Source organism: Engystomops pustulosus, chromosome 1, assembly GCF_040894005.1.
Source record: "Engystomops pustulosus chromosome 1, aEngPut4.maternal, whole genome shotgun sequence".
Classification (NCBI taxonomy): domain Eukaryota; kingdom Metazoa; phylum Chordata; class Amphibia; order Anura; family Leptodactylidae; genus Engystomops; species Engystomops pustulosus.
The window spans coordinates 265,027,454-265,171,632 of NC_092411.1; the positions used below are offsets into that span (position 1 = coordinate 265,027,454).

General features: G+C 44.3%; 2 protein-coding genes across 4 annotated transcripts; one reads left to right on the forward strand and one right to left on the reverse strand.

The window, feature by feature from the left end:
- The first annotated feature begins 34,152 nt into the window (after positions 1-34,152).
- Positions 34,153-67,404, forward strand: BOD1L1 (biorientation of chromosomes in cell division 1 like 1). 2 transcript variants are annotated; one of them, XM_072126070.1, is made up of 22 exons: positions 34,153-34,450; positions 36,148-36,272; positions 38,296-38,486; positions 39,972-40,580; positions 41,682-41,831; positions 44,612-44,781; positions 45,016-45,130; positions 46,500-46,632; positions 46,713-46,791; positions 50,741-56,956; positions 56,987-59,069; positions 59,595-59,641; positions 60,770-60,854; positions 60,965-61,056; positions 61,133-61,220; positions 61,310-61,362; positions 62,649-62,688; positions 63,040-63,083; positions 63,170-63,248; positions 63,343-63,481; positions 63,586-63,711; positions 64,983-67,404. In XM_072126070.1, exons 1-22 carry the CDS (start codon positions 34,334-34,336, stop codon positions 65,101-65,103), a joined length of 10,902 nt encoding a protein of 3,633 aa, XP_071982171.1. In that variant the 5' UTR covers positions 34,153-34,333; the 3' UTR covers positions 65,104-67,404. The 2 variants fall into 2 exon arrangements, with proteins under 2 accessions (XP_071982171.1, XP_071982170.1); XM_072126069.1 differs by having other exon boundaries at positions 50,741-59,069.
- Positions 67,405-70,941: 3,537 nt separating this feature from the next.
- LOC140112844 (uncharacterized) lies at positions 70,942-106,582 on the reverse strand. 2 transcript variants are annotated; one of them, XM_072132611.1, is made up of 10 exons: positions 106,455-106,582; positions 100,014-100,060; positions 99,480-99,554; positions 87,376-87,408; positions 80,387-80,482; positions 78,832-78,927; positions 78,595-78,621; positions 77,151-77,426; positions 75,340-75,366; positions 70,942-71,429 (listed from the first exon to the last, which is right to left on the reverse strand). In XM_072132611.1, exons 2-9 carry the CDS (start codon positions 100,036-100,038, stop codon positions 75,350-75,352), a joined length of 645 nt encoding a protein of 214 aa, XP_071988712.1. In that variant the 5' UTR covers positions 100,039-100,060; positions 106,455-106,582; the 3' UTR covers positions 70,942-71,429; positions 75,340-75,349. The 2 variants fall into 2 exon arrangements, with proteins under 2 accessions (XP_071988712.1, XP_071988713.1); XM_072132612.1 differs by lacking the exon at positions 99,480-99,554.
- Between the last annotated feature and the right edge of the window lie 37,597 nt (positions 106,583-144,179).

A 144,179-nucleotide genomic window follows, 5' to 3' on the forward strand; every position in this document is an offset into this window, starting at 1 on the left:
GGAATTGAAGATGGAGAGATTCTAAGAGCCGCGGCTGTCATGTGCGTGTCATACTAAAACACAGCATTGTTTGATGCATGTAACAACGTTCTACAACACCCTACAGTCTCTCTGTAGCCAGGTACTACCTGTTTTTTTAACATGATTCGCCATGATTTGGTTCAGGTTGAATCAAATCTTGCCGGAAAATTCTGCGAACTCGGCAAATTGAATTTTTGAAAAATTCGCCCATCTCTAGTCACGATGCTTGGTATGGGGACTGGAGGGCTGACCTAAAGCCTGGCAGGTCTCCAGCAGGTGGTGTGTGCAAGAAATATGGAGGGAGAGTTTCTCCCTGGGTCAACCCCTGAGGTGTCTGTAGGATGAATCCCTGGGTGATGAATGGGGCAGCCCATAGTGGTAAGCAGCCTTATGCAGGGATTAGACAGAGTTCTTTATTCAGTCCAGTTGGGGATCTTAGTTATGGGGCTTAATTCTCCTTACTTGGCCTTAGGTATCAGGCAGCGGCCTGAGGTACCTTTTCTGTTTCCTGGTAGTGGGTCTGGAGAGCAGCTCTGAATGGAGCTGCACACTGGACCTGCTTCTTTAAAACCAGGACTGATAGACACAGGTTGGAATTATATTTGTGAAATGCTGGCCTCCTTCCTTCTAAAATCAACTTTTAAAATTATGCTTATGAGCCTGAAAGGCTACTGGCCAGTTTTCAGGGCCCCTCCGTGCTTCACAAGCTGCTCCTTGTACAAGCCTATGAATTTGCAGCACAGATAGGCTCATTAGCATACTTGTAAAAGTTTATTTTTGAAGGAAAGAGGCCACAATTAACAGTGCCTGGGTCTATGAGTAAGTGTCCCTGGTTTCTCTTGCTTGATTTTAATGGTAAATTTCCTTTAAACAGCTGATAGGAATTCCAAATGGCGTGGTGTCCACTGATATGATGACTCAAACTAACTATTGTTTTTTGATATTTTAGAATACTTCTGTCCATTGTACTTTAAAAAAAAAATCTCAAAAAAGGAATAGGTATTTTTTGATTTAATAGTAATATATTATCAGGGGAGTCCTCCAAGGGTTCGTTGAGTTGGAATTCAACATGCCTGATCCTGTGTTCTAATGGGAGAATTACAGTATATACTCGTGTATAAACAGAGTTTTTCAGCACAAAAATGTGCTGAAAAACCTCAGCTTATACACGAGTCAATAAAAAAAATAAAATTATATACTCACCCTCTGGCGGCCCCGATGTCCTCGCAACTCCTCTTCAATCTTCCGTCTTCTTTGAAAGCCTGCAGGGCATGGCCATGTTATCTCCTGTCCAGCAGTCGCATACTATGACGTCAGCAGCGGCCACGTCATAGTATGCGCCTGGCGGCCGGAATAAGGCGTGGCCGCGCCCTGCAGGCTTTTAAAGAAGACGGAAGATTGAAGAGGAGCCACAAAGAAGAAATCAGCAGAGGCCGCGAACATCGGGGGGCAGTGCCGAACATTGGGGCCACCAGAGGGTAGGAATATAAGTTTATTTTTTTATTATAAGGGTGGGCTGACTGTATACTATTGGGGGATGGCTGGGCTGACTGTATACTACAGAGGGCAGGCTGGGCTGACTGTATACTACAGGGGGCAGGCTGGGCTGGCTGTATACTACAGGGGGCAGGCTTGCCTGACTGTATACTACAGGGGGCAGGCTGGGCTGACTGTATACTACAGGGGGCAGGCTGGGCTGACTGTATACTACAGGGGGCAGGCTGGGCTGACTGTATACTACATGGGGCAGGCTGGGCTGGCTGTATACTACAGGGGGCAGGCTGGGCTGACTGTATACTACAGGGGGCAGGCTGGGCTGGCTGTATACTACAGGGGGCCGGCTGGGCTGACTGTATACTACAGGGGGCAGGCTGGGGTGGCTGTATACTACTGGGGCAGACTGAGCTGGCTGTATATTACTGGGGGCAGGCTGAGCTGGCTGTATACTACTGGGGGCAGACTGGGCTGGCTGTATATTACATAGGGCAGGCTTGCTATATACTACTGGGGGCTGGCTGGCTATATACTGAGAGGCTGTGACCAATACATTTCCCACCCTCGGCTTATACTCGAGTCAATAGGTTTTCCCTGTTTTGGTGGTAAAATTAGGGGTCTTGGCTTATACTCGGGTAGGCTTATACTCGAGTATATATGGAGTATATACAAGTTTTAGGTGGCTGCTTATTCCCTTATTTCTTAGAACAGGTGTACACTAGTGATGAGCAGCTCCGCTTCTTTCTTCCTCGCAACTCCTCTTCAATCTTCCGTCTTTGAAACCCTGCAGGGCACGGCCATGTTATCTCCCGTCCGGCAGGCGCATACTATGACGTCAGCAGTGGCCACGTCATAGTATGCGCCTGCCGGCCGGAAGAAGGCGTGGCCGTGCCCTGCAGGCTTTTAAAGAAGATGGAATATTGAAGAGGAGCCGCTAGGAAGAAAGCAGCGGAGCCCGCAGAAATGGGGGGGGGGGGGGGGTGCAGAGGGTAGGTATATAAGTTTATTTTTTTATTATAAGGGTGGGCTGGCTGTATACTATTGGGGGCAGGCTGGGCTGGCTGTATACTATTGGGGGCATGCTGGGCTGGCTGTATACTAGTGGGGTCAGGCTGGGCTGGCTGTATACTAGTGGGGGCAGGCTGAGCTGGCTGTATACTACTGGGGGAAGGCTGGCTGTATACTACATGGTTCAGGCTTGCTGTATACTACTGGGGGCTGTCTGGCTATATACTAGTCAATAGGTTTTCCCAGTTTTTGGTGGTAAAATTAGGGGTCTTGGCTTATACTCGGGTCGGCTTATACGGCGTATATACAAGTTTTAAGTGGCTGCTTATACCCTTATTCCCTTATTTCTTAGAACAGGTGTATACTAGTAATGAGCAGACCCGAACCTCAAACTTGGAGTACTCACCAAACTCATTAGAACTCATTCATTAGAATTATGGGACCGGGTCCATGTATAACTCCATACCGTCTGCCCCACGCAGGTAACTCCCGCCATTTTGGGAAAGATCCTCGCTCTTCGATGATGTCAACATCCCAAAAGAGGCGGCACACAAGTTGTCACTGGTGGAGTTCCAGTTTTGGTACCTGGAACCTAACAAGATTTAAAAATTCGGGTTCATACAGCACTAGTGCACACTCATTTGTCTGTGACTTTATCTATCACCATATCACAGTGAACCTGCTATTTCTAGAGGAGATTTACTAAAGGTGAGAAACAGGTTTAATCTATGAAAAAAACATGAGGGGTAATTATTTTTGGGCTTTAGAAAATCTCCAAAAATGTATGTAAACCAAAATTACACAAAGAATTAGCCTGAAGGTAAAGTATTAATCATCGTCTATGACCCAATGCATCCTGTGCACCGTGCACAGCTAATGAGATCAGCTCCATAGAGGAGCGCTCAGCTCTGACCGCTCTCCTCTGAGTCATAAACTGCAGCAAAACAAACAAGAAATGGAAACGAGGAAACATTTTGCCCCTAATCAGATCATCGGAGATATGAGTAGTCGGAAATCTTGCCTTCATTCTTTCACAAAGGTCATCTTTTTAGCTAAGTGGGCACAAAACCAAAATGATAAAAGCGAAGTTTCCTCTGCAGCCTGGGTGAACTTGGCACATTGCAGTGAAATTAATCGCCATGCATATAGCACTGTGCAGGCCGCCTCAAGCACAATAACATTTTAATTGCGAATTTAATCGAACATTATGCAGATTTTAGATGTTCAGTCATTAAAGTGAAACAGTGCCATCTGCTGAAAGGTGGACAACCTGCAGAACAGAGACTAATAGAACAGAACAGAGACTAATAGACTAATTCTGAGATAAAACTGTTCCAGTTGGCCATAGCAACCAATCAGAACTCAGCTTTCATTTTATAAGCAGCTGTGGGAAAATGAAAGCTGAGCTCTGATTGGTTGCTATGGCCAACTGGAACAGTTTTATCTCAGAACCTTTTGATAAATATTCCCCTAAATGTGTCTTACCGGTACCGGCATTACTCACAATATTCTACCTGTCAATGCACTTTAAGAGAACCCATCAAATCCGCTGTCACTTTTACACTAAATTTATGGCCTAGTAGTAATTGAAGTGTCCTGCATCACAAATATACATTTCCTGGTGTGAGAAAGTGAGAGGTATTGTTTGGGAGAACCCGCTATCCGTCCTACAGGCAGATAAAAGGTACATAGTAAAAGCCCTGGATTTGTCTGCAGTAACTCAAGGGTTAATACAGACATGTGGTAAGCAGGAATAGTCTGTTTGGTCTATGTTGGCCTCGCTAGCATAGACATCTTTGTAATGTCCGTACTGGGCCTGCTTATTATGGAGTAGGGGTAGGCTGGTAGTGGGACTCCTACTCCATCCGGGGTTCGGTCCTGGGTTTCTGTATAGCCCACAGGTGCGGGTCACAGGTCTCGTTAGAGCCTGATTTAGTCTGCAGGCCAGAAGCAGTAGGAGAGGCAATACCTAGAGAGCTGAAGGCTGGATCGTGTTCACACAGCAAAGGTAACTGAGTGCCTCCTGATATTCTGCTGGCCAAGAGCGTGTGCCAGGCAGCCTGGTACATGTATAGTTAGGTGTTGTTGTTGTATTAGGTTTAATTTGTATGTGCCTAAGCCAAGGCTGAATTTGTGCTTTGACAAAGAAGTGAGAATAAAACACTTGATTTGGACTTTAACTCTGCGTGTGTCCCTGCTTCCTGCACTGCTACAAGGCATCTACCAGAGCAATTCCCCACACTGGCAAAAACTACAGATTCAATGCAGAGAAATCTTAATTTTTTTTATTTACAGTGGAATTTCAGTGGACAATGTAAATTCTTAATTTGCATAAATGGGCACAAAGGCCAGTTGTACAGAGCCGAATTTGTTCAATATGGCACATAGCACAAGGTTGTCCGGACAAACTTGCTTGAATACAATCATAAAGTCATAAAATGCAGCAAAACAAACAAGAAATGGAAGCGAGGAAACATTCTGCCCCTAATCAGATCATTGGAGATATGAGTAGTCAGAAATCTTGCCTTCATTTTTTAACAAAGGTCATCTTTTAAGCTAAGTGGGCACAAAATCAAAAGACTGGCCGTATCAATAAACCAACCCAAAAAAAACCCCACCCGTCCCCCGTACAAAAACTACATTGAGGCTGTCTGGATGAAAAAGTGGAGGTCGGCCACAGCTTTATTAAATAACAATATTTACAAAACTAAATTACCTAACAACAAACCTAACAGACATTACCTGAGGGCGGGCGGGTGGGAACCTCTTGAGCGCGGAGCATTCCAAAAGAGGCTGGACTAGCTCCGCGCTCGGGGCTAAATAGCCCGGGACTAGCACCATCCAGTGGCCAGGCGAACTTCCTGGCCACTTGATGGCTGCAAAAATTAAGAGGGGGATGGGTAGAAGGGGGGGTTAATAAAAAAACAGGAAAGAAAGGGGGGGGGGCAACACTGCCAGTCCTGCCGCCCCCAGGCTTAAACAGGCTGCGGGCTGGGAATGATAAAAGGCCAGTTGTACAGAACCAAATTTGTTCTACAGGTTGCTTGCTGGATCTACTGGCCCAAATATTGCATGTCAGTTCACCAGATCTACGTTGGGGATGGTAAATATAGCGGGCACATGGCACAAGGTTGTCCAGACAAACTTGCTTGAATATAATCGGAATAACTCTTCGACAACGACTTATTAAGGTCACACTTTTGTATTTTATTTGGGAGGTCCAGTGACTGTTTCACTGAAATGTCCAGTTTTTCTGGTGTTCTTGGGATTATTGTCCTGTTGTATGACCCCGTTTTGGTCATCTTTTAGCTGTTTGATTGCCTCATATTTATATATTCTAGTATACTGTGGTTTAGAGAGGAGATCATGGTACATTCAGTGACATGAGTTGGCCAGGTCCAGAAGCTGCAAAGCAAATCCAAAACATGAGGTGTGGATATGGGATTGGACCCTCACTTTATGAAAAAAATGGACAACCACATAACTTACTGAGTCAAAATGGCCAGAGCTTTATTTAAATTCACCAATAACCCAACCCACAGCTGCCTGATATACAGACAGCAATAAAGGGGGTGGCACATTGCCATTCTAGCAGAACCAGTACACTTTAAGGACACCAATGAACCTTGCATGAGCAAGTTATTTACCATGTCTTACCCATATCAGAGAGCTCCTTGCTCTTTAAGTGCATGCTTACAGGAGTAGTGGTGACTCTGCTTCATCATAGTATTCAGCTCTTTTGGCGTCCTCTTGCCAGCCAGGGCAGTGTGAGCTGGATCGGAAATGTTGTGGAGCTCCCCCTGACATAGACATTTCTATTCCCCATGTCTACAGTTAATGTGTGGTGTCAGTTTATGGCAGCATGGGGGATTGTAAATCGGTTGGGTATAGGCACTTATGCGGTGGCATTCACAGGTGGCTTTTTGTGTCCCAAAAGCATGTATCATTACTAATGTATTTGTTTGGTTTGGAAGCATTTTTGTTCATTGTTGGAAACAGCTACTCACACTTCTAGCCAAGAAGAAAAAAATGCTTTCAAACCAACCAAACACATGGTAACATGCGAAAAACATGCGTTTTAGAAACGTGTTTAAAATCACATTAAAAAAAACACACTCTCAATGTCTGAGGACGCCTATGCCCAAGTCATAAACATAAGATTGTCCATGTCACATTCCTTAACGGGAGTCCTCAGTTATAGGTGGTATGGAGAGGGCCATGTGTAGAGTGTTGTATCGGTGTAAAACCACTTTTCCTTCTAGCCTAAAGATGCAGTCACATGTAGCACTAGTGCATGGGACAAGCCTCAAACTGATCGCACATGCATTTGCAGTGAAACGCATATGAGATCGGTCTGAGGCCTGTCCATGTGTCGAACGCTGCATTCAGCAAAGCAACACTAGCGGTACGTGTGGCTGCACCCTAACACTGGTTAGCTTGTACTTGGCTGGCTACCAGTTCAGCCAATCAGTGTTAGGTACACAGCGGGGTCATGAATAGGCTAGTGTCGAGTTGGGAAGAAATGAGCCATCTTGTTGGAAATGTGATTGGTCACAGCCTTTATTAAAGTCTTCATGTAACAGTCTGTAAACCACAAATTTTTATTAGCAAATACAAATTAACATATTTACATTTTCTTGATTTTCTTGATGAGATAGCTGAGTTCTTGACATCAACCAACAAACTAGGTGGTCGCATTAATAACCAAGAGACCACCAAAGGTAAAATATCATAACACACACAACAGGACACCCCCTTTTTATCCACCGGCCGACAACCTCCTGGCTGCGTGACAATTTTCTCTTGCCAAAAGATGGAGTGCCCTGCCTGCACACCTTTACACAGCCCCCACTAAACTACACCCACCAATTCAAAATCCCCTATCACCTTCCACTGCGTTCTCCATGCACCATAAAATTCCACCCCTATTTTCTAACCCCTCCCAACGAAGCCTGCCATGACCGCAATCCTCCTACCTGCGGCCTGCTCCATGCTCACAGGACCTGGTGCCACTCTGCATTTAGAATGAGCCTGGCAGGCAGGGAAGTCTCAGACGCGAAGTCTGTAGTGTAGTAGTTAATACACACTCATGTCTACAGTTCTTAAATATTTACTATTCTTTTTGTAGGAAGCTATAGTTGGCCAAATCAGGCGATGTATTGAAGCTGACATTATCAGAAACCGCAAGATGTTCAGGAATGAGTCGAAGACTTGTATATATACACACATGACTATGGAATCCCATACCAGAAGTACCACTATAGACAATGCTGCATTGAAACAGAATAATAGACATTAAGCAGAGCTATTCAAATGCTGAGGAGGTTTTTATTAAAGGTCATCTAAGAGCACGTGGTGTTTATGTTCAAAGACATCGATTAAGAGCCATACTGCATGAAATTGATCCAGAAGGGACAGCACGGAGAAGAAACCCAATAATTTCAAGGAGAATTTATGATTCACCATGTCCTAACTATGTTTGGCATATAGATGGTCTTCACAAGCTTGTTAGATGGTAATCCATGGGGCAATTGATGGATTTAGCAGACAAATTGCGTTTCTCTCATGTTCATCAAACAATAAAGCGGACACAGTTTTGTCATTGTTTCAGAATTCTGTGTCAGTCCATGGTTGGCCATTACATGAGAGGACAGATTTAGGAGCTGAAAATCAGAAAGTGTGGGAAGCCATGATTGATCATCATAAAACCGCAGCCAGTGTGATACCAAGAAGTTCAGTACACAATAAGCGGATTGAACGCTTGTGGAGAGACATTAATCGTCTGATCAGTTCTGTTTTCAGATCAATATTTTATAAATTGGAAAATGATCACTTACTGGATCCGTTGAATGAAAATGATCTCTTTTGCTTGCATTGGGTCTTTAAAACACTTATAAATAAATTCCTGTCTGATCATGTGAGAGCCCACAACAATCACAGCATCTCATCGGAAGCCAACTACACTCTCCATCAGTTGCATCAAATGAACATGCATTTAATTGAACTCCATCAACATCCGTCTTCAGAGGAAGAACCGGGCAATGTTACTGACCCATGTCTCCCACATTTTGAAGTGCTGGATATAATACTTTTTCCATCTAACCTTACAGAAAAACTTACTGTTGAAGTTCCTCAAAATTCAGTCACCCTACAAAATTGTGAACAAATGTATGAAAAGGCAATCGATATCGTCAAAGAACTTGTTACTGAAATGCAACTACGAATGTTTAACCGATTACAGTTCTAAACTGTTATTGTAATGTTGTGATAACTCTTTACAATAATCTCTCTCTTTACAAAAGTAAATACTAAAGTTAATAATTACTTGTCCAGATCTTTTTGTCTGGGGTTTTTGGTGTGGTGTTATGTCTACCACATTCTGCCTTTATACAAACAGGCACATTAAACCCATTTGTCATAAATAAAAACTTTTATTAAAATGTTTGTTTTAAAAAAAAAAAAAAAAAAAAAATCAACCAACGAGAGGTGATTGGTGTAGTCTTCCCCTGAACGATGCTAGCGCTGCCCCTCTCCAACAACCTGCTGACTCTATCCCGGGACTTCAGCTGCTCTGCATCTTCCAGACATAGATAGAGATGAATAAAATCATGATGCAGACAGCAGTCAGTACCCTGGATCATCATTGTTCCTCTGCTTCGGCATGTAACGGAGGCCAAAAGCTGCAATGTGATAATGTTGTCTCACCTAGGAGCTATGGAGCTGTTCAAAGCAGCAGCAGAGAAGAGGATTTGACTGCTGGTGGGAAACGGAGGAGATCTGGTGTGTATTATTTTTTATTTACACTTCATTGTGGGGGCACTCACCCGATGTCAAAATCTTATAAGAAAAACAACAAGTCAGCCCAGCAGCAACTTTACATCAAGGAACAAATTTCAAAGAGCGCAGACGCCAGTGAATCTGCAAAAAATGTTACCTTGGTTAAATCTTTACCCAGATCAACAGAAATTACAGAGTAATTTTTGATGGCTTTCCTGGTGGGTTTTTCATTCCAGTGTTTGATGGTGAAGGTTGCTGTTGGGTGGTGTTGCACAAAGAGGTAGTGAGAATGAAAATTCTGAAAGAAATTCAGTTAGGAAGAGCCCTAGGTCCTTTTCAACAATCACCATTTAAAAACTTTAGAATTTCCCCTTTGCGGATTGTACGAAAGAAGGAGGTTGGGGAATTTAGACTCATTCGCCATCTTTCTTTTCCAGAAAAGGGCTCTTTAAATGATCAAGTGGATAAAGGTTTGGCATCTGTTGTTTATGCTTCATTTGAACAGGCGGTTGGTCTTTTGGTGAAGCATGGTCACAGATCTTTATTGGCTAAGGCGGATATAAAATCTGCATTTAGGCTTTTACCTGTTTGCACAAGCGGTTTTATCTCTTTGGGCTTTACTGATGGGTTTCACATTGTCATGTAATTACTTTGAAACGTTTTATTCCTTTTTACGGTGGGTGGTTGAATTTGAAGTTGGTTTAAGAAGCATTTTACATTACTTTGATGATTTTTTTGTTTATTGGTCCGGATTCTTCATTAGTTTGTTCAGTTTTGTTAACAAAATTCTTAGAGTTGATGGAATTGTTTGGTGTGCCTGTAGCTCCAGAAAAGACAGTATTGCCTTGTCATGAATCGGAATTTTTAAGCATCGTGATTGATTCAAAACATATGGAATTTAGATTGCTGGTTGAAAAATTAAATAAGATTTGATTTTATTTTTGGCTAGGACGAAGGTGGCTTTGCAAGAGCTTCGGTCATTATTAGGCCTCTTAAATTTTGCTTGCAGGGTGATCCCCATTGGTAGAGTTTTTAACAAAAGATTGTACTTTGCAACTAGGGGTTTAAAATCCCATAGGTCTCACATTTGCTTAACTGTCTCGGTATGTGGCTTGAGTTTTTGAGCAAGTTTAATGGTAGGAGTTGCTGGCAACACGAGTTTGAAGATTTTTCCTGTCTTAATTTATTCACAGGTACGGCCGGGAGTGTTGCTTATGGAGCTTTCTGGAACGGTAGTTGGTCTGCAGAAGGTTGGCCACAATCATGGATTATTAATAAAGTGACAAAAAATATTGTCTTATTGGAGTTATTTCCAGTTGTTGTGGCTATAGTGATTTGGGGCAGGGGACAGGAGAATACAGGCGGTCCCCTACTTAAGGACACCCGACTTACAGACAACCCATAGTTACAGACAGACCCTTCTGACCTCTGGTGAAGCTTTCTGAATGCTTTACTATAGTCCCAGGCTGCAATAATCAGCTGTAAGGTGTCTGTAATGAAGCTTTATTGATAATCCTTGGTCCCATTACAGTAAAAAATGTTTCAACTCCAAATGTCACTGGGGCCAGAATTTTTTTTGTTTGGATCGACAATTAAAAAAAAAACAGTTTCGACTTACATACAATTTCAAACCTCCGGACCCTATCTTGTACGTAACCCGGGGACTGCCTGTATTGTTACACACTGATAATAAAGGAGTGGTTTTTGCTGTGAATACGTGACATGACAGTTACATTATTAAGGCACTCGGTTTTGTGAGGTCTACAGTTCAATATTTGGTTAAAAGCAAAGTATTTGGAAGGAGAAATAAATTACAGCTTAAATTGCTGCGCTGACACTTTGCTATAAATAAGTGGCTCTTGGTTGATGTTTCGGCACTCGGGCTCTAAAAGGTTCGCCATCACTGGTCTATAGGAACAATTTTGAGGTTTTTGTTTTCCAGGTGTGTTTTGTATTGGTGTTCTTTGCAGCATTTAGGGTAAGTGAATTAGTAGCAAGGAGTGGTTGCTCCATTCTGCGGTTGGAGGATGTTTATTTGGAGGATAACGCAGTTTTTATTTTTCTCAGGAAATGTAAGACAGATCAATTTGGTAGGGGTAGGTGGATCAAATTGTCCAGTTCTGTTGACCAGGTTTTATGTCCGGTTTCTAATGTCAGTGAATGGGTTGTGTTGAGACCAAAAGCTCCTGGCCTCTTTTTGCTGCACGAAGATTGTTCCCCTGTTACAGTGTTTCAGTTCAACTCGCTGCTGAAGAAGTGTTTGAGTAGGTTAGGTTTAAATGAATTCAAAATAACTTCTCACTCTTTAAGAATCGGAGCAGCAACGGAGGCTGCTAGGATTGGTTTAGACAATACGGTTATTCGCCCCATTGGTAGATGGGAATTGAGGCGTTTTAGATGATATGTCTGTCCGGAATTACTAATTAACTGATTTTGTCTTTTAGGTCCCAAAGTTAATATATTTTTTTAATATATTGGGTCATTCTTCTGTTTTTGGGCGCACAGGAGAGCGGCTAACAGGTGCTGTACAGAGAATTTATCTTTCAATGTTCATGTATTTGATGTTTTTTGCTTTGGGCTTAGGGGTCTAAGGTGGAAGAGTGTTGTTTTTGAGGTTATGGCGTTCACCGGATGTTCTTATCTTGCATGTGGGGGGGAACGATATTGGCAAGATCAGAACTTTAGAGTTACTATGGGAAATGAAAAAAGATATGGCGATTATTAAATGCCTGCTTCCTGATGCTGTTTTAATTTTCTCTGAAATTGTGCCACGCTTGTGCTGGAATAGTGCAGAGTATGCGTTCTTTGAAAAGATCAGGAAGCAGGTTAATAGATCTATGTATAAATACTTACCTTGTCTGGGAGGTTTTTCGTACGGGCATGTAGATTCGGAGAGCTTCTCTCCAGGCCTGTACAGGCAGGACTCCATTTGTCTGAAATTGTAATAGATAGATTTAATTTGGGTTTGCAGAATGCGTTACAGCATTGGCTGTGGTGTTTGAGGGGGGCCTCGTCTTAGGGACTAGGCCTTGTGGGAGTTATGACTTTGTTTAGTCTATTAAATACTTTGAGATTTTATATTTAGCTGTATATCAAATATTGTTTTTAATTATTTATGGATTTATTTACTAAAAATTTTAATGGTTACCTTTTAAGAAACATCGCGGCCAAAACATATTCCAAACATTACTTGTATTGTGTCTAATTCTTTTTAGTTGTGAATTATTTGGTTATTCTAGAGTGGGGCTTGTGCCACTCCTTGAATTGGTTCTACAGAATTTTAGCAGAGCACTGCATTTCTGCAGCATTAAGGTTCCTAAGAGCATATTGAGCTCCATAATCCTTAAATGAAAAAAAAAGTTTTGGAAAACCACAGCTCTTCCCTTGTCCTGGCAATTGAGCCAAATAAAGCAATCATGGTAGAACAGTCACCCATCACTACAGCCTTGAGCAGTCTGGAAGCCTCTTCTTGGTGCAAGACATATGAATGCGGCCGAGTACAAAGAGATCCTTGATGAGAACCGCTTCCAGATGCTCTGGACCTCAGACTGGACCGGACCTTCCAACAAGACAATGACCCTAAGCACACAGCTAATATAACAAAGCAGATGCTTCAGAACATCTCTGTGAGCATTCCTGACTGACCCAGCCAGAGTCCAGACCTAAACCCAATAGAGCATCTCTGGAGAGGCTGGAAAATGATCTCCATCAATGTTAACCATTCTACCTGAGGGAACTGGAGAGGATCTGCAAGGAAGAGGCAGAGGATCTCCAAATCCAGGCGTGAAAAACTTGTTGCATCTTCCCAAGAAGACTCCTGGCTGCACCAGCTACATAGCTGCATCTACTCAATACTGAGCAAAGGTGGTGAATACTTATCCCCAGGGGATATTTCAGTTTTTCTTGTGTAATAAATTAGCTATTTCTGTCAAGATAGGGGCAGAATGTACATTACTGGGGGGCAGAGTGCACATTACTGGGGGGGGCAAGGGACACATTAATGAGGAAAAGAACTTTTTAGAACTTACCAATTGGCTGCAATGAAACAAGAAGGAAAACATTGAACGTGGTCTGAATATATTTGTACCCACTGTGTGTAACTTTGGATAAAAAACACTCTTATCAAGTGCTTATTTTCCTTTAATTTGCTTACACGGTGCTAAATATAGCCCCATTCATTAGAGCTATAAGCAAATATTTGCCAAAATCGGCAGTAGTTTTTGAATTAACAAAAAACTGCATTTCGTTGCAGCATGTGTGAGCAATTGGGTACATCCTCTCTTCATCATGAACAAATGAAATTCTTGGACGTGGCATGTACCCAAGAGCTGGTACTTGGCCACTCCCAGTTGCGAAGATAAACACATCCTGGGGCTTAAGCTTTTGTGCAAAGGAAACTTCCTCTTCAGTGAGGTCATATTCAGAGAGAAATGTCCATGAAATTTCTATCTAGGAAACCAAAAAAATCCAAAAAAACATTAGGACGCAGTGATAAAGCTCAAGAAAGGAATCGAACATGTAGTCCTTGCTTGGAGCTTAACACATTACATATTTTTAGCGAATAAATGTGTATTGAAAGCATGTAGTGAATCATATTTAAATGAAGATATATGTAATTGTTTGGCTTTTAGGTTGGGGGCAAGTTTCTGTGTGAGGTATCCTATCTTCTTAGAAAAAAAAATGATGCTAAGGGTACATTCACACAGCGGTATGCCCGCCGTGCGGACATACCGCCGTGTGCTGGAGAGGAGGAGGCGGCCCCTCCTCCCTCCATAGAGAATAGCGGCTCACGGCCGCATACACGCCAAAAGATAGAGCATGCATCTGCACCGCGCCGCTATTGCCGTCTGTGGGGACATACATGTGAATGTGCCCTTACATGAAGAAGACTTTAGGTAAATGTTAGTTCTTAAAGGTGTTGTCCACTTTTAGCAAATATTTTATATGATTTGAGTTAGGAAAAGTTATACAATTTTACAATATACTTTGTGTATCGATTCTTCTTGGTTTTATAGATCTCTGCTTGCTGTTCTGCTATAGAAAGCTTCTTTGTTTACTTTCAGTGGATACAATCAGAAGCTCCTATTGTTTTCTTTTATTACTAAAAGAAAACAAGCAACCTTGACACTTGCTCACTTGTCATTGGCCAGCACTTTTTCCCCGAATAAGACCGCATGGCTGGATATTGCTGTAGCAATGTTAAAACCTTGATTTGAAGACAAGAAAAAGAAGTGTAAAAATTGAATAAAAGTAATATGAATGTCGAGCCATTCACACTGCTGGGTAGGTGCCACATGTGAATTGGAACATAGATTTTTTTTAGTAGCACTAAAATTAGGGGTTTCGGCTTATACTCGGGTCGGCTTATACTTGAGTATATACGGTAGTATCTTTAACTGTATTAAATCATAGTTTAAATTAACAGTTTACATAAATAAAATTGTCATTTGTTCTGAACACTCTGGTTACTTTGTCCCATAAGGGACATCAGGTTTGGTTCTCACTCCTTTTACGTACAACCTAAAGTGAAGAATTGTGAAGAAAAACCTCACCTCGGGCTATTTATAAAAAAATAAACTTATATACTCACCCTCTGGCTCCCTGATGTCAGTGTGGCTCCTCTTCTTTCTTCATTCTTCTGTAACAGCCGGCATAGACGCGGCCATATTATCTGCCGGCCCACGCATATTATGATGCGGCCGCTGGTGACTTCACAAAAAACCTGGTTATCCCAAAAACGTTCCTACCCTTGTTCTAGAAGCCAATGTAATATGTGCAAATTTACGGAAAAAAAAAAACTATAAAATGTTTTTATGTAGATGAAAATAAAACTCATAAGATTAATTCATTTATAAATTGTGAAACTGATCATGCAATTTATCTTATTGAATCCACAGAATGCAACCTCAGATATGTGGGCAGTACAAAACTAAAAATTAACCCCTTAACGCTCTGCGCCGTAGCTCTACGGCGCAGAGGTATAAGGGATGTATGAAGAGGGCTCACGGGCTGAGTCCTCTTCATACAGAGGTGGGGGTTTTTGCATATTGCACAAAACCCCCACCGCTAATAACCGCGGTCGGTGCTTGCACCGATCGCGGCTATTAACCCCTTCAACACCGCCGGCAAAGTCGCCGGCGGCGTTTAAAAGACGGCGGCGCGCGGGCGCCGCCATCTTTTTTCCGATCGCCACGCCCCCGAACGTCATCGGGGGGCGGCGATCGGTTGCCATGGTAGCCTCGTGTCTTCTTTTGACACGAGGCTATCTGGCAGCTGCAGATTCGTTACAATGAGCCAGTGGCTCATTGTAATGAATGTGCTGCAAAAATGCCATATATTGCAATACAGAAGTATTGCAGTATATGGTAGCAGCGATCTGACCATCTAGGGTTAATGTACCCTAGATGGTCTAAAAGATAGTGAAAAAAAAAATAAAAAAAAAAGTTTAAAAAATAAAAAAAATTAATAAAATATTAAAAGTTCAAATCACCCCCCTTTCCCTAGAACGGATATAAAACATAATAAACAGTAAAAATCACAAACATATCAGGTATCACCGCGTCCCAAAATGCCCGATCTATCAAAATATAAAAACGGTTACAGGCGGCGGTGACCTCCGAGGCGGGAAATGGCGCCCAAATGTCCGAAATGCGACTTTTACACCTTTTTACATAACATAAAAAATGAAATAAAAAATGATCAAAATGTCGCACAGACCTCAAAATGGTAGCAATGAAAACGTCGCCTCATTTCGCAAAAAATGACCCCTCACACATCTCTGTGCGCCAAAGTATGAAAAAGTTATTAGCGTCAGAAGATGGCAAAAAATTTTTTTTCTTTTTTGCACACATTCGTTTAATTTTTGAAAATGTATTAAAACACAATAAAACCTATATAAATTTGGTATCACCGCGATGGCACCGAACCAAAGAATAAAGTAGGCGTATTATTTGGAGCGAAGAGTGAAAGTCGTAAAAACTGAGCCCACAAGAACGTGACGCACGTGCGGTTTTTTTTCTATTTTTCCACATTTGGAATTTTTTTTCAGCTTCGCAGTACACGGCATGTTAAAATAAATAACATTACGGGAAAGTAAAATTTGTTACGCACAAAATAAGCCCTCACACAGGTCTGTACATGGAAAAATGGAAAAGTTATGGATTTTTGAAGTTGGAGAGCGAGAAATGAGCCGGAAAACCCTCCGTCCTTAAGGGGTTAAGGATGGTGTAAGTGAACACACATCTGATGTAGCAAAGAAAAAGAGTGGAGTGTCAGGAGCCACTTGCCATTTCATAGAAAAACATAAAAGGTCTGTGGATATTTTCTCCTTTCTTGGTTAAGAACAGGTTAATAGACCAGATAGAGGCGGGGACTGGGTGGAGAAACTCCGCAAACATGAGGCATCTTGGATATTTACTAGAGATGAGCGAGTATACTCGTCCGAGCTTGATGCTCGTTCGAGTATTAAGGTACTCGAGACGGCTCGTTGCTCGGACGAGTATTTCCCCTGCTCGAGATCGAGCATTTAATTAAAAAAACACAGTGAAGAACAATGAAGAATAGAATAAAAACAGTGAACACAGTGAACACAGGATCATTTAAGTGAAAAACACAGTGAAGAACACAGTGAAGAATAGATTACAGATGTTCGGCACATCTGCTTACTTGTCGGAAGATACGCGCGGAACGGTGCGAACAAAATAGTATGTGAAGAACAATATATATGTGTGAAGAACACGGTGAGCAGCACAGAGACATGGGGCAGCGGCAGCACGGAGACATCGAGGGGCACGGGGAGACATCGAGGGGCACGGAGACATCGAGGGGCACGGAGACATCGAGGGGCACGGAGACATCGAGGGGCACGGAGACATCGAGGGACACGGAGACATCGAGGGGCACGGAGACATCGAGGGGCACGGGGAGACATCGAGGGGCACGGAGACATCGAGGGGCACGGAGACATCGAGGGGCACGGAGACATCGAGGGGCACGGAGACATCGAGGGGCACGGAGACATCGAGGGGCACGGAGACATCGAGGGACACGGAGACATCGAGGGGCACGGAGACATCGAGGGGCACGGGGAGACATCGAGGGGCACGGAGACATCGAGGGGCACGGAGACATCGAGGGGCACGGAGACATCGAGGGGCACGGAGACATCGAGGGACACGGAGACATCGAGGGGCACGGAGACATCGAGGGGCACGGGGAGACATCGAGGGGCACGGGGAGACATCGAGGGGCACGGAGACATCGAGGGGCACGGAGACATCGAGGGGCACGGAGACATCGAGGGGCACGGAGACATCGAGGGGCACGGAGACATCGAGGGGCACGGAGACATCGAGGGGCACGGGGAGACATCGAGGGGCACGGGGAGACATCGAGGGGCACGGAGACATCGAGGGGCACGGAGACATCGAGGGGCACGGAGACATCGAGGGGCACGGAGACATCGAGGGGCACGGGGAGACATCGAGGGGCACGGAGACATCGAGGGGCACGGAGACATCGAGGGGCACGGAGACATCGAGGGGCACGGAGACATCGAGGGGCACGGAGACATCGAGGGGCACGGAGACATCGAGGGGCACGGAGACATCGAGGGGCACGGAGACATCGGGGAGACTTCAGTGGAAGAAGAGCAGCGGATCCCGGGACAGCGTATCTCCCGACAAGTAAGCAGATGTGCAGAACATCTGCAATCTATTCTTCACTGTGTTTTTCACTTAAATGATCCTGTGGTCACTGTTTTTATTCTATTCTTCACTGTTCTTCACATCTGTTAACTTGTCGGGAGATAATATACGCGCGGAACAGTGAAGAATAGATTGCAGATGTTTGCATACATCTGCTAACTTATCAGAAGACATTCTTTTTCAATTAATTAACACATTTTATTCCCGAACCATGGTCCCTTTGAAAAATGCTCGAGTCTCCCATTGACTTCAATGGGGCTCGTTATTCGAGACGAGCACTCGAGCATCTGGAAAAGTTCGTCTCGAATAACGAGCACTCGAGCATTTTAGTGCTCGCTCATCTCTAATATTTACCCTTAATACCTGTACCCCAAATGGTATGAATTTTAGAGATGACTTGATTTCTATATATTAGTTATGTTACATTTTTGTTTCCTATACAATACTATATGTTAAAAGTGCAATATAGATGTTTGCATGGATATGAGAGGATATGACGTTGTACTTGCATGTTCTTTGATTGGCTAGTCTGTATTTTAAATATCTCATGTCTAGAACTCTAATGATAGCCATGACTAAGGGGGGACACCCGTGAAACGCATTGGCGATTTTTGTCTAGCCATGATGTTTTAAATGATGTCTCAATAAAGGAATTCATTTTTATGAAGATTTGTGCTGGATCCTCGTATGTTCAAGTGGAATTTACACGACCCGTAGCCAGCGGGACTAATCCCATGCACATTCTAAATGTGTGATTTTCACATTGTCTTCACTTGACAAGAGGTACTACAAGGGAATGGTGGTTGTCGGCTGTGTCATTGTCTATGGATTATAGTAGTTATATTCTTGTACAGTATTATAAAAATGTAACATCTCTCTCCTTTTCCTTCCCTAGGACGTGAATAAGGTGCCTATTGAGATAACTTTGTTAAAGAGTTGGGTGGCACTCAATCACATTATTTCTTTAATCGATTGGTTTTTCAGATTATAATGGAGATGCCAGAGAAGTTTGAGGGCCTGTCTGAATTTTTGAGATAGAAATCCTGATTGAGGACATGTCCCATGTCATTTTCCTACAGCTATTAGAAGCAGTGGAGCAATTTTTTGCCTGTGGAATTGTACACAGGAACACCAAGGAAGAAAATATATTGATAAATAGAGAAAACGGAGATCCAACTGATAGTTTCTTCAGGAGTAGGAGTACAAGGGTGGGCAAGGTACATGTAGTGGATGTCTCGTGGTGTGAGTACAGGGGCTGGGTGGAGGCTCTATGAAAGTCTTACTCTTGAGTAGGTAATTTGGCTACCTGGAGACACGCAGTATCGTAGTTGGAGCACCATCAGTAAAAGCAATGAGAGAATGTACAAGCAAATCCGTCGGGGAAAGCCAGATCCACAGACCCTACGCCTCCGAGTCAAGAGAAGACATCATTTCCCTTCATGAGGGCAGCTACTCCTTACAACATACAACGTAACATCATAAAAACCTGTACAACAAAATCACATCGTTCCTCATGTTCATCCCACAAGGAGCCAAACTATTTCATCACAAATCCTAAAGCCTCTCTGGTTTCAGTGATAAAGCGATTCTCATCCTGTATGTGGTGAGCTGGAGCAAAGGACCATCCTCTGGTTTCAGATAAAGTAAGATCACAGGCGGAGAGGTTAATTCCAATTAGTTGTTGGATTGGGGTAATCTTGTGATGTTTTCAGCCCTCCCGTCCGCATGTTTTTTGCATTCTACTATTTCTACTCCTAGTTCCCTTGTGAATTATAGTACTAATGACTCAAAACGCATAATATCTACAGATCCAACTTTCTCTGAAATTATGGTCGGACCTTTTTATGAAGATTAAATAAAGAATTCACTATTTTATACTTACCCCAGTGGATTTGCTGGTCCATTCTCTTTGAACATTCTCAATGAAAGTTATCTACTAGGGGGTAACATCAGGAGCGGAGGAGGGTATATGGATTTTGGCTGTAACTAAACACTTCTTATCCAGGAACGAGGGTTTACCGTCCCCCAGAATGGATTAAAAAAAAAAAAAAGAAATATGATGGAAAAAAGGTGACTATATGGTCTCTAGGCATTTTCCCCTAAACCCTAGTTTGTGGAGATATGCCCTTTCAGAGTGCTCAAGACATAATTGAAGGGGAACTTTTTTTGAAATCCAGGTTCTTTCCCACGGTAGGTGCCCACAAATCTCACCCTTTTTTGGTGTCTTCTTTGCTGTATGTTGAAGTAAGGGCCTCATGTCTTTTGTTCCCATTACAGACTGCCAGCATCTCATCAGGTGGTGCCTGTCACCAAAGGCTTCAGACGGTCCAACTCTGGAGGAAATACTGGAGCCTCCATGGGTGTTATTCTGGTTAAGAAGAGTTTATAGCGGTCCAGTATTTGTTGTCATTAGGGTAAGGTGGACACTCTTGGCGGTGGCTTCTGGGTCCACACATGCTTATTAGGGCTGGGATTTGATTATTTTTTAGGAAAACAGAAGGCCACTCTTCAGCAGTTTCAGGTCTTACTAGGCCTGCGAAATTTTGCATGCAGGGTTATTCCAATGGGCCGTGCCTTTTCCCGTCACTTATCCTTAGCTACAAAAGGCGCGCTTCACCCATCATATTTTACTTATCCCCTTAAGGAAGACCTGCGAGTTTGGCAGGTCTTTCTTTAGGATTTCAACGGGTCCGATATCCTTCAGGAGGCTGAGACCTGACAGTAGTTGTTTAGGTTTGTTCACATAATCCTCAGCCTGAAGCGGATTTGGTGCAATAACTGGTGCAGGGAAGTCTGACCATTGTTTTGGGTAAGGCAGTGCCTGAATAACAACCTTACCCTCTCTTTCCCTTCCTACTCAGTACTTACGTTGCTCAGGTACTTAGTTATACTCGGCTTACAATCTAACATCTGGCTTAGGGCTAGGCATGTCCCTGAATTATGAACGACTCGGCTAAAGCCCTGTCTCATTCACAATTTCAGAAATTCATGACTTCATGGAGACTTCATGGGTCTCCGTCAGAGAAGGGGATTGGTTGCCCCCAGTCCTTATGGAAGCTGGTTGAGAACAGCTTGTAAATTTACTTAAAGCTTCAGTGTCAGTATCTACATGGCAGAAGTACTCATCTTCCTGGAAGGAGTGGCTAATTTTCTCTGGCGGTTCAATACCCATGGAGAAAGCACACCTATTACAACATTTCCTTGATTGTCTTTTACACATCAGGAATCAGGGTGCTTCCTTTCATAGCCAAGGGCTGTTTAGCCGGATTGCCCCTTATGTTGAAGCTCCATGACTGACCTGACGTCACAGAGACCTTTACTATCAAACAGATTATGAAATGCTGGAAGAGGGAGATGTCCTCTCATGATTCCCACTGACTAGTCTCCATGCCAGTATTTTCACGTATCATCTCCATTTTACACGTAGTTTGCAGTGACGCCTTTGAGGCGTCTTTATTTAAAGTTACATTTTCAATGGCCTTTTTCGGTGCTCTCCACATCGGAGAATTAGTTCCCCTCAGTGTTTCTTAACCAGGTGGTTTATTAAATTCAGATGTCCTCCATAACGACACTGGGGTTAAACTTTGCATTTGGCAGTCAAAACTGATGTTTTTGGAAGAGGAACCTGGTTAACTATACTTCCTATGGTTTAGCACAGTTTTTAAGAAAGCCCTTCTTGTCTAAATTTAGGGCTTAAGAAGGCTAGGGTGCACTGGCGTGGTGTCCGCAGCATGAGGTGGACTCAAGTACTTCCTGAGGTAGTTCAGATCAGCAGGAGCTTTCAAGAGAATCTAGTAATCCTTGCCTATGGAGCAAGTTAAATTGGGTGAGCTAATTTCCCTTATGAAGGAGCACTTTGCCCGTTTCCCGTCCTTTTTTTGGTCTGTAACTACAAAGCAATTGACAGGGCTCGAAAGATCCTGAATATCAGGATCTCAAAACATGTGGCTGATATGGGAGGCGTGGCCTTTCGCCACTTAGAACTGGAAGACATCTGCTGATCGGTGATGGCATTCACTTAAACCCCATCGAGTTAGATATCTTTCTCTCAGGCTTGCAGGAATTAGCTGAAAAGGCAATCACTTTGGACAGTGTGGGGGGGGGGGTCGTGATCTTTGGTGGCTCCTTGGCGGAGGGGATTCATGCCCTAAGGCAGTAATGGCGAACCTTTTAGAGACTGAGTGCCCAAACTACAACCAAGATCCACTTATTTATCGCAAAGTGCCAACACAGAAATTGAATTAGTGATTTATACTCCCTTCTCTGTCACAGCTTTCATTCATATCAGCACCATGAGGACACCAATAAAGCAAAAAATAAAAGAAATTTGGATGATCATTATAGCTTCCGTCTAGGGCAGTGATGGCGAACCTTTTAGCGCCTGAGTGCCCAAATTTCAACCAAAAGCCACTTATTTATTGCAAACTGCCAGCACAGCAATTAAAGCAGTAATTTTTTTTTCCTTGTTCTTTGACAACTTTCAGTCGTTCAGCCTCATAAAGACACCAACACAGTTGAAAGGAGGAGGGCAAATTCCCCTATCATTGTAGGAAGATTCTTTGAGTCCTGTCTGGTGAAGTTCATGCTGGGGTGATGGCCTGGGTGCCCACAGAGAGAGCTCCGAGTGCCACCTCTGGCACCAGTGCCATAGGTTCGCCATCACTGGTCTAGGGACTCAAACAGGAAGAATTGTCAGGGCCGGAGCAAAAGCTACAATGATAATCCAGATATGTCCACACCTTCCCACTCCTCCAGTAGTCCCAGGTAGCACTGTCACTCTAAAAAAGGCTCTGTGCACAGCAAGTCCTGGGCTGTCTGGGACTGCAGCAAGATACCTGGTGATGGCCTGAGTGCCCGCAGAAAGAGCTCTGAGTAACACCTCTGGCACCCGTGCCATAGGTTCGCCAAAACTGTCCTAAGGCGAGGTGAAGGTACCCACATAACAGCTGATGTCCGGCACTTTAAAATTTAAAACGTTTAGTTACAAAAAGGATCAGGATTTTTTTTTTCTACATCTACTTAAAACTTTTGCACTTTACTGTATGACTGCATAGTAAACTGGAGCTTTCTGTCCTGGTCATTGTGAAACTATTGTATCTTTACGAAGATGTAGTGAGCATTACAACCTTTAGTACAAGGGTTGTAACTAGGAGAGACAGGGCCCCATTGCTGACTTCTGAATGGGGCCCCTCTTCCTGCTTAAAGGGGTTTTCTCATGAAAGAAAATTCTCAAATTTCAATACCCTTGTGATATTTACACAAGATAATTTTTATCCCCTTACTTTACAATTTTACTCAGTTTTATTGCCGTTTTAGCTCCTATGACTCCTATAAGTGATTGTCAGTGTGGACGGGGACTCTCTAAGCAGACACATTATGATCCATCTAGTTCTGTGAGACGAAAATGTGGTTAGATTATCAGGGTACAGGTTTATATACACTTTCATTTAGCTTCTGAACATTGTACTAGAATCTGACACATAGAGAGAGATTAGACAGATCAGAGATGATGAGATCCATGAGATGCCTATTACACACAATGACACAGTCAACTCTCCTACATCTCTGCTATTTCACAACATATAGATCTGCTGTACCTTCCTCCCCCTCCTCAGATAAATAACATATCTGTCTGTAGCTTTACACTCCTCACACTGCAGGAACTTAGTGTCTGTATCAGTGTGAGCTCTGTCGTGAAATGGGAGGCAAAAAGAGAGACAGAAATCTCAGCTCCACAGCCGTAACACAGAAATCCAAGAAGTTACAGGTCGTGTCTAGGGGGAACTGAAATTGTAAACACCAGGGCCGATAGAGTCAGGTGGGACTTATATCTGTGAAATGCTGTATTTTTGTTAATAACAATGAATTAGGGAATGTTTTATTTTGTTATCCTGAGTACATAAAAAACTTGTCTTCATGGGAATAGCCCTTTAAAGATATACATATTACACATATGTATACACACACATTTCTTTACCTACATACATATAGAGTTCTTCACTCATACCCACAAATTTATACACGCTTACACACATATAGAGCATATACACATCAAATATATGCACACATACAGCATAAATACACTTCACAGCTATATACACATATACAGCATATATATGTATATATATATATCACATAGGTTATATACACATTATGCTCTACATATAAATAATGTACTATATAAATAATGGTGCTCATCTTACATTCTTTAGTGTCAGGTCAGATGACGGGCCCCTTGACACTGTGGGCCCCAAAGTGGCTGCTATAGCTGCTATCACTGTAGTTACGCCCCTGCTTTAGTAGAAGCAGGGATACAGAACTGTATAATCCCACCTGTCGCTGCAGTAGATCCATTTGGAAAGTGGTCAATTATAAAGTGCAACTGTGTAAAGAAACTTCTTGCCAAATCAATCTGACTCCTTCTTCAGGAATAGATAAGCAGTGCCTACACATTCCCTCTAATCGCTGTATTATCTTCAGGTTCTGACACCAGAACTTGATGTTTCTATGAATAGTATTTCGAGACCTGTCAATAGAAAGTTTCATTACCAAGCAATAACGTTTTCCACACAAACAACCCTGGAAGAGTAATCTACTATCAAATGACTTCTGCAGCGAACCGTGGCGGTATTGTGGTCTTATATATCCAGTAGGTAAGGAAAAACTGCAGTATTACTTACTAGAGATTTTAATCATCAGCTGAGAATGGTCAGCGCTAAACAACCCTTTAATTCCCTCTCTTTCAGCAGTCACTTTAAAGCTCCGGGAAGATTTTGGCTTTGGCGTGACACAAATTGGTCGTGACAAGGATTGCTCTGTTTAATTTCAGTGTGAGAACCAAGACGCAAGAATCTCTCCGTTATTTCAGTTTTGTCCCACAAAATCACTTAAAAACTTATTGAAAAGTATTAAAGGTGTCAGCACCAAGTCCATTACATGCCAGCTGGAATAAAAGCCTCCTTTTCATAGGAAGGAACCTGTTGTCTAGTCACCATCCTCATCTGTGCCAACTATTCAGCTTGTCAAAGGGCTTCCTTTAAGAGTGGCCGCATCTCATTGACTTGTATAAAATTACTTCCCCTTCTGTTGGAAATAAAAAATACTGAATAAATGTTGGTTCTTTTGCTGCTTTTTAATTGCTGGGTTAATAAAACTATATAAGACGCCTACATTTCCATTCAGATGTCGGAATTAACTCGCTGGGGTAAGTCAATGCCTGGGAGAAAGGGTCTGGATGTTTATGTGAAAGCTGAATGAAACTAATTGGAGACCCGGGATGAGGGGTAACATGAGACCCCCTTTATTCAAAGTTATAAAATAGCTGTGCGAGTAAAAGATAGTAAATAGAGTAGAAGGAGCTGGTGGACATGTGAGATGATTGTAATTTTTAAAGCAAATCTACCATCAAAATCAAACCTGATAAACCAGGAACACTTACTCATCGATCCAGGCGCCATGGACTGTGGTAATCTTCTTATATTTGTTATCCATAATAATCTTTATTGATAACATACATATACAAATAAAATTATATATTACAGAGTAATAACAGTCATGTGGAGCAATAGGAGTGAGGGCCCTGATAACAAGAGCTCACAGTCTATGAGGAAGAGCTTACAATCTGGCCTCCTTCCTTCTAAAATCAACTTTTAAAATTATGCTTATGAGTCACAAGGGCTACTGGGGGTGTTACAGCAGCTCTGGCTTCACAGGCTGTTGTTACACTGTGCAGGCGCATGTCTCAGCCCACCCTCTCCTCTGCAATCTCAGCAGCAGTGAGCACACAGTGGGAAGACCCATAGCCATCCTGGTTTGTAAGCATAATTAATCAAATCAAAAGTTTATATTAGAAGGAAGGAGGCCACGGATAACAAATATAGGAAGATTACCATTAAAATGTCCATTAATTTCAATGGATTTTCAATGGTTTCTGTCATTGTTTATTATCTTTTTATCGTTGAAAAAGTCAGAAAGAAATTATAAAACGATATTGCACCTTTTTTGAAATAAGTGTTTTAAGATTATGCTAATGAGCAAGAAGAGCTCTGGGGGTGTTACTAGAGCCTCTTCCTGATGTAGCTTCACATGTTCTTACACTGTCTCCAGCTCCCCCATTAAGGCAGCTAAATACCAGGGTACACACTCTTTCTAGGGATTCCAGAATTACAGCTGACTTACATTTTTTCTTAGTAGAACTCACTAGACTCTCTCCAGTATGCAACAGTTAACTAATTGGGCTAATCGAACCATGCTCGGCAATCTCTGTCAGCTCCATAGAGCTGAACAGGGCAGTCTGACCATGCGCAATCAGCTGCTCCGGTCATCTCTGGGAGCGACAAGGGGTTTTACTGGGGTACATTAGACCCCCATTCTCGTAATCTGTGGTCCTATATGTGGGGGACCCCCACGATCAGCAAGTTAGGCCTTATACTCTGATAGGGCCTAACTTGCATTTGCAACGCTGTTTGTCACCTGGTGAGATGCAGGCTGTGTGATAGGCTGGTCCCCTGGAACATTCCAGAGTCTAAAAATCTATAAAAGAGGCCCTGCCCTGGATTCTTGGTCTTTTAGCTGAGGGATCTCCATTTTGAAATTCCTGTGAAAACACTGTTAATTGTGCTGTTGATGCAGCATAGCTGAGAACGCTTCAGGAAGATTTACCCAGCACTGCAGACCATTGATGCAGTGCAGAAGAACAGTCCCAGCGCCTTTTCTTCTCAGTGTTGCATGCTTTCTGCATGGAAAGTTGCACATTCTGTTGGTAGTGCTGCTGCTCTGCAAGTTCTACAATAAAAGACCTGTAAGTGAGGTTGTAGTGTGGCCTAGGGCCAGAGTGGTGTGGTTTGGTCTAGGTCAGTGATGGCGAACCTATGGCACGGGTGCCAGAGGCGGCACTCGGAGCCCTTTTTGTGGGCACCTGGGCCATCGTCCTAGCACACCAGACAGGACTCTAAGAATCTTCCTGCAGTTCCAAGCTACTTAAAAGATGCTGCTTTGAGTGATATTTTGATACTTGCTTCGCTACTTGGGACTGTAGGAAGAGGGAGAATGTGTAGATCAGGCCGAATTATCTTTGGAGGACCTTCTTCTGGTCCCACAATTCTACGTGTGCAGAGGGACACTGGAAAGAAGCTAAAATGATGAAAATTTTCCATCTTTCTACTGTGTTGATGTCCTCAGGAGGCCAATATGATTGAAAATTGTTGAACAGGGAGCAACAAGTTACTGCTTTAACTTTTGGATGGCACCTCGAGATAAATAAGGGGGGTTTTGGGTTGCAGTTTGGGCACTCGGCCGCTAAAAGGTTCGCCATCACTGGTCTAGGTGAACAGGCCTCATCCACATCTGCCAGGGCCAGCGAAGGGATGCAAGAAGAGGGGGAGGCTGCAATGTAATGGAAAGGGATGTATGTGTAGCGAAAGGATCCCCGGGCAGATGGAGCAGGGGAGGCCCTTGATATTAACAGTAGAGGTAAACAAGTTTCTTCCTGCAGGATTCCACAAAGCAGTGGTTGATTGGATCTGTAGTCTGGGAAAGGATCTCAGACCTGGCTTATGGCTGGATAGCAGCTTAGGCACCCGGAAATATTCGGGTAACATGTCGGGAAAACGCGAATCGGGCCCTTAGTAAATGACCCCCACTGTTCTAGAAGACAAGACTGGACTCCACCCCAAGCTTTGCAATGAACTCCCTTTTTCTGAACTTTTACAGGAGCTCAATGCCAGCTATGCAGAGCTAACTAACCAATGACTGGCCTTGGCTGCAGGGAAGAATAACATAATGTTACATTTAATGGTAAACAATAAAAACATTAACCCTTCTCACACAGGCAGCTCATACTGGCTCTAAATCCACAGAACGTTACTAGGTGGTAGCACAGGATAAGAAATGTATCTATTGGCAATTGCTAAAATTACCTGACTTAGCATACAGAGCTGCGCACAATCTTCTAACTAGACAAAGAGCTAACTGGATTTGACAATGTATAGAGGGGGTCACAATGTATAGAGCAGGGAACCACAATGTATGATGTTGGAGGGCCACATTCTATAGAGAAGGAGGCCACAATGAATAGTGTAAGGAGTCACGATGTAAGACGGAGGGGGGCCAAAATGTATGGAAGAGGAAGGGTGACAATGTATAGAAGTGGAAGGAGCCAAAATGTATAAAGAGGAGGGGGCCACAATGTATAGAGCAGGGAACCACAATGTATGAAGGTGGAGGGCCACAATGCATGGAGGAGGAGGGGACCACAGAGGAGGGGGCCACAATGTATGGAGGAGGGGACCCCAATGTATGGAAGACGAGGGGTCCACAATGTATAGAGGGGGGCCCACTATGTATAGAGAAGGGTGGGCCACAATGTATAGAGGAGGAGGGGCACAATCAGGGGTGTAACTAGGAGAGGCAGGGCCCCATAGCAGACTTCTAAATGGGGCCCTGTAATGGCAGGACACAAAGAAGGACAGTGAGCCCTGAAACTGAGACCCCCAATCTGTTCCTACCTACTTATTGGGTCCCCCCTAAACGGAGGCCAATAACTGGGTGATGTTCCCTCCCTGGGTAAGGTGTGAACACGTAACAATACAGACAAACAAACACAATAAGGCGAGGTATACAATTCGAGTCGGCAGCAGCGGGGAATTACAATAACCAAATCACAATCCAAATAGAGAAGTCGAGACACAGGCAAGAAATCAGAAACCAGAAATCAGAGAATACAAGAGAGCTAGTGAACACAGCAAGGTGGAAGGAGTAAGCAATTACCTTACCTTCACTCAGCCCGGCTCGGTGTATTCCAGTGCGTTCCGGGGAACTTCAGCGCAGCAGCGCCACCTGGTGGACGTCGGAGGAACTGCCTTAATAAATCCCGGCCGAACCCAAATCCAGCGCAGAGAACGCGCCGCTGGATCACGAATGGACCGGGTAAGTAAATCTACCCCATAGTCTCCTAATCCTACCAGCACATAAGAGGAGACAGCTGGCGCAGACGTGACAGGCAACTACCACCTCAGAAAATATACATATTTTTACACTCACACATTTATACACTGATACAGATCTGATACACAAACACATAAAAAAAGCCACATATTTGGTATTGCCGCGTCCGTAAAAATCTGTATAATAAAACAGAATCACTGGACCTGCACGGTAAACGCCAGGGAAAAAAAATGCAAAAAACTTTCCGAAAAAAGGTCATTTTTAATTAATACCTTTAAAAAAAATGCCCTAAAGAGTAATAAAAAAAAGTCTAAAATAAGACACTAAAAAGAACAACTCTTCTCGCAAAAAATAAGACACTAACCAGATTTGCCAAAAAATAAAAAAGTTTTGCATATGAAAAGATGATGATGCTAAAATCTACAAGATTTTCTCCAAATTAGTTTTTATTCAGTAAAATTGAATAAAATACACACAACACCCACATGTTGAAGCTCCAAAGTAATAACCACTTATAGTGACACGGGGCAGATCTGAAAAAACGGCCGTGCGAGGAAGGTGAAAAGTGGCTTCTGCGGCCGAGGGTGTATGACTTCTGCGGCCGGGGTGAGCCCTCTTCATACAGACATGGGGTTTGCTGCATATTGCAGCAATCACCCATCACTAACAGCTGTAATTGTTGCTTGCACGAATCACAGAAGTTAACCCCTTGATTGGTGTCTGTAGTTAAAAAAAAATTATAAAATATAAAAAATAAAAAAAAGTAAAAATCGCAAACATGTTAGGCATCACCGTGTCTGAAATCTATCAAAATATAATAACGGTTATTCCCAGAGTTTAAACCCAAAAAATAGCGGAAAATAGCGCCCAAAGTGAAAAATTACACTTTTTTGCCATTTTGCTAAATATAAAAGATGTAATAAAAAGTGTTCAAAAGGCCGTACTGTCCTAAAAATGGTGACATTGAAAATGTCATCTGATCTCGCAAGAAATGACACCAAACGCAGCTCCATACACTGAAGTATGAAAAAGTTATTAGCATCAGAAGTTGGCAAAATGAAGAGGAGGTCACAGGAGGAGACTGGAGGACAGGAGCTACAGGAGGAGGCTGGAGGACAGGAGGAGGCTGGAGGGCAGGAGGTGACAGGAGGAGGCTGGAGGACAGGAGGTGACAGGAGGAGGCTGGAGGACAGGAGGCTACAGGAGGAGGCTGGAGGGCAGGAGGAGGCTGGAGGACAGGAGGTGACAGGAGGAGGCTGGAGGACAGGAGGCTACAGGAGGAGGCTGGAGGACAGGAGGTGACAGGAGGAGGCTGGAGGACAGGAGGTGACAGGAGGAGGCTGGAGGACAAGAGGCTACAGGAGGAGGATGGAGGACAGGAGGAGGCTGGAGGACAGGAGGTGACAGGAGGAGGCTGGAGGATAGAAGGCTAAAGGAGGAGGCTGGAGGACAGGAGGAGGATGGAGGACAGGAGGAGGCTGGAGGACAGGAGGTGACAGGCGGAAGCTGGAGGACAAGAGGCTACAGGAGGAGGATGGAGGACAGGAGGCTACAGGAGGAGGATGGGGGACAGGAGGTGACAGGAGGAGGCTGGAGGACAGGAGGTGACAGGAGGAGGCTGGAGGACAAGAGGCTACAGGAGGAGGCTGGAGGACAGGAGGAGGCTGGAGGACAAGAGGCTACAGGAGGAGGATGGATGACAGGAGGTGACAGGAGGAGGCTGGAGACTACAAGAGGAGGATGGAGGACAGGAGGCTGGAGGACAGGAGGAGGATGGAGGAGGATGGAGGACAGGAGGAGGCTGGAGGACAGGAGGTGACAGGAGGAGGCTGGAGGACAAGAGGCTACAGGAGGAGGCTGGAGGACAGGAGGAGGCTGGAGGACAGGAGGCTAAAGGAGGAGGCTGGAGGACAGGAGCTACAGGGGGAGGCTGGAGGACAGGAAGCTACAGGAGGAGACTGGAGCACAGGAGGCTACAGGAGGAGACTGGAGGACAGGGGGCTACAGGAGGAGACTGGAGGACAGGAGGCTACAGGAGGAGGCTGGAGGGCAGGAGGAGGCTGGAGGACAGGAGGTTACAGAAAGAGGACAGAAGGCTACAGGAGGCGACTGGAGGACAGGAGACTACAGGAGGAGACTGGAGGACAGGGGGCTACAGGAGGAGACTGGAGGACTGGAGGCTACAGGAGGAGGCTGGAGGACAGGAGGCTACAGGAGGAGGCTGGAGGACAGGAGGCTACAGGAGGAGACTGGAGGACAGGGGGCTACAGGAGGAGACTGGAGGACAGGAGGCTACAGGAGGAGGGTGGAGGACAGGAGGCTACAGGAGGAGGATTGGGGACAGGAGGAGACTGGAGGACACGGGGCTACAGGAGGAGACTGGAGGACAGGAGGCTACAGGAGGAGACTGGTGGACAGGGGGCTACAGGAGGAGACTGGAGGACAGGAGGCTACAGGAGGAGGATGGAGGACAGTAGGTCACAGGAGGACACTGGAGGACAGGAGGAGGATGGAGGACAGGGACCAGACCATGTGAGGAGTATGGAGGACAGGAGGCTACAGGAGGAGGCTGGAGGACAGGAGGAGGATGGTGGACAGGGACCAGACCATGTGAGGAGTATGGAGGACAGGAGGCTACAGGAGGAGGCTGGAGGACAGGAGGAGGATGGAGGACAGGGACCACCCCATGTGAGGAGGGGTTTGAGTACAGATAGCATTATGTTTAAGTTTGGGGAGAAAAATAAAAGCTGAAAACCAAATGTAAAGGGAGGATAAAATTAAACATGTTTATATGTTTTACATGTTGCAGAGTTACATTAGGGGATATTATATTGGTCCACGGGAAGGGGGGGTGGGGGCAAATTAAGGGGCGTTGTACCATGTGGGGACCAGCAAGTATATTATGCCTGTGGGTGGGACAATGGGCGTAGTTTAGAAAAAGGAGGAGGGGCTTTGTGTCCTTCTTTCCCTTGCCCAAAAGTTGGGAGGTATGGGCCCCATAGCTGCTATGGCTGCTACCACTGTTACACCCCTGGCCTCAATTTAAAGTGCAAAATGCCCAGGGGTTGAGTAAGACTGCCATGGGACCCTACAAATCTGGAATCACTTCTTACATATGGTACTAAAATCACCTTCAAACCTCCTGAAATGGCTCTTGTGTTCATGTGTATTGAGAGCAGGAACAGATGTACAAAGATTTCATGGTTTAAGATTAGAGATGAGCGAACATGCTCGTCCGAGCTTGATGCTCGTTCGAGTATTAAGGTACTCGAGACGGCTCGTTGCTCGGACGAGTATTTCCCCTGCTCGAGATCGAGCATTTAATTAAAAAAACACAGTGAAGAACAATGAAGAATAGAATAAAAACAGTGAACACAGTGAACACAGGATCATTTAAGTGAAAAACACAGTGAAGAACACAGTGAAGAATAGATTACAGATGTTCGGCACATCTGCTTACTTGTCGGAAGATACGCGCGGAACGGTGCGAACAAAATAGTATGTGAAGAACAATATATATGTGTGAAGAACACATTGAAGAACACGGTGAGCAGGACAGAGACAACGGGGAGCAGCACAGAGACACCGGGGAGCAGCACAGAGACACCGGGGAGCAGCACGGAGACATCGGGCAGCGGCAGCACAGAGACATGGGGCAGCGGCAGCACGGAGACATGGGGCACGGAGACATGGGGCACGGAGACATGGGGCACGGAGACATGGGCACGGAGAGCAGCGGGGCACGGAGACATGGGGCACGGAGACAGCGGGGCACGGAGAGCAGCGGGGCACGGAGACATGGGGCACGGAGACATGGGCACGGAGAGCAGCGGGGCACGGAGACATGGGGCACGAAGACATGGGCACGGAGAGCAGCGGGGCACGGAGACATGGGGCACGGAGACATGGGCACGGAGAGCAGCGGGGCACGGAGAGCAGCGGGGCACGGAGACATGGGGCACGGAGACATGGGCACGGAGAGCAGCGGGGCACGGAGACATGGGGCACGGAGACATGGGCACGGAGAGCAGCGGGGCACAGAGAGCAGCGGGGCACGGAGACATGGGGCACGGAGACATGGGGCACGGAGACATGGGCACGGAGAGCAGCGGGGCACGGAGACATGGGGCACGGAGACATGGGCACGGAGAGCAGCGGGGCACGGAGAGCAGCGGGGCACGGAGAGCAGCGGGGCACGGAGACATGGGGCACGGAGACATGGGGCACGGAGACATGGGCATGGAGAGCAGCGGGGCACGGAGAGCAGCGGGGCACGGAGAGCAGCGGGGCACGGGACAGCGTATCTCCCGACAAGTAAGCAGATGTGCAGAACATCTGTAATCTATTCTTCACTGTGTTTTTCACTTAAATGATCCTGTGTTCACTGTTTTTATTCTATTCTTCACTGTTCTTCACATCTGCTGACTTGTCGGGAGATAATATACGCGCGGAACAGTGAAGAATAGATTGCAGATGTTTGCATACATCTGCTAACTTATCAGAAGACATTCTTTTTCAATTAATTAACACATTTTATTCCCGAACCATGGTCCCTTTGAAAAATGCTCGAGTCTCCCATTGACTTCAATGGGGCTCGTTATTCGAGACGAGCACTCGAGCATCTGGAAAAGTTCGTCTCGAATAACGAGCACTCGAGCATTTTAGTGCTCGCTCATCTCTATTTAAGATCCTTCTCTGTATCACATTTAGTGAGTGGCTTGGGTGACCATGGTCCCTCTGGGTTTGGGCCCCTGTCCTAACACCCAAACTGTCTATATTATATTCCACTACTGAAGGTGCCATAACTTATGAATTCTTAGATGAGGCCATGATGTATGGAAAAAGAGGCATTATCCATAGCATAAGACTTTTACAATGACTTTCCCTTAGCACTTCTGTACACCTATGCTATACCGTACTGCTACCACTAGATGCCGCCACTGTTTTAGAATCGCGCTCACAAAACTGCGCATGCGCCGGTTTTCCACTTTTTCATATCTGTGCTATAACCTACATCTACGAGAGGTCACCGCTGCCTCAGATTCATTCTCAGAATACTTCGCATGCGCCAGTTATCTATGCTATAACTTAGTTCTACCGTTAGAGGTCGCCCCTCACTGTGAATCTCTGTCTTGCGCATGCGCACACTAGTCATTGTGCCTTGCGTATTCAGCGGTCTTCCTTGGCGCCTGCCTCCTCCACCACTAGGTGCCGCTGTCTCCCACACTCACAGTTGCGGCGCGGACTGTTCTCTCTTTTCCTCTCATACTGTGACATTTTCCCACAATCCCGCGGCGCTTCCGGGTCAGGGGTCGGGTGCAGCGGTTGCGTTTGTTTTGGGTGATGTGTGGAGCGGTGACCGCCGGGGCACAGCACAGGACATCATGGCCAACCTGCCGCCCGGGGATCCCAAGCTGGTGTCACTGATCGTCAACCACCTGAAGAGCCAGGGGCTGTTTGACCAGTTCCGTAGAGACTGCCTGGCTGATGTGGACACCAAGGTGAGGGGCGCTCCGGAGATCCCCAGGAGGGGCACAGGGATAGGGAATGGTAACTGTTTCCTTCCCAGAAGCCTCAGTCTACAGGGAAAGCTGCTGGTGCAGGGAGCTAGCACTTGGTGCCAGAGGGGGGCGCTACAGCAGCTCCTGTCTTAGTAATGTATCGCCTGATATCACATTGTACGTGTCACCATGATACAGATGTGCGGGATATGTGTTTGCACATGACTTTGCCATGAATATCACAGAAAATTTGTCTACGGGCGCGGGAATTACATGGCGGAGAGTATCGTGTCTCAAGTTGCAGAAGAGTCTTCACCTGCAATGACTTGTCTCACTCTCTTATTGATGAGCACGTGTCTTGCCTCTCCATTCAGCGCTAAGGGAGTGACAGAAGTTGCATAGCACAGCTATGTGCTGGAGATAACCAATCGCTGTACTGAGCAACATCTGTCACTCCTTTAGTATTGAGCGTCATCTTGATGCCCCTTGCAGGACTCAGCAGCTTCTTATCCCCTGTCCTCTAGTTAGAAGAGAACAATCAACCACTTTAAAACCCCTTTTTGTTCTTTTTCCCAAAACCCCTTTAATGTTTGCATCTTTAGACCTACAAGTTGGTTAATCAGATCATTGTGCGTGCAAAAGTACTGGATTCTTTTGTGACTATTGTTGTGTTTTTTAGCTAAGGTGGCTGTCATGCGGCACGTTCTTGGACCTTTCTTGGTGCGTTTTTTTTTTTATACCTTGCATTTGGCTGGTTTGAATTCTGTATTAATATTTTTCACAGCTGCTTAAACTTGAAGAAAAACAGATTCAAACCAGCTAAATACAGGGTAAACATGCAAAAACAAATCTGTTCTAAGAATGTACCGTGTGACACCTAAGAGGCAACTAGAAATGGAGTGGACCTGTTTGTTTGGGTTCGGTTTCCCCTGGCCAATCATGAGCATGGCTAGCTGCTAGGGGCGTCGGTTTGCTGGATTGACTGTTCAGCCACCCATCCGGCAATATATCTGAGTCGGGCAGCTGAAGCCGACCATCAGGTCCCCTCATCTCTAAAGGCAACCTCCTAGAGCAGTGATGGTGAACCTATGGCACTGGTGCCAGAGGTGGCACTCTGAGCCCTTTCTGTGGGCACTCAGGCCATCACCAGAGATGACTCCCGGTATCTTCCTGCAGTCCCAGACAGCCCAGGACTTGCTGTGCACTGAGCTATTTTAAAGGGACAGCTCTACCTGGGACTATTTTCTGCTATATTGGTGCCTCAGGTGCCGGTATAAATGAAAACTGTGACAGAGAAGGGAGTATAACTCACAAATTAAATTTCTGTGTTGGCACTTTGCGATAAATAAGCGGGTCTGTGTTGTAGTTTGGGCACTCAGTCTCTAAAAGGTTCGCCATCACTGTCCTAGAGTGTTATTGCAAGTAACATGGTTGAAAAAATTTTTTTAATGCTGCAATGACTAAAAATTACAAACCTGACTGTGTAATGTAATGCAGCCTGTTTATATATTGAGTGACTGCTTATTGCAGGATCTTGATTTACCTTCATCGCCGAATACATTGGTTACAATTTACCAGCTTGATGTAAAGTAATTGTCTCTGTATTATACTATACATATATATACTGTACTATAGTTATGTAGATGATCTGTGTCTGGAACCTTCTTAATCTGGGTGTTTATACATTTTCCTTGCAGCCTGCGTACCAAAACCTGAGACAGAGGGTGGACAACTTTGTATCCAATCACCTGGCAAACCACACGTGGAGCCCTCATCTGAACAAGAACCAGCTGAGGAATAACATCAGGCAGCAGGTGCTCAAGTAAGTCACGAGCTGAGCATCGGATTTCATGGAAAAGGATTGGATTCATATGAAACATTACTAAAGTAGCTTGTATTTAAAGGAAATTACTACCATCAAAATCCATTATGATAAACCAGGGACACTGGTTTATTTTATAAATATGCTATTGAGCCAGAAGGGCCCCTTCCTGCTGCTGTTACACTCGCACTCCCCCTCTCTCGCCCTCTCTCTCTCCCCCCTTCTCCTTGATGGGAAGGGGAAGTGCACCTGCACTATGAATCTGCAGCAAGGAGGGGCTCTGATAACACCTCCCAGAGCCCTACTGACTCATTAGTTTTTAATTATGAAAGTTGATTTTAGAACGAAGGAGGCCAAGGATAACAAATATAAGATGATTACAACAGTCACAGTGCCTGGATCTATGAGTAATGCCACCAGTTTTTAGTGATGGATTTTGACGGTACATTTCCTTTAATAAGCACTATTGACACCTTCCTGATATGCCTTAATAGTACGGCACGCGTCGGGTGCATGGAGAGGGCTCACGGGCTGAGCCCTCTCCATAGCCGGTAGATCTTTGCTGTAAAATGCTGGTTACACCCACGATCATTGCTAGCACCGACTGCGGGTGTTATCCTGTCCATCTTTGCCGACAGCTTCAAAAAGATGGCGGCACATGGTCCGGAGATCCATGGTAAAAGATGTCGCTCCCCATGACGTCATCGGGGGCACCGATCGGTATCCATGACAACCTCTGGTCTTCTGAAGACCCGAGGCTGTCTCATTTTAACCCATTCATTACAATGTGCGATTTGCACATTGTAATGAATGAGAAGGAAAGTCCTAATATACTGCCATACTATTGTATGGCAGTATATGGTAGGATCAATCAGACAACATAGGGTTAAAGTAGCGTAGGGGGTCTGAAAAAAAGTAAAAATAAAAAAAAGTTATAAAAAAAATTTATATTGAAAAAAACATAAAATTCAAATCACCCCCCTTTCCGTACAAGTCATAAATATAACCTGTAGAAATCATAAACACATTAGGAATCGCCGTGTCTGCAAATGCCCGATCTATCAAAATATAACGTTTTTTTTAATAGCACCCAAAGTCGAAAATGGCACTTTTTTTGCCATTTTGTACTCTGTACACCAAAGTATTAAACAGTTATTAGTGCTAGAATATGGCAAAATCAAAAAATAAAAAAAAATGTATAAGAATATTTTTTGTAATTGTATGAAAACATTATAAAACCTATACAAATGTGTTATCCCCGTGATTGCACCGACCCAAAGAATAAAGTAGACATGTAATTTGGGGTACACAGTGAAAGATGTAAAATCCAAGCCCACAAGAAAACAGCGCAGATGCGGGGTTTTTTTTCACCATTTTCACTGCTTTTGTAATTTTTTTTTCACACTTCCAGGACACAGAAGGAATATTAAATTCTTTCACTATAAAGCGCAATTTGTTACGCAGAAAACAAGCCCTCACACAGCTCATACATGTAAAAATAAAAATTTGGTGGCTGACCCACAGTGTTTTCCCATAGATTTAGAATCAGTAAGAGGACGTTATACTTGACATGTTTGTACTATGCAATTCTATAATTCTGTGTTGTCAGATCTGGTAGCTGGTGATTAGCTATTGGGGAGGGGGGGGGCAGGCATCTTGATATTCTGCTAAGATATAGAATATTCAGACAGAAGCTCGGTGGTGGCTATGCTCTCTACTAAAAACCTTGAAGGAGTTGTCTGAGTATTACAAAAAAAAAAGCATGCTCTACTCTTCTCCTCTCACCCACCCTTTCCCCCCGCCCCCAGTATGACACACTGCGGCCACGCTGTGTCTGTCACAGCCCACCTGATACATTTTTGTAATAATCGGAACACTCGCTTTAATCTAGGTTTCAGTAGGGGGTATAGTACTTTGACCTACTGTGAGCAGGACCAAAACATGCGGCAGAGGGTGGCTCACCACTGTGCCAGTTATGTAATTGTGACAAATTGATTTATGTTGGTTTTTTTATTTCCCTTAGATCTGGAATGCTCGAGTCTGGGATTGACCGCATTATATCCCAGGTTGTGGACCCAAAGATAAATCACACTTTCAGACCTCAAGTGGAAAAAGTTGTACAAGAATTTTTGGCCACGCTAAACAATAAAGAAGATACTAACGCGAATAATGAGCAAGTGGAGGAAAGATCTGAGGCTTCTCTGTCTGTCATTGGTACTTAAGTTTTACTTTATTTAGATCACGGCTGCATTTGTTACTGCAGTGGGAAGGTGTCCCTGTTTGGTGACGCTGTATTATGCAATTACTTCAAATCTTCCAGGGTAGTACCTGATATTTGCAAATGCTCACAGCATATTTATTAACGGAGTCTGAGAGGAGTGTTTGATGCTAAAGCTGGGCTCCCAGTCCCAGGCAGATGTGTTTTACATGATGGGGGCACCTTATTGTAGGTCTTATTTGCAGTAGATTTTCCACAAGGTATTGACTGTCAATTTTCTTGGTAGCAGTCCCCCCCCCCCCTGCCCCCCCCCCCACCATAATAAGAAATCCTCTGACTTCTCATTGCAGATTCACAGCTTGTTTCCGCCAGTGTTTAGGCGCAAACTCGTTGCATCAGTGTGCAGTTACCCTTAGGGTATGTGCATACATAATGTACCATGTGTGGTATTACAGTAAAGTATGGGAATTAATCAGTCCTGTACAAACATTACAGAAAAAATTGACAGCTTAGTGCTTTTCTGCTGCAGATGGTGGGGAGTAAATCAAGGGTTGCAATGTCCTGCCTAGGCAAAAATCACACAATTAAATGCATTAGAAATCAGCCGATTGCTGTGAAAAAAAGCAATCTGCTCCACTCACGCACCAATGATCATTGAAAATGACTGCGAGGGAAGCAAAAATGTGCAGGACTTGGACCTGCTCTATTGTTTGTCTCGGGTAGTCGGTTCATGCCTGTGAAATACAAAGCCTTGTGTATGAGAACATGGGCTAGCCTTGTATGCGAGTAGCACTAGGGGAAGGCTAAGAAACACTAAGGCTGGTGGCACACATGGCGATTTGAACCCGTTTTTGTGCGTTTTTAAGCAGTCAGTTAAAAATGCATGCGTTTTTGACCAGTGTTATCAATTATTTTAATTAAAAATAACCCAAAACGGACCGCTTAAAAGCGGCCCAAAAACGGGTTCAATCACTGGCTGAATCAGTGGAGCTAAATGACCTCCCCTAGTTTTTTTTCTGACTCCCAGGAAGATAGGGTCCGGAGGTTTGTTCTTAAGTTGCATTTCTATGTAAGTTGAAACTGTATACTTTATAATTGGAGACACTTTACAGCTGATCATTGCAGCCTGGGACTATAGTAAAGCATTCAGAGAGCTTCACCAGAGGTCAGCGGGGTCTGTCTGTAACTATGGGTTGTCTGTAAGTCGGGTGTCCTTAAGTAGGGGCACGTCTGTATACTGGTGTTCATATTGGGGATTAACAACTTGGTATCAACAGGATCTTGGATAGAATATTTGGATATCAAAATATCCTAGAAATGAGTCCATGGTTACTATACACGGTGGGGAAACTTTAGTATTTTTATGGCTGTTTATTTCTGCTCTAGAATTTATGAAAGTTTGGTGTCAGAGCTAAGAGTTTTTAGTTTGTAACGATTTTTAGTTTACCTGTGTATTAAGTTTCTTCCCTTGTTTCCTTAAGGATCTACATCATTGGTTGGGCCCAGCACCAGCGTTGCTAATGACGCCATGTCCATTTTAGAAACCATAAGTTCCCTGAATCAAGAAGCTACAGCCGCCTGGGCCTTGTCAGAAAATTCTAATCATAAAAACATTGACAAGGTGTCCAGGAAGCCTCCTCCACAGCAGAGCTTCGATGTCCCCCCAGAAGAACCGCTGGAGAATGACAAACTCACCCCTGAAGTCCCAACTGAGAGCGTGGAGCCGATCCTCAAGGCAGAAGATATAATTGACATTTCACTTCCAGCTGAAGACATTAAAAATTCAGTCAATGAAGCAATTATCTCCTCGCAAATCAGAGACTCTCCAAATGACATTGACGAACCGAGAGCAAAGTCTGTCGAGAGAGCGGAGAAGAAAATCGAGGTCACTGAGAAATCGGACCGGAAGGAGGAGAAGAAAGAAATTAGGACAGAAAAAAGGAACGAACACGTGAAAAGAAGCGACGACATCACAAGACAGAGGGAAGAGAAGTCCGGGAAGGAGAAGGAAGGCGACGCTGAACCTTCTAAATACAGTATTGCCGAAAAGAGTAGCAGCAAGCAGAAGGCTGCAGACTCTGTGAAGGAAGGTATGGATTTCTCTTGTGTTATATTCAGGTGATATTAGACGCCTCAGTATCTGATATGTGTTGCTTCAAAGTGTCTCCCAGGATAATGCAACTTAATTTCTTATACAAGCTGCTTAGGGCTATTCCCCATTGCAATCTCATTTTCTGAATTTCTCCCTTCTTCTATAGGGACATTCAGCTAATAGGATGCAGAGTTCAAGAAAAACACAAATCCTGGTAGTACTGCCAGCATTTTATGATTGAGGGTCTGACTTTTGGGATTCCTGTTCATCCTAAGAATGAAGGCACCTTGTCCCTGATGTAGCATTACTCCCACTTAATATTTTTCCTACACACTGATGCCTCAGCCAACTTAAAGAGAACCTGTCGCCAGGAATGTGTCACCAGCTGGTGACCGGTTACAATAACCTATTAGCTTTCTGAATCATTTCAGTAGCTTATAATAGTTTGATTCGCATTACCCGGCTCTGTTCCGGCAGTGAGTCCTGGGGGAGGGGCAGCTGCAGCCTCTGTGTGTATCATGTGTTCTCCCACTCCTCAGCACCATCTCCCTCCTCCCCTTCCTGCTCAATGCACATGACAGGAAGAGGGGAGGAGTGTGAGGCAAGGAAACTGACACAGGCTGCAGCTATACCCTCACCGGGGACTCTCCACACGCTGCTGGCTGGGAGTAAGGTTATGTGAATTAAACTTGTATAAGCTACAGAAATAATTCCGAATTCGGAGAAAGGCATCTGGCTATTGGAACCCATTAACAGCTAAAAATGACATTCCTGGTGACAGGTTCTCTATTAAAGCTGCAGTCTCTTCTCTGAGCAGATACTGAAATAGCACTTAAATCTCTTGACAGATTGCATTGTGCTTTCCGTAGTCTGTCCTTTATTTTTCATTTTTATCCCTAGTCCCTAGTTTTTTTTAATAAAGTGTGTTACAGTGTTTCCTTTTTTTTAATCTGCACTATTGATTTGTGCAATTAATTTAAAAAGTTAGTCACTTTGTAATACATTGTGATAAAAAGTCCATTGCAAAATAACATTTTTATTCTTGCTATTCTTCATATCTATAACTTTTTATTTTTAAATTTTTATTTTTTTTTTACAGAATGTGCCTTACCCGATTCTGATCTGGACGCTTTTTCGGACGTGACAGTCAGCTCTGTGCACACCAGCGACTTATCCTCATTTGATGAAGAAAGCGATGAGGAAGACGCGGTGTCTGATAGTACAGAAGAGGGGGAAATCACTTCAGATGGTAAATTTCAACATGTGAAACAAGTGCTGGCCCTCGGGCTATAAGATCCTTAAAATATCATTGCCTTCACGGCTGTGTAGGTTTTTTACTTCAATCGGATTCATTATATCAAAAAACCCCACACTTTTGGCTTTTGAAAAAGCCACTTAAAACTAATGCTATTTCGTTGTACTAATATCTATTAATCATAATTATACTTGCAGTACTGACAAATGAACAAATAGTAATACAGGTCCTACCTCTCAGGCCACACCTTTCTCAGGAAGGGTGTCGTCTGACCCACTTCCTGTGGCTACTGCGGATTCATAACTCTATAGTTGTGCTGGGCTTATAGTCTTGGCTATTTTTGTCACTCCTATATTGTTGAATGATGACGTTTGTGTTTTGCACATTCAGTCTATAATCTATTAAAGGCATATCCTATGGATAAATGGGAAAGCGGAAGATCCCTTTAACAGGGAGCGACATCAGTGTACATGAGGCAATCACAAAATAGTAACGTAATAAGAAAATAAGTCCAATTCAGCTCACCCCTGGAAGTCCTCCTTTGATCACATCTCTGGTCCATGTAATAAGGTGGATTGTTCGAACACACACAAAGTGAAGACTTGAGAAGAAAAAAAAACGATCCTGGCAGTGGACTAAAAAAATGTAATACTTTATTTCATCTTCTCAAAAAGTGCATTATAAAGAAAGACTTTCTGTATGGCCGGGCTCTGCTATTTCCAATGGAGACCCCCCTCCTCCTTTCCAGCATGCTGCCATATGCATACGTGCGTGTAAATGAGGCCTTAGGTTTTTTTTAACAACAAAAAAGGTTTCTGTATTATCCAATATTACAGAAGATGAAATAAAGTATTGAAGTTTTTTAGTCCAGTGGATCTTTTCTTTAGGAGATGGAAGGGGAAACTCCTCCAGGTAGAAACCCAAAGAGACACATACTACAAGGAACATAATGTCTGAATGTTATCATAGGTGTAAAGTACTGTGCAATAACTCTCATTGCAGAGATCTCCGGAGAGCTATGTGTGAGCCATCACCTCTGTGACTCTTGCTGCCCGCTATGTACATTGCTCTATATTTCATAAACATTGACAAGTTTATTTATTCCACCAAAAGATGTCCTCTCCCAGACACTTGCAGAGATTACTCCATACCCAACTGCACCTATTAGACTGAACCACTAGATGGCTGTAGAGTACCATTAAAATATACTTTATTCATTAATTTTAAAAAAGTAAAAACAAATCTTTACATTTTCATTTCGGAAATAAAATTTACAGAAATGCCATTATATTTATGAGAAAAGTGAGAGCAGGTACAATAAGAAAAATAAGAAGTTAAAAATTATGTACCGGGCACTAGGGATCCCACCTGGTGTATGGGAATACTAAGTATTGCACTATTATCTATCCGGCAAACAAAAAGTTTAGTTCATTAATCTTAACAGAAAATTTATTGCTTCTATATATCACCCCTAAAATTCCCCCATATATCAGGGTTGCTAACTCAGTTTGTGGGGTAATATTAACCAATTTTACCTTTTTTCTGTAGTGTCAATTATAGCGAGAATAGCGTGCCGGCCACCAGAAAGAACCTAATGCCCAGGAAACGCCTCGACGCGCGTTTCACCAAACTGCTTCGTCAGGAGGAGTTTATTTATGGACACTTTAAGAATTTAGCTTAAAGGAAACCTACCATTTGAATTGATGCATTATGGAGCAAACATACCTGGAGAATGCTGTAGCTACACTGATGCAGGATCATATCTTGGTTAATCCCTGTGCTGAGTGGTTTTGCTGAAAAAAACAATCATAACATTTCGGACCTTGGGAAAGCTGGGTCTGGTTGGCTGCCCAAATCAACATATTAGACACTGAGCTTGTAATTACAAATGGAGGTTAGTCAAGTATGACTAATCAACCTGAGCTGGATCACTCATACACAGCAGCTGGGGGATGGTGCAGAAATTGATTATTCTGCCTTCAGGCACAACCCAGGAATTACATCATCCCCTCCTGCAGTGAAAAACTCAGGTGCTAGGAGAAGCGCTGAACCAGCCATAGAAGCAACAGAGCTTCATTATCATAAAACAGCTATAATATTATCAGCAAAACCACTTAGCTCAGGGATTAACCAGTATATGATCCAGCATCAGTGTAGCTACAGCAGTCTCAAGGTATGTTTGCTTCATAATGCATCAAATCAAATGGTAGTTTCTAACACTTCAAACAGAAATGCCTTCAGATTGCGGCATTCGGCTGCTTCTCTGATGGATTTCTCTGTAAAAAAACGAGAAAAGAAACTTCTATAGGAGAGAAACCTTGCGAAATTATCAACGAAAAACTGCAGGGAAACTTGTACCTAATCATGCATGCAAAAACTCAACATACAGGTTGTCCCCGACTTAAGGACGCCCAACTTAAGACAACCCCTAGTTCCAGCTGGACCCCTCTGCCCCCTGTGACCTCTGAAGCTCTCTGGATGCTTTACTATAGTCCCAGGCTGCAATGATCAGCTGTAAGGTGTCTGTAATGAAGTTTTATTGATAATCCTTTAGTGACAGCACTAAATTTTAAAAATCCAATTGTCAAAAAAATTTTTTGCCTGCAACTACAATTATAAAATATACCAGTTCTGACTTATTCAAATTCAAGTACAAACTTTAAGAACCCATCCTTTACTGATTCATATCTGTATTCATAATTCCCCTTTGGATTGTATACGGGATTTAAGTTGGAATAATACGTTTTATATATATTTTTTTTTTTTTACTTTAGATGATGAGGCGAGGATAGACCCAGAGGGTAAATCCAAATCTTCAGGTGAACAGCATGAAACAAAGGCAAAGGGCACCCGCCACGCTTATGTCCATAAGCCATTCCTGTACTCCAAATACTACAGCGATTCAGATGATGAACTTACCGTAGAACAACGGCGACAATCTGTGGTGAATATTACAGCTATGCAATCGGGTTACATCTTTTACAGCCTTTCCTTGGCTCCAGGGGGGCTGGGTTAGATGAACGAAAAACGTCTCTATCCACAGCCAATGATAAACTAATGGCTGCTGAGGGAGTCTTGTTTCAGAATATTCAGTAGAATGGTGAAACTTTTCTATAGATAGATTTCCAATTTGATCTTCTGTCCATATGGAAGTGGTATTATGATGTTTTACCCTTAGGCCAAGGAGAAGGAAGAGAGACTGTTAAGAAGACGCCTGAAACGGGAGCGATTGGAGGAAAAACGCAAACAAAAGGCTCTGGAGAGGAGCAAGACTTCAAAGATGAAAAACCATGGTAACCCACATGATATAACCCAAATGTTTTATATAATATTTATATTATAATGGGAACCTGTCTGCAAAAATCCACCAAATAAACCGTTGCTGGTATGTTTTTTATGGCCCAGTGTGTTGGCCTCTTCCAGAATATCAACTCTGGAGGTAAATGTAAATCTGTTGTTTAAAGAGAACCTGGCAATTAAATTCACCCACCCAAAAAAAAATACTTAATTAAAAACTATAATTTAAAAGCATTGTCCTTTTCTATGGCTGCAATGTTACACAAATCAGTTTGTAAACTTATATGCAACTCTCACTCAGTCCTGCATATAAAATTTTCCTTGAATTGCCCTGGCTCTTTGTTCCTGATTGACAGGTCTCTCTTCTAGGAGATGCTGCTGTGTGGGACATTGAGAGGGCTCTGTTACATCTTTAGGCACTTCATGTCATGTGAGCATGTTGATGTCACCTAAGGTCCTTTACCCTGTGACGTCTTCCCCATGTTTGTATCTGATCACATAAAATCACAGCATCTTCCATGGACTTGTCCTACTCCCCATCCACCATGGAGGCTGCTGTGATTTCATGTGATCAGATACATACATGGAAGGGGTAGATGTTGAAAACGACACTGGGTAAAGGACCTTAGATCACATCATCCTGGTCACATGACATTAAGTGCTGACTGCTGAGAAGAGGCATGGGACTTGGGAAGGTGTAGATGGGAGGGGCTTGATGAGCAGGACCCCCTCTGCTGCCATTTGATTTATGAGGATGTAAGGGAAACAATTTTTAGCTAAAAGGGTGTCAGTTAGTTAATAGGGTTCTATGGGAACCTGTAATTTGTGAAAATGTGACAGGTTCCTTTTTTTTTATTTTTTTTTTATAATAACTGTATTTAAAAAAAAAAAAAAAAAAAAAATTATAAAAATGTTTCCAACATTTCACAAGACGGGTTCCTTTTAAAGTTAAGGGAGCAGAGTTTAGCAATAATGTTGAGCTCTTCCCTCTTCAGAATGCCTCCTCTTGTAATTGTCAGTCCTGCATCCTGGGATGTCACTATAAAGCTCTCCTGAAGTTTGGTACATGATGTTAATCACAGCAGAGGGGACATTGTGTGACGTGGAGAGCTGGACTTCAGTGCTACACTCTCCGCCTCCATGACTTTATAGGACCATTGTATATCACTTTAAAGTTGATTATCTGGGGAATGACACTACACTGGGCAATGAAAGAAACATAAACTGGACAATGTTGATCTTTACAAAATTTTGGATATGGTTCATGGGGTCAATTTCTCCTGACGGGTTTCCTTCAAGATATTGAAAAATGATGCCAATATTTAGCTTTCAAATGTTATGTGTGACGTTGTCTTTAATTTCCAGGTGGGACAAGTGCTCCAGACAAACCTCCCAAAAGTCTGAAACCAAAATTTAGCAGCATAAAGGAAGTCCTCAAAGAACAAATGTTTTTAGAAAAGAAGGTTGCACTAAGCCGAAAAAAGAAGAGTGAGCTGCGGTATGACTTACTGCCTTTCCTACAGCTCTCATTGACTGTCTCGCTGACTGATTGCTGAAGCTTTTATGTTGTTATTATAGAACGGACTCTTCTGGTAGTCTGAAGATAAGAAGTGACCTTCATGATGAAGATTCAAGGGATACCCAAAAGTCTAATGATGTAAGTAGTGAGAGGGTGCAGGATGTGTTTGTATCTGAAGGGGGATTTGAAAAAAAAAAAGCAAAACTCTCTCAGCTTAAACATTGTACAGAAGTCCCCTCTTTGTGCCAATTTCAAACTTGAAAGTATTATTGGAGAATCTGAACGTTGCTTATAATGGGGAGTTTATTTAAATAGTATGTATTAACTCCTTCCCGGTGCATGGAGAGCGCTCGCGGGCCGAGTCCTCTCCATAGCCGGTAAGTCTTTGCTGCATATTGCAGCAAAGGCTTACCGGTAACACCCGCGATCGGTGCTACCACCAATCGCGAATGTTTTCGCAACGTTCGCCGCCGGCAATGGTGCCAAAGGCTTCATGCGCCGCCATCTTGTCGCGGATTGACGCTCCCCGAGACGTCATCGGGGAGCGGCGATCCGTCGCCATGGTAGCTTTGGGTCTTCCGAGGTCCGTATGGCAGTATATGATAGGATCGATCAGACAACCTAGGGTTAATGTACTCTAGGGAGTCTGAAAAATAGTAAAAGTAAAAATAAAAAAAAAAGTTAAAAAAAAAAATTGTAATAAAAAAAACCCTAAAAATTCAAATCACCCCCCTTTCCCTAGAACTGATATAAATAAAAATAAACAGTAAAAATCATAAACACATTAGGTATCACCACGTCCGAAAATGCCCGATCTATCAAAATATAATAACGTTTTTTCACTGCGTTTTACCCCGTAGCGGAAAATAGCGCCCAAAGTCGAAAATGGCACTTTTTTGCCATTTGGAAAAACATTAAAAATTCGATAAAAAGGATCAAAAGATCACACAGTCCTAAAAATTATAGCAATGAAAACGCCATCAAAAGTCGCAAAAAAAATTACACCACCCACAGCTCCGTACACCAAAGTATTAAAAAGTTATTGGCGCCAGGAGATGGCAAAATTTAAAAAATAAATTTTTGTACAAGAGGTTTTAATTTTTGTAAATGTATGAAAACGTTATAAAACCTGTACAAATTTGGTATCACCGTAATCACAACAACCCAATGAATAAAGTAGACCTGTCATTTGGGGCACACAGTGAAAGCCGTAAAATCCGAGCCCACAAGAAAATGGCGCAAATGCGTTTTTTCACCATTATCACTGCATTTAGATTTTTTTCCCGCTTCCCAGTACACGGCATGGAATATTAAATACCGTCACTTTGAAGTGCAATTTGTTACGCAGAAAATAAGCCATCACAGAGCTCTTTATGTGGAAAAATAAAAAAGTTATAGATTTTTGAAGGTGGGGAGTGAAAAATGGAAATGAAAAAACAGGAAAGGGCCTGATAATCTTCTTATATTTGTTATCCACAGCCTTCTTCCTTCTAAAATCAACTTTTAAAATTCTCCTAAAGCTCCTTCTTGCTGTAGCTTCACAGGCTGTTACACTCTCCCCCTCCCTATCTGCTCCCTCAGCACTTCTTCCCTCCCTCTGCCTGATATAATCTCACTGCAGCAGAAGAAGTTTCAGCACACAGTGTGAGGGGGAAGTGCTTCTTGCACAGTGTAACAACTTGTGAATCTGCAGCACTAAAGAGCTCTGGTAAGCTCCCCAGGAGCCTTCAGGCTTTTAGCATAATTTAAAACTTGATTATAGAAGGAAGGAGGCCATGAATAACAAATATAAGAAGATTATCACAGTCAGGGTGCCTGGATCTATGTGTAAGTGACCCTGGTTTATCAGGATGGATTTGGATGGTAGATCTCCTTTAATGTTTCCCTGTTCGACCTCCTATTATATTAACCCATCCCACAGCCCAAAGTGATGTGCCTGCTTCTAATGCTGAAGGAGTGACATTGAAATTCTCATGACAGATTGTGATTAGTTTCAGTGTATTGGTCATGTATGGAAAATATATGTATAATATATTTCACGGTTTTACAAGTTTATAAGGCTGAAGGGGGAGTGTCACTTCAGACGCTCCTATTTTGTGCTTTATAGTACCTGGTACCATGCTTTTGCTGACAAGAATCTCACCTTTCATCAGTATTGTGGTTCTGTTCTATAGAACTGGATATACAGGCAGTTAAAGATCTAGTTGGAAATGCAAGCTGCCTATGAAGATCCAATCTCCACCTAATTCTTTTCACCCCAGAAGCATACTTCTATGTACTACATAGGGTCCATAGGTTTGTTCTTAAGTTGAATTTGTATGTAAGTTGAAACTGTATATTTTATCATTGTAGATCCAGACAAAATTGTATTTTGCCCAGTGACAATTGAAGTTTCACATTTTTTTTTGCTGTAATGTGACCAAGGATTATCAATAAATTTTCATTACTGACACTTTACAGCTGATCATTGCAGCCTGGGACTATAGTAACATCCAGAGAGCTTCACCAGAGGTCACAGTGGGCAGAGGGGTCCTTTTTTTAACTGTGGGTCGTCTGTAAGTCAGGTGTCTTTAACCGGTTCACGACCGCCCGCCGTGTATTCACTGCGGCGGTCGCGTTCCTATGCATGGAGAGGGCTCATGGGCCGAGCCCTCTCCATAGCCGGTTAGTCTCTGCTGCATATTGCAGCAAAGGCTTACCGGTAACACCCGCGATCAGTGCCGGCACCGATCGCGGGTGTTTTCTTGCTGATCGCTGCCGGCGGCTTCAAACTGATGGCGGCGCATGGGCGCCGCCATCTTTCCGAGGATCGCCGCTCCCCGTGACATCATCGGGGAGCGGCGATCCATCTCCATGGTAGCTTCGGGTCTCACGAAGACCTGAAGCTACTTCGGGTTAACCCATTCATTACAATGTGCTATCAGCACATTGTAATGTATGAGGAGTAAAATCCCCATATACTGCCATACTGTAGTATGGCAGTATATGGTAGGATCGATCAGACAACCTAGGGTTAAAGTACCCTAGGGAGTCTGAAAAATAGTAAAAATAAAAATAAAAAAAAATTAAAAAAAAAAAAATTATAATAAAAAAACCTAAAAATTCAAATCACCCCCGTTTCCCTAGAACTGATATTAATATTAATAAACAGTAAAAATCATAAACACATTAGGTATCGCCGCGTCCGAAAATGCCCGATCTATCAAAATATAATAACGGTTTTTCACTGCGTTTAAGTCAAAACTGGCACTTTTTTGCCATTTAAAAGAAATTTAAAAATTCTATAAAAAGTGATCAAAAGGCCGTACAGTCCTAAAAATAATATCGAAAAGATATATTGAAAAGATCATCAAAAGTCGCAAAAGATGACACCACCCTCAACTCCATACAACGAAGTATGGAAAAGTTATAAGCACAATAAGACGGCAAAATAAAAAAAAAATTTTGTTCATGAGGTTTTAATTTTTGTAAATGTATGAAAACATTATAAAACCTATACAAACTTGGTATCCCTGTAATCGTACTGACCCAAAGAATAAATTCGATGCGTCATTTGTGGCGTGAAGTGAAAGCCGTAATATCCAAGCCCACAAGAATACGACACAAATGCGTTTTTTCACCACTTTCACTGCATTTGGAATTTTTTTCCCGCTTCCCAGTACATGGCATGGAATATTCAATGCGATCACTATGAAGTACAATTTGTTACGCAAAAAACGAGCCGTCACATAGCTTTTTACGTGTAAAAATAAAAAAGTTATAGATTTTTGAAGGTGGGGAGTGAAAAATGGAAATGAAAAAACAGGAAAGGGCCCGGTCCTTAACCGGTTAAGTAAGGGACCGCCCGTATAGGTAAATGGATGAGATTTCACATAAACGGCAACTTTAAAAAGAGCTTTTACCCAATTACTAGTGGCGGGTATTAGTAAAATCTGACGAAAGAGTCAATTTTAAGAGTAAGATAGCAGTAGGTTCACTGTTATTTACCAATGCATGCAAATTGTTCAATGGGGTATTTATTGGAATGCATAAAACCTTTACATTTACTACATGTTTGGAAACTGAGATATTTCTTTATACTTTTTAGTCATTGGACAGATCTTCCTCATCTACAAGAGAGTCCAAGTCTCATACAGCAAAGAGCGACAGTAACAAAGCATCAAGAAAACTGCAAGAATCCACAGATTATACTAGAAGCGATTCTAGAGGAGAGAAAGAATCTAAGAAAAAAACCGCTTCAGAAAAAACGCCAGACAATGAAACCTTAGATAGCCGGAAACATGTTGAGAGATTAGATTCTACATCCGAGGATTATCCAAAGTCTAAAACTGTAAACCGATCTGAGAAACATTCAAAAAGGGACAATAATGATGGAGATTTGCAGAATTCCAAGAACGTGTCAAAGAAGGAACCTAAACCCCACAAAAGTGAGCGAGAAAGGACTTACTCAGAGGAGCGTTCTACCTCTAAGCAAGAAGAACGTTTATCCTCCAAGCACAAACACAAGTCAGACGGTGTACATAGGCAAGCAACCGATGACTCGGATTCTCAAAAATCTAAGAGGACTTTAAAAGACGATGAACAGTCGAGTAAACAAAGTCAAAGTAAATCGAGCTCCGAAGAGCGAACTGATCGGAAAAATAAGCAGAAAACTGATGGAAAGTGGTCTTCATCAAGCAAAGATGATAGGTCAGCTGACCACCCAGGCAAAATTGATGTCAGTAAAAGAGAGCGACATCAGTCCACTGACAAATCCAGACCTGACAACCGGAATAAGCGACCATCCAGTGATTCCAGGCAACATCGAGATCTTAAAAGATCACACAGTTCTTCTGAGAAAAAAACCAAGACTGATGATAAAATTGAAGCGGACTCTGATAACGCAAGGCAGGATGATGGTGCTAAAGAAAGAAGAAGACCACTTAGCACTTCAGAAGAGAAGACTCATGCCAAAGCAAAGTTTAAAAGTAGCAGTAAATCACCTAAACATAATGACCAAGAAGAGGCAAACCAAAAGAGTGAAAAAGAGAAAACTGTGGTTGAAGGTTCAACAGAGAAGTATAGAAAATCGAAATCCGAAGATAAAGAAGATGACCGAAGGGAAAATGCTGTTGCTCAAAGTTCTAGCAGTGCAGCAAAAGATTCCAATCACAAATCCAAACACAGCGATAAGTCTAAGGAAAGACCTCGGCTGGAGAGTAGGGAATCGGTTAAGACGGATAAAAAGTATGTTGGTGACGTCTCGAAATCAAAACATAGTCATAAAGAAGAGAGACGAAAGAGCGAGAGTGGGAAATCGGATGATAGGTCCTCTAAGTATCCAGATGAGAAAAGAGGACAAGACCGGTCAAGCAGCTCAGATCGGAAGCCGAATAAAAAATCTGTTCCCGACCGTAGAAGTGAAAGTTCAAAAGGCAGCAGTACTAAAAAAGGGACAAAGTTGGAAAGTGAAAGTAATACCAGCGGTGTTGCAAATGCCGGTGAGGCAAAAGATATTGAGCGACCTAGAGAGAACAAAAAGCTTGGAAAAATATCTATGGAAAGCATGGAAAGGGCAAATTCTGAAGCTGCTGAATCTGCATCAAATCCACCTCCTCCTCTTGTTGAAGCTACTACCTCAAAGAAATCGGTCGCACTGAAATCTAAGACAAAACAAGGAAGCAATGACTCGAGAGATTCAAGCGCTGGTGCCTTTAAAAATATTGCAGCTCCATTACAAAATGCGGCAACCAATGTCAGTAAGGACTCCAGTACCCCACCAGAACCTTATGTTGGTAACTCTGCAGATATCCAAACTGAGAATGATCCTGAGGAGCCACCCAAGAAGTCAAGACATTCTGGTTATGAAGTTAGTGGTAGAATTTCCTTACAATCCAGAGAGCTTGAAAGTTCTGCTCAGGGGCTCAGTGAATCTGCATCAGAAACCAACAATGACAATTCCAGCTCGTCTCCTGGTGAAGTATATTCTGAAATAACTGACTCCAATGATGGAGAAATTTCCACAAGTGACCTTGCAGAAGAGGATGGAAAATGCACAAAAGAGGCTATGAAAAAAGAAAGTGGTAATATTCCGGGTCAGAATGATTCGGTGGACCACGATAATTTAGTCACGGGAAACAATGTGGAAGGGGAAGCTTCCACTATGGATATTGATGCTTCAGAGGTGGAACTTTTTGAGAGATCCGCTTCTGCCGAGGATGGCTCTGAAGTGGTCGAAAGAGGTCCTTGCGTTGTAAACGTGGGAAGTAGCATCATGGAAGCCAATCAGGGGCAAGCTGGTAGCAATATCTGTGGAAACTCTGGAATTGATCACCCACATGTAAAAGAGGTTGAATTTGAAGATGCTGCTACTTCCTCCAGCTGTGTTTTAGAAATGAACAATGAGTTAAGGCTTCTGTGTGAAGACACCGCCACGTCTTCCAATGCCACGTTAGATGTTAGCCCCAATAAAAGCTGCAATGAAATGGATACAATAAATCTTGATAATAGCAGGGGCTATACTTCTTCAGCTTCTGCAGATGGTAATTTCATGGAAGACGATGGAGACTTTGCCATGTTATCAGAAAATAGCTTCGAAGATGCCACCACTACTTCAAGCACCGATAGAAACTTGTTCCATGATGACAACACAGAAAGTTCAGAAACATGTTCTCAAAGTACCACTGATAATGTACCAGAACAAGCGAGTGTCATTACCTTTAAGCCAGCAACATCCAGTGCTAACAGGGACTCTACAGGCAGTACCCAGGAGAACGCAGCCTCTTCATCTAACAACACAGAAGGTTCTCTATCACGCAATGATACCCAAACGGCAACATCATCCGACACAACGTCTCAAAGTGGTGGTGCCGAAGGTGTTGTTGCCCATATAGCGACTTCTTCCGAAAGTTACTGTATACTTTCCATTTCTGAAAATATAACCACACAAGCAGCGACCTCTTCAATTGCTGCAGCTGAAATTGACGGTAGTTTTGGGATGTCGGAAAGGCATACAGCCACTTCTTCAAGTAGTGTGATCAATAGCAGTAGAGGTTTGAACTTTGAAGTTTCTCTAGTCTCCTCCGAAATAGACAGTGAACATATCGCTGCATCGTCCAGTAATTTAATGGATAACAGCCTGACCGATGACTCTTTAGAAAGAGAGAGTGACAATGCTGCAAGCTCTTCCAGTAGCACCTGTAGAAGTAACCATACTTTTGGTAAGGCCGAGGAGAGCAAAAACACACGAGCCACCTCAAGCACAGAACAGGAAGGCATGAGCGACACATGTACAAACTTGATTTCTTCTGGAACACCCAAAGAGTATCCCGGAAACTCCTCCGATCTGGCCATGGACAGTAGCACAGAAGTGTCCATCAGAAATGACTTGTATTCTAGAAGCACTGCAAGTTGTTCTAGTAGTGGGGAAGGAAGTCAAAGCAACAAGTACAAAGATAATACAGCATCTTCAAGCTGTGGCGATCCTATGATTCTTACACAGGTGTCTAATGAGGAGGCAGCATCCTCTTCAAGTTCATTCAGGCATAGTACAAATGATCCAGCCGCAGAAAACACCGAAGCTACCACATCTTCAAGCATCGCAATCGACATCAATACCGATTGTTTTGACAGAACCTCACCTGGAAATAGTACAGACACCACAGCAACTTCATCAAGCAATGCAACTAGAAATAGTCTCGGTATACACCTGTATCCCAGTACTCAGCCCACAGCATCTTCAAGTGTCGCAATGGATAGCAGTACAGAAGAGCAGTTAAGAATCAGGTTTGCTGTAGATACTGATAGAAGCACAGGTACTGCAACGTCTTCTGAAGTTTTAGAGGTGATGTTTATGGAAGACACAGTAAGAAATGAAGAGGTGCCGGCCTCGTCCAGCACAATGGCTGCAGATAGGATTACAGAGGATGTGGAAAGTGCATTTGTGGATAAGGCAAATGAACAGGCGGCCACATCTAGCGATATGATGGATAGCAGCATAGAAGATGACAAAACTTGTGCCTCCGTTTCCAACGATGCTTATTCCTCCGCATCCACAACGATAACCAATGACTCTAGTGCGGTTAAAGATGGCGATGTTAATAGTGAAGCGACAGCTGCCAGTTCAAGCAACGCTATGGAATCGTCTTTTGATAATGATAACAATGCCACATCTTCAGATCACATCATGGGCGGTGGCTTAGAAGCAGAGATCCAGCCTTTGGGTCCATACAAGAATGATGAAGCCGCAAGCTCTTCAAGCTTCAATGATGGACTAGTCCAAGAAATACAAACAGTAGCATCCATCGACCAGTCTGTTGTCGATGATGCAACAACCTCTTCCAGCACGGAAAGAGAAGTTGATATTGGTGAAGGAGATGGAAATACAGCAAGTGAAACCCTTGGGATGTCTGTGGAATCTAGCTTTACAGTGACGCACAGTAGTGTAGCCATTTCTGGGACTTCAGAAGAAGTTGCTGTCCATTTGTCAGGGGCAGATGCTAATAATGATTCAGAATACATTGAGGCAAACTCTGATGATGGAGAGATTGAGGGTAGCTATGAAAAGGAGGATGCTGTAAGCAGTGCAAGCTCGGAGGAGCAAAGACATGTCTGCAGTTTATCGAGGCAGCTTGGCGATAGAGAAACTGATGGTGTGGTAACTAGTGCTGGTACCGCAAGAGTGTCACCAGGGAATAGAAACCATTCTGAAGCTTATGGTCATGTAACTTGTGCCGACAAAATAGCCAGTTTTGATACAGCAGAATACTGTCCTGTTGCAGAAGTGGCTGTTTCTCATACAAATGATCTGGACATAAGTAAAGATCAGGAATCAGAGGCCTTTGCTGATAATATGGATGTTGGGGATCCTGAGAGCGGTGCTTCTGCTGAGAACCTGCAGTTTGAAGGCATTAGTGATGTAGTGACAGAGCATGAAGTTTCCAGACAGGCTAACCATCCTGTGTTGGAAGAAGGTGAAGGGGCTGTCACTAGCACTGGTATTTCTGAAGAAAATGAGGTAAAACAAGATAACAATGTGTGCTTTGCCACAGAAAGCGCAGAAGGTAACAATATCATGAGTAGACCTGCAAGCATAGATTCTAGAGTTACTACGGAAGATGATGAAAGTGCTATCACAAGTACTGGAGCCAAAGAAGAAGAAGAGGAGGGGGAAGGGTTTGTCACAAGTACTGGAACTGCAAGTGAAGAGTCATCTTTTTCAGTCACTGTAGATCATAATACCAGTAATTTAATGCATTCTGCAGAAATACCAAGAAATATCAGAATTGCAGAAGCAGCAGTGGTTGAAGAGGTTAAACAGATTAAGGAAGGGTCAATGGTAGAACAGTTTAAGGAAAGTGCAGTGGAAGGTGAACAGGTTGAAGAGGTGGGAGAGCATATTGAATTAGCATTGGCTGATGAACAGCTTGAAGGGGAGGCAGTGGCCGAGGAACAGCTTGAAGGGGAGGCAGTGGCCGAGGAACAGCTTGAAGGGGAGGCAGTGGCCGAGGAACAGCTTGAAGGGGAGGCAGTGGCCGAGGAACAGCTTGAAGGGGAGGCAGTGGCCGAGGAACAGCTTGAAGGGGAGGCAGTGGCCGAGGAACAGCTTGAAGGGGAGGCAGTGGCCGAGGAACAGCTTGAAGGGGAGGCAGTGGCCGAGGAACAGCTTGAAGGGGAGGCAGTGGCCGAGGAACAGCTTGAAGGGGAGGCAGTGGCCGAGGAACAGCTTGAAGGGGAGGCCATGGATCTGGTTGAGTCAGGGGCAGTGGACGAGGAACGGGAGGTAGCCATAGCTGCAGATCTGGTTCAAGTTGGGACATTGGCTGAGATACAGGTTTGCGCAGGGACATTGGCCAAGAAATGGGAGGATGCAGTGGCTGAGGATCTGGTTGAGACAGTGGCCCAGGAACAGGATGTAGCAGTGGTCGAGGATCTGGTTGAGTCGGGGACAGACGCTGAGGAACGGGAGGTAGCAGCAGCCGAGGATCTGGTTGACACAGGGACAGTGGGCAGGCAACTGGTTGAGGCAGGGCTGGTGGCCGAGGAACAGGTTGACGCAGTGGCTGTGGAACCGGAGGTAGCAGTGGCCGAGGATCTGGTTGAGGCACAGACATTGGCCCAGCAACCGGATGTAGAAGCAGTCGAGGATCTGGTTGAGGCAGGGGTAGACGCTGAGGAACGGGAAGTAGCAGGGGAGGTGGCCAAGGAATGGGTTGACACAGGGGAAGTGGCTGTGGAACCGGAGGTAGCAGTGCCCGAGGGTCTGGTTGAGGCAGGGGCAGACGCTGAGGAACGGGAGGTAGCAGCAGCAGAGGATCTGGTTGACGCAGGGACAGTGGCCGAGCAACTTGTTGAGGCAGGGGTGGTGGCCGAGGAACAGTTTGACGCAGGGGCAGTGGCTGTGCAACCGGAGGTAGCAGTGGCCGAGGATCTGGTTGAGGCACAGACAGTGGCCCAGGAACCGGATGTAGAAACAGTCGAGGATCTGGTTGAGGTAGGGGTAGATGCTGAGGAACGGGAAGTAGCAGGGGAGGTGGCCAAGGAATGGGTTGATGCTGGGGCAGTGGCTGTGGAACCGGAGGTAGCAGTGCTCGAGGGTCTGGTTGAGGCAGGGGCAGACGCTGAGGAACGGGAAGTAGCAGCAGTCGAGGATCTGGTTGACGCAGGGACTCTGGGCGAGCTACTGGTTGACACGGGGGCGGTGGCCGAGGGACAGGTTGACACAGGGGCAGTGGATGTGGAACTGCAGGTAGTGGTGGCCGAGGATCTCGTTGAGACAGTGGCCCAGGAACCGGATGTAGCAGCGGTTGAGGATCTGGTTGAGGCATGGGCACACACTGAGGAACGGGAAGTAGCAGCACGCAAGCAACTGGTTGGCGCAGGGGCGGTGGGCGAGCAACTGGTTGGCGCAGGGGCGGTGGGCGAGCAACTGGTTGGCGCAGGGGCGGTGGGCGAGCAACTGGTTGGCGCAGGGGCGGTGGGCGAGCAACTGGTTGGCGCAGGGGCGGTGGGCGAGCAACTGGTTGACGCAGGGGCGGTGGGCGAGCAACTGGTTGACGCAGGGGCGGTGGGCGAGCAACTGGTTGACGCAGGGGCGGTGGGCGAGCAACTGGTTGACGCAGGGGCGGTGGGCGAGCAACTGGTTGACGCAGGGGCGGTGGGCGAGCAACTGGTTGACGCAGGGGCGGTGGGCGAGCAACTGGTTGACGCAGGGGCGGTGGGCGAGCAACTGGTTGACGCAGGGGCAGCAGTGGCCGAGGAACCAGAGGCAGCAGAGGTCGAGGATCTGGTTGACGCAGGAACAGTGGCTGTGGAACCAGAGGCAGCAGAGGCCGAGGATCTGGTTGAGGCAGGGACAGTGGCCCAGGAACAGGAAGTAGCAGCGGGCAAGGATCTAGTTGACGCAGAGGCTTCCAATGTTGTTAACGCAGAGGCTGAGGAACGGGAAATGTCAGCGGTTGAGGCAGGAACAGACGTCGAGCAATGGGAAGTAGCAGTGGCTAAGGATTTGGATGTCGCAGGGGCGGCACCTGAGGTATTGGTTGACGCAGGGGCTGTGGCCAAGGAACAAGTTGACGCAGGTGCACTGCCTGAGGAACGGGAGGTAGTGGCCGAGGAACAGGCTGATGCAAGTGCACTGCCTGAGAAACGGGAGGTAGTAGTGGCTGAGGGTCCAGTTTTTGGAGGGGCAGTTGAGGACCTAGTTGAAGGAGAGGCTGCAGTCAAAGAACAGGTTATGGAAGAGGTAGTAGTGGACAAACAAGTTGAAGAAGGATCAGTAGCAGAGCTTGAAGTAAAAATGGCCCTGGCAGAGCATGAAGAAACTGCTGCAGTACGGGTTGAGGAAGAAGTACTTGAAAGTGTTATAAGTGTTAGTATTGCTCCAGAGGTGCCATTAAACAGAAATTCTGCAAGTGAATGTATTCCGTGCCCTTCAGCGAAAAGTGTTTTTGTTACAGATGCTTGTGCACCTGAGTTCTTAACACATAGTGCTGCAGAGGATTCTGGGGAGAAATCTGAGGATCTTGAGAAGGAGTACCAATACTCTAGTGTTGGTGCATCAGTTGGGTCTCCAGTTTCAGAGAGCTTTAGTAATGCAAGTAACACAGGTACAGACAGTCAGATGTTGCCATCTGATAATGTAGAACATCATATAAAGTCAGAAGACAATTTAGAAGATGGCAAAGTGTGTCTTCCTTATTCAGACCACTATGAATCTGCTCCTATGTCCATGGTTGAACAAGTATCGGACACAGAGGGAACCTCAAATCCCAATAATGAAATCCCAGCAGAACCCGTCCAGGGTGGTATCTCTGTGTCCCACAACAAGGAGTCTGAGCAAGCTCCCAAGACAAAAGACGACGATAAGATACCAGAAGAATGCCTCGTTACTACCTCGTTGCATCCATCTGAAAATCAGACACCATCCTGTAGTACAGGTAGGCTTTTTTGTGTATCGGTATATGCGAAATAATAGGTCATTTTGTGCTAAAATTATTTTGCAAATCCTAGTGGTTTAGTTCACATTCGGACAACTGGGAACTATTGGCCTGGTCTGGCCACTATAGGTTTGTTCTTATGTTGAATTTGTATGCAAGTCGGAACGGTATATTTTATAATTGAAGTTCTAGACATTTTTTTTTCTTTTGCCCCAGTGACAATTGGAGTTTCTAAATTTTTGGTGTAATTGTACCAAGAATTATCAATAAAGCTTCATTACAGACACCTTACAGCTGATCATTGCAGTCTGGGACTATAGTAACATCCAGAGAGCTTCACCAGAGGTCACAGGAGGCAGAGGGGTCCCTCTGTAACTATGGGTTGTCTGTAAGTCGGGTGTCCTTAAGTAGGGGACCACCTGTACTCAGAATGGGACTATCTGCCTGTTCCATCCTGTGTATATGTTAAAATATTCATTGCCCTCCCCTAAAACCTTTCATTTTTGGTATTTATTTATTTTGCAGAATCCATCAAAGAGAGCGTACCTTGTGAGCAGGATATGGAATCTCATGTGAGTCACTTAGAGTTTTAGTATGTTGTTTAGCTCTATGGCAATGCATCTCCTGCATGCCCCCTTATAATGTCAGTCACAGAGGGGTAATGCTGCAGCTGTAATCAGATTTTTGACTAGTTAACTAATAAGACTAATTAGTGTTGTATTGGTGTCTGTGTTCTTGTGTCATATTCTTGTTGCAAGGTCCAAAGCATTCCAGATCAGGATTTTATTAAGAATAGCTATGTATTTAAAGGGGTATCCCAGGAATGTCTGATACAAAAACCAATATTGCTATAAACAAATACAACAAAACTCAATGTCGTTCATCATAAAACAGCTTAAATAGTTTGCATTTATTTCTAAAGTAGGCGGACTTATCTTCTAGATGGTCACAACTACAACTCCCATGATTCCTCAGTTCTCAGTAATGGCTCCTCCCTCTTATGCTCTGCTCCCAGTGTTACCATAGTAATGATGTGTAACTGCCATCACTGCACATTTCCTCACTGAGATGACGTCTTACCACAACACTGGTCATACAGGATACACTGCAACCAACAGAATCCTGAGCTCTGCGGGCGAAGGTCTTCTTCTCCTCGTGTCTCCTGAGCTCTGCGGGCGAAGGTCTTCTTCTCCTCGTGTCTCCTGAGCTCTGTGGGGGCAGGTCCTCTACTCCTCGTGTCTTCTTCTCCTTGTGTCTCTGAGCTCTGCGCCGGCAGATCCTCTACTCCTTTTGTCTCTGAGCTCTGCGCCGGCAGATCCTCTACTCCTTTTGTCTCTGAGCTCTGCGCCGGCAGATCCTCTACTCCTTGTGTCTCTGAGCTCTGTGGGGGCAGGTCCTCTACTCCTCGTGTCTCTGAGCTCTGTGGGGGCAGGTCCTCTCTCTCCTCAAAACACATCCACTCAACTAAATTTTCCACAAACAGGCTCCAATCCAGATGTAGGAACATTTCATGGCTGATTGATAGAGTAGAGTCTACTCTGTTTTACCACCCAATCCCTGTTGCTTTATCTCCTTGCATTGTCACCCAGATTCTGGCACTGAACCTTTTTGGAGCTAAGCTTAAAAAAAGACTGATACATTTTCATGTCCCTATCTGTCCTTTTTAATTTGATGGTTTTTCTGTACATCTTTTTACTTAGGATGGGAAACGTGATGACAAAAATAAATCTCTCACGATAAAGATGGATAAACCAAACGAACCTGAGGGTGTTACAGAGCAAGAAGGTTAGTATAGAGATCAGAGTGATTACGTTGCTTGTTGGGCTTTGCTTCGTCTGTAATTGTGGTTTAGGTTCATCTAAATCTGATGTTTTTGTGCTTTCTCCAAAATACAGGTAATTACCCGACCGAAAAAAGTGAGAAGAAAGAGGATAAAGAGGAGGCGGAAGTGAAAGAAGCGCAGCCAGATCCAAAACCGGATAAAGTGGTGAGTGCCCCCATTCCTGCAGTTTCCTCTAGTTGACTGCCTGCGCTTTGGGATTTATCAATCTTCTGTCTTACAGTTACCTCAGCCGACACCTCAACCTGAAAAACGCAAGAGGGGCAGACCCCCAAAGAGGCGCACCCTACTAGCCCTGGCCTTGCAAGCAGGTAAGTGTACTCTGTCTTATCCATCCATCCGTCCGTCCGTGTTCTAGCCATACTGAGATCCTCATATGCTTTGTACTTTTCTGTTATAGAGTTGGCAGCAGCAGCGGCGAAGAAACAGGCAGAGGAACAGCGCCCCCTAGATGTACGTATTACAACTAAACATTATGTGGCTGATTGTTGTTGTAGTTCTCATCCACCAGGTCAGGTCCTTTATGTGTATATGAATAACCTGACGCACAGCAATAAAGCAAATAATCCTGATTTTAAAATCCTGTTTTTACACTTTTATGTACATACCCTATGCAGGAATTTGTGTTTAAATGGTAACAGACTGCAAACAATCCCATTCCTTGCATAGGGCTGTCTTTAGCCTGAATATAATTAGAGTTATGGTTGGGGATGGGGGGGGGGATTACAGGTTCTGTATGGTATCCTAGTATGCTCCAGTGCATTTGCCCACAAATGTTGTAGCTGTGCCTGTAGATCCTGCAGAAATTTGTGTGCAAGAAAATCCCAGTAATGTTCAATTGTTGATGACCTCTGGTGATCAGGCAAGGCATTGTTGCAATCTGCAGTTGAGCACATTGTACAATCTGCTCAGTTCCTCTTACTCTAGAACATACTGCCTGCAGACAGGACACTATGTATAATCTGCTCAGCTCCTCCTGCTCTATAACATGCTGCCTGCAGACAGGACACTATGTATAATCTGCTCAGCTCCTCCTGCTCTAGAACATGCTGCCTGCAGACAGGACACTATGTACAATCTGCTCAGCTCTTCCTGCTCTATAACATGCTGCCTATAGATAGGACACAGTGTAAAATCTGCTGGCATCATGTTAGAGAGCAGGAGGAGTCGAGCAGATTGTACATAGTGTACTATTTGCAGGCAACAGGTTATAGAGCAGGAGGTTCTGAGCAGATTGTAAAGCTCACAAATATTTTTTGCAGTATTTCGGGGGCAGTTACTTTCACAGTATATGCTGTAGATCTCTACTCAGACCGTAGTAAGCAGTGTGGCAAAAATATCATATTGATCCAGCACCAAAAAGCTCCAGTTTTTAAAAAAGTTGAAACATGTAGGTGATTTGATGCTACCTGTACCCTGTTACCTGTACAGGATATGTTTTATGGAACAATTGTAACTTCTCAAAGTCTGAAGACAAAACTTTTTAAATAACTTGAGCGTTTTTGTGCTGGATACAGTATCTGCAGGCAGCATGTTATAGAGCAGGAGGAGCTGGGAAGATTGTACATAGTGTCCTATCTGCAAACAGCATTTTATAGAGCAGGAGGAGCTGAGTATGTTGTACACGGTGTCCTATCTGCAGGCAGCATGTTATAGAGCAGGAAGGGCTGAGCAGGTTGTGTGAAATAATTTTGGATGTTGTAGTCAGAGGGATGAATTACATTTTTGTTTTTCCACAGGTTACGGAGAAATCTGAGAATACTGACAAAGGAAATAAAGGTATGTAATGTTGGGAAAGTATAAAGTACAGCTTTCATTAATTCTATTAACTGCATATTTTGTCACATGATGTATATGTACCATGTATACTAGACAATATGTGACCCCCCCCTGTGTATAGAGATGCCCTGCAACCTTCATAGACAAATGGCGGGACACATCGCTGAACTTACCAATACTGAGCAATAAGTCTGATATTCCTGTAGTCCCATGCGTGTACTATTATGTTAACAATTTGGCTCATTTTTACACCCATTCACTTCAATGGAAGGGGAAAAAGGATCACACACAGGCGCATTCATATCCTTAGCCTGTCCTCATGCAACAATGTTTTTTTTTTTTTTTTTTAAGATATTCCTGGTGCTAAGAAGGAGACAGAAGTGAAGAAATCGGAGGTAAGTTACAAAAATGCTTTGATGTAATGGATAGCCTATGGTGATCTACATGAAATTTGATTGGTTGAGTTTTTTTTTTTTTCCAGGAAAGCGCTTCCGAAAAAAATCCAGAGCCTGTGTCCAGGAGGGGAAGGAAGAAACGTTTGCTAAGTTCTTCTGAGACAGGTACAAGCATCCTTCAAACATTTATGGCCTTTCATCATACGCAGTAGTATCTGTGAATGATGTGTTGTAATCTCTATCAACATTATCACTGCAGAATTCTCTGAACCCGAAAAAAAGAGGAAAAAGTCAGAGGACGAGGGTGAAGAGGCAGAGGAGGAGGATAGTGAAGATGAGGAAGAAGGTGGACATCGAGGAGCCACAACCCGAGCAGCGACCCGACTAGAAGCACAGAAGTATGAGCGCATATATCCTCTACGATGGGACCTCTATATTCTTGGGGGTTATTGGGTGTTCTATACAAATCCTATATAACATATGATGTATTAATGTATCGTAGGAAACTGCCACACAAGCCGACAACTCGAGCAGCATCCAAGATGAGCCCCGAGAAATCTTCCCCAACAGGGAGGCGGCGTAAAGGTGTGACACCAGAATCAAAGGGGAGCAAAACCACAAAGAATCGGTGAGTGGAGATGGGTGTCAAGGAAATGCTACTTATTACACTAACTGGGGCTTATGTTCTGTATAGAGGACATGAGAAAGTGAAGGTTCTACGTCTGTGAGAATCCTGAGATTATGGTCTCTCTTAAGACCGGACAATGAATAGAACCGGAGAGGAGATGAGATGAGCGGACCCAATGTTTCCGTTTGGGTTCATCTAGCTGTTTCCTAAATGTCAGATTGGCAAAATGTTCGGGTCACACTCAACAAACCGTAACGGAAACATCAGGATCCGCTCATCTCTAATCATCAATATCAAATTGGTGGGGTTTGACACCATAACTGAACTGATAATCGGGCAGACTGCCTGGGTTAATATCAATAACCCATTCTAGGGATTGGTCGGCACTGTTTGTTTACAGTCAATGGGTTGTGGATCCACTGTCGTCGGTTTGGCTTAAATATATATTATTGACCGACCCAGAATAAAGACTTGAAAGCATTGCCCTTATCCCTTAATGCTTCCTTTCCATGGCTGCAAAAATCAGTTTGTAAACTTATATGCTACTCACCTGATGTGAGCCATCCCCACTAAGTTAGTCCTGCATATTAAAATTTACTTACACTCACACTTCCTGTTGCCCTGTTCCTGACAGGTCTCAAGCTATGATATTTTGCTGTATGGAACGTTGAGAGAGGGCTCTGTTACATCATTGGGCACATAGTCATGTGACCAGGATGACGGCATCTAAGGTCCTTTTGCATCTGCAACATCTGCCTCTTGTATGTATCTGATTACATGAATTCACAGCAGCCTCCATGGAGGTTGATTCGCTATGATTTCATGTGATCGGATATATGCAAGGTGTATAGTTTGCTAATCTCAAGAGGTTAAAGGACCCGTGATGTCACTCTTGTCACATGACTTGCTTAGAAGAGGCATGGGACATGGGGAGGAGTAGATGGGAGGGGCCCCCAGCAGGACAAGCCTCTGATGCCAGGGAACCTGTCACAAGCTGTATATGTGAAAATGTAGTGACAGGTTCCTTTTAAGGAACTACTCGGGGCTATGGGTTTTTCCTGGTTTTCATCCTTTAACCCCTTAACTGGGACTTTTGGCCCAGGACCACGCACAAAGGTGCAGTGAAATGAGAGAGGATTCTTGGTTATGGGCCAAGCTCTGGGCTAGAGTTTGAGAGAAGGCTTTAGATTTACCCCATGCAGCACAGGTTAGAGATAATCCCAATCCGGAAAAACCCTTTAAAAAAAAAAATTCCTTTCTATCTGTATTAGGTCCACCCCACCTCAGCCAAGTGGAGCAAAGCGACGGAGAGAACCCAGCCCATCCACCCCAAGATCGCGAGGTCAACACACGTCAGACGAAACCGCAACAAAAAGGATAAAGCGCCAATAATTGTACAAAGTTCCCGTTTTTATTTTTAGTTTTTGTATTTTATTTCTAATTTAACCTCGTGTAAAATGTCGGAAAGGTGCTTAGAAATGTAAAAGGACCTAAGATATCCTCCGCTTCTGGGGCACATGTTTCTATTGTTCCATTGAGTTGTATGTAGGAGCCCTATGGATATTTGGAGCGTGGGTCCTTCTCCTCCTCAGTGTTCTGCAGTATATTTGTATAAAGATGTAACATAGCGCTCAGAAGATTATAAATAGATTGTTTCTTATTCGCCTCGAATGTTCTCTCATGGACCATCGCCATACGTTTTGGTGTAAGATCACATATATTGTAGATTTCACATCTTATAAGTGACCCTCTGCTTTTTACAAGTTCACATGGTAATTAGTTTTTTTTATTTTTGTTAGACAAATTGAGCTTAAACTTAGAGCCCATCTATTGCTTTAAGAAGCGTCCAAGTACCAGGGGGGCCCGAGCTTACATGTGTTCATGACTTGTGTCACACCTCTTGTGTGTATCTGATTACATGAAATTACAGCAACCTCTACGGAGGTTGAGTTGATATGATTTCATGTCATCAGATATATACATGGTGTATTGAGCTTAAACTTAGACCCCATCTTTGCTTTAACAAGCATCCAAGTGACATGGGGGCCCAATCTTACTTGTGTTTATGACTTGTGTCACACCTTTTGTGTGTATCTAATTACATGAAATCACAGCAACCTCCATGGAGGTTGATTTGATATGATTTCATGTGATCAGATATATACATGGTGTATTAAGCTTAAACTTAGAGCCCATCTATTGCTTTAAAACGCATCCAAGCGCCGCTGGTGCCCGATCTTACTTGTGTTCATGACTTGTTAAAAGTTTAGAATTATTTAGAGTTTTGCTATTTGGATACTTAAGGGGGTTAAACCTATTTTGGGGCTATATGACCTTTCCGTAGCAGATGTCATAAATACCTGATCGGGCCCACCTCTGAGATTCTCATGACTTCTCCAAGTGGTGGTCTGTCAAATGCTATAGCCACTAGATAGACTACACTTAGGGGCCCAACAGTCCCACAGATCTCCTGCAGTGTCCCATGTTGTTACCTGCTTGACCTGCACCCTTTAATCTGTGGGACCTCCAGGACACCTATCTCCTGCTACCCCAAAAGAACAAATTGGGGCGCAGGTAATGCGTTTATAGGCTTTCTCATGATCTATCTCATTCCTTGTTAACCCACTCCAGGTTTTAATTCTTTAAACTGCACCAAACACAGAAAATTATGTGATTTGACCCTTTTTTGAGGTTGCAGATTTATAACCAAATGGAGAAGTGGGCCCAGAATGAAGGTGACTTGTAAATGTACTACTTTGGCATAAAACTGCATGTATGATTCCCACCTTTAGGGGCAGATGTTTTGGGTTTTTTTCCCATCTGTTCCTTTTTGGTTAAGCAAGAAGACCTAGCACCCGCATTGTAAATATTCAGCATTTATAGAAATACTACATTTTTTTTTATTCATTTAGATTATTCTGCTTCTAATGAAAGGCCAGACCCCGGAGCTTCTGTTTTATCTGTAAATATTGGGTTTTTCTTTTCTTTTTTTTGCTCTCTTATTGATACCTGTACAGACTGTTATGCATCTCATGTTCTTTGTAAAAAAAATTTTTGTTAACAGATGAGCATAGTTTTGCGGCAGTTACTCAGTTTCAGTATTTTAGGATTTTCTCGGATGTAACATTGATGGCATTTACTAGGGGTATAGCATCAATGTGTAAATGGCGGGTGTACAAGTGTACAACGCCTGTGTTCACAGAGGTTCCTTTACACAATCCATTGTTAATAGTTGAAGAGAGTGACTTTTTTTACCCATTATTAACAATGGATGCTTAACGGTAGGTCCTTTAGAGTCAGTGGCGAGCAGAGGACTTTCCATTCACCTTCTGTTGAAGGGGACCCTTAAAATTCGGGGGGGGGGTGTCACAGCCCCTTTCACCCATTATAAAATCCAATGGTGGAATAAAGCAGCCTTATGGTAAACGTGGGGCCCCTGTGGTTGAAATTTATTTTTTTTCTATTTTGTCAACAAGTTAAGTTTGGAGAAAAAACCCTATAAACAGGCAACTTGCCAAACTTTCATGATGAATGTTGTTACAGCGTATTTTGTTGCCTCTTGCGTGTATTATTTATAACTTATATGTTGGGCCTATTTTCTTTTGTACAGTTGATATTTTCTGTGAAAACCATTCTACAGGATTTGTTTTATGTAATTTTTCTTTTGCTTTTTTTTACATAAATTATAGACTGGTTACAAACGAAGTTTCTCTGAGTTCTTTATTATTACCTGAAAAGGTGTCTGTTAGGAGTCTGGCTTCTTCCTTATGCTACATTCACACGGCCAATGGGGTACGTATATACTCTATGGAGCTAAAGGAGATTGCTGAGTACGGCGTTCTGATATCTCCGTCAGCTCCATAGATATGAACGGGGCAGCCCGGCCTTGCACAGGGGTACATCGGACCCCTCGCTCTAGTGATCTGTGCATGTCCCATCCCTATCCTCTAGATCGTGCCTAACTTGTTTTGTGGGAAAACCCCTTTAATGGCTCTTCAAGAGGAGTGGATGCTATCTAAGCAGACCCCCGGTTTGAGACGTCGTCGTGAAGCTGTAACTCATCAAGGCCACAGGACAGTTTTCCTGCTTTTCATAAATTTCACCTAAAATCCACAAATCCTTAACTTTTTGTGAAAAGTGAGGGGGGTTTCCTATAATTGACATTTCTGTGGATTGGAAATAAGTGTCTGGTTGAGAAGGTTCCTACTGGTGGGAACCCAATTTGTTAGAATGGACGAATGCAAGTCCTATAGCTGCCAAGCATCAGCTGTGAAAGTCCCGTTGTAATCGCCTTGTGTTTCACCGCAGTCTGATGGACCTCCAGCAGCCAACAGAACCAAATCCAATTGCCGAGTGTGTTGTTTTTTTAAACTGGTCCCTGATCTAGAACTGTGGGAACGAAATGGATAGTTGATGAGTACTTCCAGCTGGAATATTCCTTTAAAGGAAATCTACCATAAAAATCCATAACGATAAACCAGGGACACTCACTCATAGATCCGGGCACCGTGACTGTGGTAATCTTCTTATATTTGTTATCCATGGCCTCTTTCCTTCTAAAATTAACTGAAATTATGCTAATTAGCCTAAAGGGCTCTGGGGGCATTACTAGAGCCCATCTATCCTGTAGCTTTACAGGCTGTTACACTGTTGAGCACTTCCCCTTTTATCATGCTTGATTTTGATTGTAGATTTCCTTTAGGCTACATGCACACTGCCGTGTGCCCGCCGCACCATAGCACGGCGGGCACATGGCAGCTCGGGGAGAGGAGGAGGAGGTGAGCACAGCTCACCCCCTCCCCTCTCCAAAGCGATATATGGCTGCGGCGCCGTAATTCGGGAAAAGATAGGAAATATCCTATCTTTTCTCGGGCTACGGAGCGGTACGGTGCAGCACACGTGCGTAGGGCGCCGTGAGCCCATAGAAGTGTATGCGGGACGTATATCGGCCGCATATACGTCCCCCATACTGTAGTGTGAATGTAGCCTTAAGATGTGAAAATTTCTTCTTCGATGCCATTCAGGTCAAGGACATGTTTTTACTCATGTAACATACAGAAATTTTGCCTTCATTTTTGCTATTTGATTTCTCGGAGGCAATGAAATGGAAAATAAAATAACTAATAAGTCTACAAATTTTAGTCAGACCTGTATGTTTCTTTGGTTGCAGGCTACAAGCAGACCCAGCGTAGTCTGATCCTTCAATCTCATTTATTTATTTTAAAAAAAAGGTGTCTGTGAATAGACCAGGGCACAGTCGTATCCTGCTCCGGATCTATATCATGCTGTAGTTAAGAACTATGTAGTTGTACTTTTAGACCAACTATTAGATGGTCTTGTTTACGTCGGCTCAGACTGTGGGGTAGGCCGCACCCCTTGCCGGACAAGTTGGAAAACGGACTGAAAAATCCTCTAAAACCTTGAATAAATGTTGCCCACAGGATTCCGAGTTGAAATTCCTCCAGCATTCTGGTGGAGACAGGTTGATATACCCGTTGTTTTCATTTTTTAGGTAAGGGACAAGTGGTAGAAACCATGGGGATTTTTTTGAATTTTAATTTTGAAGTCCTGCTTTGTACACAAGACCGTAAGATATTTTTATGGAGCTGATCACAGGAAAGGGACCAACTCGTAGAAGTAAGGGGGGAGATTTATCAGAAGTGTCCGAGAGCAGAATTGTTCTAGTTGTTCATGGCAACCAATCAGAGCTCGGCTTTCATTTTCCCACAAATGTTTATAAAATTAAAGCTGAGTTCTGATTGGTTTCCAGGGCAACTAGAACAGTTTTACCTCGGATGCTTCTGATAAATTTTCCCTATTGTCAGTAAATAGTACATTAAAATAAAATTGAAAAAATTTAAGCTAAGCTCTGATTGGTTGCTATGATGTACCGATTTATCTCCCATCACATAATAACGTATACATTGACAGCAATAATGTCTTTTAATACAAAGATACAAATATCTTACACATCAAATACATAAATTTATACTAATATATAGAAAACATTTGGGTGGTCATAGTTGATAGAAGCCGGTATATATCACCTCAGATTAATGCTACAGCTTGGGTTTTAGTTCACAGCGAGGCAGTAGCTTCAATTGGGGGAGATTTATCAGAAGTGTCTGAGGTAAAACTGTTCTAGTTGCCCATGGAAACCAATCAGAGCTCAGCTTTCATTTTATAAACAGTTGTAAGAAAATTAGAGCTAAGCTCTGATTGGTTGCTATGGGCAACTAGAACAGTTTTACCTCAGACACTTCTGATAACACACACACACACACACAAACCAACACACACACACACACACACACACACTTTTTTTATTTTAGAAACAAAATGGAAAAGAACAGTAAATGAATACCCCAACAAGCAATGGGTGAGGGGCCTATCTCTTAGTCTATGTTTGGAACATGTCCGCCATCTTGAAAGGCAAGTTTTTCCAATAGAAATGGTGATCATGTGGCATCAAAGAAGAGTGGTATTGTATTGGAAATTGTCACAATCAGATTTCCGATATTTCTTGTGATACGATGGTTATGGCAGAGATTCTCCGGTGAGCTCAGCTCTATGTCCAGCACAATACAACACATCACATCACATAGCTGTGCATCACAGGGTACGTTCCCGGTTGTTCTAGTAACTTGCTCTGTAGCTAACTCTTGGACCACAAGAAATATTATAAATCTGTAGCAATCAATTTCTGAGACACATCTGATCTTTGATATGTTACATGTCCACCTTTCCTTTGATCCACAATGGCGGCCATGTTCTGGACATAGGCTATAGGATAACCCCATCCATTACTTGCTCAGATATGTCATTTTTGCTTTAATTTCTGAAATAAAAGGGGGCACCAGGATTTTTTTACCTAATATATAGATAGAGTAGAAAGCGGGTAGCATTCCAAGATTCCAGATTCAAAAAAAGGTGATCTTTATTGAACAAGTCTTGATGTTTTACACCAACACGTCGCCACTTGTTCAATCAAGATCACCTTTTTTTGAATCTGGAACCTTAGATTGCTACCCTCTTTCTACACTATCTATCCACAAGAGGACCAAGCCAGGACCTATGGGGCGCTGCACCCCTCCTTGTACGGAGTTTGAATTCTACCACATATATATATATATATATATATATATATATATATATTGTATATGGTGGTGGAATTTATTAAGACTGCCCCATTCCCTCCATAACCCTCCCCCCCGCCCCCCCCCCCAGAGTAGATCCGGATTATAGTCTTGACTGATTTTTCTGGTAGTGACTATAGTATATACATCGAGCCTTTCATGCCATCCCCCCGCCATGCCTAAAGTTGGCCAAAGTGGTGTGTGGGGCGGGGAAGCCAGGAAACTGGCAAGGATAGGGCCTTATAAATTCACCCTGATTTTTTTTTTTTTAGTAAAATTGAGCTGGTCCAGCCATACCCATTTTTCTGGTACCCAATATATATATATATATATATATATATATATATATTATAATAATAATGTAATATATTTAAGAATACATGGAGTTCAAGGTAAGTCCCAATCATCATATATCATATCATACACTTGAGGGATTCACAATAATTTACTGTACAATGAGGAACGTGACAAACTGGTCAAATGACTGGAACCGCTGGAAACATTGGAAATTAAGATTGTACACGGATTGTCAATATCCAACAATCTTCAAGTGCTCAGATGTTACCGTAAGAATGATGTAACCTGTAAGAGTAGAAAGGGTTAATGCAGAACTAATATCAAGAAAGCTATCAAGCAAGACTATCAGGGATAAACATGGACTATAGAATATTGGTTTACAGAGCAGAGAAAGTGGGCAAGAGTTGAGTAACACTTCTCCTAGGGGTAAAAACCATAGCAGCTACTATGGGGCCCACAGTGTGAGGGTGCCCTGGCAATCTGGGGTATTTGGTGTGAATATGTTGTATGTGTGTGTGTGGTGTGTATGCTGCATATTATATTGTATGTATGTGGGAATTTGATGTATGTGTGTATATGTGATGTGTATTTTCTCTAGATGTGTGTGCATATGTGATGTTTCATGCTTTATGTCTGTGTATATGATGCAAGGGTATTCACTCACCGGCCACTTTATTAGGTACACCATGCTAGTAACGTGTTGGACCCCCTTTTGCCTTCAGAACTGCCTCAATTCTTCGTGACATAGATTCAACAAAGTGCTGAAAGCTCCTCAGAGATTTTGGTCCATATTGACATGATGGCATCACACAGTTGCCGCAGATTTGTCGGCTGCATATCCATGATGCGAATCTCCCGTTCCACCACATCCCAGATGTTACAGGGTACATTGTGGTCATAAAGGGATGGACATGGTCAGCAACAATACTCAGGTAGGCTGTGGCGTTGCAACGATGCTCAATTGGTACCAAGGGGCCCAAAGAGTGCCAAGAAAATATTCCCCACACCATGACACCACCACCACCAGCCTGAACCGTTGATACAAGGCAGGATGGATCCATGCTTTCATGTTGTTGACGCCAATTTCTGACCCTACCATCCGAATGTCGCAGCAGAAATCGAGACTCATCAGACCAGGCAACGTTTTTCTACTGTCCAATTTCGATGAGCTTGTGCAAATTGTAGCCTCAGTTTCCTGTTCTTAGCTGAAAGGAGTGGCACCCGGTGTGGTCTTCTGCTGCTGTAGCCCATCTGCCTCAAAGTTCGACGTACTGTGCGCTCAGAGATGCTCTTCTGCCTACCTTGGTTGTAACGGGTGGCGATTTGAGTCACTGTTGCCTTTCTATCAGCTCGAACCAGTCTGCCAATTCTCCTCTGACCTCTGGCATCAACAAGGCATTTCCGCCCACAGAACTGCCGCTCACTGGATGTTTTTTCTTTTTCGGACCATTCTCTGTAAACCCTAGAGATGGTTGTGCGTGAAAATCCCAGTAGATCAGCAGTTTCTGAAATACTCAGACCAGCCCTTCTGGCACCAACAACCATGCCACGTTCAAGGGCCCTCAAATCACCTTTCTTCCCCATACTGATGCTCGGTTTGAACTGCAGGAGATTGTCTTGACCATGTCTACATGCCTAAATGCCATGTTGCCGCCATGTGATTGGCTGATTAGAAATTAAGTGTTAACGAGCAGTTGGACAGGTGTACCTAATAAAGTGGCCGGTGAGTGTATATTGTGTGAATATACTGTGTGAGATTGTAACTCACATGTCTGAGTATACAAATATGTATATTTTGGAGAGAAGGAGGCCCCTATTCAGGAGTCTGCTATAGGGCCCTGCCTCTCATAGTTACGCCCCTGACTTCTTCCTCAAATTTATTGGATGTGTCCCCCAAATAAATCCCCAAATTCATGTGACAGACACATATGACCCAGACTAGTGTTATAATGGGCTTGATGGTGTTACTTTCCAAGCACCGTTTGGTTAGATACTATATGGTGATATTGGGTTCTTCAGTTACTGGAAGGCAGAATTATTTATAGCAACTGCATAGATGTGTGTGTTTCATTTATTGTATAGTGATACTTAAAGGGGTTCTCAGGAGGTGGAAAAACATGGCTGCAGTCTGACAAAAACAGCGCCTCACCTGACCATGGGTAGTGTGTGGTATTGCAACTAAGCTCCATTCATTTCTATACAGCTGAGCTGCAGTACTGGCAGTAACCATGGTCGGGTGTGGTGCTGTTTTGGGAAGACTGCTGCTATGTGTTTCCACCTCCTGAGAACCCCTTTAATAGTTGACACTGCTGAACAATAACTGAATACGGTCATTTTGTAGCTGTATTATGGTGTTTTTCAGTTACTATGTGGTATTATTTGCATATGTTCCCCAGAATCTGTAAAGCGCTACAGAATTTGTTGGTGCTATATAAATAAAGATTATTATTATTATAATTAGTAACTACCTATTGAGATTTGCATGTTAACTTCACCTGGTTTATGTTGGTGACTAGTCACAGTATGGTGGTGTTATGTAGTAATGGCATGGCGGTAAGTTAAAGGTGTATTCCCACAAAGACAAGTTTCTTATATGTACTCAGGATAACAAAATAACTTATTAACAGAAATACAGCATTTCACAGATATAATTCAAAACTGTCTCTATCAGTCCTGCTGTACACAATTTCAGTTGCCCCTAGACACGACCCAGTAACTTCTGACTTGGGGTCGGATGGCCGCTATCTTGGATGAGATCGTGCAGATGAGATTTCTGTCTGTCTATGCTGTGTGGCTGTAGCCACGCCCCCTGCACGGAGCTCAGAGACACAGACACTGATTCACATCCTGTCAGCACATGGTGAGCAGAGAGAGAGGCTGTAAACTACAAGCTACAAGGAGATAAGTGATCCGGAAGAAGGGGGAGGCAGGTGGATATCTGTGAGACGTAGCAGAGCTCATAGTGTAATGGTCTATCAGCCTCTGTGTAATCATCTCATGCATCTCTCATCTGTCTCTTCTCTCTCTATGTGTCAGTGTGTTAGTACCATGTCAGAAGCCAGATGAAAGTGTATATACACCTGTACCCTGATAATGTAACCACATTGTCACCCCACAAAACTAAATGGGTCATATTGTGTTTGCTTAGAGAGGCCCCACCCACACAGTGGGATTTTGCACTAAGGAGTCGAGGGAGCGAAAGGAGCTAAAACAGCAATAAAACTGTAACATTGTAAATTAAAGGGTTAAAATGATCTTTATTGTGTATCACTAGCGGATAGAAATGTGAGAATTGTCTTTCGTGGGAAAACCCCTTTAAAGGGCACCTACCACCACGAATCTACCTATAAAGGTAGATCGGGTGGTAGGTGGATGTATGGGACGTGAGTATAGCCCTTTTTAGAGCTAATCCTCACGTCCCCGCTAGCGTAGCATAAACTTTATTGACCGAATATGTTAATTTAATTAAGCGGCTACCGGGGCGTGGAGTAGCCGGACACGAGGCTACACGGCGCGGCTACTCCACGCCCCAGTAGCTGCTTTCCCCCGCCTACCCTGTGATCTTCGGCGCGCAGCTCCTGGCAGCTGCGCGCCCTCGTCCGAGAAGCCGGAGTTCTGCGCATGCGCAGTAACTCCGGCCAAGATGCGCGATCTCGGGAACGAGGCCGGAGTTACTGCGCATGCGCAGAACTCCGGCTTCTCGGACGAGGGCTCGCAGCTGCCAGGAGCTGCGCGCCGAAGATCACAGGGTAGGCGGGGGAAAGCAGCTACTGGGGCGTGGAGTAGCCGCGCCGTGTAGCCTCGTGTCCGGCTACTCCACGCCCCGGTAGCCGCTTAATTAAATTAACATATTCGGTCAATAAAGTTTATGCTAGGCTAGCGGGGACGTGAGGATTAGCTCTAAAAAGGGCTATCCTCACGTCCCATACATCCACCTACCACCCGATCTACCTTTATAGGTAGATTCGTGGTGGTAGGTTCCCTTTAATGTTGTTTTCTTCACTTTATGATTGGTGTTCTTTTGTTGTATGGCAGTATAATTTAGTTACCATTTGTGTGTGTTATTCATTTCTGTAATGTGTCTAGCATAGGAGAAAGGTTAATAGTGACTGCCCCCCAGTCTTTTGACTTGTCCGTATTCCTAAATTTGTAGAATAACAATAACAACATGACATATTATACAGTTTATACTCACAGTGAGGATCCTATCTTAGCGGTGGAGCTAAGGAGAAAGCAAAGATGAAATTGTAAGAAGGAATGTGAGTAAAAACTCCAAATATTATTCTTTTCTATCGTTTTCACTATATCTCCCAGTGGAATCTCCACTTTTTGTTTGTAAAATACAAGAACATATTGTTTAAAGGCAAATGACACAAATCCCAAAGTTTTTCCTTTAGACACATCCTCATCTTATGTCACAATTAGAAGAGAAAAAATATATATAAAAAAATCTTCCCTGTGTCCCAGGATCATAGATAACATTCCTTCTTCTCCCAGCATTGTGACAGGTTGTAATCTTCAGTATTACAAACAGATTGTTAAATCTTGCTCTAAGATCATTGGTTGTTGTTCACCAGCCAAATATTATAACCATCTTCTGTCTAATGCTCAGCATGAGTGACCTCAGGCCCAAACCTAGATGTTACCTACACCACAACCCTTTCAGAAGATAGGAATCTTCAGATACTTATATAGGAGTTAAAGGAAACCTACCATCTTGGATCTACCTATTAAGTTGGGTGGTTCAGCTAATAAATGCTAGTGTAGCCCTTTTTAGGGCTAATCTTTTAGTGGCTGCTGCGTTTGGAAAAGTTTTATTGCCCTAATATGCAAATTTGTGAAAGAGGCTACTGGGGTGTGGAGTAGTTGCAGCGGAGGCTACATGGCGCGGCTACTCCATGCCCATTGACTCTTTGGAAGTCAAAAAAGTCGGGAGGTTGGGCTTGCCAACACAGCTCTATGACAGTGTTATGGCAGCAGGTTTTGGGTTGGGGGTCAGTGGGCACTGCACTTTTGTCTTATGCCCCATGCACAAGACTGTGGGGCACATTTACTCAGAACAGTGCAGTGTGTACTATGTGCAGTTTCCTGTGTAGTCTGCAGGGGGCGCCAGTTTTTAGGATTTTTTGCACCCGTTCTTCATGAATCTGACACCCCCTGCACGACAGAGTGCACCAACATTTTTCTTTTGGTGCATCTTTAACATAGGGCGTGCAACACAATTCGGACTTTAGTGCACAGCCCAGTTGAGCACCAGAACACCCTCTACAGTGAAGAATTTGTGTCGCAATGTGACTAGCGCAGCCGTGACACAAATGTAGCACAGACACTTCTTAAATACCTGTGCAAGATGTTTGCACTGAAAAGAACATGCAAAGTCCGCCTCATGTCCTGTATATAGGAGACGTTGTTTTTTTGGCTAGCAGGGATCTATTCCTGTCTGAGTTTGCAGATTTTTCTTATTGTCATCGACAAGTGAAGAAACCTCACATGCCAAACAATAAACCATGAGCCTGTTGGCAGCTCGAGAGAACACAATTGGGCACATTTACTAAGGGTCCGGACGGCGGATTTTGGTGCAATCGCTTCGGCTTGCATGCGACACAAATCGGGGGCCGTGGCCGACGGACAACCCGACTGATTCGGACAAACCACGGGATTTACAAATTGTGTCGCATAACAATGCACTCACATACACCAGGAAGAAGAAGGTGAACTCAGGCGGACCTCAGCAGGGAAGTGACACATGCAGGAAAATGGATGCACGATCTTGAAGAATCGCGCCGGACTTCATCCTCGCCGGACAATGCACCTCGGGGATCGCGGCAGGACAAGGTAAGTAAATCTGCCCCAATGTTTGTGTGTATGAGGCCTTGGCAATGCTGATGCTCCAAGTCCAGGTCTTGGCATATGATGTTTTTATTACACTCAAACCAAATTTTAAAAAAACCTTTGTAGTGTAATGAATGAACATGTAAGTAAATTGTAGAGAGGTGATTTGCTTACCAGATCTGGTACACCCAGGAGTAAACATTGAGCAAAGATGGTCATACTCGATGAGCCCTAAAGCCTCCACCAGGTGGTCTCTGTAAGTTCTCATCCCATCCTCCGGTTTCCTTAACCATATCCTCAGCATCTGGTATTTTTGTTCCCGTATGTTATTGTTCTGCCTCCGACATTCCTCCATCTCTGTCTTTGTGACCTTTAGAAGTCTCATCAAGTGAATCCAGTCATCATCTTTGATATGTTTAATCAAATAATAGAGATTAGCATCATCAAAATCTATAGGCAGAAGAAAACATAACATTACGTGACAATTATTCATTTGCCATTTCGTGTGTCAATAAATCTATTATTTAACCCCTCACCCCACAGCCCGTTTCCTTTTTTATCTTCCCGATTCATACTCCCCACATTTCAAAAGAGTTAACTTTCTATTCTTTCAGTTTACAGAAACACATGAGGGTTTGTAATATGTGGGGCAAGTTGTACTTTCTACTGGCTCCATTTAATTTGCCTTGCAATGTTATTGCAAATGTGCTGGATTTTACCCCAGCCATTAAGTAAAGCAGCATTTCTGCGCCTTTTTTGCTACTCTTTCTCCTGTAGTGAGCAGTGTATCTGAAGTCCTGTACACAACTTAGAGGCAATTGACGGAAGCTAAAGGAACGGATAAATGTTTACATATGCACAGTATATTTCCATTAATGTTGCTTCTCACTGATGAGATTAGACTTTCTGTAAGGAGTTAAGTCATTAGACACTTTATCAGGCTCCTGTATCTATTGGCTGTCAGTGGATACAGGGCGTAGGCCCGTTCCACACTTCCCACATAAAGGTGATTTGCACAAACTGCTATTATAAAGAAGAAAGACAGGGGAAAAGAAGGGCACACGAAACAGATTAGTATGATAAAGTAAATTACAAAGTTTACTATTATCACCTGCACTCCCTTAATGTGCAGTCCCTTTATATATGTGTCCTTTATGCAACTTTGTCAAAAGTTTAGTTCGAATTTAAGAAGCGCACCGTAGTACATGTCAAGACAGCAGCCCCTTTATATATGCGTGCCATTGTATGATTAAACCGGCACAAAAGAGGCAGAGATTGGAGGGTGTCTCTGCACAGGGACCACGACCGGGCCAAAAGGGAGAGTTGTCTAACTCCAGGCCCCGCTGAGGCAGTGGGCCCTGACAACTGACCTGGTGCTGCAGGCCCCCTGTGTGCAGGGTCATTTGCAGCACTGCCTGCACTCTCTATCCTATCTTTTTACTCTGCAGTTTGGGTCAGTGAGAAGAGAGGAGGCGACGAAGCACAGCAGGAGATTATGGCGGCCTATATCTGCCCGGGGAGCGGGTGCTGATCTCTGTGAGTAACCCCCTGCCTCCCATAATACCCCAGAAATTTCCACCAGGACTCCTCTTGTTACACCACACTGGTAGTGACTTACGGTTTGTGGGTTCCATGGATGAAAGAGCTAAAAGGAATAAAAGAAAAACATAACATGAACAAACAGTTTATGATAATAAAAAAATAACTATAGAAATGCCTATAAATAAATAATGGCCCAGGGAAATGTGCTGTGAATTTCCAATGACCAGAAGTTTCTGGATACATTAGACCTTAAAATTCCAACTTTTTTTTTTTTAACTGTACACAAACAGACGGTTAATGGGGAGGGTTGTACCTGTCGCCACTTGCTTTAGTTGTTCCATTTTTGCCTTGAATTCAGCTTCAAGTTCCCTCAAATGTCTGCTGTTTCTTCTTTTTGATGGACCTGGAGCTTAAGAGTAAAAGGAGAAGATTTTACCTGCTAAATCCTCATCTCACAGGATTTGAACTACCGCAATGCCTCGATACATAAAAGTTTGATATAACCTAAACGCCTGCGGCCCCCAACCTGCTAGTTGTTTGCCCTAGTGTACACAGAGCGCAGAGCTCTCTGTAGTGGTCAGTATAATAATTTGTTTTTACATGTAACAATACCTAGTGAAATAAACGTATTCATAAAGGCTCTTTACAGGCTCCTCTAAAATAATAGTTACTTACCACTCTGCGCTCTTCTGACTCTCAGTCACCAAAGGTGAATGTAGCAGGAACTTGCGTTACTAACTTAAAGGACATCTACCACCAGGATTGTAAACCAAGCACACTGACATGCTGGTGTGTGCCCCTCTAGCAGGATCTGCTCTTCTTTATGCTTCCTATGCACTTGTTTAAAGGGAAAAATGTTAAAAGTTATGCAAATGAGCCCGAGGGGCTCCAGTAACAGAGCCCCTTGGGCTCATTTGCATAATTTCGAAAACCTTTTTTGTTAAAACCAGGGCATAAGAAGCTAAAAGAAGAGCAGATCCTGCCATAGGGGGTTCACACCAGTATGTCAATGTGCTTGGTTTACAATCCTTCATCCTGGTGGTAGAAGTCCTTTAAAACCCCTTAGGGACGTGGCCCTTTTTCAGTTTTACATTTTCATTTTTCACTCCCCACCTTCAAAAATCTGTAACTTTTTTTTATTTTTCCATGTAAAGAGCTCTGTTTGGGCTTGTTTTCTGCGTAACAAATTGAACTTCATAGTGATGGTATTTATTATTCCATGTCGTATACTGGGAAGCGGGAAAAAAATTCAGAATGCAGTGAAAATGATGAAAAACCGCATTTGCGCCGTTTTCTTGTGGGCTTGGATTTTACAGCTTTCACTGAGCGCCCCAAATCACATGTCTATTTTATTCTTTGGTTTATTATGATCACGAGGATACCAAATTTGTACAGGTTTTATAATGTTTTCATACATTTAAAAAAATTAAAACCTTCTGTACAAAAAAAGAATTGTTCATTTTGCCAACTTCTGGCACTAATAACTTTTTCATACTTCAGTGCACGGAGCTGTGGGTGGTGTCATTTTTTGCGACTTTTGATGACATTTTTAATGCTTTCATTTTTAGGACTGTATGGGCTTTTGATCACTTTTTAATCAAATTTTTTATATTTTTCAAAATGGCAAAAAAGTGGCATTTTCGAATTTGGGCACCAATTTCCGTTATGGGAGTTAAACGCTGGGAAAAATCGCTAATATATTTTGATAGATTTTTTAAACTTTTATGGATGAAAAACCAAGCACATTAACCCGAGTTTAGATGCGCTTGGTTTTCATGGCAATTGTGATGGGTTTGTACCTCTACAGCTATTCCCCTAAAAGCAATTCTAAACAACGCAATTTCAATAAATGCAAACATGGGATTTACCATCTTGGATGGGTCTGTTGGAGTACTGAGAGACCTTCACTATAACAACTGAAAGTGTATCGATGCCGTCTTCCACAAGCGCAGACAGTTTTTCTACTATAAAAGAAATGAAAAAGCAGCTGTTATTATTGACTTATTGTCACGATACTGGTGATATATTGCTGGAATCCAATAGCAGGGACTAGACAGGACACTGGAAGCACCAAGGGTGGACACAGGAGGTGCAGCGAGCAGACTGGGAAACAGTAGTACTACAACAGGCAGGTAATCAGAACTTGCAAAAGCCAGGAGAACAATCTGGGAGGAGTAGTTCAGCAAGCAGAAGGGAGGAACAATCCGGAGAAGGAGTTCCAAGCAAGAGGACTGTCCAAGCAGGAGCTATACACAATACTCAAGCAATGTCTACTGAGCAGGACAGGAAATATATACCAAACAGGAAGTAAGATGGCACCCGGTTGAGACAACATCCACCATCTTAACTGAGGGCAAACTTGAGGGCAAGGCAAACTAAATGGGGAAAGGCAGACCATGCCTGACATTACTCCCACCTCAACAGCGGCCTCTGGACGGCACTTGATTCGGCCTATTAGGATGTCTTTGATGAAACTGTTTGATCAGTCTAGGAGCATTAACATTATTCACAGGTTCCCAGGAATTCTCTTCAGGTCCATAACCTTGCCACTTAATAAGATACTGTAGGCGGTTCCTAAAAATTCTTGAGTCCAAGATTTTCTCCACCACAAACTGTTCTTCTCCGTCTATCTCCACAGTATTGGGAGGAGGAAGTTCTCGTTCCGGAAAAGGATTGGGTATGACAGGCTTTAAAAGAGATACATGGAAAACAGGATGAATCTTCATAAATTGCGGGAGTTTGAGTCGAACAGCTACTGGACTAATTATCCCCATAATCTTGTAAGGTCCGACAAATTTCTGTCCCAGTTTTGATGAAGGAACCTTAAGTTTCAGATTTCTGGTGGACAGCCATACCTTATCCCCAATCTTAAAAACTGGTGCTGGTCTACGGTGCTTATCTGCAGTCTTCTTGTAATTGTCTTGGGCGGTCTCTAGTGTTCTTTTCAATAATTCCAAATTTTGCTGTAGCATAGAAATCCTTTCCTCTACCGCAGGAATAGATGCCATGGTGGGAAATTTTGGAAGGATATTTGGATGATAGCCTACATTTGCAAAAAAGGGAGTTTGTTTGGTGGAAGCGTTTTGAGTGTTGTTATAGGAAAACTCAGCAATTGGGAGCAGATCTATCCAGTCATCTTGCAAATGGCAAATATAACACCGGAGATACTGTTCAAGAGTCTGATTTGTGCGTTCCGTCTGCCCGTTAGACTGAGGATGAAATGCGGTTGATAAATTGATTCTGATATCAAGTGCCTTGCAAAAACTTCGCCAAAATTTTGATGTAAATTGCACTCCACGATCCGAGACAACTTCATCAGGGACTCCATGAAGACGGAACACATTATGGACTACTAAATCAGCGGTGTGTTTCGCAGAAGGTAGACCCGTACATGGAATGAAATGTGCAGCTTTGGTGAGCCGGTCCACTACTACCAGGATAGTATCTTTACCTTTAGAAGGGGGTAGATCTACAATGAAGTCCATAGATATAGAACCCCAGGGACGAGAGGGGACTGCCAAAGGCTGTAATAAGCCTGTGGGTGAGGAACGTGGTGTCTTGCATCTGGCGCAAATATCACAGGACTTGACATATTTTCTTACATCCCCTTTAAAACTGGGCCACCAGAAGAAACGGGCTAAGAATTCTTGGGTCTTCTGTACTCCTCTGTGACCAGCTAATTTTGAATCGTGGACTAATTGTAGAATCTTTAATCTTACTGTTTCGGGTACATACAGCTGTTGCCCATGAGTCCACATCTTGTTTTTAAGCATTAAATGTAAGTCATCTGGTGGTCGAGATAACAAAGTGTCGGTGTCATAGGCTACTCGTATTTCTTCAAGCAAGTCTTTATTATGAATTACTCCAACAAAATTAGATTCAGGAAGGATGGTCTTTGGTGGAACTGTAGAAGAGTCATTGGAGAATATTCTGGACAAAGCATCAGCTTTACCATTACGGGAACCAGGCCTATATGAGATCACAAAATTAAATTGATTGAGAAACAGACTCCAACGAGCTTGACGAGGGGACAAACACTTGGCAGATCTCATGAATTCCAAGTTACGGTGGTCAGTCAGAACTATTATTTGCTGTGAGGCTCCCTGAAGAAGATGTCTCCATTCCTTAAAGGCTGCAATGATGGCTAGCAATTCTTTGTTCCCCACATCATAATTCTTTTCAGCAGGTGATAAGCGTTGGGAAAAATAAGCACAGGGGTGCAATAAGCTTTTCTCTCCTCTTCTCTGTGACAGAATAGCTCCTATGGCGCAGTCTGAAGCATCTACTTCTATGATGAAAGCAAGTTCTGGATCGGGATGAACTAATATAGGAGCTGTCGTAAATTTGGATTTTAGCCGAGAAAAGGATTCCTGTGCTTCAAAAGACCATGTAAAAACGTTCTTTTTCTTAGTCAGCTGTGTGATAGGGGCGATTACTTCTGAGAAATTTTTAATAAAACGTCTATAAAAATTGGCAAAACCTATAAAACGTTGTACGTCCTTCAAGTTCTTAGGAGTAGGCCAGTCAATAATTGCTTTGATCTTGCTGGGGTCCATCTGCAATCCGTGAGGCGAAATTATGTAGCCGAGGAATTGGATCTCAGTCTGATGGAATTCACATTTTTCAATCTTAATGTAGAGATGATTTTTTCTTAATCTTTCTAAAATGAGCATCACATGATGTTGATGTTCTTCCACCGTGTTGGAAAAGATCAAGATATCGTCTAGGTAGATAACTACAAACTGGTCCAGAAGATCTCTGAAAATATCATTGACAAGATGTTGGAAGGTGGCTGGGGCATTACATAAGCCAAAGGGCATAACGAGATATTCAAAGTGTCCATAACGTGATCTGAAAGCTGTCTTCCATTCATCCCCGGGTCTTATGCGGACTAAATTATAGGCACCACGTAGGTCTAATTTGGTGAAGATTTTAGCATGTCGTACTCTCTCTAGAAGCTCGGGGATCAGTGGTAAAGGATAACGGTTTTTAATAGTAATTTTATTTAGCTCACGGTAGTCGATGCACGGTCTTAGTGAGCCATCTTTTTTCTTTACAAAGAATATGGGAGCCCCTGCTGGCGAGGAAGATGGACGGATGAACCCTTTAGCTCGATTCTCTTCTATATAGTCCTTAAGGGCCTGTAGTTCTGGGCCTGCCAAAGGGTAGATGTTTCCAAAAGGTATAGATGCACCAGGAAGCAACTCTATGGGGCAATCATATGGTCGATGTGGAGGGAGTTTATCTGCATTTTGTTTGTCACAGACATCTGCAAATTCCTTGTATACAAGAGGTAATTCTTTTGTCTTGACATCCTGTACTGACTTCTCACGACTTTGTTCAGACTGGTGTGCCAGAGGAGAATCACCTGTTGGGAAACATACTTCCTTAGTTTCCCAGTTGATAACAGGATTCTGTGCCTGTAACCAGGGCAAACCTAGGATAACCGGAAAATGTGGAGATGAAATCAATAGAAATGGTAGAACTTCACGGTGATGGGGTGTTATAATGACTTCAAGTGGCTCTGTTTCTTGATCCACTGGCCCTGAACTCAGTGGAGAACCATCCACAGTCTCCATTACCATGGGTGAAAGTTTTTTACAACACTTTACCCCATGCTTCAAAGCAAAAGAGAGGTCCATGAAGTTGCCACTAGCTCCGGAATCCACCATAGCAGAGGTGGGTATCCACTGAGAATTAATCAGAAGCTTGATTCGCAGAAAACAATGGGAGTCTTTATTCTCTTTCTTAATATGAGGAGCCACTGAAGAAATGGAATGGATTACTGTATTCTCAGGTAATTCAGCTTCAGAAGCAGTTGATTCCACCTCAGAAAAGTCAGGATCCGCAAGGGCTGCTACAAACTTCCGTGGGCGGCTAGGGCAGTTGATAAGGAAGTGGTCAGACTTCCCACAGTAAAGGCACAAGTTCTCCCGCAGCCTACGCTCCCTTCGGTCACTGCTTTCCCTTCGAGATACGGAATCTACTTGCATAGGCTCACTCACTGGTTCCCGGGAAATTTTCCTTTGGGGTTCCCTGGAGATAGAGACAGGGAGAGAGGAAGGTTGATTAATATCATGATTCCAGGTAGCCCATCTCTCTTGTCTTCGTTCAGACAGTCGGGTGTCAATTCGAATGCAATGGTTAATAAAGGCATCCAATTCTACGGGGGCCTCTGCACGAGCAAGTTCATCTTTTAAGGAGCTAGATAGCCCTTTTCTGAAAAAAGATAATTTTGCTGCATCATTCCAATCAGTGTCGATAGCCCACCTCTTGAAATCCATTGCATATTCAGTGACTGGGCGTCTGCCCTGGCGTAAGGCTAGTAATGATGCTTCAGCTGTGGCAGCACGATTGGGGTCATCAAACATCTGACTCATGGCATCGATGAAGTACTCTAAGTTGTTCAGCCGGGCATCTTCAGTCTCAATTAATGGATTTGCCCAAGCGATGGCTTTATGTGTCAACAACATAATTATACACAAGACTTTAGATTTGTCCGTAGGAAACAGAGTAGGATTTGCAGCAAAGTATAAGCGACACTGGTTGAGGAATCCCCGGAATTTGTCGCGGTCTCCACCAAATCTGAATGGTGGCAATTTAGGCACTGTTGTAGCTGCTGGGATCTGTGGTGTAGTCTGATTCTCCAAATGGGCTATCCGATCAGACAGCGTCTGCACAGTATTGCGTAGATCTTGAATTGCTTGTCCATAAACCTGGGTGTTGTGATTGGACTGTCCTTTAAAGGCATCATATGCATTTTTGAAAGTCTGCATCTCAGTATGCATATTAGTCACAGTAGTTTGGAGTTGTTTAATATGAACCTCCAAGTTTCCAGTCCCGGCGGACTCCATCTTTAGGGCTTGAGTATCCTGTCACGATACTGGTGATATATTGCTGGAATCCAATAGCAGGGACTAGACAGGACACTGGAAGCACCAAGGGTGGACACAGGAGGTGCAGCGAGCAGACTGGGAAACAGTAGTACTACAACAGGCAGGTAATCAGAACTTGCAAAAGCCAGGAGAACAATCTGGGAGGAGTAGTTCAGCAAGCAGAAGGGAGGAACAATCCGGAGAAGGAGTTCCAAGCAAGAGGACTGTCCAAGCAGGAGCTATACACAATACTCAAGCAATGTCTACTGAGCAGGACAGGAAATATATACCAAACAGGAAGTAAGATGGCACCCGGTTGAGACAACATCCACCATCTTAACTGAGGGCAAACTTGAGGGCAAGGCAAACTAAATGGGGAAAGGCAGACCATGCCTGACACTTATATTAGAAAAAATATACTATATAAAAGGATATATACTATATGTTCATATTTTTGTTAAAGAGTTACTGTCATTTGAGATACATTTTTATAATGTGTGTTCTGGGGTTGTCAACATTTTTCTTAGATACTTCATTAAGAAATTATGTTTTGTGTGTTAAGAGACATACTGCAAAGTGCCCCTTATTAACATGTTACTTCTCCATTGTCAAGGCAGATTCATCTACCAGGCTGAAGACAAGATTCTCCTTTCTGCTCTCTCCCTGGCTGTAGCATTATTTTTAAACATCAAGCTGAAAGTGAAGGGATTGATCCTCACTGCTCAGAGTTGTGTAAGCAAATACTGGAATATAAGATGTGAGCTCATAGTCATCAACATCAAGCGGAAAGTGAAAGGGTTGATCCTCACTGCTCAGAGCTGTGTAAACAAATACTGGGAGATAAGATGTGAGCTCATAGTAATCAACATCAAGCTGAAAGTGAAAGGGTTGATCCTCACTGCTCAGAGCTGTGTAAACAAATACTGGGAGATAAGATGTGAGCTCACAGTCATCCCTAATGACACACACTGTACAGGCTGGAATAGGGATCTCTACAAGAGGAAGCATTGCAGCCTATTTCTTTACAAACCAAGCATAATTTTTTAATAAGATAATAAATGTAATAAATAAATAATGTTCACAACACTCCCCCACATACACACAATATTCTAAATGATCCCAAATTATGTTTACGCTTTAAGAGTACAGTGGGTTGAAAAAGTATTTGCCTCCCTCCTGATTCCTAATTTTTTGGATGTTTGTCACACTTCATTTAAAAATGTAAATATTAGAAGAATATAACACAAGAAAACACAAAATGCTGTTTAATGAAGGTCTCTATTATTCAAATGTAACCCTCATAGTAGATGATTTATGATGTGGGGGGTCTGGTGCCTACACAATATTGAGAATGCTTTTTTTGCTATAGCTAATTCGTGATTGTGTTGTGAAGGAGTGTGGGATGGGGACACACCAATTTATAATCAGTCAGGAGAAGTAACAAACTTCTTTATTGGTCATAAATAGGTAAAACGGAACATATTTATGAAGTGGAGGCCTTTCTCTCAAACAAAGAAACTTTCACACAATTGGTTAGGAAAGAAGTCAGTCATGGATATGACCTGCCACTGATGCCCCACCTAATGACACTTTCCAAGTACAATCTCAGTGGGGGAGAGTTATCAGAAGTGTCAAAGAGCACAACTTTTCAAGTAGCCTATGGAAACCAATCAGAGCTCAGCTTGCATTTTCCCACAGTTGTTTATACAATTAATGGTGAGCTCTGATTGGTTTTCATGGGCAACAACTGGAATGGTTTGACCTCAGGCACTTCTGATAAATCTCTGTTTATTATTGTTTTGTTATCCGTATATAATATTCTGAACTAACAAAAAGATTGTAAACTGAGAAAAATGGAAGCATATTGTTAGGCTGCACAAGGCCCAAGAACATAAAACAGTCATCTGTCAATGATTCAATATGAGTAGACACAGGCTTAGGACAGATAAGAAATGAAATTGATGGAAAGTTCCGATACTTACATTCCTCTTCTGCATCTATTAATGAACCTGGAGCTGCAATAAACACAACAATAATAAGACAAGAACCAATTATGAAATACATTTTGAATGTTGCATGAGGTCATTCTACAGGATTTTACATTTGGAAGTACACATCATGGCCGGCGTCAGCACTGGGCATACCTGGGCAAGTGCTAGGGCCCAGAGCAGCTGGAGGGGCCCACATAAGGCTGTACATAAGGAATCCATGGGGTGAGAGGGCTGTATCTAATGAATTCATAGGGGTTTAGGGGGCTGTACATAAAATAACCATGAGGGGGCTGTATATAAAATAACCATGAGGGGGCTGTATATAAAATAACCATGAGGGGGCTATATATACAATAACCATGAGGGGGCTGTATATAAAATAACCATGAGGGGGGCTGTATATAAAATAACCATGATGGGGGCTGTATATAAAATAACCATGAGGGGGCTGTATATAAAATAACCATGAGGGGGCTATATATACAATAACCATGAGGGGGCTGTGTATAAAATAACCATGAGGAGGCTGTACATAAAATAACCATGAGGGGGCTGTATATAAAATAACCATGAGGGGGCTGTATATAAAATAACCATGAGGAGACTTCATATAAAATAACTATGAGGGGGCTGTATATAAAATAACCATGATGGGGCTGTATATAAAATAACCATGATGGGGCTGTATATAAAATAACCATGAGGGGGCTATGTATAAAATAACCATGAGGAGGCTGTGTATAAAATAACCATGAGGGGACTTCATATAAAATAACTATGAGGGGGCTGTATATAAAATAACCATGAGGGGGCTGTATATAAAATAACCATGAGGGGGCTGTATATAAAATAACCATGAGGGCTGTATATAAAATAACCATGAGGGGGCTGTATATAAAATAACCATGAGGGGGCTTTGTATAAAATAACCATGAGGGGGCTGTATATAAAATAACCATGAGGGCTGTATATAAAATAACCATGAGGGGGTTGTATATAAAATAACCATGAGGAGGGCTGTATATAAAATAACCATGAGGGCTGTATATAAAATAACCATGAGGGGGCTATATATAAAATAACCATGAGGGGGCTGTATATAAAATAACCATGAGGGCTGTATATAAAATAACCATGAGGCGGCTATATATAAAATAACCATGAGGGGGCTGTATATAAAATAACCATGAGGGGGCTGTACATAAAATAACCATGAGGAGGCTATATATAAAATAACCATGATGGGGCTGTACATAAAATAACCATGATGGGGGCTGTATATAAAATAACCATGAGGGGGGCTGTATATAAAATAACCATGATGAGGGCTGTATATAAAATAACCATGATGAGGGCTGTATATAAAATAACCATGAGGGGGCTGTATATAAAATAACCATGATGGGGCTGTACATAAAATAACCATGATGGGGGCTGTATATAAAATAACCATGAGGAGGCTGTGTATAAAATAACCATGAGGGGGCTGTATATAAAACAACCATGAGGGGGCTGTACATAAAATAACCATGAGGAGGCTATATATAAAATAACCATGATGGGGCTGTACATAAAATAACCATGATGGGGGCTGTATATAAAATAACCATGATGAGGGCTGTATATAAAATAACCATGATGAGGGCTGTATATAAAATAACCATGATGAGGGCTGTATATAAAATAACCATGATGAGGGCTGTATATAAAATAACCATGAGGTGGCTGTATATAAAATATCCATGAGGGGGCTGTGTATAAAATAACCATGAGGGGGCTGTATATAAAATAACCATGAGGGGGCTGTATATAAAATAACCATGAGGGGGCTGTATATAAAATAACCATGAGGGGGATGTATATAAAATAACCATGAGGGGGCTGTATATAAAATAACCATGAGGGGGCTGTATATAAAATAACCATGAGGGGGCTGTATATAAAATAATCATGAGGGGGCTGTGTATAAAATAACCATGAGGGGGCTGTGTATAAAATAACCATGAGGGGGCTGTACATAAAATAACCATGAGGAGGCTATATATAAAATAACCATGAGGGGGCTGTATATAAAATAACCATGAGGGGGCTGTATATAAAATAACCATGAGGGGGATGTATATAAAATAACCATGAGGGGGCTGTATATAAAATAACCATGAGGGGGCTGTATATAAAATAACCATGAGGGGGCTGTATATAAAATAATCATGAGGGGGCTGTGTATAAAATAACCATGAGGGGGCTGTGTATAAAATAACCATGAGGGGGCTGTATATAAAATAACCATGAGGGGGCTGTACATAAAATAACCATGAGGGGGCTGTATATAAAATAACCATGAGGGGGCTGTGTATAAAATAACCATGAGGGGGCTGTGTATAAAATAACCATGAGGGGGCTGTACATAAAATAACCATGAGGGGGCTGTATATAAAATAACCCTGAGGGGGCTGTATATAAAATAACCATGAGGAGGCTGTGTATAAAATAACCATGAGAGGGCTGTATATAAAATAACCATGAGGGGGCTGTATATAAAATAACCATGAGGGGGCTGTATATAAAATAACCATGAGGGGGCTGTATATAAAATAACCCTGAGGGGGCTGTATATAAAATAACCATGAGCGGGCTGTATATAAAATAACCATGAGGGGGACTGTATATAAAATAACCCTGAGGGGGCTATATATAAAATAACCATGAGGGGGCTGTATATAAAATAACCATGAGGGGGACTGTATATAAAATAACCATGAGGGGGATGTATATAAAATAACCATGAGGGGGCTTTATATAAAATAACCATGAGGGGGACTGTATATAAAATAACCATGAGGGGACTGTATATAAAATAACCATGAGGGGACTGTATATAAAATAACCCTGAGGGGGCTGTATATAAAATAACCATGAGGAGGCTGTGTATAAAATAACCATGAGGGGGCTGTATATAAAATAACCATGAGGGGGCTGTATATAAAATAACCCTGAGGGGGCTGTATATAAAATAACCATGAGCGGGCTGTATATAAAATAACCATGAGGGGGTGTATATAAAATAACCCTGAGGGGGCTATATATAAAATAACCATGAGCGGGCTTTATATAAAATAACCATGAGGGGGTGTATATAAAATAACCATGAGGGGACTGTATATAAAATAACCATGAGGGGGCTGTATATAAAATAACCATGAGGAGGCTGTATATAAAATAACCATGAGGGGGCTGTATATAAAATAACCATGAGGGGGCTGTATATAAAATAACCATGAGGAGGCTGTATATAAAATAACCATGAGGGGGCTGTATATAAAATAACCATGAGGGGGCTGTATATAAAATAACCAAGAGCGGGCTGTATATAAAATAACCATGAGGGGGACTGTATATAAAATAACCATGAGGGGACTGTATATAAAATAACCATGAGGGGGCTGTATATAAAATAACCATGAGGGGGCTGTATATAAAATAACCATGAGGGGGCTGTATATAAAATAACCCTGAGGGGGCTGTATATAAAATAACCATGAGCGGGCTGTATATAAAATAACCCTGAGGGGGCTGTATATAAAATAATCATGAGCGGGCTGTATATAAAATAACCATGAGGGGGTGTATATAAAATAACCCTGAGGGGGCTATATATAAAATAACCATGAGGGGGCTGTATATAAAATAACCATGAGGGGGCTGTATATAAAATAACCATGAGGGGGCTGTATATAAAATAACCATGAGGAGGCTGTATATAAAATAACCATGAGGGGGCTGTATATAAAATAACCATGAGGGGGCTGTATATAAAATAACCATGAGGAGGCTGTATATAAAATAACCATGAGGGGGCTGTATATAAAATAACCATGAGGGGGCTGTATATAAAATAACCATGAGCGGGCTGTATATAAAATAACCATGAGGGGGACTGTATATAAAATAACCATGAGGGGACTGTATATAAAATAACCATGAGGGGGACTGTATATAAAATAACCATGAGGGGACTGTATATAAAATAACCATGAGGGGGCTGTATATAAAATAACCCTGAGGGGGCTGTATATAAAATAACCATGAGGGGACTGTATATAAAATAACCCTGAGGGGGCTGTATATAAAATAACCATGAGCGGGCTGTATATAAAATAACCATGAGGGGGTGTATATAAAATAACCCTGAGGGGGCTATATATAAAATAACCATGAGGGGGCTGTATATAAAATAACCATGAGGGGGCTGTATATAAAATAACCATGAGGGGGCTGTATATAAAATAACCATGAGGAGGCTGTATATAAAATAACCATGAGGGGGCTGTATATAAAATAACCATGAGGGGGCTGTATATAAAATAACCATGAGGAGGCTGTATATAAAATAACCATGAGGGGGCTGTATATAAAATAACCATGAGGGGGCTGTATATAAAATAACCATGAGCGGGCTGTATATAAAATAACCATGAGGGGGACTGTATATAAAATAACCATGAGGGGACTGTATATAAAATAACCATGAGGGGGCTGTATATAAAATAACCATGAGGGGGCTGTATATAAAATAACCATGAGGGGGCTGTGTATAAAATAAGCTTGAGGGGACTGTACATAAAATAACCATGAGGGGGCTGTATATAAAATAACCATGAGCAGACTGTATATAAAATAACCATGAGGGGCTGTATATAAAATAACCATGAGGGAGTTGTATATAAAATAACCATGAGGGGGCTGTATATAAAATAACCATGAGGGGGCTGTATATAAAATAACCATGATGGGGGCTGTATATAAAATAACCATGAGGGGGCTGTATATAAAATAACCATGAGGGGACTTCATATAAAATAACCATGAGGGGACTGTATATAAAATAAGCATGAGGGGGCTGTATATAAAATAACCATGAGGGGGCTGTATATATAATAACCATGAGGGGTCTGTATATAAAATAACCATGAGGGGTCTGTATATAAAATAACCATGAGGGGGATGTATATAAAATAACCATGAGGGGGCTGTATATAAAATAACCATGAGGGGGGCTGTATATAAAATAACCATGAGGGGGCTGTGTATAAAATAACCATGAGGGGGCTATATATAAAATAACCATGAGGGAGCTGTATATAAAATAACCATGAGGGGGCTATATATAAAATAACCATGAGGGAGCTGTATATAAAATAACCATGAGGGGGCTGTGTATATAAAATAACCATGAGGAGGCTGTGTATAAAATAACCATGAGGGGGCTGTGTATAAAATAACCATGAGAGGGCTGTATATAAAATAACCATGAGGGGTCTGTATATGAAATAACCATGAGGGGTCTGTATATAAAATAACCATGAGAGGGCTGTATATAAAATAACCATGAGGGGGCTGTATATAAAATAACCATGAGGGGGCTGTATATAAAATAACCATGAGGGGTCTGTATATGAAATAACCATGAGGGGGCTGTATATAAAATAACCATGAGGGGGCTGTATATAAAATAACATGAGGGGGCTGTATGTAAAATAACCATGGGGGGATCTGTATATAAAATAATCATTAGGGGGGCTGTATATAAAATATCCATGAGGGGGCTGTGTATAAAATAACCATGAGGGGGCTATATATAAAATAACCATGAGGGGGCTATATATAAAATAACCATGAGGGAGCTGTATATAAAATAACCATGAGGGGGCTATATATAAAATAACCATGAGGGGGCTGTATATAAAATAGCCATGAGCGGGCTGTATATAAAATAACCATGAGGGGGCTGTATATAAAATAACCATGAGGGGCTGTATATAAAATAGCCATGAGGGGGCTGTATATAAAATAACCATGATGGGGGTCGTATATAAAATAACCATGAGGGGGCTGTATATAAAATAACCATGAGGGGCTATATATAAAATAACCATGAGGGGGCTATATATAAAATAACCATGAGGGGGCTGTATATAAAATAACCATGATGGGGGTCGTATATAAAATAACCATGAGGGGGCTGTATATAAAATAACCATGAGGGGCTATATATAAAATAACCATGAGGGGGCTATATATAAAATAACCATGAGGGGGCTGTATATAAAATAACCATGAGGGGGCTGTATATAAAATAATCATGAGGGGGCTGTATATAAAATAACCATGAGGGGGCTGTATATAAAATAACCATGATGGGGGTGTTTGAGATAATAAACCAGGGGATATTTTAGGGAAGCAGAGACTGTTTTAGTTTTGGAATTTTTAATGCCACTAATGCCACCGCAAAGAGGTCCACTGAGGCTCTGTCACCCAGGGGCCCACTGAAACCTGGAGCCAACCCTGGTACACATATATAATAATGGAGTAAGAAATGTTCTGTTGCTACGGATCAAAATATAAACCTTTAAGTTCAAGTCCATCTAGTATGTTACATGATTGTGGCTAAGAAAAAAAATATATACATAATAATTAGAGATGAGCGAGCACTAAAATGCTCGGGTACTCGTTATTCGAGACGAACTTTTCCCGATGCTCGAGTGCTCGTTTCGAGTAACGAGCCCCATTGAAGTCAATGGGAGACTCGAGCATTTTTCAAGGGGACCAAGGCTCTGCACAGGGAAGCTTGGCCAAACACCTGGGAACCTCAGAAAAGGATGGAAACACCACGGAAATGGACAGGAAACAGCAGGGGCAGCATGCATGGATGCCTCTGAGGCTGCTTAATCGCACCATTATGCCAAAATTATGGGCAACAGCATGGCCATGACAGAGTGACCGAATGAGGCTAGATAGCATCTAAAACATCCAATAATTGACCCTGACACTATAGGGGATGGCATGCAGAGGCAGCGGCAGCAGCGGCAGGCTAGAGAGTGTCATGGCAACATACCCTAAATGGACTCAGGCTTCAAACCAATGGGTGGCAGAGAGGAACCAAAGGAGGTGAGCAAGAAGCGCTCAAATAATATCGGTACATGATAAAAGTTTGCCAGTATATTTTGTGGATTACACAGCAGGGTGGCGACAAAGTTAACATGGAAGCCATGAAAACAACCCAAAATTCTGCCTGACACAGCTCGTTTGATAAGGGGACCATGTATGGAGGCAGTGAACTAGTAGTAGATTAAAGGTGCTGCAGTTAAAACTATGTTAGTTGGACCTTGGCATGGAGCTGGCGCTCCGCTGCCAGGCAAGCTTTCGCCAATCCAAGCCCCTGTCTCTAGGCTACTCCCCAAACAGCACTTCTAAGAACCTTTTGTATAAGATCAAGTGTAGTAGCGTTCTTATAAGTTTGGGATATGGCGGGTGAGGGGAATGTAAACAGATGCGCAAGAAGCGCTGAAATAATATCGGTAAATGATAAAAGTTTGCCAGTATATTTTGTGGATTACACAGCAGGGTGGCGACAAAGTTAACAAGTTTGATGTGGAATGCCCTGTAATAGCTCTTGGGCGGTGTGCCTTTTATCGCCTAGGCTCAGCAGTTTGAGCACCGCCTGCTGTCGCTTAGCGACGGCACTGCTGCTGTGCCTAGAGCTACCGACTGATGGCGCCATGCCCACCGATGGTCGTTCGGAGGAGGAGGTGGAGGAGGGGTGGGAGGAGGAGGAGGCATAGTAGGCCTCAAACACCTGGACCGAGGTAGGCCCCGCAATCCTCGGCGTCGGCAGTATATGACCAGCCGCAGGGTCACACTCGGTCCCAGCCTCCACCAAGTTAACCCAATGTGCCGTCAGAGATATATAGTGGCCCTGCCCGGCAGCACTCGTCCACGTGTCCGTGGTCAGGTGGACCTTGTCAGAAACGGCGTTGGTCAGGGCACGGATTATGTTGTCTGACACGTGCTGGTGCAGGGCTGGGACGGCACATCGGGAAAAGTAGTGGCGGCTGGGGACCGAATACCGAGGGGCGGCCGCCGCCATGAGGCTGCGAAAGGCCTCGGTCTCTACTAGCCTATAGGGCAGCATCTCCAGGCTTAGCAATCTGGAGATGTGCACATTAAGGGCTTGGGCGTGCGGGTGGGTTGCACTATATTTGCGTTTCCGCTCCTGCGTCTGGGGTATGGAGAGCTGAACGCTGGTGGATGCTGTGGAGGATCGTGGAGGCGACGATGGGGTTTTTGTGGCAGGGTCCTGGGCAGGGGGCTGACTATCAGCTGACACAGGGGAAGGAGCAGTGGTGTGCACGGCCGGAGGTGAACGCGCTTGTTGCCACTGAGTGGGGTGTTTAGCATTCATATGCCTGCGCATACTGGTGGTAGTTAAGCTAGTAGTGGTGGAACCCCTGCTGATCCTGGTTTGGCAAATGTGGCACACCACAGTCCGTCGGTCATCCGGTATTTCCTTAAAGAACCTCCAGACTTCTGAAAATCTAGCCCTCGCCGCAGGAGCCCTTGCCACGGGAGCTTCACTAGTTGACACATTTGGCGCTGATGCACCAGCTCTGGCCCTGCCTCTCCGTCTGGCCCCACCACTGCCTCTTCCAACCTGTTCTGGTCGAGGACTCTCCTCCGTCTCAGAAGCACTGTGTTCACCCGGCCTCTCAACCCAGCTTGGGTCTGTCACCTCATCATCCTCCGATCCCTCAGTCTGCTCCCCCCTCGGACTTCCTGCCCTGACAACAACTTCCCCACTGTCTGACAACCGTGTCTCCTCATCGTCGGACACCTCTTTACACACTTCTTCCAGTACGTCAACAAGGTCATCATCACCCACAGACTGCGACTGGTGGAAAACCTGGGCATCGGAAAATTGCTCATCAGCAACCGGACAAGTGGTTTGTGACTGTGGGAATGGTCCAGAAAACAGTTCCTCAGAGTATGCCGGTTCAAATGGCAAATTTTGCTGGGAGGGGGCAGACTGGGGGGGAGGAGGCTGAGGTGCAGGAGCTGGAGGAGTGCCGATTTCGGTGACATGGGTGGACTGCGTGGAAGACTGACTGGTGGACAAATTGCTCGAAGCATTGTCGGCAATCCACGACATCACCTGTTCGCACTGTTCTGGCCTCAACAGTGCTCTACCACGATTCCCAGTAACTTCAGACATGAACCTAGGGAGTGTAGCTCTGCGGCGTTCCCCTGCTCCCTCATAAGCAGGTGGTGTCTCACCCCGCCCAGGACCACGGCCTCTGACCCCTGCAGTAGTTGGACGCCCACGTCCCCGCCCTCGTCCTCTACCCCTAGTCCTCGGGTTAAACATTTTGAAAATGAGAGTTATAACTTGAATTTTTTTTTTAACTTTTTTTTTTTTTTTTTGTTTTTTTTTGTGTTTTTTAGTTTTTAAAACCAAACGATGCTATCCTATTGCTATGGCTATTTTATAGCCAAGTATGAAAGCACACTGCTATGCCAGATGAGATGACGCTGAGTTATGAAAAAAATAAACGTAAAATAAAAAAGGAAATGGCAGACTGTGCCTAATTGAAATACAACCCCGGGCCCTAATAAATTTTCCCACTTCGGTCTTTGCGATGGATATGTGCGTCACTAAAACACAGTGGTCGCAAGTCTGACTCCAAATTGCTCACAATTTACTAGTAGATGCACTGCAACAACTACAGCCACCAGCAGATCAACCAGAAATCAAATATATATAACGCTACTGTAGGCGTAATTAAGCCGTTTGTATTCTCCTATGGCTATTTTCTAGCCAAGTATTACAGCACACTACTATGCCAGATGAGATGACGCTGAGTTATGAAAAAAATAAACGTAAAATAAAAAAGGAAATGGCAGACTGTGCCTAATTGAAATACAACCCCGGGCCCTAATAAATTTTCCCACTTCGGTCTTTGCGATGGATATGTGCGTCACTAAAACACAGTGGTCGCAAGTCTGACTCCAAATTGCTCACAATTTACTAGTAGATGCACTGCAACAACTACAGCCACCAGCAGATCAACCAGAAATCAAATATATATAACGCTACTGTAGGCGTAATTAAGCCGTTTGTATTCTCCTATGGCTATTTTCTAGCCAAGTATTACAGCACACTACTATGCCAGATGAGATGACGCTGAGTTATGAAAAAAATAAACGTAAAATAAAAAAGGAAATGGCAGACTGTGCCTAATTGAAATACAACCCCGGGCCCTAATAAATTTTCCCACTTCGGTCTTTGCGATGGATATGTGCGTCACTAAAACACAGTGGTCGCAAGTCTGACTCCAAATTGCTCACAATTTACTAGTAGATGCACTGCAACAACTACAGCCACCAGCAGATCAACCAGAAATCAAATATATATAACGCTACTGTAGGCGTAATTAAGCCGTTTGTATTCTCCTATGGCTATTTTCTAGCCAAGTATTACAGCACACTACTATGCCAGATGAGATGACGCTGAGTTATGAAAAAAATAAACGTAAAATAAAAAAGGAAATGGCAGACTGTGCCTAATTGAAATACAACCCCGGGCCCTAATAAATTTTCCCACTTCGGTCTTTGCGATGGATATGTGCGTCACTAAAACACAGTGGTCGCAAGTCTGACTCCAAATTGCTCACAATTTACTAGTAGATGCACTGCAACAACTACAGCCACCAGCAGATCAACCAGAAAACAAATATATATAACGCTACTGTAGGCGTAATTAAGCCGTTTGTATTCTCCTATGGCTATTTTCTAGCCAAGTATTACAGCACACTACTATGCCAGATGAGATGACACTGAGTTATTAAAACAATAAACGTAAAATAAAAAGAAACTGGCAGACTGTGCCTAATTCTACTCAAACCCCTAATAAATTTTCCCACTTTGGTGTTTGAGGTGGATATGTGTGTCACTAAGAGCTAAACACAACGGTAGCAAGTCCCCCTGCTAATTCCTCACAATATGGTACTAGCTGCAAATAAAAAAATAAAAAAATTATAACGTTATTGTAGCCCTAAGAAGGGCTGTTGGGTTCTTTTAGAATCACTCCTGCCTAACAGTAAGCTAATAGAACACCCTAACGCTTTCCCTGACCAGCAGCAGCTCTCTCCCTAGCGGCATCCAGACAGAGAATGATCCGAGCAGCGCGGGCAGCGGCTAGTCTATCCCAGGGTCACCTGATCTGGCCAGCCAACCACTGCTATCTACGTGTAAGGGTACCACGTCATGCTGGGTGGAGTGCAGAGTCTCCTGGCTTGTGATTGGCTCTGTTTCTGGCCGCCAAAAAGCAAAACGGCGGGAGCTGCCATTTTCTCGAGCGGGCGAAATACTCGTCCGAGCAACGAGCAGTTACGAGTACACTAATGCTCGATCGAGCATCAAGCTCGGACGAGTATGTTCGCTCATCTCTAATAATAATAATTAAGGTTGCAATTGCTATTGTATATTTATACATGTGATGAGGCGGAAAAGGCGCAATCGCTGATGGTGTGAGAGGTATATATTATTTAGGAACACAGTGTGGGACACAGTTGTTATCCAGGGAACATTACACTGTACGTGAATGTCGTATTTAATATTACTTAAGTTCAGAGTGGTGAGATCTAATGCATGGACTCAATACATCTGACAAGTTACAGAATAACTTTTTAGAGTGCAATACATTGATATGTATATCACAAAGCTCATGATGGTAAAATGTAATGTTCACCTTGGGATGTGGGAGAAGGGGTATGAAATCTGCCTGTGTGGGGCCCAGGTTCGAGAAGTAAGAGCTCTTACGAAGATTTTGCCAATGAAGGCCGCCTAGCAGGTGTGTGGAGACTTTGGGGAATATGCAATATGTTTTCCAGGATGGGATTAGGAAAACATTGCCTCTTAGCTCCCTTGTAAGGCAGGTCCCTTAATATCAAGCATGAGTTTCAAGAAGCCTAAGGACATGATGTGAGATTAAAGCCAAACCAGTATTTCTATTCTAGAAGGAACAGATTCCCAACTCTAGACAGTGCTATTTGGATGTGGTTGCATCTTGTCAGTACAGTGTAGGAAACTGATTTAGCTGAGGGAGAGGCTTTTGAGTTGGGAAATAAGAGCTGGGGCCCTTAAGGACATGTCAAGCCAATAGGAAAGTTAAGGATATAACAGGGAATGATACTACTTTCTGTATATTATAAACTTGCTCTTCACTAGGATAGACTAGCCACATGATTTGTAGATCTCACCTGGAGGAGATGGTGGCCCATTATCACCATTGAGGTACAGATGGTTTTGCATTAAGATGGTTGTCAAATTGGCCACTGTAATCATATAGAGTAGATACTAATATCACTTGGTTTACAGAATTTCATGGCATCACATCAATATATATAGAGAATCTGCCCGTCGGCAATGAAAAACTGGTCAATTGTGTAAAAACAAAACATATGAATGAGGGCTGCCTCTCTTACTGCTGAGATAGACATGATGCCAGTAAAGACTTGGAAGCTGGAAAGCTTAACAAAAATCTCTATATACTGTAATTCTTTCTTCACTTGTGGGTGAAATGGGAGCTGATAGGTTCCCTTTAAATGGAAAAAGTACTTTAGGGCCCCCTTAGACTCTAGGGCCAGTATGTGACTGCTACCTTGGCCCTCATAGTACTTATACACACTTATACATGTGTCTACTCTTAGCAAGTACTGAGATGGCAATGGTGGCAGCGCAGGTTGTCAGCTCTCTGCATTCATTCTACGGGAGTTATGATGATCCATACTTACTATCGACATTGTCCCATGTAGCCATTTGTAGGTTATGATCAAGTTATCTAAGGACGAAAAAAAAATAACATAAGACAAACTGTGCTATATCATTTCATGAAAAATATTGGCACAGAGATCAACATGAGTCTGATTATTCTAACCTCTGTAAAGCAGTTGCCACCTCCAGCATACATATGTCTAGTGGTGTACCTACCATATAGGCAGGTAGAGAAAATCATTTTCATGTGGTTGCCACTAGGAGGAGCTCAATGCAAAATTGAGTTTACTGGAGACTGTATAAATTCCTATGCAAAGAGCTCCCCCTAGTGGAGGCTTTCTGTAGCCAGGTTACTATGGAAGAGTATCATAAATGTTTTTATACCAGTTCTCATTAAAAATAGGGAATAAATTAAGAATCTGTGAATGTTGAGTGTCAGGCCTTTTTGTAAAAGAATTATTGCAGTCTCAAGTTGCAGGCGCACCTGTGTGCCTATGTGCACCCCTCCGTGCCTGTTGCAGTCTCAGTTACCCCTCTGTGCTCCAGCGGCGGCTCCTGTGACTAGGCGTGCACGTCCCCGCCTTCTAGGGAGTGCGAGTACCGGCTCTGTAAAATTTAAAGGTCCAGTGTGCTGCTAATTGGAACTCGCCAACCTCTGACCTGACCTGTTAAATAGCCAGCCTCTTCCTATGACCCCTGCTGGATCGTTGTGCCTTTGTCCCTATGCCTTGTGATTGTCTGCTGAATTCCCGTTGTGACCCCAGTTCTGTTCTTGACTTGGCTCCTGTGCTATCTGACCTGACCTTCTCTTACGTCCCCGACTCTGATCCCATGCTGCCTGTCCTGACCTCCTGCCTGTTCACGACTCTATCTCTGCCTCATGATTTTGCCTTGGCCGCCATTGTGGACAAAATCGTGGAGCAACCTGGTGGTACCACGCCACAGCAAGTCCAACCCACTTTGCGGCGGGCTCAGATGAAAACCAGGTGCCACTTAGTCTCAGCATCGTCCATGGTGGTACAGTGGGTCCACTACCCCTAATCCTGACCCAGGGTCCAAAATGTGAAACCCAGGGAATGTCTTCACAAGTCACCCAATCAGTTTAATGTTACACTGGGTTTGGATATATCTCCTACACTAGCTGCTGACTACTCCAAGCAGGTGAGTACACAATGCAACTTCCTGTAATATTTTTTGGTTTTAAAAAATCCAAGCAAAAGAAAGAAAATGCTGATAAAGTACAAGAATTTCATGAAAGTAAACTTGATGTAATGTTACATGACCAACAAGACTGGAAATACTACATTCCTGAGGAGGTGCCAGAGATTGTATGCTTCTCGCAAAGGAATATTTATTTATTTACAAGGGTAAAACCCTCCCAGATCCAGTGCAAACAATAAACCAGGAAATTAACAATATATTAATTTGGTATCGGGAAACATGGAGTGGGGGGGGGGGGGGGTCCTGATGCAAACAAATGTCATACACAAGCACATATAAGGGCATGGAGAATCTCCTGGTACATTATAGACTCTCACAAATTGTGATCTGGCTTCTGTTTAGGTATATTTTTGTATTTTATTATTTCTGTGAATTGGAATAATAAAGCTTTTTACGATGGTATAAATTGAAACTTTTTAACAAACTTTGTTTAAATCAATAAAAGTCGACACTTAAAAGATTGTTATACATCTTATCCGAAAATGCTCGAAAATTTCAGCTGAATTCTGTCTTGCTAGACTGAAGCTAAAGGTGTCAGATTACATAGAAGTCCATGGAAAGGGGAGGGGGGAGCATTGAGTCACAGCAGCTAGGTCTACATAGGAAGTGAATGAGAGCCGCGCGCATGGTAAGCGCCGAGCATGTACCTGCCTGCGCCGGCTATAAAGTTTAAAAAGTGTTTTAAACCGCGATACCGCGGTTTAAAACACTAACGAAAATAAGCTCCGGCACCAGCTCACCCTGAGCTGGTGCCCGGTATTTCCATCAGAAACCTGCCACTACAAGTCCCCTTTGGCAGCAGATCCTGCCAAAGGGGACACACACCAGTATGTCAGTGTGCTTGGTTTACAATCCTTCATCATGGTGGTAGATTTCCTGTAAATTCGACTGTATAACCTTAATATATAGACTGCAGAAATGGTGATACTATGAATACACACTGGAGCAGTGATTTCTAAAATGTTTCTTGACTGTGACTAGAGAACAGGAAGGAATTTTTGTATCTTTTTTTTTACATGTTAAATATACTGACCAAACTAATATAAACCGTTATATTAAAAAAAAAAAAAAAATTTAAAACAAAGAAAATCCTAATCATCCAGCCTATAACTAAACAAATTCCTAGCTGGTGTGTGACCTCTTATGGATTAACATTACACAAACATAGCAATGTCAGTAATAGTGTGAAGCAACCAGTCACCAGCTCCGGAAATTTCCACCACTGCTATCCTGGTCGTCTGCTCCCAAAGGGGAAATATCCCATCTCTATGCAGACCTGATCACATCTTCAAGAAGAAGCAAGGTACAAGGTTCTACTTAGAGATTCCGTCTTCTGATCCTACATTCATCAGTGTGGCATGGGGGGGAACATTCCATCATATTTTGTTGTAGTGCCCCATAGTTTCATAATTTCAGTCTGATATTTGCAACCTGATTTTCCCTTACTCCTGTCTCCTTGTTATTAGAGTTGGTGACCATGACCTGGAATGACCCTAGACTGCACATAACTGTCTTTCTAAGCGCAACATTTACAATCGCTAAATCATGGCTCACCACTTCTATTTCTATTCACTTGGGCCACTGCCAAACTCATACATTGTGGAATTTCTCTATATGATGCAATCAGTAGTCAATGTCAGACACAGAGGGGATGGTCAACTACATACAAAATCATTGAGAACATCAATTGGGTGTTTGGCCAGATTTAGGGTTAAATCCAGCCTCTTACCCTGTTGTTTTCCTCTATCCTTTCTGCAAATAAATGCTTCCAGGACCTTTGAAAGTCATTAAATTGTTAAACTGAAAGCTGGCAGTTCTGTTCACCATATTTTTATATGAATGATCCACACAAAAGATGTGGTGGAAAGTTGTTCCAGATTAAATCAAATCAAAAGACGAGGGGGCACTGTCTCCATCTGGAGAAAACAAGGTTTAATCACCGGAGGCGACAGGGCTTTTTTACTATGAGAACGGTCAATCTGTGGAATAGCCTGCCTCAGGCGCTGGTCACAGCAGGGACAGCGGATAGCTTCATGAAGGGTCTAGATGCCTTTTTACACCTAAATAACATTGATTGTTATGTTATATAGAATTGTTTCCCCTAAATTCCTTCCTCATCCAATTCCTTCCCTTCCTTGGTTGAACTAGATGGACAAGTGTCTTTTTTCAACCGTATGGCTGACGTGCATGGCTCATTATATTCCTGGTCATGTGATGTCACACAGGTGCACAGCTTGTTATATCCCTGGTCATGTGATGTTACACAGACGCAAGGCTCATTATATTCCTGGTCATGTGATGTCACACAGGTGCACAGCTTGTTATATTCCTGGTCATGTGATGTCACACAGGTGCACGGCTCGTTATATCCCTGGTCATGTCATGTCACACAGGTGCACGGCTCGTTATATCCCTGGTCATGTCATGTCACACAGGTGCACGGCTCGTTATATCCCTGGTCATGCGATGTCACACAGGTGCACGGCTCGTTATATCCCTGGTCATGTGGTGTCACACAGGTGCACGGCTCGTTATATCCCTGGTCATGCGATGTCACACAGGTGCACGGCTCGTTATATCCCTGGTCATGCGATGTCACACAGGTGCACGGCTCGTTATATCCCTGGTCATGTGATGTCACACAGGTGCACGTCTCGTTATATCCCTGGTCATGTGATGTCACACAGGTGCACGTCTCGTTATATCCCTGGTCATGTGATGTCACACAGGTGCACGTCTCGTTATATCCCTGGTCATGTGATGTCACACAGGTGCACAGCTCGTTATATCACAGAGAGTACTCGGACCTGTGTGATATATAACGAGTAGAGATGAGTGGACTCAATGGTCAGGTTCGGGGTTCGGCCACCTGACATATTCTCTCAACTGGTGGCCGATCCAGCAAATTGACGCACCAGAGACGTGCCATGGGGATGAGGGGTTATTATTCCCCTGGCCAATCATTCGGGTGGCAATATGTACAGGTCAGGCTGCTGAACCAGCAGCCGACTATCGGGTCTGCTAAAGTCTAATAACACGTCATGCACCTGTGTGACATCACATGACCCGGGATCGTGTTTATTCACAGTAAGTAAACAATGAATCCTCTGCCGGAGGCACACAGTAGGAGACGATGAGTGTGATCACAATACAACAGAACATGTACAGCAGAACATGATGGATCCCATTAAAGTCTACCAGGGTTTATAAGGTTCATATGTTTCTCACATGACAGATCCTTCATCTGCCAAATAATGCCTGGTGCCCCCTATTACTCAACCATAGACAAGCCACACAGAGTAATGTCCCTTAGGCTCAGTTCACACTTGTGTCTCTGTTCACTTTCCGCTCTCCATTGACGTCAATGTACAGAACTTTGCCTTCCGATACAATTCTGTTAAAATGTATGCTATTTCATAATGTAAAAGGGACTTAAAGGAAACCTACTACCTCCCTGCGCCGGCTATAAAGTTTAAAAAGTGTTTTAAACCGCGATACCGCGGTTTAAAACACTAACAAAAATAAGCTCCGGCACCAGCTCACCCTGAGCTGGTGCCCGGTATTTCCATCAGAAACCTGCCACTTCAAGTGGTAGGTTTCCTTTAAAGTGCCAAACGCAAGTGTGATCTGTGAACAGCACTTCTAGGGTCTCTGGTTGCCAAAGAATCATGTTGTTAAAAATTAACGTGATCATGCTTTATCTTAGCCAAATTTTTCTGTCATGCATCACTCTCTCAGGCCATGTATTATGTATAACATAGCAATTGTCTAATAATGTATGTTTAACATAAGTACTGACATATAGCACATACTATAATTACATCACTGTGTGTATTATCCCTGTACTGTGACATCACTGTGTGTATTATCCCTGTACTATGACATCACTGTGTGTATTATCCCTGTATTGTGACATCACTGTGTGTATTATCCCTGTACTGTGACATCTCTGTGTGTATTATCTCTGTACTGTGACATCACTGTGTGTATTATCCCTGTACTGTGACATCACTGTGTGTATTATCCCTGTACTGTGGCATCACTGTGTGTATTATCCCTGTACTGTGACATCACTGTGTGTATTATTCCTGTACTGTGACATCACTGTGTATATTATCCCAATACTGTGACATCACTGTGTGTATTATCCCTGTACTGTGACATCACTGTGTATATTATCCCAATACTGTGACATCACTGTGTGCATTATCCCTGTACTGTAACATCACTGTGTGTATTATCCCTGTACTGTGACATCACTGTGTGTATTATCCCTGTACTGTGACATCACTGTGTGTATTATCCCTGTACTGTGACATTACTGTGTGTATTATTCCTGTACTGTGACATCACTGTGTGTATTATTCCTGTAACAACACTGTGTGTATTATCTCTGTACTGTGACATCACTGTGTGTATTATCCCTGTACTGTGACATCACTGTGTGTATTATCCCTGTACTGTGACATCACTGTGTGTATTATCCCTGTACTGTGACATCACAGTGTATACTATCCCTGTACTGTGACATCACTGTGTGTAGTATTCCTGTGCCATTAGATGTATGTTGTTGTTTGTTGTATTCTTGTTATTACTGTATATTTATATCCACTAATTCCATGGTGCGGTACAATCAGTAAGCGCTTCACATATATGACATTAGGACAAGAACAAATACAAAACTACATGTGGAACAAGTGGAAGGACCTGGCCTGGGCTTACAATCATAGGGGGCGATTTATCAAAACTGTTCTAGTTGCCCATGGAAACCAATCAGAGCTCAGCTTTTATTTGATAAACATCTGTGGGAAAATGAAAGCTGAGCTCTGATTGGTTGCCATTGCTAACTAGAACAGTTCTGCTCTAAGAGACTTATGATAAACCTCCCCCATTGTTTCACTTATAGTCACATACATTTATTGGGGCTTAATGCACTTGAAACATTGTGAGAACTGATGAGATACGTAGCTTCATAGTAATATACTTTTTCTTATAAAACTGCAGAAATGCTAAAAAAAACGCACATTTCTCTGGATTTAAACACACCTTATAGTTGTGATCTTTACAATAAAAATAATTGTAAATACAATTTATCAGACACTTATGTTATTACATTTACTCCAACATTGTAGATACTTTATAAATCCTAAAGTGTAATTCATGAATAAAACATATTCCATCTATAAAGAGGCAACAAATAACAGCAGGAGCAGTAAAGAAATAGAGAAAAGTGGACTTACAATGATTTATCCCCCAAGGTCCTATAATCCTCTGGGTGTATTGTAAGCCTTCACCTGCTATACGCTACATTAGCCTGAGCCCTGTGCATCTACTACAGCGAGTCCTGCAATCTAAGAACTCCCCCTCTACTTATATGTTAGGTTAAGGAAGTACAGTAAATATTACAGAGAAACCTCCAGATAATTTGCATAGATTTGGCCGGAGCACGTGAACAGCTTAAGTCTGGAGGCAAATACTTCAGTCCTCAAATTCTTTAAAAGTTGCGGTGAAGCTGACTTCATCACAACCACCGTATATACTCGAGTATAAGCCGACCTGAGCCGAGGTACCTAATTTTATCACAAAAAACTGAAAAAGTATTGACTCGAATATAAGCCTAGGTTGCAGCCGTTATTCTTGAATGAAATGCCCAGTGGTCTCCCGTCATGAATGAAATGTCCACAGCAGCCCCTCCAATTAATAAATCATCCAGCAGAGTTCCCCCACCAATAAAATGTCCAGCAGAGTGCACCCATCATTATAATGCCCAGCAGATTTCCTCAGTTATATTGTCCAGCAGAGTGCCCCCACTAATAAAATGTCTGGCAGAGCTCCCCCATTTTTATAATGCCTAGAAGAAATCCTCCATTTTTATAATGTACAGCAGAGTGACTCCATTATTATAATGTCCAGGAGAGTGCCCCCATTATTATAATGCCCAGCAGAGTGCTCACATTATTAAAATGCCCAGCAGAGTGTCCCCATTATTATAATGCCCAGCAGAGTTCTCACATTATTAAAATGCTGAGCAGAGTGTCCCCATTAATAAAATATCTAGCAGAGTGCCCCCATTAATAAAATGTCCAACAGAGTGCCTCCATTATTATAATGCCTAGCAGATTGCCCCCATTATTATAATGCCCAGCAGAGTGCCCCCACTATTATAATGCCTGGCAGAGTGCCTTCCATTATTATAATGCGCAGCAGAGTGCCCCATTATTATAATGTCCAGCAGAGTGCCCCTATTATTATAATGTCCAGAAGAGTGCCCTCATTATTATAATGCCCAGCAGAGTGCCCCCATTAATAAAATATCCAGAAGAGTGCCTCCATTAATAAAATGTCCAGCAGAGTGCCCCCATTTGTGTTATGTCCAGCAGAGTGTCCCCATTAATAAAATATCTAGCAGAGTGCCCCCATTAATAAAATGTCCAGCAGAGTGCCTCCATTATTATAATGCCTAGCAGATTGCCCCCATTATTATAATGTCCAGCAGAGTGCCCCCACTATTATATTGCCTGGCAGAGTGTCTTCTATTATTATAATGCCCAGCAGAGTGCCCCATTATTATAATGTCCAGCAGAGTGCCCCCATTATTATAATGTCCAGAAGAGTGCCCTCATTATTATAATGCCCAGCAGAGTGCCCCCATTAATAAAATATCCAGAAGAGTGCCCCCATTGATAAAATGTCCAGCAGAGTGCCCCCATTTGTGTTATGTCCAGCAGAGTGCCCCCATTAATATAATGACCAGCAAAGTGCCCCCATTATTATACTTCCCAGAAGAGAGTGTCCATTAGTACAGTGTTCTGGAGTGTGCCCCCAATTAATAAAATGTCCAGCAGAGTTCCCCCATTAACATAATGTCCTGCAGAGTGACCCCTTTAAAAAATAATCTTAGTACTCGTGCACTGAGCCCTGCTTCCTCTTCTCCCTGTAGCACCGCTTCGGGTTCCTGGCCGCTACGGCAGATGCATGTCTATGCTATCTGCTGGCACACAAACTATGATATCAGTGGACGGTGACACTGCAGTGTCATGGTTTCTGCGCCAGCAGATCGCATGGATGTTCCTTTGCCCGAAGAGGTGATACAGGGAGAAGAGGACGTTGGGGGTCAGCGCCGGATGGTCATTACTACATTTATTTTTTTATATACTCAAGTATAAGCCGAGTGGGGCTTTTTCAGCCCAAAAATTGTGTTCAAAAACTTGTCTTATTCTCGATTATATACGCTAAACTGCTTCAGTTTAGGACCAGCCATCTTACAATACAGAGACTAATTAGAATGGTTTCAAGGTAATTTCAGTACTGAGTATACTAATAAGCTACCCATTGTTACAATTTCAATGAGTCTGTGGGGCAGATTTACTTACCCGGTCCTGTCGCGATCCCGCGGTGCATTTTCGACAAGGATTCGGGTCTGCTGCGATTCACTAAGCTCGTAAGCCCGAGTTCCTGCATCCGTTGCTTCTGTGCCGAGGTCCGCCGGAGTTCACCTTCTTCTTCCTGGTGCTTGTAAGTGCATTGTCTTGCGACACATTTCTAAATGTTAAATCTTGCACGTTGTCCGAATCCGCCGATGCAGCAAAATCCGATCACATGCGCCAAAATTCTGGGGCAATTCGGCGCAAAACGGAAATCGTCGGGAAACCTGACAAAATGCGTCTGACGTACCCTTAGTAAATGAGCCCCAATGTGTGTGGGTGGCTTATGCTTGGTGGTTTGCACTATAACGCTGGTGATGTTGGTTTGATGGTCTGTCAGGGCTTTGCTGGTGACACTACTGGTGATTTATGCAAATCCACAACAATATTCTGTCACTCCATCTGGTTCGCAGTTTGTAGGACCATCATTTGTTTTTCAATGGGGCAGTGACCACAAACATACCTCAATATAGGTCCAGAGACCGCATTTCCGTTATCCCTTACAACAACCCCTTCGAACACGGATAAAGTGAGTGTAGTATTCAGCTAGATGAGGTTTACATCACTATTAGATACAGGATCGTGATGCCATACCGGGACATGGACGCCACAGATAGGTAACACCCACACTTATAATTATAAAGACGGAAGGATAAAAGGGTCCTCAAGAAGATCTATACAGATGTATAATAAACCCAATCTCCCACTCAGAGGTCAATCATTATATCAGATATTTCAGCAGGATTGGTCTCAACTAGAGATGAGCGAACACTAAAATGCTCGGGTACTCGTTATTCGAGACGAACTTTTCCCGATGCTCGAGTGCTCGTCTCGAATAACGAACCCCATTGAAGTCAATGGGAGACTCGAGCATTTTTCAAGGGGACCAAGGCTCTGCACAGGGAAGCTTGGCCAAACACCTGGGAACCTCAGAAAAGGATGGAAACACCACGGAAATGGACAGGAAACAGCAGGGGCAGCATGCATGGATGCCTCTGAGGCTGCATAATCGCACCATTATGCCAAAATTATGGGCAACAGCATGGCCATGACAGAGTGACAGAATGAAGCTAGATAGCATCTAAAACATCCAATAATTGACCCTGACACTATAGGGGACGGCATGCAGAGGCAGCGGCAGCAGCGGCAGGCATGGCAACATACCCTAAATGGACTCAGGCTTCAAACCAATGGGTAGCAGAGAGGAACCAAAGGAGGTGAGCAAGAAGCGCTCAAATAATATCGGTACATGATAAAAGTTTGCCAGTATATTTTGTGGATTACACAGCAGGGTGGCGACAAAGTTAACATGGAAGCCATGAAAACAACCCAAAATTCTGCCTGACACAGCTCGTTTGATAAGGGGACCATGTATGGAGGCAGTGAACTAGTAGTAGATTAAAGGTGCTGCAGTTAAAACTATGTTAGTTGGATCTTGGCATGGAGCTGGCGCTCCGCTGCCAGGCGAGCTTTCGCCAATCCAAGCCCCTGTCTCTAGGCTACTCCCCAAACAGCACTTCTAAGAACCTTTTGTATAAGATCAAGTGTAGTAGCGTTCTTATAAGTTTAGGATATGCCGGGTGAGGGGAATGTAAACAGATGCGCAAGAAGCGCTGAAATAATATCCCTAAATGGTAAAAGTTTGCAAGTATATTTTGGGGATTACACAGCAGGGTGGCGACAAAGTTAACAACTTTGATGTGGAATGCCCTGTAATAGCTCTTGGGCGGTGTGCCTTTTATCGCCTAGGCTCAGCAGTTTCAGCACCGCCTGCTGTCGCTTAGCGACGGCACTGCTGCTGTGCCTAGAGCTACCGACTGATGGCGCCATGCCCACGGATGGTAATTCGGAGGAGGAGGAGGTGGAGGAGGGGTGGGAGGAGGTATAGTAGGCCTTTGAGACCTGGACCGAGGTAGGCCCCGCAATTCTCTGCGTCGGCAGTATATGACCAGCCCCAGGGTCAGACTCGGTCCCAGCCTGCACCAAGTTAAGTGTAGTAGCGTTCTTATAAGTTTGGGATATGGCGGGTGAGGGGAATGTAAACAGATGCGCAAGAAGCGCATGATGCGCATGGAGCTGGCGCTCCGCTGCCAGGCGAGCTTTCGCCAATGCAAGCCCCTGTCTCTAGGCTACTCCCCAAACAGCACTTCTAAGAACCTTTTGTATAAGATCAAGTGTAGTAGCGTTCTTATAAGTTTAGGATATGCCGGGTGAGGGGAATGTAAACAGATGCGCAAGAAGCGCATGATGCGCATGGAGCTGGCGCTCCGCTGCCAGGCGAGCTTTCGCCAATTCAAGCCCCTGTCTCTAGGCTACTCCCCAAACAGCACTTCTAAGAACCTTTTGTATAAGATCAAGTGTAGTAGCGTTCTTATAAGTTTAGGATATGCCGGGTGAGGGGAATGTAAACAGATGCGCAAGAAGCGCATGATGCGCATGGAGCTGGCGCTCCGCTGCCAGGCGAGCTTTCGCCAATTCAAGCCCCTGTCTCTAGGCTACTCCCCAAACAGCACTTCTAAGAACCTTTTGTATAAGATCAAGTGTAGTAGCGTTCTTATAAGTTTAGGATATGCCGGGTGAGGGGAATGTAAACAGATGCGCAAGAAGCGCATGATGCGCATGGAGCTGGCGCTCCGCTGCCAGGCGAGCTTTCGCCAATTCAAGCCCCTGTCTCTAGGCTACTCCCCAAACAGCACTTCTAAGAACCTTTTGTATAAGATCAAGTGTAGTAGCGTTCTTATAAGTTTAGGATATGCCGGGTGAGGGGAATGTAAACAGATGCGCAAGAAGCGCTGAAATAATATCCCTAAATGGTAAAAGTTTGCAAGTATATTTTGGGGATTACACAGCAGGGTGGCGACAAAGTTAACAACTTTGATGTGGAATGCCCTGTAATAGCTCTTGGGCGGTGTGCCTTTTATCGCCTAGGCTCAGCAGTTTCAGCACCGCCTGCTGTCGCTTAGCAACGGCACTGCTGCTGTGCCTAGAGCTACCGACTGATGGCGCCATGCCCACGGATGGTAATTCGGAGGAGGAGGAGGTGGAGGAGGGGTGGGAGGAGGTATAGTAGGCCTTTGAGACCTGGACCGAGGTAGGCCCCGCAATTCTCTGCGTCGGCAGTATATGACCAGCCCCAGGGTCAGACTCGGTCCCAGCCTGCACCAAGTTAAGTGTAGTAGCGTTCTCATAAGTTTGGGATATGGCGGGTGAGGGGAATGTAAACAGATGCGCAAGAAGCGCATGATGCGCATGGAGCTGGCGTTCCGCTGCCAGGCGAGCTTTCGCCAATCCAAGCCCCTGTCTCTAGGCTACTCCCCAAACAGCACTTCTAAGAACCTTTTGTATAAGATCAAGTGTAGTAGCGTTCTTATAAGTTTAGGATATGCCGGGTGAGGGGAATGTAAACAGATGCGCAAGAAGCGCTGAAATAATATCCCTAAATGGTAAAAGTTTGCCAGTATATTTTGGGGATTACACAGCAGGGTGGCGACAAAGTTAACAACTTTGATGTGGAATCCATGAAAACAACCCAAATTTCTGCCTGACACACCTCGTTTGATAAAGGGACGATGTATGGAGGCAGCTATATGGACGACTTTTGGAGGTAGCAATGGAGACAACGTGTGGAGGCTGCTATGGAGACAATTTAATTTGGATAGTGCCTGTATGTGGCAGTCCCAAACATTTTTCAAACCAGAGGAGCAGGTAGGTGGCCCTGCAGTAAAATGGAATAGATTGAGTGCCTGTATGTGGCAGTCCCAAAAATTGTTCAAACCAGAGGAGCAGGTAGGTGGCCCTGCAGTAAAATGGAATAGATTGAGTGCCTGTATGTGGCAGTCCCAAAAATTGTTCAAACCAGAGGAGCAGGTAGGTGGCCCTGCAGTAAAATGGAATAGATTGAGTGCCTGTATGTGGCAGTCCCAAAAATGTTTCAAACCAGAGGAGCAGGTAGGTGGCCCTCCAGTAAAATGGAATAGATTGAGTGCCTGTATGTGGCAGTCCCAAAAATGTTTCAAACCAGAGGAGCAGGTAGGTGGCCCTGCAGTAAAATGGAATAGATTGAGTGCCTGTATGTGGCAGTCCCAAAAATGTTTCAAACCAGAGGAGCAGGTAGGTGGCCCTCCAGTAAAATGGAATAGATTGAGTGCCTGTATGTGGCAGTCCCAAAAATTTTTTAAAACAGAGGACCGGGTAGGTGGCCCTCCAGAAAAATGGAATAGATTGAGTGCCTGTATGTGGCACTCACAAAAATTGTTTCAAACAGAGGACCGGGTAGGTGGCCCTCCAGAAAAATTAAATGCATGAAGTACTATAGCAAGAGCCAGTGGGCCCTGTCAAAAAATAGCCATTTTCCTCTGCTTTACTGTACAAAGAGGAGGAGAAGGAGGAAAATGAGGAGGAGGAGGAGGAGTGGATCAATTATTCAGGTTGAGCTTCCTTCACCTGGTGGAGATTGGAAATTCTGAGAAATCCAGCCTTTATTCATTTTAATAAGCGTCAGCCTGTCAGCGCTGTCAGTCGACAGGCGTGTACGCTTATCGGTGATGATGCCACCAGCTGCACTGAAAACCCGCTCGGACAAGACGCTAGCGGCAGGGCAGGCAAGAACCTCCAAGGCGTACAGCGCCAGTTCGTGCCACATGTCCAGCTTTGAAACCCAGTAGTTGTAGGGAGCTGTGTGATCATTTAGGACGATGGTATGGTCAGCTACGTACTCCCTCACCATCTTTCTGTAAAGATCAGCCCTACTCTGCCGAGACTGGGGACAGGTGACAGTGTCTTGCTGGGGTGACATAAAGCTGGCAAAAGCCTTGTAAAGCGTACCCTTGCCAGTGCTGGACAAGCTGCCTGCTCGCCTACTCTCCCTCGCTACTTGTCCCGCAGAACTACGCACTCTGCCGCTAGCGCTGTCAGAAGGGAAATACTGTTTCAGCTTGTGCACCAGGGCCTGCTGGTATTCATGCATTCTCACACTCCTTTCCTCTCCAGGGATGAGAGTGGGAAGATTTTGCTTGTACCGTGGGTCCAGGAGAGTGAACACCCAGTAATCGGTGCTGGAATAAATTCTTTGAACGCGAGGGTCACGGGATAGGCAGCCTAGCATGAAATCTGCCATATGCGCCAGAGTACCAACGCGTAAGAATTCACTCCCCTCACTGGCCTGACTGTCCATTTCCTCCTCCTCCAACTCCTCCAACTCCTCTTCTTCTGCCCATACACGCTGAACAGTGAAGGACTCAACAATGGTCCCCTCTTGTGTCTCGCCAACATTCTCCTCCTCTTCCTCCTCATCCTCCTCCACCTCCACCTCCTCCGATATGCGCTGAGAAACAGACCTCAGGGTGCTTTGGCTATCAACAAGGGAATATTCTTCCCCCGTCTCTTGTGACGAGCGCAAAGCTTCCGACTTCATGCTGACCAGAGAGTTTTTCAACAGGCCAAGCAGCGGGATGGTGAGGCTGATGATGGCGGCATCGCCACTGACCATCTGTGTTGACTCCTCAAAGTTACTCAGCACCTGACAGATATCAGACATCCACGTCCACTCCTCATTGTAGACTTGAGGAAGCTGACTGACCTGACTACCAGTTCTGGTGGAAGTTGACATCTGGCAGTCTACAATCGCTCTGCGCTGCTGGTAAACTCTGGATAACATGGTCAGTGTTGAATTCCACCTCGTGGGCACGTCGCACAACAGTCGGTGAGCGGGCAGTTGGAGGCGGCGCTGCGCTGCCCTGAGAGTGGCAGCATCTGGGCTGGACTTCCTGAAATGCGCACAGATGCGGCGCACCTTCGTGAGCAAATCAGACAGATTGGGGTATGTCTTGAGGAAACGCTGCACTATCAGATTTAACACATGGGCCAGGCATGGCACATGTGTCAGTCTGCCGAGTTGCAGAGCCGCCACCAGGTTACGGCCGTTGTCACACACAACCATTCCCGGCTTGAGGTTCAGCGGTGCCAGCCACAGATCAGTCTGCGCCGTGATGCCCTGTAATAGCTCTTGGGCGGTGTGCCTTTTGTCGCCTAGGCTCAGCAGTTTGAGCACCGCCTGCTGTCGCTTAGCGACGGCACTGCTGCTGTGCCTAGAGCTACCGACTGATGGCGCCGTGCCCACGGATGGTAGTTCGGAGGAGGAGGTGGAGGAGGGGTGGGAGGAGGAGGAGGCATAGTAGGCCTGAAACACCTGGACCGAGGTAGGCCCCGCAATCCTCGGCGTCGGCAGTATATGAGCAGCCCCAGGGTCAGACTCGGTCCCAGCCTCCACCAAGTTAACCCAATGTGCCGTCAGCGATATATAGTGGCCCTGCCCGGCAGCACTCGTCCACGTGTCCGTGGTCAGGTGGACCTTGTCAGAAACGGCGTTGGTCAGGGCACGGATGATGTTGTCTGACACGTGCTGGTGCAGGGCTGGGACGGCACATCGGGAAAAGTAGTGGCGGCTGGGGACCGAATACCGAGGGGCGGCCGCCGCCATGAGGTTGCGAAAGGCCTCGGTCTCTACTAGCCTATAGGGCAGCATCTCCAGGCTAAGCAATCTGGAGATGTGCACATTAAGGGCTTGGGCGTGCGGGTGGGTTGCACTATATTTGCGTTTCCGCTCCAGCGTCTGGGGTATGGAGAGCTGAACGCTGGTGGATGCTGTGGAGGATCGTGGAGGCGACGATGGGGTTTTTGTGGCAGGGTCCTGGGCAGGGGGCTGACTAGCAGCTGACACAGGGGAAGGAGCAGTGGTGTGCACGGCCGGAGGTGAACGGGCTTGTTGCCACTGAGTGGGGTGCTTAGCATTCATATGCCTGCGCATACTGGTGGTAGTTAAGCTAGTAGTGGTGGAACCCCTGCTGAGCCTGGTTTGGCAAATGTTGCACACCACAGTCCGTCGGTCATCCGGTGTTTCCTTAAAGAACCTCCACACTTCTGAAGATCTAGCCCTCGCCGCAAGAGCCCTCACCACGGGAGCTTCACTAGTTGACAGTGGCGCTGATGCACCAGCTCTGGCCCTGCCTCTCCGTCTGGCCCCACCACTGCCTCTTCCAACCTGTTCAGGTCGAGGACTCTCCTCCGTCTCAGAAGCACTGTGTTCACCCGGCCTCTCAACCCAGCTTGGGTCTGTCACCTCATCATCCTCCGATCCCTCAGTCTGCTCCCCCCTCGGACTTCCTGCCCTGACAACAACTTCCCCACTGTCTGACAACCGTGTCTCCTCATCGTCGGACACCTCTTTACACACTTCCACTACGTCAAGAAGGTCATCATCACCCACAGACTGTGACTGGTGGAAAACCTGGGCATCGGAAAATTGCTCAGCAGCAACCGGACAAGTGGTTTGTGACTGTGGGAAGGGTCCAGAAAACAGTTCCTCAGAGTATGCCGGTTCAAATGCCAAATTTTCCTGGGAGGGGGCAGACTGGGGGGGAGGAGGCTGAGGTGCAGGAGCTGGAGGAGTGGCGATTTCGGTGACATGGGTGGACTGCGTGGAAGACTGACTGGTGGTGGACAAATTGCTCGAAGCATTGTCAGCAATCCACGACATCACCTGTTCGCACTGTTCTGGCCTCATCAGTGCTCTACCACGAGTCCCAGTAACTTCAGACATGAACCTAGGGAGTGTAGCTCTGCGGCGTTCCCCTGCTCCCTCATCAGCAGGTGGTGTCTCACCCCGCCCAGGACCACGGCCTCTGACCCCTGCAGTAGTTGGACGCCCACGTCCCCGCCCTCGTCCTCTACCCCTAGCCCTCGGGTTAAACATTTTTAAAATGAGAGTTATAACTTTATTTTTTTTTTTACTTTTTTTTGTTTTTTTTTGTGTTTTTTTTTTTTTTTTGTGTTTTTTGTTTTTTTTTGAGTTTTTAAAACCAAACAATGCTATCCTATTGCTATGGCTATTTTCTAGCCAAGTATCAAAGGAAGCACAGTACTATGCCAGATGAGATGACACTGAGTTATTGCCTAATAGAAATCCAACCCCTACTGAATTTTGCCACTTCAGCCTTTGCTATGGATATGTGCGCCACTAAGCGCAGAACACAGCGGTCGCAAGTCCCACTACAAATTGCTCAGAATTGGCAAGTACATGCACTGCAGAAACTACAGTCACCAGCAGATCAACCAGAAATCAAATATATAGAACGCTACTGTAGGCTTCAAGAAGCTGTTTGTATTCTCCTATGGCTATTTTCTAGCCAAGTATCAAAGGAAGCACAGTACTATGCCAGATGAGATGACACTGAGTTATTGCCTAATAGAAATCCAACCCCTACTGAATTTTGCCACTTCAGCCTTTGCTATGGATATGTGCGCCACTAAGCGCAGAACACAGCGGTCGCAAGTCCCACTACAAATTGCTCAGAATTGGCAAGTACATGCACTGCAGAAACTACAGTCACCAGCAGATCAACCAGAAATCAAATATATAGAACGCTACTGTAGGCTTCAAGAAGCTGTTTGTATTCTCCTATGGCTATTTTCTAGCCAAGTATCAAAGGAAGCACAGTACTATGCCAGATGAGATGACACTGAGTTATTGCCTAATAGAAATCCAACCCCTACTGAATTTTGCCACTTCAGCCTTTGCTATGGATATGTGCGCCACTAAGCGCAGAACACAGCGGTCGCAAGTCCCACTACAAATTGCTCAGAATTGGCAAGTACATGCACTGCAGAAACTACAGTCACCAGCAGATCAACCAGAAATCAAATATATAGAACGCTACTGTAGGCTTCAAGAAGCTGTTTGTATTCTCCTATGGCTATTTTCTAGCCAAGTATCAAAGGAAGCACAGTACTATGCCAGATGAGATGACACTGAGTTATTGCCTAATAGAAATCCAACCCCTACTGAATTTTGCCACTTCAGCCTTTGCTATGGATATGTGCGCCACTAAGCGCAGAACACAGCGGTCGCAAGTCTCACTACAAATTGCTCAGAATTGGCAAGTACATGCACTGCAGAAACTACAGTCACCAGCAGATCAACCAGAAATCAAATATATAGAACGCTACTGTAGGCTTCAAGAAGCTGTTTGTATTCTCCTATGGCTATTTTCTAGCCAAGTATCAAAGGAAGCACAGTACTATGCCAGATGAGATGACACTGAGTTATTGCCTAATAGAAATCCAACCCCTACTGAATTTTGCCACTTCAGCCTTTGCTATGGATATGTGCGCCACTAAGCGCAGAACACAGCGGTCGCAAGTCTCACTACAAATTGCTCAGAATTGGCAAGTACATGCACTGCAGAAACTACAGTCACCAGCAGATCAACCAGAAATCAAATATATAGAACGCTACTGTAGGCTTCAAGAAGCTGTTTGTATTCTCCTATGGCTATTTTCTAGCCAAGTATCAAAGGAAGCACAGTACTATGCCAGATGAGATGACACTGAGTTATTGCCTAATAGAAATCCAACCCCTACTGAATTTTGCCACTTCAGCCTTTGCTATGGATATGTGCGCCACTAAGCGCAGAACACAGCGGTCGCAAGTCCCACTACAAATTGCTCAGAATTGGCAAGTACATGCACTGCAGAAACTACAGTCACCAGCAGATCAACCAGAAATCAAATATATAGAACGCTACTGTAGGCTTCAAGAAGCTGTTTGTATTCTCCTATGGCTATTTTCTAGCCAAGTATCAAAGGAAGCACAGTACTATGCCAGATGAGATGACACTGAGTTATTGCCTAATAGAAATCCAACCCCTACTGAATTTTCCCACTTCGGTCTTTGCTATGGATATGTGTGCCACTAAGAGCTAAACACAACGGTAGCAAGTCCCCCTGCTAATTCCTCACAAAATGGTAAAAGATGCAAATTAAAATAAAAAAAGTAGAACGTTATTGTAGCCCTAAGAAGGGCTGTTGGGTTCTTTGAGAATCACTCCTGCCTAACAGTAAGCTAATAGAACACCCTAACGCTTTCCCTGAGCAGCAGCAGCTCTCTCCCTAGCGGCATCCAGAGACAGAATGATCCGAGCAGCGCGGCCAGCGGCTAGTCTATCCCAGGGTCACCTGATCTGGCCAGCCAACCACTGCTATCGACGTGTAAGGGTACCACGTCATGCTGGGTGGAGTGCAGAGTCTCCTGGCTTGTGATTGGCTCTGTTTCTGGCCGCCAAAAAGCAAAACGGCGGGAGCTGCCATTTTCTCGAGCGGGCGAAGTATTCGTCCGAGTAACGAGCAGTTTCGAGTACCCTAATGCTCGACCGAGCATCAAGCTCGGACGAGCATGTTCGCTCATCTCTAGTCTCAACCTAAATCGTTTCCAAATTATAAGCCATTTTGCACTCACTTTATCCGTTTTCTAATACAGAAAGGGATAACCGCAATACGGTCCCTGGACCTATATTGAGATGTGAAAGACAGATTTTACATCCTCCCTAGGGAGGCGGTGCCTTTGGGGGCCGATTGTGAGTCCTAAATGTCATAGGTTACTCAGGCACCAACCCATGAGAGTCCCACCTCTGGCTCTGTTGAAGCGGGAGTCTAGGAAGCGGCGTAATTGGTTGCCGTCGGGAGATCCTCCTTAAGGGAGACTCCCCAGTTGTTTTCTGATTAGTCCTCCCCCTCTGGGATACCACCTTATGGGGCGGGGTTTTCTCTTTATATATTGGGCGTGTAAGGCTTCAATAGTTTTGGATAACGCCGACAAATGCACCTAAGGAATGATACTCAATACTCAAGTATATCTGCAAAAATCTGTTCTTAATAGTGTATTCAGGCCTCTGATACGCACTGTTGAAGTGAGACAGCGTAGAAACGTGTCAGGCAGGGATCTAGTGGATAGATGGGTGCGTGTAGATAGAAAGTACCAATACCGACATCCAGTGTGTATTGTGGCGTTTTGTTGCATGTGTGGAGTGAGGAAACGGATTGCTCCATAAGTCAGTGGTGCAATGTGCGTTTGTGTGTAGAGCTAATGCAGGTATCGCTCCGGCATGTTTTGGGAATATTAGGGGATACGGCCTCACACGTAAGAAATTGAGGATTTCCCTTTGGAAAAATACAAAAAAATTTTCAGCATCAAAACACTACAAAATTTGAGAAGGAGGGAGTGTGATAAATGATATATACCCCTACTCTTCACTGTTTGCTGAAAGACTGATTTTTTTGTTAAAAGCTGACTAAGATTTGCCCAGGTTTTAATGAAAGATTAATAAATGGTATTTTAAGCGTTCTTATATCAGGCAGAATATAGTACACACATGTTCCTCCCCAACTTGTGATAGAGGATCTGGCCACCCTTCAGCATGTGAACTGCCCCTCCACTACTGCTCCTTCTAACTCAGGATCTGTCCACCATTCCTTCCATGGTAATTTCCTCAGGCTTTGGCTGGAGGTGTACTTCCACCAGTGGAACATGTATGTATGTATGTATGTAAAACTGAAAGATTCAAGGGGAGCGCATAATCTCTGTACAGTCTGGGGCCCATGATTACCTTAATGCAGAAGACCCCCCACCAGTGGAAAGAGTTTACATAGGTTTCCCTTCCAATCAAGCCTTGCTAAAAGGACACTACATGGTCCTTTTAACCCAGCATGTTTCTATAAGTCAATGGCTTTTGGGCTTTTTAAAGGTCTTCCAACATGACAATAGATGCATTCATAATAAAAAAGGACAATGGGGGTCATTTACTAAGGGCCCGATTCGCGTTTTCCCGACGTGTTACCCGAATATTTCTGATTTGCACCATTTTCCCCTGAATTGCCCCGGGATTTTGGCGCATCGGCGCTGGCATGCACGCGACGGAAATTGGGGGGCATGGCCGAACGAAAACCCGACGGATTCGGAAAAACCGCTGCATTTTTTAAAAAAAATCTGTTGCGGAGCTTGCACTTACCTTCACTCAGCCCGGCTCGGTGAACTTCAGTGCGTTCCGATGCTTTTCAGCGCAGCAGCGCCACCTGGTGAACGGCGGAGGAACTGCCTTAATAAATCCCAGCCGGGCCTGAATCCACCGCAGAGAACGCACCGCTGGGTCGCGAATGGGCCGGGTAAGTAAATCTGCCCCACTTTTAATTATTTGGTTTTAATATTTATTATTAGGTCATCAAAAAAACATGTGGTCCTTAGAACCATAAGAAAATCTATTAAGTCATTTAACAATAATTTAAAGAAAATCCAGCATGTTAAGGATTAAGTGTATTTATGAAGCCAAATTTATGTGTGGATTATAGAGGGAGAGAAATTATACATGACAGGCAGATGGGTACAGCTGTGAGAAGATAATGATGATGACACAGGGACTCAATGCCCTGGCAGGGAGTCATATATACTTGTATCTACTTTAGTAGAACCAGTGATATTAATTATAAAAACAAATCTTTATTTGTATTATTAATTAAGGTGCCGCAGATAAGGTGAACCTCAACCCAATTGAAAGGCTTAAACAAGAACTGAGGAGAGACATGTACAAAGGAATTACTACAAACTTCCATAAACTAAAATCTTAAAAAAGTGACTGCAGTTAAAGAAGGTTCTTTTTCATTGTGGCTTTATTTTGGGTTAAAAAATAAGGACACAATTTATCATGCATTCTTGTTGATCTGAGATTGTACCTTCCTTATTTTAAGTTGGTATTAAAATTATATCCACTGCAACACTACAGAATCCAAAAGGCGAGTAGAACTTGGTCATGGTTCTTATTTTTGTTCCCCTACCTCCTAACGTTCTTACATCCTCCTGGATGTCAGCTAGTTTGCAAACTCCATTTCTAAGGGAGAATCCTTAACCCTTAAAATTCACTACAGGTAATTGGTCTCTACACACACAAAACTTCTTTGAGAAAGAGCAAAGATAAATTAACTTTATCAACTCTTTCTTCAATCCAGGACAGTGGTGGGATCCGCATGTATGAAACATTTTCTGGGGATATGCCATACATTTTTCAGATGACCGTTGAAAGTTCTCAAGTTACAAGACTCCACAATCTCGCTGCTTCTGCTTTAGGAAGCAGGTATAGAATTTGGTGATGGGAATCCCCAGATTCTAAGTCTGGGTATTAATATTAACAGCTATTAGTTAGGAAAGTACCTGTATTCAGGGCACCAAACTGTGACAATGTTTGCTTGTAGCAATCTGTATTGGGCAGTGGTCCATGAGTAAGATGCAATCAGATAACAAGTGAGGTCAAACACAGGAATCAATGACAAAGTAGACAAAGAAGCTTAAGAATCTGATGCCAGAAGGAACAGCTCACCTCCATGTACAAGCTTTCCTGTGTGCATATACTTGTGAACACCACTGACACGTTTCAGTCCTTTAGATCATCTATAACTAAAGGCCTAAAGATCTGAAACGCGTCAGAAAGCTGATGCCACAATTTTACAAAGACACGTGAGTGGTGACTTGCACTTCACAAGAAGGCAAATAAGTTGTAATGTAAAAGGCAATAAGAAAAGTCTAGAGCCTCATGTGTACTAATAGGCATACAACAAAACAAAAGGACAAAGGGATGGGGGCTTGAGTAATAATGTCCGAAAAATAGTCAAACCAACCTCTAGAGTTAAGGTGCTAACGTAAAGGGAACCTGTCACCAGGGGCCTCATTTTCACTAAAGACAAATTAAAGATATGTCTTTGTGCCTTCTCTAAGTATTTGCATTACAATATAATTGTGTGTTATAACTTACCTTGCACCCTGACAGAATCCTCTGTGTAGTCCCAGGGGTTGGGCTTTTGTTTGGATTCATTTAAAAAAACATGTGTCTGTGCCACCTTTGTGCTCCTGTACAGCTCCTCCTTCCTGCTCCTTCACAGCCTGGTGAGCTGACATCAGTGGGGGAGGGAGGAGCTGTACAGGAGCACAAAAGTGGAGGCTGAGAGCTGAACAGTCTGCAGCACAGACAAGTGACACATTGGGGCTCATTTACTAAGGGTCTGCGGACTGCACTATAATCGGATATTCCAATGATTTGCGTTTTGCGCCTCATTTTTGTTGCATGTGATCGTATTTTGGCATCGGTGCCGGCTTTCATGCGACACAAATCGGGGGGCGGGATGATTCAGATTAAGCGCGGGATTTAATATTTAAATTGTGTTGCAAGACATGCACTCACATACACTGGGAGGAAGAAGGTGAATTCCGGCAGACCTGATCAGGGAAGCGACGTACGCTGGATACCGCTGGCGCACGCTGGTATTGAATTGCGGTACAATCCATGATCGTCGGACATTTCGGATTGGGATCGCGACGTGATTTGAAATCCATTCAAACCAAAGCCCAACCCCTGGGACTTACCAGAGGATTCTGTCCGGGTGCAAGGTTATTACACTTGCTCTGGTCTTACTTGTGAATAGAATATGGATGCTCCATCACCAATCATAATAATCCATGTGGAGTAATGATCCCAATACATAGACGGGATAGTGGAATTTAATAATTGCTGGTTATTTTCTTCCACATCTCCTCTGAAAATTAGCCCATAGTAATTATGGGACCTCACCAGTGAACACATGCTAGAATGCAGTCCCATTACTAACCACAGCACCAACCACATACAACAATGCAGCACACATAATACCCACAAGCAGCAGTAAATGCCACGATGCATTATAATCTTCTTATCCAGAAACAAAAAACGAATACTTCCTCAAAAGCATCACATACAACAAAATACTTTCTTGAAACTACCAGATATGCTACACTACAACGCAGCACAAAATGCCTTCCCAAAAGCACCGCATAATGTAATACAGCACAAAATACATCTACAGAAGCCCCAAATATCAGAGAACTATTGACAAGACTAATTCCAACTACGACCAGGCCCTTTTTTGTTTTTGTATTTCCATTTTTCACTTCCCACCTTCAAAAATCTATAACTGTATGAGGGCTTGGTTTTTGCATTACAAAATTGAACATCATAGTGACAGTATTTAGTATTCCATGACATGTACTGGGAAGCGGGAAAAATTTCCAAATGCAGTAAAATTGGTGAAAAAACGCATTTGAGCCATTTTCTTGTGGACTTGTTTTTTACGGCTTTCACAGTGTGCCCCTAATGACATGTCTCCTTTATTCATTGGGTTGGTATGATCACGGGGATAGTAAATTTATATATATTAGGGCTTATTCACATGGGCGTCTGCGCGGACATACATGCGGCCGCAAATTTGCACATGTGTGGCACCGATCCGGGCCGCACACCGAAAAAAGATAGAGCCTGCTCTATCTTTCGGCGAGTGTGCGGCTGCGTGCCGCTGTTTTCTATGGAGGGAGGAGGAGCCACCTCCTCCTCCTCTCCAGCACACGGCGGTATGCCCACACGGCGTGCATACCGCGTGTGTATGTACCCTTATATTGTGTTTTCATACATTTACAAGAATTAAAACCTCATGTACAAAAATAATTCTACATTTTGCCATCTGCTGGCGCTAATAACTTTTTCAGTGTACGGAGCTGTGGTTGGTCTCATTTTTTGCGAGATGAGATGAATTTTTCAATGCTACCATTTTGAGGACTGTATGGCCTTATGAGCAATACTTGAAGGACAGACTTATCTCTTCATCCAGTGCTCTAAAAATAGTAGAATTTTTTCCAAGCAGTCGGTATTCAGTTCAAACCTGTAATCCAGAGTTTCTTGAACAGGGTACTTTATCAGTCTATCATCTATAATAGAAAACTTGTGGGTTTAGAACAATCCTGCAGTTTTCATTTGGTTTTTCTGCATTCAGAAAAATTTGAATATAGGTATATAAAAGCTAGAAGGGGTTGCTTTGTAATAGAAGAAATAGGCAAAGTTGTTGTATATCACAAGATTCATTTTTGAGGGAAGAAAATGGAAAACTGGACATTTGCTCAGGGCCCCCAGTCCCAAAGGGGCCCCCTGCATGTGGACTTTTGTAGGCAGAGGATGTATTGCTCTTTTAATACCCCTTGGTTGAATGCCCGGGTGAAGATGCTTATCATCTATTTCCTGTCTATATATCTATCTGTCTAGTTATCTATCTCCTATAACAGTGATGGCGAACCTTTTAGAGCTGCAGTGCCCAAACTTCAATTAGAAGCCACTTATTTATTGCAAAGTGCCAGCACAGCAATTTAAGCAGTAATTTTTTTTCTCATTTTTCTTTGACAATTTTCAATCGTTCAGCCACCTAAGGACACCAACACAGTTGAAAGGAGGAGGGCACATTTGCCTATTATTGTAGGAAGATTCTATAGGAAGATTCTTTGAGTCCTGTCTGGTGAACTTCATTCTGGGGCAATGGCCCGGGTGCCCACAGAGAGGGCTCTGAGTGCTGCCTCTGGCACCAGTGCCATAGGTTCGCCACCACTGTCCTATAATTTGTCTATCTCCTATCTATATATCTGTCTATCTAACCATATATCTATCTAGCTTTTTGGTCTATCTATCTATCTATCTATCTATCTATCTATCTATCTATCTATCTATCTATCTATCTATCTATCTTCTATCATCTATCTATATAAAATCTACTTTATATTTATGCATCTAAAAAACTATCATCTATCTATAAATCTGTATCATCTTTAATATTTTTCTTCTATCAATGGTTTCATTATGCCTTACCATACTACTGTGTATAGCTACTAAGCATTATTATTGTGCAGCCCTAAACGAGCCTCTTACTGACTGTGACTGCTCATAAAATAGTTTCATTTTGGGGCCCCACTTTTAGTTTTGCCCAAGGCCCCACTTTGTCTAAAACATGCCCTGGGTGCATGTCACAGATTTCTGTCATAAACAGATTGATAACAATGCCCTAACATTCCATGTAAGGTCTGACTAGAGATTTTACAGTATGAAAGCAAAACTATGCTCTTATCGTTAGCATCTACGCCAAGTCATTTTCTGCTGCAGTTTAACTAAAGTTTCCTTTTTGATGATAATTAGGTTTCTATATACTTATCTATAAATCCTTATTCAGCACACCAACAACTGTCACAGGTGCGCCTGCGACCGATGTCTTGGGTGACTGGCGCACCCGTGTGCCTCTTTGTGCCTCTGCAGCCCGGCCTTGCCATCACTCACCCATCCTAGCTCCAGCGGTGTCTCCTGTGGTCCGGGGCGTACATCCTCCCAGTGGGCGCCTGTTGGCTCGGTGATATTTAAAGGGCCAGCGCACTACTAATTGGTGCTTCTAGCTGCCTGCGCTAATAAATGTACTGCCTCTTCCTGTGCCTCCTGCTGGATCTTTGAGCCTCATGCCTGAGAGAAAGCTTCCTGGTTGTACTCCTGCGATTTAGTGATTCCTTGTTGTGACCATCTGCTATGTTCCTGACCACGATTCTCTGTTGTCTGTCCTAAACTTCCGCTATGTCCCCGACTGATCCCGTGCTGCCCGTCCTGTCCTCCTGCCTGTCTACGACTCCCATCTCTGCCTCAGGATTCTGCACCTCGCCTTGGACACCACAGCGGACAAAGTTGTACCTGTTGAGCGACCTGGTGGTATCACGCAGTAGGAAGTCCAAACAGATTTGCGGTGGGCTCTGGTAAAAACCGAGTACCACTTAGACTCCACTCAAAGGTGTCGGCTTACATCATCGTCTGCGGTGGTTCAGTGGGTACACTACCCCTGAATCTTGACAACGACCTGGTCCTTTTTACAGTTCCAATTTTGACTCCCCATATTCCAAAAGTCATAACTTTTCATATGTCCTTTTACAGAGTGGTAAGTGGGCTTCATATCTTTGGGACCAATTGTACTAATTTAATATCCCATGCATGTACTGAGAATCTTGAAAAAAATTCCAAATGCAGTAAAAATGACAAAACAAACAGTTACCTAATTTTCTTTGTTTTTACTAATTTAACTGTGTGGTCCGAATTACAACTCCCTTTATACTTTGTGTCAGTATTTATATAGATTTTGTAACGCTGCAATACCTTTAAAAAAATGAAAACGCTAATAACTTTTTCATACTTAGGTCTACAGGGCTATGTAAGGTGTCATTTTATGTGGATACTTACATTTAATGTCATAGCAACCAATTTACTAATTTATACGCAATATGAAGTATTATGGACTAGGGCCTTTCTATTTGGTTTGTCGTGACTTTGTATCTGGTTATAAATAGTTTCACAGAGCCCCTTATCTTTTTAAAATTTTTTTATAAGATTACTGGTCCAGGGATTGAAATAGATGAGGAGGTCTGTATTTGTTTAGGGGGTTTGGTCTAGTTCTGTATTTATTACCAGGTTTTTATTTTTTCTGAGGTGTCAGGTACAGTCTGTATTTATATGTGCGGCTGTAGAAATAAAGACAAATAAACCATCACAGCAGAGCCCAGGTGTGACACCCTGCACCCAGTGATCTCCTCAGCAGTGGCTTCTCCACTTCTCTTCTATCCTGCTACACGGAGACACCTCTCTGTCCTGTCTGCAGCTCCCACACACTTCTATTCTATCCTGCAACACGGAACACTTCTCTGTCCTGTCTGCAGCTCCCACACACTTCTCTTCTATCCTGTAACACGGAGACACCTATCTGTCCTATCTGCAGCTCCCACGCACTTCTCTTCTATCCTGCTACACGGGACACTTCTCTGTCCTGTCTGCAGCTCCCACACACTTCTATTCTATCCTGCAACACAGGACACTTCTCTGTCCTGTCTGCAGCTCCCACACACTTCTCTTCTATCCTGTAACACGGAGACACCTATCTGTCCTATCTGCAGCTCCCACGCACTTCTATTCTATCCTGCAACACGGGACACTTCTCTGTCCTGTCTGCAGCTCCCACACACTTCTATTCTATCCTGCAACACAGGACACTTCTCTGTCCTGTCTGCAGCTCCCACACACTTCTCTTCTATCCTGCTACACGGGGACAATTCTCTGTCCTGTCTGCAGCTCCAACACACTTCTTTCTCTTTTTCTTGCTCTAAGCTGCTGCTTTTGCAGATTGTTTACAATTTTGGGCAGGAGCATCACTAGGACAAAAGAACCTGAAGTAATGGCCCTGGATCTATTGGCTTGGGCCTCAGATAGAGATAAGTATGTTGACAGAGCAGGGAGCCATCCGATTCCGGCTCCACTATTGAACCCGTGCTTCTTCATTGCGTTGCTTGTGGGCCTGCAGGTTGCTTGATGACATCACTGTTTGGTGCCTTAGGCGGCAAGCTAGTCTGCTAGTAAGCAGCTCGGGAACATGAGACACAATTTAGTGATATAATTGCACCTCTTGCAGGCCAAGACAATGCATTTGGAGGGAAGCTTGGTAACTATTATATTTTTATATTATACTGTTTGGGGCACTTTAAAAGGGAATTATTGGGTTGGGTAGGCCACAACAAGGGAATTAAATGTTGGAGCCACTGTAAGGGGCTTCTTTAAGTGAGGGGGCAGTAGTGTGTGGGCCATATTAAAGAGTCATTATACTGTATGGCGGCTATAATTGTGGGTTCATTAAAATGTTTAGGTGCCAAAATTGGGACAGTATATTGAGATCAATAAACACAGCACAGCCCCTCCCTTTTGCTGTAGCAGGCTTCTGATTAAAAATAACAACAGCCAGGAGGGGCTGGGAGCAGTTTGGAAATTCCAATATACATTCTGTATCAATTCATCACAGTGGGGCACATTTACTTACACGGTCCAGTCGCGATCCCACAGCACTGGCCGACGCTGATTCGGTTCTGCCGGGATTCACTAAGGTCCGTGCGCCCGATATCCACCAGGTGTCACTGCTGTGCTGAGTTCCGCTGGAGTTCACCTTCTTCGCCCCGGTGCATGTAAGTGCTGATCTTGTGACACAAATTCTTTTTTAAATTTCACGGTTTTTCCTAATCCGTTGGGTAGTCCGACAGCCACGCCCCCCGATTTCTGTCGCAAGAAAGCCGGCACCGATGCGTCACAATCCGATCGTGTGCGCCAAAATCCCAGGGCAATTCGGCGCAAATCGGGAATATTCGGGAAACCCGACGAAAGTGCGGCGTTCGGACCCTTAGTAAATGTGCCCCAGTGTTCTAGATTTCTGTTTGCTGACATTATCTAAGAAACCTCATCATTTACTTACTGTGGACGGAAACAGTCCCTGCTCATGTGATGTCACACAGGTGCACAGGTTGTTATATCCTTGGTCATGTGATGTCACACAGGTGGACGGCTCGTTATATCCCTGGTCATTTAATGTCACACAGGGGCTCGGCTTGTTATATCCCTGGTCATGTGATATCACGCAGGTGTGCGGTTCGTTATATCCCTTGTCACACAGCTCTGATTACTATTTTTGAGCCGTGCACCTGTGTGATATCACATGACCCGGGACTGGTGTTTATCTACAGGAAGGTAAACAATGAAGCTTCCTGTTGAATTACAACAAAAATTAATACAGAATGTCTATTGGAAAATTGTAGAACTTTTTATTATAGTATTAAAGTAACAATATGTAATTACACCTGAGGATAAAAATGCCCATATAACCTCTACACATACAGTCTTTTAAGGGAAGCATTTTACTACCACATCTTACACAAAAAGGGTGTGTGCTGGTACTTACATGTCAAGGTATCTGAAGATACCAGAATTATAAATAGCATATAGTAGGTTGAGGGCCTAGAACGTATTTTTGAGCTTCAAGTTACATCTCTTCTGTGGCCTCTCACCCCTGGGGCAAATTATAGAGTAGTACAATATAACATAGCAGTCAGTGATGATGGAAAAGTTTCACTTGTAGCTCATAGCTAAGACACCAGAGTAAATCACTGCAGTATTTGAGGGTTGGTGTCTTCTTCTCTTCTGGAGTTTCCCATCAAAGGGTTTTTTTTGTTCATGGATCAGGCTTAAAACTACGTCTCTGTTGAGTCTGGGAATTCCCTAAAAATCCCCCACTAATGTGAAGATGTATGAGGAAGAGAAGATGTAGTAGGTATTCAATATCAGTGCATTGTATCTTCTGTACATATTTTTGCTTTCTGTTTCTGCACACCTTTATTTTTCTTCATTCTATCCCCATTTTAAAAAGTTATGGCCGATCACCAACTTCTGATTCTTAGGGATATATCCAAGAAATTTGAGATACCTGCTGCCATTTTCACAGGTGCAAAGTCTATGTTTGGTCAATAAGTAAAGGTATAAATCTGTTTTGGGAACAATGGGGGGAAGAATCATCCATTGACTTTAGAAGGAGAATCCCAGATTCAGTGAGGGAGCCAGGAAAGGTAGGTCATTCAATGCTCCGTGACCTAACTCTTTTGCTGTCTCTAAAACTTACTTAAAAAAAAAAATACAGAGAACCCCAGCGGGTTGCAAAACTGCGCCCCACACACAACTACACATGTTGTATTTTTTTGTAACTCTATAACTTGAATGGAAAAAAAATGCCTCTTTGGTGAAAAATACAGTGAGACCCGGGTATCTCAGGAGCAGGTCGAAAGGGACTTGGACCAGGCTTTGACTTTAAAGGGGAAGTTGAGGGGGGGGTTACAATAAGGGGAGCCGAAGAAATGGGGGTCATAATAAGAGGAGGGAGATATGAGGCAGCCACAATAATAGGGGAGTGATAAGAGGGGGAGATATTAGGGGGCCACAATAAGAGGTAAGATATAAAAGTGGGAGATATGAAATGGCTACAATAAAAGAGGGGATCCACAAAAAAAGTGGTAAACAAAGGGAGCCACAATAAGACGGGGAGAGGGGGTCCACAATAAGAACATGGGGAAAAGAGAGTGCCACAATAAGAGGGGGAAAAAAGGGCCCACATTAAGACAAGTGAGGTGAGAAGGGGCCACAGTATGAAGGGGAGATAAGGAGAACAACAATATGAGGGGGTAGATGAGCGGGGGACAATATGAGGGGGCCACAATTTTAGAGGGTGATGACGAGGACCACAATATGAACTAAGCTGAACGTGAAGGAGTTAATCCTCCCTTCTCAGAGCTGTTTAACCAAGCACAGGGAGATAGATGTGAGCTCATGCAGCTGCCATAGACACACACTATACAGGCGTATGAATCTCCATGTGGAGTGGGAGGAATTTTTATTAAATTTAATCATTTTTTACTAACTAAGCAGAATTTGTTAATAAAAGTGTAATAGAAAAAATTCACAGTGCTCCCCAGGACACAATATTAAAAATGATATCAAATGATGGATACACTTTAATACTTGTATTGCGTAAGTAGCAACAAGTAGCAAAACACATGTCGCAAATGCAAGTGCAACATCCCCCACCGGGGCCTAGCCTTTTCTTGGGGCCTGGAGGCAGCCGGGGCCCAGAATACCGGAGTGGCTGGCGGTTGCAGCCTAGGGCACACTGATGTCACGGTGCTTGGTATGGGGACTGGAGGGTTGTCCTACAGCCCGGCAGATCTCCAGCAGGTGGTGTGTGCAAGAAATATAGAGGGAGAGGCTGATGTACTGGTTCTCCCTGGGGAAACCCCTGAAGTGTCTGTAGGTTGAATCCCTGGGTGATGGATGGGGAAGCCCATGGTGGTAGACAGACATATCCAGGGATCAGATGAAGGCAACATTGTACAAATCAACTAACAGTTCTTTATTGAACAGCAGGCAACAGCCAAAACGGGTAAAAGCAGATTATTAAGCTGGAAGAGTCATGGAGAACCGGTCCACAGGAAGGTTACACACAGCCTGATGGTAGATACAGACTGGGCTGGTGCAGATGGAACTGAGTCCAGGTGGTTGAGCTGCAGTTCTGGCCTTAAGTCTCTGGACTTGCCCTGGGTGCTGGGCAGTAGGCCTGTGGCACTAGAAGTTTCCTGAGATGAGGACACTGGCTGTGGCAGACAGACCTTGAGGTCTGGTGCTGTCTGCAGACTAAGACCTGAGAACATGTGCTTCAGCCCAGTAGCGGTTTATATACTCCCCAGGTCAGGTGGTAGCACCTCTCCAATCACATTCAAGCTTGCATAACAGAAACATCATTGGATAATTACTAGAGATGAGCGAACATACTCGTCCGAGCTTGATGCTCAATCGAGCATTAGCGTACCCGTAACTGCTCGTTGCTCGGACGAGTATTTCGCCCGCTCGAGAAAATGGCAGCTCCCGCCGTTTTGCTTTTTGGCGGCCAGAAACAGAGCCAATCACAAGCCAGGAGACTCTGCACTCCACCCAGCATGACGTGGTACCCTTACACGTAGATAGCAGTGGTTGGCTGGCCAGATCAGGTGACCCTGGGATAGACTAGCCGCTGCCCGCGCTGCTCGGATCATTCTCTGTCTGGATGCCGCTAGGGAGAGAGCTGCTGCTGGTCAGGGAAAGCGTTAGGGTGTTCTATTAGCTTACTGTTAGGCAGGAGTGATTCTACAACAACCCAACAGCCCTTCTTAGGGCTACAATAACGTTATACATTTTTTTTTTATTTGCTTGTGGCTGGGCTTGCTGGCACTAGTAGTGCAGCTAGTACCATATTGTGAGGAATTAGCAGGGGGACTTGCTACCGTTGTGTTTAGCTCTTAGTGACACACATATCCACCTCAAACACCAAAGTGGGAAAATTTATTAGGGGTTTGATTTCAATTAGGCACAGTCTGCCAGTTTCTTTTTATTTTACGTTTATTTTTTTAATAACTCAGCGTCATCTCATCTGGCATAGCAGTGTGCTTTCATACTTGGCTAGAAAATAGCCATAGGAGAATCCAAACGGCTTACTTACGCCTACAGTAGCGTTATATATATTTGATTTCTGGTTGATCTGCTGGTGGCTGTAGTTGCTGCAGTGCATCTACTAGCAAATTGGGAGCAGTTTGTAGTGAGACTTGCGACCGCTGTGTTTTGCGCTTAGTGACGCACATATCCATCGCAAAGACCGAAGTGGGAAAATTTATTAGGGCCCGGGGTTGTATTTCAATTAGGCACAGTCTGCCATTTCCTTTTTTATTTTACGTTTATTTTTTTCATAACTCAGCGTCATCTCATCTGGCATAGTAGTGTGCTTTAATACTTGGCTAGAAAATAGCCATAGGAGAATCCAAACGGCTTACTTACGCCTACAGTAGCGTTATATATATTTGATTTCTGGTTGATCTGCTGGTGGCTGTAGTTGCTGCAGTGCATCTACTAGCAAATTGGGAGCAATTTGGAGTGAGACTTGCGACCACTGTGTTTTGCGCTTAGTGACGCACATATCCATCGCAAAGACCGAAGTGGGAAAATTTATTAGGGCCCGGGGTTGTATTTCAACTAGGCACAGTCTGCCATTTCCTTTTTTATTTTACGTTTATTTTTTTCATAACTCAGTGTCATCTCATCTGGCATAGCAGTGTGCTTTCATACTTGGCTAGAAAATAGCCATAGCAATAGGATAGCATCGTTTGGTTTTAAAAACTAAAAAACACACAAAAAAAAAAACACAAAAAAAAGTTTAAAAAAAAATTAAAGTTATAACTCTCATTTTCAAAATGTTTAACCCGAGGGCTAGGGGTAGAGGACGAGGGCGGGGACGTGGGCGTCCAACTACTGCAGGGGTCAGAGGCCGTGGTCCTGGGCGGGGTGAGACACCACCTGCTTATGAGGGAGCAGGGGAACACCGCAGAGCTACACTCCCTAGGTTCATGTCTGAAGTTACTGGGACTCGTGGTAGAGCACTGTTGAGGCCAGAACAGTGCGAACAGGTGATGTCGTGGATTGCCGACAATGCTTCGAGCAATTTGTCCACCAGTCAGTCTTCCACGCAGTCCACCCATGTCACCGAAATCGGCACTCCTCCAGCTCCTGCACCTCAGCCTCCTCCCCCCCAGTCTGCCCCCTCCCAGCAAAATTTGCCATTTGAACCGGCATACTCTGAGGAACTGTTTTCTGGACCCTTCCTACAGTCACAAACCACTTGTCCGGTTGTGATGAGCAATTTTCCGATGCCCAGGTTTTCCACCAGTCACAGTCTGTGGGTGATGATGACCTTGTTGACGTACTGGAAGAAGTGTGTAAAGAGGTGTCCGACGATGAGGAGACACGGTTGTCAGACAGTGGGGAAGTTGTTGTCAGGGCAGGAAGTCCGAGGGGGGAGCAGACTGAGGGATCGGAGGATGATGAGGTGACAGACCCAAGCTGGGTTGAGAGGCCGGGTGAACACAGTGCTTCTGAGACGGAGGAGAGTCCTCGACCAGAACAGGTTGGAAGAGGCAGTGGTGGGGCCAGACGGAGAGGCAGGGCCAGAGCTGGTGCATCAGCGCCAAATGTGTCAACTAGTGAAGCTCCCGTGGCGAGGGCTCCTGCGGCGAGGGCTAGATTTTCAGAAGTCTGGAGGTTCTTTAAGGAAACACCGGATGACCGACGGACTGTGGTGTGCCACATTTGCCAAACCAGGATCAGCAGGGGTTCCACCACTAATAGCTTAACTACCACCAGTATGCGCAGGCATATGAATGCTAAACACCCCACTCAGTGGCAACAAGCGCGTTCACCTCCGGCCGTGCACACCACTGCTCCTTCCCCTGTGTCAGCTGATAGTCAGCCCCCTGCCCAGGACCCTGGCACAAAAACCCCATCGTCGCCTCCACGATCCTCCACAGCATCCACCAGCGTTCACCTCTCCATACCCCAGAAGCTGGAGCGGAAACGCAAATATAGAGCAACCCACCCGCACGCCCAAGCCCTTAATGTGCACATCTCCAGATTGCTAAGCCTGGAGATGCTGCCCTATAGGCTAGTAGAGACCGAGGCCTTTCGCAGCCTCATGGCGGCGGCCGCCCCTCGGTATTCGGTCCCCAGCCGCCACTACTTTTCCCGATGTGCCATCCCAGCCCTGCACCAGCACGTGTCAGACAACATAATCCGTGCCCTGACCAACGCCGTTTCTGACAAGGTCCACCTGACCACGGACACGTGGACGAGTGCTGCCGGGCAGGGCCACTATATATCGCTGACGGCACATTGGGTTAACTTGGTGGAGGCTGGGACCGAGTCTGACCCTGCGGCTGGTCATATACTGCCGACGCCGAGGATTGCGGGGCCTACCTCGGTCCAGGTGTTTCAGGCCTACTATGCCTCCTCCTCCTCCCACCCCTCCTCCACCTCCTCCTCCGAACGACCATCCGTGGGCATGGCGCCATCAGTCGGTAGCTCTAGGCACAGCAGCAGTGCCGTTGCTAAGCGACAGCAGGCGGTGCTCAAACTGCTGAGCCTAGGCGATAAAAGGCACACCGCCCAAGAACTATTACAGGGCATCACGGCGCAGACTGATCTGTGGCTGGCACCGCTGAACCTGAAGCCAGGCATGGTTGTGTGTGACAACGGCCGTAACCTGGTGGCGGCTCTGCAACTCGGCAGACTGACACATGTGCCATGCCTGGCCCATGTGTTAAATCTGATAGTTCAGCGTTTCCTCAAGACATACCCCAATCTGTCTGATTTGCTCACGAAGGTGCGCCGCATCTGTGCGCATTTCAGGAAGTCCAGCACAGATGCTGCCACTCTCAGGGCAGCGCAGCACCGCCTCCAACTGCCCGCTCACCGACTGTTGTGCGACGTGCCCACGAGGTGGAATTCAACACTGACCATGTTATCCAGAGTTTACCAGCAGCGCCGAGCGATTGTAGACTGCCAGATGTCAACTTCCACCAGAACTGGTAGTCAGGTCAGTCAGCTTCCTCAAGTCTACAATGAGGAGTGGACGTGGATGTCTGATATCTGTCAGGTGCTGAGTAACTTTGAGGAGTCAACACAGATGGTCAGTGGCGATGCCGCCATCATCAGCCTCACCATCCCGCTGCTTGGCCTGTTGAAAAACTCTCTGGTCAGCATGAAGTCGGAAGCTTTGCGCTCCTCACAAGAGACGGGGGAAGAAGATTCCCTTGTTGATAGCCAAAGCACCCTTAGGTCTGTTTCTCAGCGCATATCGGAGGAGGTGGAGGTGGAGGAGGATGAGGAGGAAGAGGAGGAGAATGTTGGCGAGACACAAGAGGGGACCATTGTTGAGTCCTTCACTGTTGAGCGTGTATGGGCAGAAGAAGAGGAGTTGGAGGAGTTGGAGGAGGAGGAAATGGACAGTCAGGCCAGTGAGGGGAGTGAATTCTTACGCGTTGGTACTCTGGCGCATATGGCAGATTTCATGCTAGGCTGCCTATCCCGTGACCCTCGCGTTCAAAGAATTTATTCCAGCACCGATTACTGGGTGTTCACTCTCCTGGACCCACGGTACAAGCAAAATCTTTCCACTCTCATCCCTGGAGAGGAAAGGAGTGTGAGAATGCATGAATACCAGCAGGCCCTGGTGCACAAGCTGAAACAGTATTTCCCTTCTGACAGCGCTAGCGGCAGAGTGCGTAGTTCTGCGGGACAAGTAGCGAGGGAGAGTAGGCGAGCAGGCAGCTTGTCCAGCACTGGCAAGGGTACGCTTTACAAGGCTTTTGCCAGCTTTATGTCACCCCAGCAAGACACTGTCACCTGTCCCCAGTCTCGGCAGAGTAGGGCTGATCTTTACAGAAAGATGGTGAGGGAGTACGTAGCTGACCATACCATCGTCCTAAATGATCACACAGCTCCCTACAACTACTGGGTTTCAAAGCTGGACATGTGGCACGAACTGGCGCTGTACGCCTTGGAGGTTCTTGCCTGCCCTGCCGCTAGCGTCTTGTCCGAGCGGGTTTTCAGTGCAGCTGGTGGCATCATCACCGATAAGCGTACACACCTGTCGACTGACAGCGCTGACAGGCTGACGCTTATCAAGATGAATAAAGCCTGGATTTCTCCTAATTTCCAATCTCCACCAGGTGAAGGAAGCTCAACCTGAATAATTTATCCACTCCTCCTCCTCCTCATTTTCCTCCTTCTCCTCCTCTTTGTACAGTAAAGCAGAGGAAACTGGCTATTTTCTGACAGGGCCCACTGGCTCTAGCTATAGTACTTTATGCATTTAATTTTTCTGGAGGGCCACCGACCCGGTCCTCTGTTTTAAACAATTTTTGGGAGTGCCACATACAGGCACTCAATCTATTCAATTTTTCTGGAGGGCCACCTACCTGCTCCTCTGGTTTGAAAACTTTTTTGGACTGCCACATACAGGCACTCAATGTATTCCATTTTTCTGGAGGGCCACCTACCTGCTCCTCTGGTTTGAAAACTTTTTTGGACTGCCACATACAGGCACTCAATCTATTCCATTTTTCTGGAGGGCCACCTACCTGCTCCTCTGGTTTGAAAACTTTTTTGGACTGCCACATACAGGCACTCAATCTATTCCATTTTTCTGGAGGGCCACCTACCTGCTCCTCTGGTTTGAAAACTTTTTTGGACTGCCACATACAGGCACTCAATGTATTCCATTTTTCTGGAGGGCCACCTACCTGCTCCTCTGGTTTGAAAACTTTTTTGGACTGCCACATACAGGCACTCAATCTATTCCATTTTTCTGGAGGGCCACCTACCTGCTCCTCTGGTTTGAAAACTTTTTTGGACTGCCACATACAGGCACTCAATCTATTCCATTTTTCTGGAGGGCCACCTACCTGCTCCTCTGGTTTGAAAACTTTTTTGGACTGCCACATACAGGCACTCAATCTATTCCATTTTTCTGGAGGGCCACCTACCTGCTCCTCTGGTTTGAAAACTTTTTTGGACTGCCACATACAGGCACTATCCAAATTGAATTGTCTCCATAGCAGCCTCCACACGTTGTCTCCATTGCTACCTCCAAAAGTCGTCCATATAGCTGCCTCCATACATCGTCCCTTTATCAAACGAGGTGTGTCAGGCCGAAATTTGGGTTGTTTTCATGGATTCCACATCAAAGTTGTTAACTTTGTCGCCACCCTGCTGTGTTATCCACAAAATACACTGGCAAACTTTTAACATTTACGGATATTATTTCAGCGCTTCTTGCGCATCTGTTTACATTCCCCTCACCCGCCATATCCTAAACTTTTAAGAACGCTACTACACTTGATCTTATACAAAAGGTTCTTAGAAGTGCTGTTTGGGGAGTAGCCTAGAGACAGGGGCTTGGATTGGCGAAAGCTCGCCTGGCAGCGGAGCGCCAGCTCCATGCCAAGAACCAACTAACATAGTTTTAACTGCAGCACCTTTAATCTACTACTAGTTCACTGCCTCCATACATGGCCGCCTTATCAAACGTGCTGTGTCAGGCAGAATTTTGGGTTGTTTTCATGGCTTCCACAACAAACTTGTTAACTTTGTCGCCACCCTGCTGTGTAATCCTCAAAATATACTGGCAAACTTTTACCATTTACGGATATTATTTCAGCGCTTCTTGCGCAGATGTTTACATTCCCCTCACCCGCCATATCCCAAACTTATAAGAACGCTACTACACTTTATCTTATACAAAAGGTTCTTAGAAGTGCTGTTTGGGGAGTAGCCTAGAGACAGGGGCTTGGATTGGCGAAAGCTCGCCTGGCAGCGGAGCGCCAGCTCCATGCCAAGATCCAACTAACATAGTTTTAACTGCAGCACCTTCAATCTACTACTAGTTCACTGCCTCCGTACATGGTCCCCTTATCAAACGAGCTGTGTCAGGCAGAATTTTGGGTTGTTTTCATGGCTTCCATGTTAACTTTGTCGCCACCCTGCTGTGTAATCCACAAAATATACTGGCAAACTTTTATCATGTACCGATATTATTTGAGCGCTTCTTGCTCACCTCCTTTGGTTCCTCTCTGCCACCCATTGGTTTGAAGCCTGAGTCCATTTAGGGTATGTCGCCATGCCACTCTCTAGCCTGCCGCTGCTGCCGCTGCCTCTGCATGCCGTCCCCTATAGTGTCAGGGTCAATTATTGGATGTTTTAGATGCCATCTAGCTTCATTCTGTCACTCTGTCATGGCCATGCTGTTGCCCATAATTTTGGCATAATGGTGCATTTAAGCAGCCTCAGAGGCATCCATGCATGCTGCCCCTGCTGTTTCCTGTCCATTTCCGTGGTGTTTCCATGCTTTTCTGAGGTTCCCAGGTGTTTGGCCAAGCTTCCCTGTGCAGAGCCTTGGTCCCCTTGAAAAATGCTCGAGTCTCCCATTGACTTCAATGGGGCTCGTTACTCGAAACGAGCACTCGAGCATCAGGAAAAGTTCGTCTCGAATAACGAGTACCCGAGCATTTTAGTGCTTGCTCATCTCTAATAATTACATATCACAATTAACTGTTGTCTTGCCAGGCAGTAGCTACAGCTGCAATTACACAATATCCAGGTTCTAGAAACTTCCTAGAGGGTTTATGACTCTCCCTAACAGCTCCTGACCTGCAGAGGGCGCTATTCGTAACTGCCATCCAGCCTATGCATTGGCAGGGGTGTTTCACAAGTGTCTAAGTTTAGACTAAACTAATAATTTTAATTTTCAAAGCAGGCGGGGTCGTTTGAATATTTCATCTAGGAATAATGGAATAGCATAGCGGTTCTATTTTTAATTGTTTTTTCGGAAATGGTTCCATAATTAAGAGCGACAGTATGGGCCATCCATATTGCGCTGCTATGATTGCAACTTCAAGTCTCCAGCATGGCGGCGACAGATGCGCCGAGTTCCATTATGTATTTGGTGAAACACCTGAAAATCCTGCCTGACACAGCTCGTTTGATAAGGGGATGATGTGCTGTATATCCTCTTGCGCTCCAGCGTCTGGGGTATAGACAGTTGAAAGTTGCGCATGGAGACATTGGTGGACGCTGTGGAGGATCGTGGAGGCGAAATGGACAGGAAACAGCAGGGGCAATATGCATGGATGCCTCTGAGGCTGCCTAATCTTGGGATGGAGCTGGCGGTCCGCTGCCAGACGAGCTTTCGCCTGTCCAAGCCCCTGTCTCTCGGCTCCTCCCCACCCAAAATGGGCCTGGGGGCCAGAAGCGTTTACTTTGAAAAAATTGTAATTTTCAAAGCAGGCGGGGGCTACAAACAGCACTTCTAAGAACCTTTTGTATAAGATCAAGTGTAGTAGTGTTCTTATAAGTAATTGGCTTGGTTATGGTGGGTGAGGGGAATGTAAACAGATGCGCAAGAAGCACTGAAATAATATCGGTAAATGCTAAAAGTTTGCCAGTATATTTTGTGGATAACACAGCAGGGTGGCGACAAAGTTAACAAGTTTGATGTGGAAACCATGAAAACAACCCAAAATTCTGCCTGACACAGCTCGTTTGCTAAGGGGGCGATGTATGGAGGCAGTTAGGTAGTAGTAGATTAAAGGTGCTTTAGTTAAAGCTATGTTAGTTGGATCTTGGGATGGAGATGGCGGTACGCTGCCAGGCGAGCTTTCGCCTGTCCAAGCCCCTGTCTCTCGGCTCCTCCCCACCCAAAATGGGCCTGGGGGCCAGAAGCGTTTACTTAGAAAAAATTTTGATTTTCAAAGCAGACGGGGGCTACAAACAGCACTTCTAAGAACCTTTTGTATAAGATCAAGTGTAGTAGTATTCTTATAAGTAATTGGCTTGGTTATGGTGGATGAGGGGAATGTAAACAGATGCGCAAGAAGCGCTGAAATAATATCGGTAAAGGATAAAAGTTTGCCAGTATATTTTGTGGATAATACAGCAGGGTGGCGACAAAGTTAACAAGTTTGATGTGGAAGCCATGAAAACAACTCAAAATTCTGCCTGACACAGCTCGTTTGCTAAGGGGACGATGTATGGAGGCAGCTATATGGACGACTTTGGGAGGCAGCTATGGAGATGATGTGTGGAGGTAGCAATGGAGACAACGTGTGGAGGCAGCTATAAAGACGACGTGTGGAGGCTGCTATGGAGACAATTTAATTTGGATAGTGCCTGTATGTGGCAGTCCAAAAAATCAGAGGAGCAGGTAGGTTGTCCTCCAGAAAAATTAAATAGATTGAGTGCCTGTATGTGGTAGTGCAAAAAAGTTTTCAAACCAGAGGACCGGGTGGGTGGCCCTCCAGAAAAATTAAATACATAGAGTACTATACCTAGAGCCAGTTGGCCCTGGTAAAAAATAGCCAGTTTCCTCTGCTTTAGTGTACAAAGAGGAGGAGAAGGAGGAAAATGAGGAGGAGGAGTGCATACATTATTCAGGTGGAGCTTCTTTCACCTGGTGGAGAATGGAAATCCTGAGAAATCTAGGCTTTATTCATCTTGATAAGCGTCAGCCTGTCAGCGCTGTCAGTCGACAGGCGTGTACGCTTATCGGTGATGATGCCACCAGCTGCACTGAAAACCCGCTCAGACAACACGCTAGCGGCAGGGCAGGCAAGAACCTCCAAGGCGTACAGCGCCAGTTCGTGCCACATGTCCAGCTTTGAAACCCAGTAGTTGTAGGGAGCTGTGTGATCATTTAGGACGATGGTATGGTCAGCTACGTACTCCCTCACCATCTTTCTGTAAAGATCAGCCCTACTCTGCCGAGACTGGGGACAGGTGACAGTGTCTTGCTGGGGTGACATAAAACTGGCAAAGGCCTTGTAAAGCGTACCCCTGCCAGTGCTGGACAAGCTGCCTGCTCGCCTACTCTCCCTCACTACTTGTCCCGCAGAAGTACGCCCTCTGCCACTAGCACTGTCAGAAGGGAAATACTGTTTCAGCTTGTGCACCAGGGCCTGCTGGTATTCATGCATTCTCACACTCCTTTCCTCCCCAGGGATGAGAGTGGAAAGATTTTGCTTGTACCGTGGGTCCAGGAGAGTGAATACCCAGTAATCGGTGCTGGAATAAATTCTTTGAACGCGAGGGTCACAGGATAGGCAGCCTAGCATGAAATCTGCCATATGCGCCAGATTCCCAACTCGCAAGAATTCACTCCCCTCACTGGCCTGACTGTCCATTTCCTCCTCCTCCAACTCCTCCAACTCCTCTTCTTCTGCCCATACATGCTGAACAGTGAAGGACTGAGCAATGCTCCCCTCTTCTGTCTAAGCAACATTCTCCTCTTCTTCCTCCTCTTCCTCCTCCACCTCCTCCAATATGCGCTGAGAAACAGACCTAAGGGTGCTTTGGCTATCAACAAGGGAATCTTCTTCCCCCGTCTCTTGTGACGAGCACAAAGCTTCCGACTTCATGCTGACCAGAGAGTTTTTCAACAGGCCAAGCAGCGGGATGGTGAGGCTGATGATGGCGGCATCCACGTCCACTCCTCATTGTAGACTTGAGGAATCTGACTGACCTGACTACCAGTTCTGGTGGAAGTTGACATCTGGCAGTCTACAATCTCTCTGCGCTGCTGGTAAATTCTGGATAACATGGTTAATGTTGAATTTCACCTCGTGGGCACGTCGCACAACAGTCGGTGAGCGGGCAGTTGGAGGCGGCGCTGCGCTGCCCTGAGAGTGGCAGCATCTGTGCTGGACTTCGTGAAATGCGGCGCACCTTCGTGAGCAAATCAGACAGATTGGGGAATGTCTTGAGGAACCGCTGAACTATGAGATTTAACACATGGCCCAGGCATGGCACATGTGTCAGTCTGCCGAGTTGCAGAGCCGCCACCAGGTTACGGCCGTTGTCACACACAACCATGCCTGGCTTCAGGTTCAGCGGTGCCAGCCACAGATCAATCTGCGCCGTGATGCCCTGTAATAGCTTTTGGGCGGTGTGCCTTTTATCGCCTAGGCTCAGCAGTTTGAGCACCGCCTGCTGTCGCTTAGCGACGGCACTGCTGCTGTGCCTAGAGCTACCGACTGATGGCGCCATGCCCACGGATGGTAATTCGGAGGGGGAGGGGTGGGAGGAGGAGGAGGCATAGTAGGCCTGAGAGACCTGGACCGAGGTAGGTCCCGCAATCCTCGGTGTCAGCAGTATATGACCAGCCCCAGGGTCAGACTCGGTCCCAGCCTCCACCAAGTTAACCCAATGTGCCGTCAGCGATATATAGTGGCCCTGCCCGGCAGCACTCGTCCACGTGTCCGTGGTCAGGTGGACCTTGTCAGAAACGGCGTTGGTCAGGGCATGGATGATGTTGTCTGACACGTGCTGGTGCAGGGCTGGGACGGCACATCGGGAAAAGTAGTGGCGCCTGGGGACCGAATACCAAGTGGCGGCCACCGCCATGAGGTTGCGAAAGGCCTCGGCCTCTACCAGCCTTTAGGGCAGCATCTCCAGGCTAAGTAATTTGGAGATGTGGACGTTGAGGGCTTGGGCGTGTGGGTGGGTTGCACTGTATTTCCTCTTGCGCTCCAGGGTCTGGGGTATAGACAGCTGAACGCTGCGCATGGAGACATTGGTGGATGCTGTGGAGGATCATGGAGGCGAAGGTGTGGTTTTCGCATGGGAGGTGTTTGGGCCGGGGTCCTGGGTAGGGGGCTGACTAGCAGATGACACAGGGGAAGGAGCAGTGGTGTGTCCGGCCAGAGGTGAACGGCCTTGGTTCCATTGAGTGGGGTGTTTAGTATTCATATGCCTGCGCATACTGGTGGTGGTTAAGCTGGTAGTGGTGGAACTCCTGCTGATCCTGGTGTGGCACAGGTTGAACACCACAGTCCGTTGGTCATCTGGTGTTTCTTTAAAGAACTTCCAGACTTCCGAAAATCTAGCCCTCGCCACGGGAGCTTCACTACGTGAAACATTTGGTGCTGATGCACCAGCTCTGGTCCTGCCTCTCCGTCTGGCCCCACCACTGCTTCTTCCAACCTGTTCTCGTCCAGGACTTGCCTCCATCTCAGAAGCACTGTGTTCACCCGGCCTATCAACCCAGCGTGGGTCTGTCACCTCATCATCCTCCGATCCCTCAGTCTGCTCCCCCCTTGAACTTCCTGCCCTAACAACAACTTCAACACTGTCTGACAACCGTGTCTCCTCATCGTCCGACACCTCTTTACACACTTCTTCCACTACATCAACAATGTCATCATCACCCACAGACTGCGACCGGTGGAAAAATCTGGGCATCGGGAAAGAGCTCAGCAGCAACCGGACAAGTGGTTTGTGACTCTGGGAAGGGTCCAGAAAACAGTTCCTCAGAGTATGCCGGTTCAAATGCCAAATTTTCCTGGGAGGGGGAAGGAGGCTGAGGTGGAGGAGCTGGAGGAGTGCTGATTTCGGTGACATGGGTGGACTGCGTGGAAGACTGACTGGTGGACAAATGGCTAGAAGCATTGTCCGCAATCCACAACATCACCTGTTTCCACTGTTCTGGCCTCAACAGTGCTCTACCATGAGTCCCAGTAACTTGAGACATGAACCTAGGGAGTGCAGCTCTGCGACGTTCCCCTGCTCCCTCATCATCAGGTGGTGTCTCACCCCGCCCAGGACCACGGCCTCTGACCCCTGCAGTAGTTTGACGCCCATGCCCTCGTCCTCTACCCCTAGCCCTGTAAACAAAAATTGTGTTTTTTTTTGTTTTTTGTGTTTTTTTAATGTTTTCGTATTTTTTTTTTTTTAACCAAACGATCAGAAGAAATCACACAGCAACCACAGAAGATTATGATGATTGCTATGGCTAGTTTCTAATCTAGACTGACAGCACACAACTGGATTTTGTGCTTTGCCTGTGACTTTTAGTTTTGAAAAAAAAATAAAAGTAAAAAAAAAAAATCGCCAGACTGTGCAATCAAACCCCTAATAAATTGTCCCACTTCGGTGTTTGAGATGGGTATGTGTATCACTAAAAGCTAAACACAACGGTCACAAGTCTCCCTGCAAATTCCTCACAATATGGTACTAGCTGCACTACTAGTGCCAGCAAGCCCAGCCACAAGCAAACAAAAAAAAAATATATATATAACGCTAT

Bases quoted from the DNA above. Each gene is read 5' to 3' on its own strand.
- BOD1L1 (XM_072126069.1), top strand. From the start codon at position 34,334: ATGGCCAACCTGCCGCCCGGGGATCCCAAGCTGGTGTCACTGATCGTC. The intron at 38,487-39,971 runs GTACTTAAGTTT...TGTTTCCTTAAG, and splicing joins GGCTTCTCTGTCTGTCATTG to GATCTACATCATTGGTTGGG. The intron at 46,633-46,712 runs GTATGACTTACT...TTGTTATTATAG, and splicing joins AAAAAGAAGAGTGAGCTGCG to AACGGACTCTTCTGGTAGTC.
- LOC140112844 (XM_072132611.1), bottom strand. From the start codon at position 100,038: ATGGCTACATGGGACAATGTCGATA. The intron at 78,622-78,831 runs GTACAACCCTCC...TATTCCTTTTAG, and splicing joins ACTAAAGCAAGTGGCGACAG to CTCTTTCATCCATGGAACCC. The intron at 77,427-78,594 runs GTAAGTCACTAC...TTCTGCCTATAG, and splicing joins ATCCATGGAACCCACAAACC to ATTTTGATGATGCTAATCTC.